Source organism: Eptatretus burgeri, chromosome 2 (assembly GCF_056783735.1).
Source record: "Eptatretus burgeri isolate ZD-2024b chromosome 2, Ebu_testis_v1, whole genome shotgun sequence".
Lineage (NCBI taxonomy): Eukaryota > Metazoa > Chordata > Myxini > Myxiniformes > Myxinidae > Eptatretus > Eptatretus burgeri.
This window is the reverse complement of record NC_140962.1, coordinates 24,508,119-24,652,297: the sequence shown is the minus strand read 5'-3', so window position 1 is coordinate 24,652,297 and position 144,179 is coordinate 24,508,119. Positions and strand designations below refer to the sequence as shown.

The following is a 144,179-nucleotide window of genomic DNA, read 5'->3' as shown; positions in this document are numbered from 1 at the left end:
TATATATATATATATATATATATATATATATATATATATATATGAATGTACTATGTATGTATGTATGTTTGTGTGTGTGTATATATGTATGTATGTACTATGTATGTGTGTGTGTGTGTGTATATACGTATGTATGTATGTACTGTGTATGTATGTATGTTTGGGTGTGTATATACATATGTATGTACTGTGTGTATGTATATATATATGTATATATATATATATATATGTATATATATATATATATATGTATATATATATATATATGTATATATATATATATATATACATATATATATATATACATATATATATATATACATATATATATATGTATATATATATATATATGTGTGTATATACTGTGTATGTGTATATACTGTATATGTATGTATGTATGTATGTGTATATACTGTATGTGTATGTATGTATATATGTATGTACTATGTATGTATGTATATATGTATGTACTGTGTATATATATATATATATATATATATATATATATATATATATATATATATATATATATATATATATATATATATATATATATATATATATATATATATATACTATGTATGCATGTACTGTGTAGGTATGTATGTATTATGCATGTATACTTTTTGTGTATGTACTGTGTATGTATGTACTGTGTATGTATGTATCCATGTATGTATACGTATGTATGTATGTATTGTGTATGTATGTAAAAAAAAAAAATATATATATATATATATATATATATATATATATATATATATATGTTTGTGTGTGTATATAATATGTATGTGTGTATGTGTGTGTATGTACTGTGTATTTATGTGTGTATGTGTGTATGTATATTTTTTGTGTATGTATATATGTATGTTTGTGTATGTATGTACTGTGTATGTGTGAGTGTATGTATGTATGTATATATGTATGTATGTATTTGTATGTATGCATGCACTGTGTATATATATGTAGGTATGTATGTGTGTATGTACTATGTTTGCATGTACTGTGTATGTATGTATCCATGTATGTGTATATATGTATGTATGTACTGTGTATGTATGTCTGTATATATATTTATGTATGTATGTTTGTGTATGTACTATGTATGCATATACTTTGCATGTTTGTATCCATGTATATATGTACGTATGTATCCATCAATGTATCTATGTCCAGCACCAACTAATTTTGCACACCTTTGATATTATTTTAGTTAAAATATTTCACTTTCCTTGAGAATACTTATTTTGGCTGGTCATCTTGTAACCTCCACCAGTGAAGGTGCATGGAGGGAATGCTTTCACCCCTGGCTGTGCATTTCTTTGTTACTTTTGAAACCGATGATTAGCAAGTCCATAAATTGGTTGGTGTGGTCTGTTATTCTGTCTCTTTGTTTGTGGTTTGTTTGTACATATGTCCAATCGCCTACCCGTCACATTCTTACTCCGATCTTCACAAAACTTCACCATCTGTTAGGGAGAGGTAAGTACAAGCTGTAAGCCTATTGTTTTTGAGGTCAAAAGCTCAGAGGTCAAGATCACAGAAATCGTCAATTTTCAACCGATTCACATGATACAGGATCTATGTATGCACTGTATTACATATACAGTGACTAAAGAAAGTCTACACCCCTTTCAAATTTTCACCTTTTGTTGCCTTGTATCCTGGAATTTAATTGCATGAATTCAGACTTTTTCATCCTTTATTTACACATCATATCCCTCAACTTTCAAGTGAAAAACAAATTCTACAAATGTCAGAAAATTAATTAAAATTTCAAAACTAGAATGTCTTGGTTGGACAAGTGTCCACCCACTCATAATATCAATTCTAAATTAGCTCATGTGAAATGAATCACCTTCAAAATCACACACCAAGTTAATTGGTCTCCACCTGTGTAAAGTTGTAGTGATTCTGTTTATTTCAGAATAACATCAACTGTTTCTGAAGGTTTTCTCTGCAGAGTAGAACATTTCACAGCAAAGCCTCAACCTTGAGCACGAAGGAGCTTTCAAAAGACCTCCGGGATAAGGTTGTGGAAAGGTACAGATCAGGAGATGGGTAGAAAAATATTTCAAAGGCCTTGAATATCCCTTGGAGCACAGTCAAGACAGTCATTAAGAAGCGGTAGGCGTATGGTCCCACAAATACCTTGCCAAGATCACGCTGTCCCTCCAAACTGGATGACCAAGCAAGGAGAAGACTGGTCAGAGAGGCCAACAAGAGGCCAATGGTAACTTTGAAAGAGCTACAGGCCTTCATGGCAAAGACTGGTCACTGTGTGCATGTGACAACAATATCCCAAGCACTCCACAAATCTAGCCTGTACAGTAGGGTGTCAAGAAGGAAGCCATTACTCAAAAAAGCCCACCTTGAGTCCCATTTGAGGTATGGCAAAAAACACTCTGGAGATCCTGAAGCCATGTGGCAAAATGTTTTGTGGTCTGACAAAACCAAGATGGAACTTTTTGGCCTAAATGCAAAATGTTATGTTTGGCGCAAACCCAACACAGCACATCACTCGAAGAACACCATCCCCACTGTGAAGCATGGTGGTGGCAGCATCATGTTATGGGGATATTTCTCATCAGCAGGGACTGGGGCATTTCTCAGGATCGAAGTAAAAATGGATGGAGCAAAATGTATAAAAATCGTGGAGGAAAATGTACTGACCTCCAGAAGAAAGCTGAAATTGTGATGGAAGTTCACCTTTCAGCATGACAACAACCCAAGGCACACAGCCAAAGCTACACTGGAGTGGCTAAGAAACAAAAATATAAATGTCCTTGAGTGGCCTTATCAGCACCCCGACCTAAATCCATTCGAAAATCTGTGACCTGACTTGAAGATTGCTGTCCATCAACGCTCCCCATGCAACTTGACTGAGCTTGAACAGTTTTGTCCAGAAGAAATGGCCAAATATTGGCCAATGAAGGTGTGCAAAGTTGATTGAGACCTATCCCAACAGACTCACAGCTGTATTTGCTGTCAAAGGTGCTTCCACCCAATATTTACTCAGGGAGGTGAACACTTATCCAACCAAAATATTCTAGTTTTGTATTTTAAATTTGTTTTCTGAAATTTGTTGAATTTGTTTTTCACTTGGAAGTTGGAGGTGACGATGTGCAAATAATGGTGGAAAAAGTCTGGTTTATTGCAATTTAATTCCAGGCTTTTAGGCAACAAATGGTGAAAATTTTGAAAAGGGTGTAGACTTTCTTGAGGAACTATAAAACTCAAAGCATGGGTGGACGGTGAACGCTCGTTGAGGTGAGGTCTTGGTCGACCCATGTGAGTATGTCTATTAATTTTGTACGATTTGAACGTGAATTGGACCATGAGTGTGTCTATTCATTACTTCATTGGTCCTTCACTCCATCTATTAATTACCCCTATTCAGTGCAGAGTATTGGAATCAAACAACTGACCAACTGCAGCACTGGATATACCATAACATACCTTTTAGACATGTAGACCTTTAGCGCCCTTACACATTTTCGACCACATTAGACCCTTTTAAACCTTTTAAGACCCTTTAGAATCCAAAGGCCTTGTAGACCCCTAAGACAATTTAGACACTTATGACCCTTCAAGACCCTGAAGAGCCTTAAGACCCCTACAACTCTTAAGACCCTTTCAACCACAATGACTTGTAAGACACCTAAGACTCTTTAGACTCTTAAGACCACAAAGACCCTTTAGAGTCCTAAGACCCCTTAGGAACCTAAAACACGTGTAGACCCTATTAGAACCCTTAGTCCCCAAAGGCCCTTTCGACCCCTAATAGCCCTTAGGAACGTAAAATCCTTGTCGACCCTATTAAAATGCTTAGCCTCCAAAGGCCCTTTAGACCCTGTTAGACCTTCTGTCTGAAGGCCTTATCCAATAACACTTGAGGTTCACCAATCATAATCAAAAGCCCCCTCATTGGTAAACCACATCAGTACCAAGCTAAGAAGGCACAAAATAGAATTAATTGGATTTTTCTTTTTGTGATTTTATTATTGCTACACCTCAGGAATTTTTCAACATGTCAGATTGAAACTTGCACAACTTATTTGTATGTTCGTGTGGTGTATGTGTATAAAATCTGGTCAAATTTGTCAAAGGTCAAGGCCAATGCCATCCAAAATGTGTAAAACTCCTATTAAGTGACAATTAGAAAATGTATCAACCATATTTGTTGTGCACAACATTCGATCATGCAAAACACCTGAGAGGTCAAATTTCCCAGGTGACCAAATTTATATTTGGTCCTTTAAACTCCTGAGACATTTACACCACTTAGACCTCTTAGACTCCCTAGCCGAGTAATGCACAACCTTGGTGAGTGAGTGGGCTGCATGATTGGCCCTATTTCATCTCAGTGGGCTGCAAGATCGAAATCTGGCATGTGCACTAACCATGGCCCCAAAAACTATACTTTGCTTCGAAATATTTCATAAATGCCAAATATTTCATTACGAGTTATAGAAAATGCTCATTCATTCATAAACTAATAGAATATTGTCAACTTCAAATAGTAAAAGCAAAAAAGATTTATTTACGCTTACCTTACAATACATCACACTGGTTGGATCTGTCCGTAAGCTTTTTCACATTCGGAGTCAGGGATGTGCAGACGCATCACAATTTATCACTGAGTTTTCCATCCGTTAGTCTGTTGCACTTCTTGCATTTTATGTTTCCCATCATAGAAAATGTCTGCTCACATGTATATGTGTGCAATGGTGAACAAAATGTCTCGTGGGCTACAAGCAGAAGCATGATGGACTGCAAGCTTCCCACCACGGCCCTAGACCCTTTAGACCCATTAGACCTGTTAGACTCCTTCAGACGCACACTACACAACTCTCTATAGAGTCTTTTTGCAATATACAGACTATACTTTTTTTAGCAAGCAATGTGCAAACTCCACCCACCCGAAGAGTTTTTGTATCCAGAATCAAGGCTCGTGGAAGAGCTAGAAAACAGAATGGACCAGGATGCAACATAACAAAAGGAACAGCAGAAAAAGAAGGGGGGTTGCCAACAGTAGGGCCGAGGGAGAAAATTGATGGAGACAGAAAAAAAAGGGATGAGAAGTAGAGGAGAATGCAAGGTGTCGACAAGTTGGATACAGAAGCAGAATTTGGGAGGGAGGGTTGGGGGTGGTTAACCGGTGGAGAAATCATGGTTTTGGATGGGGGGGTGATATGAGATGGTGGTGAACAACTGTCTTTAAGACCTGGAGGGAAGAATGAGATTGAAGAGAATGTGGAAGGTGGTTCCAGAGTTGGGGAAAAAAGATAAACAAATGAGTGGAGGGGTCAGAAGTAATTCTAGATTTTGGGAGTTTGACTAGAAGGGGGTTGCTGGTGGACTGCATGCACCCTAAAGATACCTGGGAAGGGGGGGGGCACAGAGAGACCAGAGGGTGTAAGACCGGAAAAGAGGCAGAAGAAGACACAGAGTCCGCTGGAAATTTCCACTGAGCAGCCACCGTATTGAACCTACCCCAGAGAAGACAATGCAACAATTGGCTTTACCCACTCAAGTACCAAGCCATGTACAATACTGTAGAATTGTCTCATGTCTTTGAGTCATTCATGTCAAACTACACTTAGTCCTGTAGCATCATTGTCTCGCATGTGATCGATGTGCAAGCTCCACGATGAGCCGAAGGTCAATGCGTAAAGAGTAATATAATGCAGCACTCGTGTGACTGGTTATTGTAAATTTGTCTGAAATCACTGATCCACGGAGAAACAAATGATCTACAATTATCATTTCATTTTTGAGAACATTTTTTTTTGTCGATTCAGATGCGTATAATTGTGCACCGCTGTTGGCATGCCTCTCGCAATGCACACTCTAATGATATTCATTTTGGAGAAAGTATTTTTTGAGGCAATACAGTACTGATAATTACATTTTGTACTTCACTCAGCTGATTTGTAAGCAGTTTACGTACACCCTTTCTGCCAACATAGATAAACTCTACTCTGTGCACGAAAGCATTCTATGGGTTCAGGATATCATCATGAACTTAACAATGATGCTGCACTGGTTTATTTTATTTTATTTTATTTTTTACCAGTTATCATTGCTCTAGATTACCTTTTCTTCCATTTACATAATTTATTGACCATCTTCCTCCATCAGTTATTTTTATGCATACTCTGATAATTTATTTGCTTGTACTTATACCTGGTTATGATTTTGCTTCCCTTTTTTTTTTAAGAGATATTTTGATTCTGAAAGTCATTTGTGCAATGTATCCCATTGTGTTTTTCTTCAAAAGTTTGTCTGTCTTTTTTTTCATGTTGTTTGCTGTATTTTTCATTTAAGCTATATATTCTTGTTTTAATAAAAACTGCCTTGATGCAAGTGCTGTTTTGCAACACGCTAAGCAGCGTTGTATGAGTGTGGGTCGACTGCAACGCATGCCACAATTGAAATGACAAATTCAAGGTAACAAGACCCTGCAAAGGTTAGATATTTGCCATGACTCCTGAAAGAAAGGTGAATTGCACGATCATTTCGCAAATTACTCACCTGATTCAACAAACATTATTCCATAGAGTGAATAATAACCATATATTTCATTTTATACCAGACTCGGTGGCACAATGGTTGGAGCATCCGCTGAGTCTTCGAGGTCGGTCATTCAAAACCTGGCCGAGTCGTACCAAAGACTTAAAAATTATATTAGAATGGTACATACTGCTTCTTTGCTTGACACTCAGCATTTAAAATGATGAGCAGAGACGTGTGGAAATTCGCCTAATGTAAAATGTGACTTCAAAGTCCTCAACTCTCCACCTCTCCCCTACCCACCTCACAAACCTCAAGTCCTCAACCTCTGTCTCCCAACCCCAAGCCCTTCCCCCTTCCCCTCACAACCCTAAACGTTAATCCCCTCACCACTCCAAGCCTTCAAACCCCCTCCCCACCAGTCACGGTCACCTGTCCAGCTCACAGTCATGCAAAATATGCAGAAAAGATCTCGTGGCCTGTAAAAGTATTCACCCCCTCCAAATCTTTCACATTTTGATGCCACCTGAGCTTATTTAATGATGCTTTCAAATCAGATTTAATATATAGTGTTCACAAATTACTCCAAAGTAATAATGCTAAAAAAATGCAGATAAAATGTGAATAAATTGGATTAGCAGAGAAAAATCAGATGTTTTGTAATAAGTCTTACAAAATAAGACTTATTGTAATAAGACTTATTGTCAAAATAAGTGTAATAGGTTTAACCTGTATGTAATCAGTGGTTTAACTTAAAAATTAAGCTTCCTCACTTATCGAAAGAGTTTTAAGGTGCAACTCACTTGGTCAACCAACAAGGCTAACATGAAGATCAAGGAGCTTTCCAAAGAAGTCAGACATAATGTGGTGGAGAAGCACCATTCAGGAGAGGGTTTTAAGAAGATTTCAGTCACTCATTATCCCTTTGAGTATGGTGAAATCCATCATTAGGAAATGAAAGATGTACTATACCATTCAGTCACTACCCAGATAAGGTCACCCTTCTGATTACTCCAATGCAGGACTGTACCTATTTGCTCTTCCATTTGATTTGAATTGAATTTATTTTAATCCAATTCTAAATTCAATTGAATAATAATGAAAAACCGTCATGGGTCAGGGTCAGGTGTCCGATCAACGTGGTGTTGCATCAAAGAAGGACGTCTTGGTACTTGGTCATCACTGCCAGCAGTTAAAAAGTGGTAGTTATCGTTATGTCTCTTATTAATTACGTTAACGCACCAGTACACAAATGCCACACAAAAAACACCACAGAAAACAAGTCCTGGCAAGGGTTTGCAATCTCTGATTGCTCTTTTTCTTGTTTGCATTTCTTTTGCTACATTTGTGAATAAAGGCTTTTTTTATTTATCACCTTGTAATAAATTGCTTAAGTTATAAATGTCGCAAGCTTGTTCTGTCTTTTCCTTCATTGGTCCAGTGTCATCTGCACGTTTTTTTAGCCTGGAAGTTTTGCCCCACTAATTTGCTCTTATTAGCCGATGTGTACTTGGCAGCTCCCCTTGGCTGCACCTGATATGGTAAGTTCCACGCAAGTACGCATCGAAGGCATGAGATCTCCCCTTGGTATGGCCATCCACAGGTAGGATATCATACAGAGTAGTGCAACCCTGCCAGGATTGGCAGTACCAATCGGCATTCATGGTTGTTCAGCTACCCATCGGCATGCAGAGTTATCTGTGCCCAGCAGCCTCAGGACCTGATGTTCGGTTGGGACCCAAGTACTTCTCCTCATGGCAAGCCTCAAACCCCGGATCCATAACAATATATACAGCATACATACATATGCAGTGTATCCTTCTTAAAGTATTCCAAAGATTCAATAGCTCAGTGTTCTGTCATTGTGTAAGTAATGAGCTTCTTGGGTTTGAGTCCTGGATTGAGTTAGAGGTTTTCCACACAATGCCCATGCAGAATTTATTCCTGTTTATTACATTTTTATATGCAGTACATATATTTACCTCGAATGTATCACAAATCAAATTGGGTTTATTAAGATGTCAACAGGTGTACAGTTTGAAGGACAATTTACCTCTTCTTCCTGGAGATGGATTCAACAATCCGAAGGCTCCTTTTTTGTATCCAAGGTCAAAGCTTGTGGAAGAGCAAGCACACTGAATGTATCAAGACACAACAGAACAAAAGGAAAATAGAAAGAGAGGGAAAACTCTGACAGAAGGGTTGCCAGATAAAATAGAGGGAGACTTGGACAAACAAGGGAAGTGCAGAGGAAAGAGGGATAGGAAGGATGTACAGTGTAGACAAAAGATGGATGCAGAAACAGACTCTTCGGAAAGAAAAACTGGAAACTTAAAAGCAAGTGGGATTAGGGGTGGGGACGGTGGTAACGGGTGCAAAAAAAAGGATCATGGTTTCATTCGATGGGGAATAATCTGAGATGGTGGTGAACGTCTGTCTTGAAGAGTTGAAGGGAATAATGAGATGGAAGAGAATGTGGATGTTGATTTTACAGGCAGGAAAAAGAGGAATGAATCAGTGGATGTGGGCAGTGATCTTGGATTTTGGGAATTTCACAAGAAGGGGGTTCATGGTGGACTGTATGCAGACTGCGGAAACCTTTGGGGGGGAGGGGGTGAGAGGGAGAAAGCATGGAAAGAGCAGAGGATGCAAGACCAGAAAGGAGGCGGTAGAAAACAGAGAGACCAGTGACCTGTCTGTGATTGGAAAGCAATTGGCACATAGAGTCAGCTTCAATGCCAGAGATTCCAATGATCTTGAAGGCCTTTGCTTCCATGACGTTATGTTCAGCAAGATGGGAGGCATGGAAGACAGCCCAGGTTGGAGAGCAGTACTCCATCTAGCTGCAGATGAAGCCCTTGCGGGTGGATAGGTCAGGTATGCCAAGGAAGGACTTTGTATGACGGAGGATGCCCACTCGGTGACTGGCTTTGGAGGCCAACTTTGAAGTGTGGTTCGCCCAAGAAAGATGATGGCTGGTCTTGAGTGTCAAGAAAGTAGATGATAGGGTTTGCCAGATGGTCCTTTAGGAGAGAGAGTGTGTGAGTATGAGATTTGTCAGGATTGAAAGACATATTTCAAGTGTTTGACCAGCTTGTGATTTGGTCAAGGTCCTTCCTTATAAAGTATGTGTAGCCGAAAAGATAACCCAGAGATATGCAAACTCACCTCTGAGTTGTCTAGCTCGGTTCGAATATCGAACCAGCTACAAATTGGCACCTTGCAAGGCGTTTTGCATGCACGTTGAGGCCTCGATGTGTGTGTCATCCCTTGCATGAACATAGCCATGCTCCCAGCGTTGATGCAACCAGCAGCCAACTGCTGCACAAGAAATGAATGAAGTAACGAATATTTAAAACAACCCATACACATGTATGGGTTGTTCATGGAAAATATAAGAATGATCTATCCTCCTGGAACAGGCACTTACAACAGATACCTGTTCCATATTCCCAATGAACAGAAAGTGTGGCTTGGCTCGTGCAACTTAGGTGTGGCAATTTGAGGGGAAAAAACGAATATGGGACCACTGTTATACTGAATTTTCCTTGGAAATATTGAGATCAATGCAAAGTACAATGTCTCTTTTACACTACAAATGTCATGGACATTCATCTTGCCCGACATGTTTTTCATTAATCCTCCAGCAAGAACAACCTTTGTCAACACTCAAGCAACCTTTGTGCACGAGTCAAGTCACCAATTGTCTTCAAGCTTTGAAAAGTGAGATTTACTTTCTCTGTTGATGTTTGTGTTTAGACAAGGATTTAAATCAATCCATTTTGTTATTTAAGATATGATAACTACCCTGCTGTTGGTCTTTTCCCCCTATCTCTCTCTCTCTAGTGTTGCTTTTGTGATGTTGCATCTTAATCCATTTAGTGTCCTAGTAATAGCTCTTCCACGAGCCTTGACTTTGTATGCAAATACAAACAAACTCACTCTGCATTAAAATCGTTGATATCATCCGCGGTGCGTTCAAATTCCCACGTTTATTGTCGAGCGCTTGCGAAGTGGCTTAAGCACTCAAGCAAGCACTCCGTACGAAACTGTCGAAAAGGAACGGCTTGCTGGGCAAGCAATGGCGAGCTGCTTGATAACTACCAACTGAACCACACCCCTCGAACCACTTTGTTGTATTTCTTCTGACAATCGCCCTCTGGACCTCCCATTCCTCTGATCAGCTGACTCGAAAAACACGTCCTCCAATTGTTCTGATATGAAGTATGTGTTTTAATCGAATTAAAAAATATGTTTTTGAACAACAGTGTTCGCCAAAATATGACATAATATAAACGAGAAAAAAATTAAGCAAGCTTCATCCCTGGGTGGGCTCGAACCACCAGCCTTTCAGTTAACAGCCAAACACACTAACCAATTGTGCCACAGAGACCACTTACTAACCCTTCTTGAAACGCATTTATTCAACACTATAGCAGGGGTATCCGGCATTGCTGGGCAACTGTGGGTTCCTCCTCCCATCCCTTGCCCTCTCTCATCCCACGCAACCCTCCCTCCGGGCTCCCACCCCAACCCTTCTCCACCCCTCCCTCCGGACTCCCACCCCACCCCTTCACCTCCTTCCTCCCACCTCCACCATTCCACTCCCTCCTCTCACCTCCACCCCTCCCTCCCTCCTCCCACCTCCTCCCTTCCCCTCCCTCCTCCCAACTATACCATTCCCCTCCTCGTCTCGTCCACAACTTTTTGTGATATATTTTTGTTTTTGGCCCTATCGATCAATTTTAGAAATCAGGTCGGTGTTGACATTTTGACCTTAAAATTAATAGGTGGTTGAATTCAGTGACCTGGCATGAAAATGCTCTTCAAATTTCAAGTCAATCAGATAAAAATTGAGGATTTTAGAAAATCTGCCCCAAATTGGCCTTTTGACCTATTTTGACCTTTTCGCATATGCTTACCTCAAAATTAATAGGTGGTTGAATTCAGTGACCTGATATGCAAATGCTCTTCAAATTTCAAGTTAATTGGATTATGATTGAGGATTTTAGAAATTTGGCAGATGTTGACAATTTGATCTATGTTGATATTTTGGCCTATGTTTACCTCAAAATTAATAGGTAGTTGAACTCAGTGACCTGATATGTAAATCCTTTTCAAATTTCAACTCAATTTAATGAAAATTGAGGATTTAGAAAATTTGGCACAAGTTGGCCTTTTGGCCTATGTTTACCTCAAAATTAATAGGTGTTTGAATTCAGTGACCTGATATGCAAATGCTCTTCAAATTTCAAGTTAATTTCAAGAAATTTGGCCTCTGTTGACCTTTTGGTCTATGTTGACCTTTTGGCCTATGTTTACCTCAAAATTAGTAAGTGTTGAATTTGGTGACCTGATATGCAAATGCTCTTCAAATTTCAATTCAAGCAGATGAAAATTGAGGATTTTATAAATTCGGCCTATGTTGACCTTTTGGTCTATGCTGACCTCAAAATTTATAGGTGGTTGAGTTCAGCGACCTCATATGAAAATGCTCTTCAAATTTCAAGTCAATCGGATGAAATTTGAGGATTTCAGAAAATTTGGCTCAAATTGGCCGATTAGCCTATGTACACATTTTCGGTCGACGAAATTTTATGAAACTTCAATGTGTGACCATCGCAGGGTCGGTGACATTAATCTAAAAAATTCAGAACAATTGTTTGAGCGGTTTGGGCTGGAAGCAAGCAGACAAACAGACAAACAGACAAATGAAAAATCGTGCTTAGCACGACACTTGGCAAATTAGTTGACCTTTCCGTGTGGTGGTCCAAGCTGTAATGTCATGGAATGTATGGTGTTTATCTGTTCGTACATTAATAAAATGACGCGACGTCACAAATAACAATTATCAGGCGCACGTTGTCATGGTAACGGCAGCAGATTGGAAATTTTCACTTCATTTAAAGACACCATGTGACATTCAACAACTTATCATCGGTGCTTGTTGCCTTCATTCTGATCGTAGAAAATATTTGAAAATACCGAGGAACATTGCTTTTCAACCAGCTTTACGATCCCGTTATCAGGTTTGAAATATGTTGTAAAACAAAATTATTATACCTGGTTGGTATTTATTGTATTTTATACATTGGTTTTATACATTTTATACACTTATATTGGTTGGTATAAATATTGGTATTTTATATGTGTGTTTTTCATGTTTTGGGTGACCCTGACCTTGACCTTGGGTCAATTTCGATCAAACTTTGTACACATGTTAATATTACATGCATAAATAGACAGTATAAGTTTCAATATAATCAAATATCAAATAGTGCAAAACTATTTGAGAAATAGCCATGTGTAATTCACAAAATTCCCCATTGGTTTAAAATGGGTGATAATATAAAGTGATGCAGAATCCAGATCCTGACCTTGAACATCACCAAAGGTCACATATCCTTTTGCACTGTGGATTTCTATCAGCTGTTAAAATTTCATCCAAATCGGTTAAGAATTGTGACCTGTAGAACGAATAGAATTTTTTTTAAATCACGCTAATAGCTAAAAACTTTGACATCATACGCTTGCGAAAACTGTGCATAATTTGTACTAACATGCATTTTAAAACATTTAGATATTCCATTGAAGTTTGTTTTGGCATCAACAGGAAGTCGCTATGACTTCCCGTCACTGAGTTATGTTCAAAAGCTTGTTTTCACCTTTTTTTGACGTAATGTCGTGACGTTAAGTGCGATTATGACGTGATTTGATTCCAGACTATTTCAGCAAGATTGGCTATCACGTGTTAAAATTTGAGAACGATTGCTTCAGTAGTTTCGGCTGCACACGAGCGTAAATATTTTTTAAAAATGACGTCAATAGGCAAAACTTTGACGTCATACGCTTGCAAAAACTATGCGTAATTTGTAATAAGATGCATTTCGTAATCATTTAGATATTTGAATGAAGTTTAATTTGGCGTCAACCGGAAGTCGTTACGACTTCCGGTCACTGAGTTATGTCCAAAAATGTGTTTTCACGTTGTGTGACGTCACGTCGTGACGTTTAGTCCGATTAAGACAGGGTTTGGACGCGGACCGTCTCAGGTGAATTGCCTATCAGGTGTATAAATTTAAGAACGACTGGTCCAGCCGTTTGGGCTGTAGACGACCGGACAAAGAAACAAACCAACAAATGGAACAGACCAACATACTTGACAAAATCGAAGATTTCGCCAAGTAACAAACAAGCCGGTAGGTGACATGGGTGGTCGCTTGACTAAGGGGAATTTGAAATATGTAGATAAGAGAACACATCAGATGGCATTTTTGCCGTTCGTTGTTCCATATAGGAACATGACGAGCAACTGCCCATTCATCATTTGTGTTCGATTCCCTAACCCTATGTTAGGGAATCCCAACGTGAACGTTGGGGTGAAAGCATATAGTAATATAATTGCATACTAGTCATACAGTTTTTGACGGATCGGGCTAAAAATTTTTGACAAAGAGGTTGATTATAGTGCACATAAAAGCCTGGAAGCCGATTTTTGATTTTCGAAAAAAAAAAATTTTCGGATTTTTTTTCAAAATTTTCAAAGTCCCGTTGCTAGGCAACGGTGGTGTCAATAACAACGGTGCTCAAAAGCATACAACTAGATCGTGGTATGAACCTACCAGTCAAGTTTCATTAAAATCGGTTGACTCCTCTGGCCTCCAGAGCTGTCCATTACATACAAACAAACAGACAGACATACAGACCGACGGAAAACCTGAGAATAAGCGTAGTCTCGCGACCACCCAACACACAAACACACAGACACAAATACACAAACAAACAGAGGAGATCAACATACTTGTCAAAAAAATTGGGCCAAGTAACAAACGAGGGTAACAATTAAATTAAAGAAACAAATATGAAAGTAAGCAGGCCAATCCAACACAATCACCCCCAGGCATCAACCTTGTCACGACAGCTGCAGTTCAGCCACACAGGCAAAGGGAGATAATGGACTGGTCTTCTCGAGTAAATAAACACAATGGCTATTTTAATCTTATTACTTGCAAAATCGAAGATTTTTCAAGTATATTGGTTCGTCAATTTTGTTATTCCGTCTGTCTGTTTGTCTGTTTTTCTGTCTGTCTTTTTGTCGCCTACAGGTCACAATTTTAAACCGATCTTCACGAAACTTCACCACATGATAGAGTTTGTCATAAGGAAGAAGCTTATTGTGTTTGAGGTCAAAAGGTCAATATTGGCCAAAGGTCAACAACTAAGTTGGCATTTCTAAAATCCTCAATTTTCATCCAATTGACTTAAAATTTGAAGAGGATATATATATATATATATATATATATATATATATATATATATATATATATATATATATATATATATATATATATATATATGAGGTCACTGAATTGAACGGGCCAATTATTTTTAAGGTCAAAAGGTCAACATTGGCCAAAGGTCAACAACTAATTTGGTATTTCTAAAATTGGTAATTTTCATCGGATTCACTTGAAATTTGAAGAGGAGTTGCATGTTTGCTCATTGAATTCAACCACCAATTATTTTTTCGGTCAACATTGGCCAAAAGGTCACCATAGGCCCAAGGTCAACAACTCAGGTGGTATTTATAAAATCCTCAATTTCATCCAATTCACTTGAAATTTGAAGAGAATTTATATTTCAGTTCACTGAGTTCAATGAGCCAATTATTTTTGAGATCAACATGGACCCAAAGGTCAACATAGGCCCAAGGTGAACAACTAGGGTGGTATTTCTAAAATCCTCAATTTTCATCCGATTGACTTGAAATTTGAAGAGGATATATATTTGAGGTCACTGAATTCAACCACCAATTATTTTTGAGGTTAAATTTGTTTCATGGATTTTGCAATTATCGTGCTCTGCATGACGTCTTCTTCTTGTTTGCATATTAATGCATAACAAACTTAGACAAAATCACCCTTGTGGAAAATAATCCAACATGGATAAAGGGGTGGGGCCTACTCTTACACTGACTGACCTGGAAGCCACAATCCCTCCACTATGTTGAATTCAGTTATTAGCTCGGCTTTCTATTAATTTAACCTACACCACTACGATGTTGTATGACAATGTCCTACAATGGTAAATGAGTATTCCTGCATTATGAGCTCGTACATTTACTGAAGCTAATTAATCGATCATCAAGGAACTAAGACAGTTTATAGACATAAAACAATGATTTGGGGATGTTACAATTACACTGACTTATCAGTAAAAATGGGCAAATATTTCAGGGATCGTACCTATACATGAGTCTAGGTATAAATGTCGTGATTCAGATTAGCATGACGACTAATCGGTGGCCAACCGCATGGTTTACATAAAATGGTGGACCAATTCGAGGTGACGAGAATAAAGGTAAGTTTAACAAAAGTGTTTTTGTTGTTGTAATGTTCATGTTCTCAGTAAACAGGCACGAAGGCTCTGAAGTAGGCACAACACCACAGCATAGCCTCGGAGCACGGGCGGGTCACATGACTCTTAACCACGCCCCCGGTGCACCCATGTATGCAAGCATCTTTACTATAATTCATTGTCTGTCTGTCTGTTCCCAGGTACCGCAAAAATGCTGAACCGATCGCAACCAATTTTTGGGTGTGTAATCCTGGGACCGCTTGGAGTAAAATAGGCATAAATATAATAACACAACCCCCTTGAGGGCTCCTGAAGGGAGTGGGTGCTTCTAGTTATCATAAAGTACTGATACATCTCAGTTGTATGAGCTTTAAACATCTTTTACTTGTTTCAATTAACTCAAAAATATTTAACTTAGATTTTCACTTATCAACCCCGAGTACAGATATAATTAACGGAGGTCACTGAATGACACGGTGATGAACAGCCGATGTTGGGTCACATCGGGATTTACTTTACATCTACACTACATCCCCGACCTCTAAGTAGTAGTTTAGATGCTTGGTGTGGGTCGGGGTTCAAGGGTGAAGTTTTCATCGGAAAGACCACACACACACACACACACACACACACACACACACACACACACACACACACACACACACACACACACACACACACACACACACACACACACACACACATACACACACACACACACACACACACACACACACACACACACGCACGCACGTAAATACTTTAATTTTCTTGTTAAACTAAATAATTATTTCAAAGCACAGTATAACTATGGACTGAATTAGGATGTATACTATGCAGGTCAGTGTTGTGGTGTGTTCCATTATCTTAGGTCAAGTAAAATAAATTATTTGGTTCTCGTCTGGGCTTAAAAAAAAAGGCCTCACTGATATTTTCCAGGTTTTGATACTTTTTTTTTCCAAGATGGCTACCACATGATTCCCATCATGCGTTGCCCTTTTTCAGCTGCTGGTTGCATCACTCGTTAGGGGCACAGCGCACAGCTTTGCCACTGATGCAGTGCCCCTATTACTAGTAGACTGGTGCTCATTTTGCCGACCTCAGAAGGATGACAGCCTGAGTCAACCCCCTGGTGTTAATTCAGTGGCTTACGGGGCTCAAACTCAGGACCCGAGGATCCCAAGCCACCACCCTAACCGGTAAGCCAATACCAGACTTGTAAGCATTAAGTAACAGTTTTATGGTGCGCAGACTTCACCACATGGTGAAGACTACCAGATCAAAGACTATCACGACCACCAACACAGATCCCACATATCATTAAAATGCCGTTGACCATTCACCCAATACGTGAATATTTACTGCAGCAGTGGCGTTGTCTGCTGTACTGTTCACTTCTACATCCTGAACCGGTCCTAGACATTTGCAGACTTGCACGAATTTGATGAAGAGCCAGGGCAAGGCAGCATGAATCCATTCCTCTCCTCTGTGCTTATGTTGCTAAGTTGTACTGTGAGTTTCAAACCAGCTGAGAAGCATGCAGATCTATGAACTATTGTATGCGCTGTCATGCACACTATCAAGAAAAATGATTTCCACACACCTACACCCACTCATGACACTAACCATCACATGCATCACCCTCATGGTCATAGACATAAGAGGAAAGCATTTTTATAAGGATATTCGGATAAGGGGAAATTTATAACCCTAATGCCTATCCGAGACTGAACTCGTGAGATTTCTGAATGTGGCAAGATATTATCAGAAACTTAGTTAACATGCAATAGGACCTTGTGATTAACAAGGTGTATTGTCGGCAAGGGAAAATATATATAATATGATGAACGACAGATGAAGTTTGCATTTAAAGGGAAAAATGAATACCGACACGAAGCTATTTTGTACCTGCCTCATTAAATATTCAGAGAAAACTTCAAGTTGATGGTAGATGTGAGGATGATAGCATACCAGAGGCACAATAAGGGACGATAAACAATTGAATATAATGTTGTGCTTAGGGTTGTAGATAAAAGGTATTGTAAATGTTGGACTGAATGTTCATACAATTTAAGGTGTCAAACGAAAATTGTTTATTAGCCATTAATGACATTAAGTAACGGTTTTTAGAGGTTTTTTTAAAGGTTTTTGAACTGTAAAATTGAGTCATTTTACCAATTGTGTTTAAAATGGAACTTTGATTTTGTCTGTTTGAGAGTGTTGAAAGCAGTGCAATCTCTACGATTTTGCCTGATTAAGATCTGAGATACTTCCACCGAGAGATTGAACAAAGGGGTGAACCCACATTTGTGTGATTGGGCAGTCATCCCGTGATCACAACATGACCCCCTTCCTGAGGAGATGAAATGAGCAAATTAAAGAAAGCCACTGAAGCGAAGGTTGGACAAGCCTAAACCGGGCGAGATAGAGCTGAGTCCACCATGAATGGTGCCTGCCTGTTGGTGTGACATCGACAAAATTCACAAACCTCGCTCTTCGAATGCATCTTGGTCCTGAGGATGGCCCTGAAGGTCCATATGGTGAGTCACCTGCAACCCAGTGTGGGCCTAAAGTTCATACCTATGGGCCTGCCTTCTCTGTGGCTCAGGAAGTCACTTGACTGTTTCCCATTGAGCACTGCTCTATCTACATCATGGCCCACTTGCGCCCACTTGCCTTTGATGGCATGCTTTGCAGCTTGACAGCTGACAGTGACCAGGCCTTGAAGTGGGTGGCTGGGTTGTTGGAAACATGCTCATCAGCTGAACTGGGGGTGCTATTGGGAGTGTTTGCCTCCAGCATCCTTCTCCAATGGACACCCACCGCCCATTAATATGGGTTAACTTTAAAGCTCTTTTCTCCTCTTGGAATGGGGTATGGTGGATCACAGGTAAAATTGATTTAAATTGTCCCATCTAGGACAATAGATAGGAAAAAAAGGGTGTAATGTGGAAGTAAAATAATTAATTCCATCTTGTGAAAGATGAGCATGGATATTTTGGTAAAACAAAGCTCTATGGATCACATGACTATTGCAAAGCACTTGTGTTTCTGTATTAATAACATTGAAACAAATATTTTTCATATTGAGATAAGTGTTCTTTGTCTACAAATTATGCACTCATTTCTCTTGATGCCTTCAAACAATATGGAAGAACAGAAGTCTGTTGTGTTGTAGAATTTTGTAGTTTACATTTTAACCGACTCGATGTAAATCCTGTTACTCAAATGAAAGCCACAATTAATTCACTGTCCACACGGAAAGTACATTACATCAAATAATTTTATTATTTACTTGGTACCAAGGAGTACAAGCCACCGAGATGGTAAACATCTCTTATGATTTGCCCTAAAACAAGATTACATTTTCTGGCATTTATATACTTTGATGGGAGTAGAGGGGGCTGATAAGGCTTTGGCAAAGAACTCCAACTGCAATATGTGTCTTCTAGGTGAAAAGCGAAAGACATAATTACGGCAAAAGTTGCTGTTATCAACCAGGTCACTTTGTTCCATAGCAAGACATTCCTTTTATCAACATTTAGGTCAAAAGACTCTTGGTAAAGGAAAGCATCACTGACATCCAATTTGACTTATAGCATAAAAATTAAATTTATAAAGCACCAGCAACAATTATAATTGAGAGTACATTAATATAATTATTTTCTCCCACAGTTGTAAAGCATTGGCTAAGGTCACTTTATCACCATATAAGGAATGGTTCGCCAGGAAACATCATCTGCAAAGGTGCTGAGATAGAGTTGAGATAGACTTCAATTGTCTGCAAGGTAACTTATCAGCTCTCTGACAATGACAAGGTCAGGGCTCATAACATTTCCAGATGAGTGAATCAATGCTGACAAGCCATGAGTAAATGGAATAGAATCTCTGTTTACTACACTGCAGTATTGTTAATTTTCCTGTAAACTGTGATATATCTTAAAAACCTTAGGATCATTGATTAATTGCATTTCTTGTTGTTGTGAAACATGCTCTCCTGAGTGCACCATTAAAATTCTCAATACCATCACTGTACATTCAAAGCGAATATTTCAAACCAGATGACTTTCAAAACATATCATTATAATAATAACCAATATAATAATAACGAATATATAATCCCTGGACTAGCCCAAGTGTATCTGGACCTGGTGAGGGATCTTGTATGTCTTTTCTTAGTTAAAGGAAATATGTACCCATCTGTTATGTTTCCTACCCTAAAATATACTTGATAATGGATCATTGCATACTGAAGGTCGTTTTATAAATGGACAGATATAATATATTAGTTAACTATGAAAAATATAATCTTCTACCTTTCACTTGTTTGGCAAATTTGGGAGAACAACATTGGCTGGTTCCAGAAAGTCTATCCCCAAAAGCATTACAGTCTCATTAACTCTGGCCTCCCATTCAATTGTAAAGTTGTACAAACATGAACTCTGTCTTCCCATTGTCCTCTTATCAAACAGGAGTCTCATCTAACTAATGAGGTCATGGACCTCTCATTTTTCTGCAAAGCTGAGCAAACCAGATACTCCATCTGCATGCTGAGATAAATGCTTATCATTGCCGATGTAAATGAAGGTTTTCTGTGCATGCACGCTCCTGAAGGAAGACACACATTATTTCACAGCACTATCTGCTTTAATTATGTACAAGATTATTTCTCCCTTTGCTTAAGGACCTCCTGTGCAAGCAAAGCTTTCTTGTAGTCTGGTATCGATTAACCAAGTACCCTGTGATGTTCTGACCCCTCCCGATTTTCCAATTGCATAATAGGCCATGCATTCTAGCTCAGAGGCAGAGATCTGCTTGAACTCTTGAGACAAGCTCTTCTTTCCACATATATGTGTTTTTGTATAATAAATGATCTGTTAAATTATAAAGGGTTTTCTCTTTTGGTTGGAAATCTCCACCACAGTGGGTAGACCTTTTCCTCTTACCTAATGGTTTTGGGGGAGGGTGGGGGGGGCATGCATTGAGGTTAGTTTGGGTATCCCCGGTGTGATGTCTCCCCCCCCTTGCACCCCCCACCCTTTGCTACTTTCAATCCACCATCAGTCTGTTTTTTGATCTGAACAGGTCTGAAGAGGACATACAGTACTAAGTACGTTTTGCATGCAGGGAGGAGCTGAGAGTGCCTTCCGTGTCTTTCACATGAAATGAGTGGGGTGAGGGCTGCCTTGAAGGCTCCCTCAGGTAAAGCGGCTTTTTCCACCAGCTGCATTGTGGACACGCCCCCATCGGATGATACCAACGATAAAGAGGCTCAGTGACTTTGTCGAAGATTACCTGTTAGGTTTAATCTGCTCTTTGGTGCCCTTTGCCTTAAATACGTGCTTTAATGATTGCTTGCTTGCTTGGTGAATAAAGAGCTGTAAATAATGTGCTTTTCACCATTGCTTGTGTGTAAATATATAGAATGTTGGTTATTTTTTCAAGTCTGTCTCGGCTGTCCTTTCTTTCATTTGTCCAACACCCGCACCCAGCCAACTTTCCATCATGCCAGTTGGCTGGATGTGGGTACCTCTCTCACCTGCCATGACACTTCAGCAAAGGACTTATGCCACTCATTGGGACTGACACAATCTGTGAACTTCCTGACCCGGATCAATCCGGACCCGGATCTCAGGTAATCCATCTCTTCTGAATTTGATTTTGATCAATTTCGCAGAATATGTCTGCTGTTCTTCTCATGCTCGAATCGGCTCATCTGACCACATGCTTGTTAAAGTAGACATCCCTCCTGCTGTTAGCCACCTCAGTACTGATGAGTCTGGCATTTCACTCAGGCCAACTAGCAGGGACTTCAAGCAGCCTTAAAACTTCTAGACTGGTCTCCCATTTTTACTCTCACTGACATCAACTCATCTTAGGAAGTTTTTTCAAAGAAATTTGCTTTCTCTCATGCACAGATTTATCCCATCTCATCTTAAGTTGTCATACCCTTCCTCGTGCCCATGGTACACTGAAGCTTGTGGTGAGGCAGTTGTCCTGAAACAATTTGACTTCACCTCATGGAAGGCTAATCCAACTGAAGGCAATATGAGTTCCTTCCACAAAGCTTGAAACAAGTGTGCGTTTACCCTCATGAAAGCCAGGAAAAAACATCTTTCTCATCTAAAGTCTGAACTCTCAAACCTGTCTCCCTCCTCCAAATCCTAGTGGCATCTGGTTAAGTCCGTTTCTGGTGTATGTTCCCTCTCCATCCCCTCCCTTACCTCAAATGGCTGCACAGCTGACACTGCATGTGAAAAGGCTGAATGCCTAAACTCTGTGTTTTGCTTCTAAATCCTGTGTCCCAAACCTATCGCTTTCTGTACCCACCTTACCCAGTCACACCCAGCTGTTCCTGGACTCTGTGTCCTTTTCTCCTGACAAGATGGAGAGGTTGCTGTCAAACCTCAAGTAAGATTCTGCAACCAATCCAGACGACATTAGCCCACGTGTCCTAAAAATCTGCTCTGATGCTCTTGCTCATCCTCTCTCTGTTCTAATCACCCTTTCATTTACTCAAGGTCATATGCCATCTGCTTGAAATCAGCAAGCATTACTGCTCTGCATAAAAAGGTGCAAAATCAGCAAACAGGTCTAATCTGGCCTGACCTGACATTACTTTCATGTCAGGTCAGGCCAGATTAGATCAGTGACTTGTTACAGGTACCACGTAAACCTGTACTAACCTGTTTTATGGTCAGGTTGTCAGCGACTATACTGTCCCTCCCACAAATTGAGGAGGGTGTATGATATGAACACCAGCCGGATTAAAAACAAAACCTGTCAAAGGCCGGAGGAGCTCCTAGTTGGCCAACGGCCATCCATATCTGGTGCCCAACTGTGTTTGCAGACATTCTCCTGCAGTTGGGTTACTTTTTTATAGGAGGTTTGTTTTCATTCTTTCAATATTTGTATCATTGTATGAGTTAAAGTTTCAGGTAACAGAATTTAAAATCAACTTACAATATGCGTATGTGCATAATGCTTTTGGATTAAGATCTGGGCAAAGGCTTGTCAAGTATTAGGCCCTATAAGTTTAAAGTTTTTGTTTGGTTGTTTTAGTACAATGTATTGCTTCATGTCATTACTCAGGATAAGAAAACAAGATATGCATACATGTGAAGTATGGCATCCGTATGTTGCAAAAATATCCAATTCAACTATTTTGCCTAAAGTAGGCCGATTCATATCTTATATATCCCATTTAAAATCGAACACAGGTTGACATAGGACCGACGCTAAATTTGAAATTAGTTCTGCTGCCAAGGCATGGCTGAACACTGGGGGCCTATGATTAAAAGAAAAGAAAAACATCCCATTTCTACGAAGTAATCGGCTCGACGCCTAATTATAATATCACAAGCCGCATACAAACTGAAGTGGTAGGACGACAGAGCTAGTTTTTGTTACAAGGTAAATTGTTTAACTCGGCCTCCAAGGTTAAATTTCAGATGTAGGCCTTGAGCCTAGAAGCATGATTAGCATCTCGAGTCATGATCTAAGCATTCTGCCGCAGCCACAGCCTTGTTTCATATTCATAGTCATAGCCTCCCCAAAGGCCTCTCAGTCTGTCAGTGCAAGGCCTAACTTACAATTAGTCAAAGGCTACTAACTTTGTGGGGCATAATCCTGTCAGTGTCAGGTGAAGGCTTAGACATTGGGCTTGACCTCCATTTTTTTTTTTTATCAAAAGGCTTAGGCCAACCAATTGTTGAATATAATTATAAAATGATAGATTTGATTGCATCAATTGTTGTAAATAGCAGAATAACATGATAAGGCTGCTATAAACTGTAACAGGCATAATTAGTTTGGACTTGGGCCGAGTTTTTATCTCACAAACAAAATGTTTGTGAGATACTTGACAAAATGTCAAGTAGGTGTTATATACTAAGACCATGTTATTTTCAGTTCACGATTTGTAGGGTAGGTCAAGGTCATGAATTACCAGTCATGCTCGTCATGGCAGCTATTAGAAGTAGAGGGTAATCATGTTCCTGACTTTCACACCACCTGTGTTATACAAGAACAAAATATTACTTTTGCAATATAGTAGAGCCCTATAAGAGTAGTCTTCGACTTACTTTAATTCAAGAATAGGGCCTAGTTCCACCAAATACAATGCAAGACGAGGCACTGCCTCATGCTAGCCTCTACATGTTCATTCATAAACAAAAAGCTTCTAGAGCATGAGTGTCAAGCATGGTGACAACAAAATCAAAATAGACAAACAAAAATAAACTTATTCAACTCAAAATCCCGACGACCTGATTCTCTTCCGAGAGTGAAACAAGCTGCCAAACGATATATTTTGTTTGAAATACAATGTTTATACAAAAAAGTATTTTCAACCATTAAATCGATCACCATGGACTGCTTTCAATGTACAAACATGTTCGTGTTCGAGAATTTAAAGTAGCAACAGTGTCTGTAAACTGCCGGCAGAAACGTCCAAATATTAAATATTACTATTTTTCCGTTGGTAAAATCAATAAAATCCTCACTTGTGAAAGGAAATTCCACTTCCTTTCTTCCTCCTATTGTTGCAACGCCAGGCTGCACATGAATCAGGCATAATCTTGAGTTATTTTTTTCCGTGTATCGTGACAGTTTTTCCGTACTTTTGCTCGTTTTCGTAATGGCGGCGAAGTCCCCTTGTTGGCACAGCGTTTGCGGGTAGTAGAGGATAAATGGGGCTTCTGAGGCATCCATGCAAATGAATGGGGAAAAGGGGGAAAACTCTCTGAATCAACCACGTTAAAGCCCAAAACAGGAGACAAATTCCTCCCCCTACCATACAAATGAATGGGGAAATCTTTCTTTTTTTTCTGACTCAAGGCCCATCAGGTCAAGAGAGGAGAATGCTTTTCACCCCCACCCCACCCCCCCTTGACTCTCTGACTCTCTGACTCAAGGCCCATCAGGTCAAAATAGGATACTGATCTCTACCCCATTGAGCACATGTTAAATTGAGACTTACTGATTAAAGCACTTTTTTCCTTTTATATTTTCGTTCCACTCAAAGAGTGATCCAATGAATATTTGTTCATGTTCTACTCTATTTCAAAAATTAATTTTCCGATTACATTCATCACCATCGAGTATATTCACAAAGATTATTTTAGAACTTAGTTCTTGATTTATATGTCATTGTGGAGCAGGAAAAAAATGATAAACTTCTCTCAATGTTCTTGTTTGACCACCTCCTGATCCACATATCATTTTGAGATTGTAGTAAATTGTTTGTTCATTGTTCATTTGATAACCATCAAAGTTTTCAGTCCATTCAAGGATATTTATTTTTTCCTTTACATCCTCCAACTTATATGTAATTAAATTTATCCGCTTATTTGTTTTATTTACTTTTACCCCGGTTATTTCTTCAATAAGACTTATTTGATATTTCTCACATTCTTTATGTTTCCCCTTTTAAATACCAAGATTGATTACATCTCCACTCTTTGGTTTGGTTATTGCTTGGTTATATAATTTATATATCAGTAAAAAGACACCCCTTAACACTTATACTTATAACCATAAAGGATACTCTTGATTCCATTCTCTAAAATATATATTTTATCATCAAAAGTTCCTAATGCTTTCTTATTTATCTCTTCTGTATATAATTGATGTTTATAACTTCTTGTTGTATTTATTTTTCTGTACTCTTCCTTCTTTATGGTTAAACAGTTGTAATAATGTTTAAAGTTTATGGTTTCCTTGATTATATTTTTCTTTATTCCCTTTAGCTTCTTATCACACCTTTCAATATTATTATTATCAATATACATAAAAGCATAAGACTTTGATCTCAAATCCACAAATTCATTCATGAGCTTTCCACCCAACTCATCCTTAAACTTACCAATAACCTTTTTATTCTTTAATGAAAACAACATACTATTGGCTGCTCTTAGAGCACCCTGATTCTGGACATTTTGGCTGCTCTTAGAGCACCCTTATTCTGGACATTTCCATCTGTCTGTCTGTCCACGAAACTTTGGTCAAGCCAAGGGGCTAAACCACTCAACCGATTCCAATGAAATTTGGTAGGTAGGACCAATATTTCTGGGAATCGTGTGCTTTCGAATATGGGACCCTGGGCCCTAGCAACAGCATAGCAACGGCCCTTTAAAGTGGTCAAAAAATCGAAAAATCGAAGCTTAGAGTTCTGTGCGCAATCTCTCTAGCTCCCTTCATGCCAATTTGCAGCTCTAACAAAAATATTTGTAGGAGGAAATAGGTTTTGGGCAAGTACATGTCGAACATTTCAGAAACGGTTAATTGCCAATATCTCTAAGAGAAAGAGCCTGATTTTGATGACCCTTGGGTGAAATGTGTACAATGTGGCTAGCATGTACACAAAAATGAATGGTTGCTATGCACACCTCCTTTGCTTAGCAACAGCTAAAATACTTTATCGTGCATCGTACACTTATTGTGGACTGTACAAAAAAAATCAATACCTCCGAAACTGGACCTCCGAGGGAACTGTTTTTTTTGTGCCCAAGGAGAATGTCTTACAGCATCATATAAAAAAATAAAATCTTTAGCGAATAGATAAATGGAATTACCAGGGCTGCTATTTGTTAGAGTCTCTTTGGAAACATGCCTGAAATTTCACAAGGCGGGTTTCTGGGTGCAAACGAAGAGGGCTGTGATAATCTTATTTATTGTGCTAAATTGATTGATAGCATGTACATGAATATCGGCTAGACGCGTCGGCCAGCTTTCCATCTTGAGCGAGCAGCCATGTCGCCTACCTGCTTGTTATAGTAATAGTCATACATTAATGACTTTGACAAGTCAATAATTGATGTTCCTCTATAAATAGGCTTACCATTTCAATACTCTTTTTTTCAAATGAATAGCACAAAATTTCTCTGAAAACACCTCCGCTCGTTCAAAACTTGGTCGATTAATGAACTTTGAAGCCTGTTTCCAAGATGTAGAAAGTCTTATGTTTTGTCGATTCCTAACATTTTCCATCGTCTTTCCAAATACAGCATTATTCATTAATCTATAAAAGTCCTTCTCAAAATCTGTTTTTGCTTCTGTTCTCCTTTTCGTATTAAAATCAATATATTTCTTTAACCAATGACTGTTTAAATTTTAAAATTCGATGAATTTTTCTCTCTCTCAACCCTGCAGATAAATATTGTCTCAAGTTCCTTTGATGTAAAACATAACTTTCTTTCTCATTTAATGTAGTAAGTAGTTTTTCTGGAGATGTACCTTTTATATTAAATGACTGTTGGTAATCACTTAACCATTCTTTTCTTGGACTTTGTTTATCAGGGGCATAAGGTAGGTCTTTATGCTTGTTATGAAGTTCTTCTGGATATTTAAAATCAACCTCAAATTAATATCCAACTTCAGCTTCATCCAATTCTTTTTGAGAGGAGATAACAATGTCAAGTAAAACTTTTTCATAATGTTTTTCTTTAACCCATTTATGTTTTCGATCAGGTAAAGATTGAGACATAGCCCACCCATACAAATTGTTAGCATCATAATACATCAGCTAAGAGTTCTCCTCATTCTTATTATAATCAGGAAGATATTTGTAATTTGCTTTAGCATATCTCTTGGAACATACTTGATATATTCCTCCTCTTTTAGACTTCTCTTTCATTAAAAGCATATCAATATCACTGATTAATTCCAAATTTTGTTTTGTCATTTTTAACATAGAACTATAAGACAAACCCGGGGCTCTGTAATAGTGAACGGGGTCTAATCCATAATAATTTTTATTATGACAGACTGTTCTAAAAGTTTAAAACACATCAACCAATAACAATACATCAGTTTTAAGACACAAATCATGATATTCTCCAAGATTCTTTATATTAAACTTCTCCCAAACCTTTTTATCTTGTGTCTAATCTATCAGAAATATGGGTTTTATTTAAATTTCCATAGAAACTTGCCCTTGAAGGAAGTTGTGTTTCTTTAAACTTCTCAAATGAATCCATATAGTCATACGGATATATTCCCTTTTGTGATAAGAGATCAATCTCTTCTTGATTTGAAAAATGTGATTAAAGATTCGGGAAGTTTTTAATATTTAATACTAAGTTAGATAATGGACTTGACATAAACTTGTATGTGTCAAGAAATCTGATATGGGTTATTGGGGATGTATGAATTGTTTTTGTGAATGAGATGTATTTTTTATCAGTGTTAGGAATGGCAGAAATATCTCCAGATGTCTTTGAAAGTGCTTTTATAAATAGATGTGTGTCATAGTGAGCGTTGTTGTGAAGAAAGTCAGGAATAAAATTTTGAGGCTTGTTTTAAGATTACAACTGGAATGAGCTGGACCTCTATATTTACCAGTAAGATGACATTGATCCCTAACCTTGACGTCTCCCTCAATTTTCTCCTCACAAATATGACAGATACTGTTCTTTCTAAATTCCTTTTTCTCTCCCTTTGTTAATGACATTGGTTAATACGTTTTCACCATTATTTCTCTTAGACTTATCCAGTCTTTTTCCAATCGTCTTACAAACTCCTCTGAGGCATCTTCTCCTCTATAAAGTTCGAACTTGTATTCATCACCAACAGATGATTTGATATAATAACAGAAACCACAAGTAGTATCTTTTTGATATTTATTTGTGTTGTGATTTATTTGGATTTGGAGAAACAGTATCTATACGATCTTTTCAAGGATACTTTCAAAATCAGCATATATCAAAAACGGATGTTTTTTTTTGTAGATTTGTTAAAATCTTTGAATGATATGTTTGAACCTGCTTTTGGTAAATTGATTGCTGTTGATTTATGATTACTACAATATTTCGAATGTTGATTTAATCGTTCTTTTGCGTGAAAGGAGTTGAGACATCTCTTACAAGGATACGTTTTACACTTTCTCTTATATAGTTGTGATTTGGTTAATCTTGAGAAATTTTTGATGAAAGCATAATGTGGTTTTTCCTTTGAGGTAAAGTGGAGAAGGTCAATGTGTGTTTCATCATTTTTATAGTTGTTTGAAATTTTTCATATCTGAACTTTGTTTGTATCGGTGAATCCATTTACATTAACAGATATATTATTCATTTTCTCAAATTTAGGAATATCTCTCAATGGCATTGGAAACATTAAATCTTTAACACTTAATGTATTCTCATATTTCTTATAATGTTCAAAACTTTCAGGAATTCCATTGTAGAGGATGTAAGTGAGCAAGAACAGACCATAGAAAACATTTATTATCTTTGCTTTGAATATTAACAACCGCTTTCTTAAGTTTTATCTCTTTTCGTAAATCAATATAAGAAGAACCTTGAAGAGGATCTGATTTTAAGATGTGTATATCTAAAAAGATTATTTTTGTAATAGTAAATCCACTCCCTACTAGAGTGTTATCAACACCTTGTTCTTGTCTCTGGAGTTCATCGTAAACATCACATCTTACAAAATCTTGATATGATGAGATAAAGTGAGGGTTTGTCCTCATACAGGGAGTAGTTTCATCGTCTTGTCTTACCATATTCAATTTTACTCCCATATAAAACTTTAAAGTTTTCTTTTCACTTAATGTGTTTTTAGTTATAGTTTCAATACGTTGTTTCACCATATCAACAGCTTCCATGATTGAAGATGTTCAAGGGTCTTGAAAACGAAACAATCTTATTTTATATGCCCTTTAAATGCCCCATCAGTGTTTTCAATGGAGAATTTAGCTTCCCTTTCTTCATTGTTCTTGTGTTTCCGTGATTGAAGGTGTTTATTATAAAAAAAATTTAAGAATATCTTTTGCACATCTATCACAATGTTTTGTTGATTGGTCAAGTGGAGATATTTGTCTGAAAAGATTGAATGTGTGTTTGTTGGTTTAAAGGTGTTTGTTGTAATATTTATATTCGTGATTACAAACATTGCAGTGCGTTGTATTCACCATATTTATATAATAAAACTTTGTTTAAAATAAAATTTTCTTGATGAAAATTTCGTTTAATTCATAGTTGAATCTGTGCTTAAAACCATTTTACCCTCCAACTTTTTTTCACTTAATAAATACAATGTATCAAGACAAAAAGACAAGTTTCAATCAATCTCTTCATTTTAAAAAGATACTGAGAAATATGTCAAGGATGTAAAATTGAACAAAGATAAATATAACAACTATTGGATAAAAACAATTATGGTGAATAATATGAGTTCTTCAATTTCCTTCAGTGGAAGGGCTTTTAGTATATCTGAAAGAACATCAATTAAAGTATCTCTAACAAAAGTTTCTCCTCTCCTTCTGGTAATATATTCAAAACTAGAAAAAGCAATGAAACAAGAAAAAGTATCAAAAAATAAAAACCTTATGGAGGAAGCTTCGGAAAGAAAAGATAAGACCATCTGTAATATGCAAGCAGAAATTTGTATTTTTTTTAACAACCCTAAAGATGTAAATCCTGATGAAACTAGAACGGGCACTCATAGAGCGCATACCTTCGCCGCCACTACTTTTTTGTTCTTGGTATGAGTGTGGGGAACTGGTTTCATATGAATGGTCTTATGACACAAACCACATATCTATAATGTCATGACCCCCCCCCCCGACTTTCCGGGGACTAAACAACAATCAACTCACGTAATTTTGGCGAGTCTTCACTCGCAAGCTCGGTGAATACAACGTTTCAACAAGAGAAGGTAATCTCGTTTGATGCTGGTTTCATGCAAATCGAATAAGAATTGACTGAGTTATGCCGAAAACCGCATATTTTTCAAGGGCGTGACCCCACCCCCCAGACATTTTACCCCAACCGGTGACATGTGTTATGACGTCATTGTGTCACAAGATTGGGCATTAAATTCTGAACATTTTGGTGCTGGGTTCATGTAAAGCGGACAAGAATTGACCGCGTTATGACAAAAACCGCATATTTTTCAAGGTCGTGACCCCCCTGATCTTTGACCCCCTAACCGGTAACAAGAGTATTGGCGTCATTGTGTCATATTGCATATCACAAGATGAGGTGTTGAATTCTGAACATTTTGGCGTTAGTTGCATGCAAATTGAATAAAAATTGACCGTGTTATCGTAAAAAGACAATTTTGAACTTTTCGTGACCTTGACCTTGACCTTTGACCCGAACGATCCCAAAATATAATGGAATGCTTCCTGGCTAATAACCAATCATCCCACCAAATTTCATGCAATTCGGTTTTATACTTTTTGAGTAATACGAATCACAAGATTACAAATAAATAAATAAATAAATACATGCCGACCAAAACATAACCTTTCGCAGAATGCGAAGGTAAAAAACGAAGTTCGTTATATCTCAGAGACTATGAGTCCGATATACATGAAACTGGTATGGGAGATTCAAGGTATGTCCAAGTTGTGTGTGAGAAAGAACCGTTGCTATGGACCCCTCCGTTGCCCAGTAACGGCCGAAAAACCTCGAAATGTGGGAGTATTTTCACGAAAAAACAATCTGCAGAATTAACCCTTGCAGCCAGAAAAAGGAATTTTATTGTGATTAATCCTCAGGTCATTCCCCATCGAATGGGCCCATCGCGTCAGGTTCTATTGGGTAGTCGACGACACATGTCCGCCAACCCGCTTGTCTGTATGTATGTCTGTTCAGTCCAGTGCTCCGTTAATACAATGGCGATTTCGATGAAACTTGGTTGGTCGGTTCATACCATGACCTAGTTGTGTGCAAATGAGAACCCTTGCTATGGACCCATCCATTGCCGTGCAACGGACCTTTGAAATTTTTGGAAAATCGTAAAAAAAAAAATTTTCATAAATAAAACATCGGGCCAAGATCGACTGTGGGCAGTACATTCAGGCATATTGTCAAAAATTTCCAGCCGGATCCTATGAAAACTGCCAGAGAAGATAGACTTTGAATGAACCCTGGTCGAAAACAATAAAAAAACGAAGTGCGTCATATCTCAGAGACTATGAGTCAGATACACATGAAACTGGAATGGAAGGTTCATGGTATGTCACAGTTATGTGTGAGAAAGAACCGTTGCTATGGATGCTTTTGTTGGCTAGTAACGGCTGAAAAACGACTAAATTCGACTCGATCCACGACCCATGTCCACCCACCGGCTTGTCTGTCTGTCTGTATGTCCCAAGCATCGCTCCGTGGGTTTTGATCCGATCCTGATAAAATTTTGGTGGGAGGTTTATACAATGATTTCGTTGTGTTTTCCTGAGAATGGGCATGGTGCGCCCATTATGGGCGGAGCCACGCCCAAAAAACGTGTGTTTTTAGGGGGAAGCCGATCTCAATTTGCATCTTCTCCTCGGGGGTTTGTCGAATCTGACAGGGGTTTTGGAATTTGGTTAGCCCAATGGGACCTGCATAGCCCCACGGAGCTCGATTTTTCATTTTCGTCCCAAGGTCAAGGTCACGAACCTTGAAATTTGCGAATTTTGACATAAAAACGTACAACCGCCCAAACATTTGAGAGCTTGGATGGCAATATTTTTTCTGCATAATCTTGAGTTCATTCCCCACCGAAAGTCTTGAAACCATTTTGCACTATTTCGAACAGCTTGCCCGTGGCTCCCCCTTCAAGTTTGTTTTTACACTGATTTCATCAAAGTATGGATAATCCGAGGAGTGTGAAATGCCATATAGCCTATATGACGTTATATTCTTCCTGGAATGTTCCAGAGGAAGTTTTGCACCAAAGGTCATAATCCTTGACCTTTGACCTTAAAAGTTCACAAAGGGCAAATTTTCAAAGTTGTGCGAATCGAACCGGGTTTTCGACATTCTTCGACGAACTAACTACAATAAACTATAGCACGTATGCTGTTTCCTTATTTTAAAGTCCACAACATTGTTTTGTGACCTTTAGAGGTTATGCAAAGGTCAAATTTTGAAAGTTGTTTAACGAAACCGGGTTTTCGACATTTTTCAGCCAACAATCTGTCACTCGGACCACATCATGTTGATCATTTTTATAACTTGGTCAAAAATTATCACGTCTCATCCTTGACTTCTGAAGCAATATACATCATCAAATACCGCTTGGGAACCATTGTCGTCTTCAGACGTGAAAACAACGCAGTGGGTTAAACTGACAACTCCAGTACCTCTACTATTGTGTTAAATAAACGTGTTTCAACGCTTCTTACCAAGTTGTCTCTGTGGCGCAATTAGCGCATTCGGCTGTAAACCGAAAGCTTGGTTGTTCGAGCCCACCCAGGGACGATCTTTTATTTAATTGGTTGACGAAAAAATATTTTCACGAAAAAAATAAGTGACCACTCTATTCGATATTGTTGTGTGCCTGTCTGTCTGTGGGGTCGTCGATCCAGTCGAAAAAAAGTTATTTTTAATTTTTTTTGAAATTTGTTCGACCGGAATCAGTTTTTCCGTCGATATGTTTGTCTGTCTGTCTGTCTCTTCGGTCCAGTGCTTCGTCAATAAAATGGCGATTTCGATGAAACTTCTTGGGTGGGTTCATCCCATGGCCGAGTTGTGTGCAAATGAGAACCGTTGCTATGGACACCACCGTTGCCGATCAACGGGACTTTGAAAATTTTGAAAAATGTTTTCATGAAAAAAAATGAAAAAAAATAAAAAAAATTTTCAAAAATAAAACATCGGGCCACGAACGACTGTGGGCAGTACATTCAGGCAGATTGTCAAAAATTTCCACCGGATCCTATGAAAACTGTCAGAGAAGATAGACTTTGAATGAACCCTGGTCCAAAACAAGAAAAAAAATGAAGTGCGTTATATCTCAGAGACTATGAGTCAGATGCACATGAAACTGGAATGGTAGGTTCATGGTATGTCCTACTTATGTGTGAGAAAGAACCGTTGCTATGGACGCTTTTGTTGCTCTCGTCACTGCTGAAAAACGAGTAAATTCGAATTGATCGACTTCCCATGTCCACCTCCCGGCTTGTCTATCTGTCTGTCTGTCCCGAGCATAGCTTCGTGGGTTTTGATCCGATCCTGATCAAATTTTGATCGGAGGTTTATAAATATTTTAACAAAAAAATAAGTGACCACGATATTCGTGATTGTTGTGTGTCTCTATGTCTGTCTGTCTGTCTGTTGGGTCTTTGATCTCGACGAATTTTTTTTTTTGAAATTTGTTCTATCCGAATTACCAGAATTTCCATCGATATGTTTGTCTGGCTGTCCCTCTGTTCGGTCCAGCGCTCCGTTAATACAATGGTGATTTCGATGAAACCTCGTTGGAAGGTTCATACCATGACCGAGTTGTGTGCAAATGAGAACCGTTGCTATGGACGCCACCGTTGCCGAGCAACGGGACTTTGAATATTTGAAAAATCATCAAAAAATTATTTTTTTCGAAAATGAAAAATCGGGTCTGGAGCGACTGTGGGCAGTACATTCAGACATATTGTCAAAAATTTCCAGCCGGATCCGATGAAAACTGTCGGAGAAGATAGACTTTGAATGAACCTTGGTCAAACACAAAAAAGTTCGTTATATCTCAGAGACTATGAGTCAGATACACATGAAACTGGTAAGGCAGGTTCATGGTGTGTCCTAGTTATGTGTGAGAAAGAACCGTTGCTATGGACCCCAACGTTGCCTTGCAACGGCCGACTACCCATGTCCGCCTACCAGCTTTCTGTCTGTCTGTCTGGCTGTTCGGTACAGTGCTGTGTTAATACAATGGCGATTTCGATGAAACTTGGTTGGGAAGTTCATTCCATGACAGAGTTGTGTGTAAATGAAAACCGTTGATATGGACAACCACGTTGCCACCACCGGGACTTTGAAATATTTGAAAAATCATGAAAAAGAAATGTTTGCGAAAATAAAGCATCGGGCCACGAACGACTGTGGGCAGTAAATTCAGCCATATTGTCAAAAATTTACAGCCGGATCCGATGAAAACTGTCGAAGAAGATAGACTTTAAATGAAACCTAGTCGAAAACAACAAAAAAAACGAAGTTCCTGATATCTCAGAGACTATGCGTCAGATATACATGAAACTGGTATGGTAGGTTCATGGTTTGTCCTAGTTATGGGTCAGAAGGAATCTTTGCTGTGGACCACTCCGTTGCCTAGCAACGTCCGAAAAACCTCTAAATGTGCAGGTATTTTTATGAAAAAACAATCTGCAGCATTAACCCTTGAAGCTGGAGTCATGAATTTTCTTGTGCTTAATCCTCATGTCATTCCCCATTGAATGGGCCTATCGCGTCAGGTTCTATTGGGTCGTCGACTCACCATGTCCACCTCCCGGCTTGTCTGTCTGTCTGTCTGTCCCGAGCATAGCTCCGTGGGTTTTGATCCAATCCTGATCAAATTTTGATGGGAGGTTTACATCATGATTTCGTTGTTTTTTCCTGAGATTTTGCATGGTGTGCCCAATATGGGCGAAGCCTCACCCAAAAAACATGTGCTTTTAGCGGGTGGCCGATTTCAAGTTGCATCTTCTCCGAGGGGGTTTGTCGAATCTGACAGTGGTTTCGGTATTTGGTTCACCCAATGGCACCTGCATAGCCCCAACAAGCTCGATTTTCATTTTCGTCCCAAGCTCAAGGTCACAAGGTCACGAACTTATAAAATTGCGAATTTTGACATGAAAATGCATCTGCTGCGTGGGGGTTTGTCAAATCTGTCAGGGGTTTCGGTATTTGGTTCGCCCAATGGCACCTGCATAGCCCTACGGAGCTCGATTTTTCATTTTCCTCCCAAGGTCAAGGTCACAAACTGAGAAAATTGCGAATTTTGACATAAAAATCATACAACCGCAAAAACGTTGAGAGCTTGGATGACGATATTTTTCTGCATAATCTTGAGGTCATTCCCCACATCAAGTCTTGAAACCATTTTGCTCTATATCGAACAGCTTGCCCGCGGTGCCCTCTTCAAGTTTGTTTTTACGCTGATTTCATCAAAGTACGGATAATCCGAGGAGTGTGAAATGCCATATAGCCTATATGACATTTTATTTTTCCTGGAATGTTCCAGAGGAATTTTTGCACCAAAGACAATTATCCTTGACCTTTGACCTTTAAAGTTCACAAAGGTCAAATTTTCAAAGTTGGGGGAATCGAACCGGGTTTTCGAGATTCTTCGACGAACTAACTTCAATTGGCTGTAGAACGTATCCTGTTTCCATATTTTAATGTCTACAACATTGTTTTGTGACCTATAAAGGTGATGCAAATGTCAAATTTTGAAAGTTGTTGAACGAAAACGGGTTTTCGACATTTTGCAGGTCATAATCTGTCACTCAGACCACATCATGATGATCATTTTTATGACTTGCTCAAAAATTATCACATTGTCTCATCCTTGACTTCTTAAACAACAGATATCATCAAATACCGCTCGTGAACCATTGTCGTCTTCAGACTTGCACACAACGCAGTGGGTAAAACTGACAACTCCAGTACCTCTACTATTGTGATAAATAAACGTGTTTCAACACTACTTGCTAAGTTGTTTCTGTGGCGCAATTGGTCAGCGCGTTCGGCTGTTAACCGAAAGGTTGGTGGTTCGAGCCCACCCAGGGACGATCTTTTATTTAATTGGTTCACGAAAATATATTTTCACCAAAAAAATAAGTGACCACAATATTCGTGATTGTTGTGTGTCTCTATGTATGTCTGTCTGTCTGTTGGGTCGTTGATCTCGACGAATTTTTTTTTTGAAATTTGTTCTATCCTAATTATCAGTATTTCCGTCGATATGTTTGTCTGTCTGTCCCTCTGTTCGGTCCAGTGCTCCGTTAACACAATGGCAATTTTGATGAAACCTGGTTGGAAGGTTCATACCATGACCGAGTTGTGTGCAAATAAGAACCGTTGCTATGGACACCACCGTTGCCGAGCAACGGGACTTTGAAAATTTGAAAAATCATTAAAAAAAAACAATTTCGAAAATCAAAAATCGGGACACGAGCCACTGTGGGACGTACATTCATCCATATTGTCAAAAATTTCCAGCCGGATCCGATGAAAACTGTCAGAGAAGATCGACTTTGAAAGAACCCTGGTTGAAATCAAGAAATAAAAAGTTCGTTGTATCTCAGAGACTATGAGTCAGATACACATGAAACTGGTATGGTAGGTTCATGGTATATCCGAGTTATGTGTGAGAAAGAACCGTTGCTATGGACCCCAACGTTGCCTTGCAATAACCGACTACCCATGTCCGCCAGCAGGCTTTCTGTCTGTCTGTCTGGCTGTTCGGTCCAGTGCTCCGTTAATACAATGGCGATTTCGATGAAACTTGGTTGGGAGGTTCATTCCATGACCGAGTTGTGTGTAAATGAAAACCCTTGCTATGAACAGCAACGTTGCCAAGCACCGGGACTTTGAAATATTTGAAAAATCAATGAAAAAAAAGGTTTTGGAAAATAAAACATCGGGCCACGAACGACTGTGGGCAGTAAATTCAGCCATATTGTCAAAAATTTACAGCCGGATCCTAGGAAAACTGTCGAAGAAGATAGACTTTGAATGAAACCTGGTCGAAAACAATAAAAAAAACGAAGTTCGTGATATCTCAGAGACTATGAGTCAGATATACATGAAACTAATATGGTAGGTTCATGGTATGTCCGAGTTATGGGTGAGAAGGAATCGTTGCTATGGACCCCTCCGTTGCGTCGCAACGGCCAAAAAACCTCCAAATGTGGGGGTGTTTTTCTGAAAAAACAATCTGCAGCATTAACCCTTGAAGCTGGAATCATGAATTTTCTTGTGCTTAATCCTCATGTCATTCCCCATCAAACGAGCCTATCGCGTTAGGTTCTATTGGGTTGTCGACTACCCATGTCTGCCTACCAGTTTGTCTGTCTGTCTGTCTGTCTGTCTGCCTGTCTGTTCGGTCCAGCGCTCCGTTAATACAATGGCGATTTCGATGAAACTTGGTTGGGAGGTTCATTCCATGACCGAGTTTTGTGTAAATGAAAACCCTTGCTATGAACACCAACGTTGCCAAGCACCGGGACTTTGAAATATTTGAAAAATCATGAAAAAAAAGGTTTTCGAAAATAAAACATCGGGCCACGAACGACTGTGGGCAGTAAATTCAGCCATATTCTCAAAAATTTACAGCCGGATCCAATGAAAACTGTCGAAGAAGATAGACTTTGAATGAAACCTGGTCGAAAACAATAAAAAAATGAAGTTCGTGATATCTCAGATACTATGAGTCAGATATACATGAAACTGCTATGGTAGGTTCATGGTATGTCCTAGTAATGGGTGAGAAGGAATCGTTGCTATGGACCCCTCCGTTGCATCGCAACGGCCGAAAAACCTCTAAATGTGGGGGTGTTTTTTGAAAAAACAATCTGCAGCATTAACCCTTGAAGGTGGAATCATGAATTTTCTTATGCTTAATCCTCATGTCATTCCCCATCGAACGAGCCTATCGCGTTAGGTTCTATTGGGTTGTCGACTACCCATGTCCGCCTACTGGTTTGTCTGTCTGTCTGTCTGTCTGTTCGGTCTAGCGCTCCGTTAATACAATGGCGATTTTGATGAAACTTGGTTGGGAGGTTCATTCCATGACCGAGTTGTGTGTAAATGAAAACCCTTGCTATGAACACCAACGTTGCCAAGCACCGGGACTTTCAAATATTTGAAAAATCATGAAAAAAAGGTTTTCGAAAATAAAACATCGGGCCACGAACGACTGTGGGCAGTAAATTCAGCCATATTGTCAAAAATTTACAGCCGGATCCAATGAAAACTGTCGAAGAAGATAGACTTTGAATGAAACCTGGTCGAAAACAATAAAAAAAACGAAGTTCGTGATATCTCAGAGACGATGAGTCAGATATACATGAAACTGCTATGGTAGGTTCATGGTATGTCCTAGTTATGGGTGAGAAGGAATCGTTTCTATGGACCCCTCCGTTGCGTCGCAACGGCCGAAAAACCTCTAAATGTGGGGGTATTTTTGTGAAAAAACAATCTGCAGCATTAACCCTTGAAGCTGGAATCATGAATTTTCTTGTGCTTAATCCTCATGTCATTCCCCATCGAAAGGGCCTATCGCGTCAGGTTCTATTGGGTTGTCGACTGCCCATGTCCGCCTACCGGCTTGTCTGTCTGTCTGTCTGTCTGTTCGGTCCAGCGCTCCGTTAATACAATGGCGATTTCGATGAAACTTGGTTGGTAGGTTCATTCCAAGACCTCGTTGTGTGCAAATGAGAACCATTGCCATGGACACCAACGTTGCCCAGCAACGGGACTTTGAAATTTTAGAAAAATCATAAAAAATTAATTTTTTCGAAAATAAATCATCGGGCCAGGAACGACTGTGGGCAGCACATTCTGGCATATTGTCAAAAATTTCCAGCCGGTTCCTATGAAAACTGTCGGAGAAGATAGACTTTGAATGAACCCTGGTCCAAAACATTAAAAAAAAGAAGTGCATTATATCTCAGAGACTATGAGTCAGATCTACATGAAACCTGAATGGTAGGTTCATGGGATGTCCTACTTATGTGTGAGAAAGAACCGTTGCTATGGACGCTTTTGTTGCTCTCGTGACGGCTGAAAAACGACTAAATTCGAATTGATCGATTTCCCATGTCCACCTCCCTGCTTGTCTGTCTGTCTGTCTGTCCCGAGCATAGCCCCGTGGGCTTTGATCCGATCCTGAAAAAATTTTGGTGGGAGGTTGATGTCACGATTTCGTTGTGTTTTTCTGAGAATGGGCGTGGTGTGCTCAATATGGGCGTAGCCACGCCCAAAAAACTTGTGCTTTTAGGGGGAAGCCGATTTCAATTTGCATCTTCTCCGAGGGGGTTGTCGAATCTGACAGGGGTTTCGGTATTTGGTTCGCCCAATGGCACCTGCATAGCCCTACGGAGCTCGATATGTCATTTTCGTCCCAAGGTCAAGGTCGCGAACTTCGAAAATTGTGAATTTTGACATCAAAATCATACGACCGCAAAAACTTTGAGAGATTGGATGACAATATTTTTTATGCATAATCTTGAGCTCATTTCCCACCTCAATCTTGAAACCATTTTGCTCAATCTCGAACACCTTGCCCGTGGCACCCCCTTCAAGTTTGTTTTTACGCTGATTTCATCAAAGTCTGGATAATCCGAGGAGTGCGAAATGTCATATAGCCTATATGACGTTATATTGTTCCTGGAATGTTCCAGAGGAATTTTTGCACCAAAGATCATTATCCTTGACCTTTGACCTTTAAAGTTCACAAAGGTCAAATTTTCAAAGTTGGGGGAATCGAACCGGGTTTTCGACATTCTTCGACGAACTCAGTACAATAAGCTCTAGAACGTATCCTGTTTCCATATTTTAATGTCCACAATATTGTTTTGTGGCCTTCAGAGGTTATGCAAAGGTCAAATTTTGAAAGTTGTTGAACAAAATCGGGTTTTCGACATTTTGCAGCTCATAATCTGTCACTCGTACCACATCATGTTGATCATTTTTATCACTTGGTCAACAATTTTCACATTGTCTCATCCTTGACTTCTTAAACAATACACATCATCAAATACCGCTCGTGAACCATTGTCGTTTTCAGACTTGCACACAACGCAGTGGGTAAAACTGACAACTCCAGTACCTCTACCATTGTGATAAATAAACGTGTTTCAACACTACTTACTATGTTGTCTCTGTGGCGCAATTGGTTTGCGCCTTCGGCTGTTAACGGAAAAGTTGGTGGTTCGAGCCCACCCAGGGACGATCTTATATTTAATTGGTTCACGAAAAAATATTTTCACCAAAAAAATAAGTGACCACGATATTCGTGATTTTTGTGTGTCTCTATGTATGTCTGTCTGTCTGTTGGGTCTTTGATCTCGACGAATTTTTTTTTTGAAATTTGTTCTATCCTAATTATCAGTATTTCCGTCGATATGTTTGTCTGTCTGTCCCTCTGTTCGGTCCAGTGCTCCGTTAACACAATGGCGATTTCGATGAAACCTGGTTGGAAGGTTCATACCATGACCGAGTTGTGTGCAAATGAGAACCGTTGCGATGGACACCACCGTTGCCGAGCAACGGGACTTTGAAAATTTGAAAAATCATAAAAAATATTTTTTTCGAAAATCAAAAATCGGGACACGAGCCACTGTGGGACGGACATTCATCCATATTGTCAAAAATTTCCAGCCGGATCCGATGAAAACTGTCGGAGAAGATCGACTTTGAAAGAACCCTGGTTGAAATCAATAAAAAAGTTCGTTGTATCTCAGAGACTATGAGTCAGATACACGTGAAACTGGTATGGTAGGTTCATGGTATATCCGAGTTATGTGTGAGAAAGAAGCGTTGCTATGGACCCCGACGTTGCCTTGCAATAACCGACTACCCATGTCCGCCTGCAGGCTTTCTGTCTGTCTGTCTGGCTGTTCGGTCCAGTGCTCCGTTAATACAATGGCGATTTCGATGAAACTTGGTTGGGAGGTTCATTCCATGACCAAGTTGTGTGTAAATGAAAACCCTTGCTATGAACAGCAACGTTGCCAAGCACCGGGACTTTGAAATATTTGAAAAATCAATGAAAAAAAAGGTTTTGGAAAATGAAACATCGGGCCACGAACGACTGTGGGCAGTAAATTCAGACATATTGTCAAAAATTTACAGCCGAATCCTCGGAAAACTGTCGAAGAAGATAGACTTTGAATGAAACCTGGTCGAAAACAATAAAAAAACGAAGTTCGTGATATCTCAGAGACTATGAGTCAGATATACATGAAACTGCTATGGAAGGTTCATGGGATGGCCTAGTTATGGGTGAGAAGGAATCGTTGCGATGGACCCCTCCGTTGCATCGCAACGGCCGAAAAACCTCTAAATGTGGGGGTGTTTTTATGAAAAAACAATCTGCAGCATTAACCCTTGAAGCTGGAATCATGAATTTTCTTGTGCTTAATCCTCATGTCATTCCCCATCGAACGAGCCTATCGCGTTAGGTTCTATTGGGTTGTCGACTACCCATGTCCGCCTACCGGTTTGTCTGTCTGTCTGTCTGTCTGTCTGTCTGTCTGTCTGTCTGTTCGGTCCAGCGCTCCGTTAATACAATGGCGATTTCGATGAAACTTGGTTGGGAGGTTCATTCCATGACCGAGTTGTGTGTAAATGAAAACCCTTGCTCTGAACACCAACGTTGCCAAGCACCGGGACTTTGAAATATTTGAAAAATCATGAAAAAAAAGGTTTTCGAAAATAAAACATCGGGCCACGAACGACTGTGGGCAGTAAATTCAGCCATATTGTCAAAAATTTACAGCCTGATACAATGAAAACTGTCGAAGAAGATAGACTTTGAATGACACCTGGTCGAAAACAATAAAAAAACGAAGTTCGTGATATATCAGAGACTATGAGTCAGATATACATGAAACTGCTATGGTAGGTTCATGGTATGTCCTAGTTATGGGTGAGAAGGAATCGTTGCAATGGACCCCTCCGTTGCGTCGCAACAGCCGAAAAACCTCTAAATGTGGGAGTATTTTTGTGAAAAAACAATCTGCAGCATTAACCCTTGAAGCTGGAATCATGAATTTTCTTGTGCTTAATCCTCATGTCATTCCCCATCGAACGGGCCGATCGCGTCAGGTTCTATTGGGTTGTCGACGACCCATGTCCGCCTACCGGCTTGTCTGTCTGTCTGTCTGTCTGTTCGGTCCAGCGCTCCGTTAATACAATGGCGATTTCGATGAAACTTGCTTGGTAGGTTCATTCCAAGACCTCGTTGTGTGCAAATGAGAACCATTGCCATGGACACCAACGTTGCCCAGCAACGGAACTTTGAAATTTTCAAAAAATCATAAAAAATTTATTTTTTCGAAAATAAATCATCGGGCCAGGAGCGACTGTGGGCAGCACATTCTGGCATATTGTCAAAAATTTCCAGCCGGTTCCTATGAAAACTGTCGGAGAAGATAGACTTTGAATGAACCCTGGTCCAAAACAATAAAAAAAAGAAGTGCATTATATCTCAGAGACTATGAGTCAGATCTACATAAACCTGAATGGTAGGTTCATGGGATGTCCTACTTATGTGTGAGAAAGAACCGTTGCTATGGACACTTTTGTTGCTCTCATGACGGCTGAAAAACGACTAAATTCGAATTGATCGATTTCCCATGTCCACCTCCCTGCTTGTCTGTCTGTCTGTCTGTTACGAGCATAGCCCCGTGGGCTTTGATCCGATCCTGAAAAAATTTTGGTGGGAGGTTGATGTCACGATTTCGTTGTGTTTTACTGAGAATGGGCGTGGTGCGCTCAATATGGGCGGAGCCACGCCCAAAAAACTTGTGCTTTTAGGGGGAAGCCGATTTCAATTTGCATCTTCTCCGAGGGGGTTTGTCGAATCTGACAGGGGTTTCGGTATTTGGTTCGCCCAATGGCACCTGCATAGCCCTACGGAGCTCGATATGTCATTTTCGTCCCAAGGTCAAGGTCGCGAACTTAGAAAATTGTGAATTTTGACATCAAAATCATACGACCGCAAAAACTTTGAGAGATTGGATGACAATATTTTTTATGCATAATCTTGAGCTCATTTCCCACCTCAATCTTGAAACCATTTTGCTCAATCTCGAACAGCTTGCCCTTGGCGCCCCTTCAAGTTTGTTTTTACGCTGATTTCATCAAAGTCTGGATAATCCGAGGAGTGCGAAATGTCATATAGCCTATATGACGTTATATTGTTCCTGGAATGTTCCAGAGGAATTTTTGCACCAAAGATCATTATCCTTGACCTTTGACCTTTGAAGTTCACAAAGGTCAAATTTTCAAAGTTGGGGGAATCGAACCGGGTTTTCGACATTCTTCGACGAACTCAGTACAATAAGCTCTAGAACGTATCCTGTTTCCATATTTTAATGTCCACAACATTGTTTTGTGACCTTCAGAGGTTATGCAAAGGTCAAATTTTGAAAGTTGTTGAACAAAACCGGGTTTTCGACATTTTGCAGCTCATAATCTGTCACTCGTACCACATCATGTTGATCATTTTTATCACTTGGTCAACAATTTTCACATTGTCTCATCCTTGACTTCTTAAACAATACACATCATCAAATACCGCTCGTGAACCATTGTCGTTTTCAGACTTGCACACAACGCAGTGGGTAAAACTGACAACTCCAGTACCTCTACCATTGTGATAAATAAACGTGTTTCAACACTACTTACTATGTTGTCTCTGTGGCGCAATTGGTTTGCGCCTTCGGCTGTTAACGGAAAAGTTGGTGGTTCGAGCCCACCCAGGGACGATCTTATATTTAATTGGTTCACGAAAAAATATTTTCACCAAAAAAATAAGTGACCACGATATTCGTGATTTTTGTGTGTCTCTATGTATGTCTGTCTGTCTGTTGGGTCTTTGATCTCGACGAATTTTTTTTTTGAAATTTGTTCTATCCTAATTATCAGTATTTCCGTCGATATGTTTGTCTGTCTGTCCCTCTGTTCGGTCCAGTGCTCCGTTAACACAATGGCGATTTCGATGAAACCTGGTTGGAAGGTTCATACCATGACCGAGTTGTGTGCAAATGAGAACCGTTGCTATGGACACCACCGTTGCCGAGCAACGGGACTTTGAAAATTTGAAAAATCATAAAAAAATATTTTTTTCGAAAATCAAAAATCGGGACACGAGCCACTGTGGGACGGACATTCATCCATATTGTCAAAAATTTCCAGCCGGATCCGATGAAAACTGTCGGAGAAGATCGACTTTGAAAGAACCCTGGTTGAAATCAATAAAAAAAAGTTCGTTGTATCTCAGAGACTATGAGTCAGATACACGTGAAACTGGTATGGTAGGTTCATGGTATATCCGAGTTATGTGTGAGAAAGAAGCGTTGCTATGGACCCCGACGTTGCCTTGCAATAACCGACTACCCATGTCCGCCTGCAGGCTTTCTGTCTGTCTGTCTGGCTGTTCGGTCCAGTGCTCCGTTAATACAATGGCGATTTCGATGAAACTTGGTTGGGAGGTTCATTCCATGACCAAGTTGTGTGTAAATGAAAACCCTTGCTATGAACAGCAACGTTGCCAAGCACCGGGACTTTGAAATATTTGAAAAATCAATGAAAAAAAAGGTTTTGGAAAATGAAACATCGGGCCACGAACGACTGTGGGCAGTAAATTCAGACATATTGTCAAAAATTTACAGCCGAATCCTCGGAAAACTGTCGAAGAAGATAGACTTTGAATGAAACCTGGTCGAAAACAATAAAAAAACGAAGTTCGTGATATCTCAGAGACTATGAGTCAGATATACATGAAACTGCTATGGAAGGTTCATGGGATGGCCTAGTTATGGGTGAGAAGGAATCGTTGCGATGGACCCCTCCGTTGCATCGCAACGGCCGAAAAACCTCTAAATGTGGGGGTGTTTTTTTATGAAAAAACAATCTGCAGCATTAACCCTTGAAGCTGGAATCATGAATTTTCTTGTGCTTAATCCTCATGTCATTCCCCATCGAACGAGCCTATCGCGTTAGGTTCTATTGGGTTGTCGACTACCCATGTCCGCCTACCGGTTTGTCTGTCTGTCTGTCTGTCTGTCTGTCTGTCTGTCTGTTCGGTCCAGCGCTCCGTTAATACAATGGCGATTTCGATGAAACTTGGTTGGTAGGTTCATTCCAAGACCTCGTTGTGTGCAAATGAGAACCATTGCCATGGACACCAACGTTGCCCAGCAACGGAACTTTGAAATTTTAGAAAAATCATAAAAAATTTATTTTTTCGAAAATAAATCATTGGGCCAGGAGCGACTGTGGGCAGCACATTCTGGCATGTTGTCAAAAATTTCCAGCCGGTTCCTATGAAAACTGTCGGAGAAGATAGACTTTGAATGAACCCTGGTCCAAAACAATAAAAAAAGTAGTGCATTATATCTCAGAGACTATGAGTCAGATCTACATAAACCTGAATGGTAGGTTCATGGGATGTCCTACTTATGTGTGAGAAAGAACCGTTGCTATGGACGCTTTTGTTGCTCTCTTGACGGCTGAAAAACGACTAAATTCGAATTGATCGATTTCCCATGTCCACCTCCCTGCTTGTCTGTCTGTCTGTCTGTCCCGAGCATAGCCCCGTGGGCTTTGATCCGATCCTGAAAAAATTTTGGTGGGAGGTTGATGTCACGATTTCGTTGTGTTTTACTGAGAATGGGCGTGGTGTGCTCAATATGGGCGGAGCCACGCCCAAAAAACTTGTGCTTTTAGTGGGAAGCCGATTTCAATTTGCATCTTCTCCGAGGGGGTTTGTCGAATCTGACAGGGGTTTCGGTATTTGGTTCACCCAATGGCACCTGCATAGCCCTACGGAGCTCGATATGTCATTTTCGTCCCAAGGTCAAGGTCGCGAACTTAGAAAATTGTGAATTTTGACATCAAAATCATACGACCGCAAAAACTTTGAGAGATTGGATGACAATATTTTTTATGCATAATCTTGAGCTCATTTCCCACCTCAATCTTGAAACCATTTTGCTCAATCTCGAACAGCTTGCCCGTGGCGCCCCCTTCAAGTTTGTTTTTACGCTGATTTCATCAAAGTCTGGATAATCCGAGGAGTGCGAAATGTCATATAGCCGATATGACGTTATATTGTTCCTGGAATGTTCCAGAGGAATTTTTGCAACAAAGATCATTATCCTTGACCTTTGACCTTTAAAGTTCACAAAGGTCAAATTTTCAAAGTTGGGGAATCGAACCAGGTTTTCGACATTCTTCGACGAACTCAGTACAATAAGCTCTAGAACGTATCCTGTTTCCATATTTTAATGTCCACAACATTGTTTTGTGACCTTCAGAGGTTATGCAAAGGTCAAATTTTGAAAGTTGTTGAACAAAACCGGGTTTTCGACATTTTGCAGCTCATAATCTGTCACTCGTACCACATCATGTTGATCATTTTTATGACTTGGTCAAAAATTATCACATTGTCTCATCCTTGGACTTCTGAAACAATAGACATCATCAAATACCGCTCGTGAACCATTGTCGTCTTCAGACTTGCACACAACGCAGTGGGTAAAACTGACAAATCCAGTAACTCTACTATTGTGATAAATAAACGTGTTTCAACACTACTTACTACGTTGTCTCTGTGGCGCAATTGGTTAGCGCGTTCGGCTGTTAACCGAAAGGTTGGTGGTTCGAGCCCACTCAGGGAAGATCTTTTATTTAATTGGTTCACGAAAAAATATTTTCACCAAAAAAATAAGTGACCACGATATTCGTGATTGTCGTGTGTCTCTATGTCTGTCTGTCTGTCTGTCTGTTGGGTCTTTGATCTCGACGAATTTTTTTTTTTGAAATTTGTTCTATCCTAATTATCAGTATTTCCGTCGATATGTTTATCTGTCTGTCCCCCTGTTCGGTCCAGTGCTCCGTTAACACAATGGCGATTTCGATGAAACCTGGTTGGAAGGTTCATACCATGACCGAGTTGTGTGCAAATGAGAACCGTTGCGATGGACACCACCGTTGCCGAGCAACGGGACTTTGAAAATTTGAAAAATCATAAAAAAAATAATTTTTTAGAAAATCAAAAATCGGGACACGAGCCACTGTGGGACGTACATTCGTCCATATTGTCAAAAATTTCCAGCCGGATCCGATGAAAACTGTCGGAGAAGATCGACTTTGAAAGAACCCTGGTTGAAATCAATAAAAAAAAAGTTCGTTGTATCTCAGAGGCTATGAGTCAGATACACATGAAACTGGGATGGTAGGTTCATGGTATATCCGAGTTATGGGTGAGAAGGAATCGTTGCTATGGACCCCAACGTTGCCTTGCAATAACCGACTACCCATGTCCGCCTGCAGGCTTTCTGTCTGTCTGTCTGGCTGTTCGGTCCAGTGCTCCGTTAATACAATGGCGATTTCGATGAAACTTGGTTGGGAGGTTCATTCCATGACCGAGTTGTGTGTAAATGAAAACCCTTGCTATGAACACCAACGTTGCCAAGCACCGGGACTTTGAAATATTTGAAAAATCATGAAAAAAAAGGTTTTCGAAAATAAAACATCGGGCCACGAACGACTGTGGGCAGTAAATTCAGCCATATTGTCAAAAATTTACAGCCGGATCCAATGAAAACTGTCGAAGAAGATAGACTTTGAATGAAACCTGGTCGAAAACAATAAAAAAACGAAGTTCGTGATATCTCAGAGACTATGAGTCAGATATACATGAAACTGCTATGGTAGGTTCATGGTATGTCCTCGTTATGGGTGAGAAGGAATCGTTGCAATGGACCCCTCCGTTGCGTCGCAACGCCCGAAAAACCTCAAAATGTGGGGGTATTTTTGTGAAAAAACAATCTGCAGCATTAACCCTTGAAGCTGGAATCATGAATTTTCTTGTGCTTAATCCTCATGTCATTCCCCATCGAACGGGCCTATCGCGTCAGGTTCTATTGGGTTGTCGACTTCCCATGTCCGCCTACCGGCTTGTCTGTCTGTCTGTCTGTCTGTTCGGTCCAGCGCTCCGTTAATACAATGGCGATTTCGATGAAACTTGGTTGGTAGGTTCATTCCAAGACCTCGTTGTGTGCAAATGAGAACCATTGCCATGGACACCAACGTTGCCCAGCAACGGGAATTTGAAATTTTAGAAAAATCATAAAAAATTTATTTTTTCGAAAATAAATCATCGGGCCAGGAGCGACTGTGGGCAGCACATTCTGGCATATTGTCAAAAATTTCCAGCCGGTTCCTATGAAAACTGTCGGAGAAGATAGACTTTGAATGAACCCTGGTCCAAAACAATAAAAAAAAAGAAGTGCATTATATCTCAGAGACTATGAGTCAGATCTACATGAAACCTGAATGGTAGGTTCATGGGATGTCCTACTTATGTGTGAGAAAGAACCGTTGCTATGGACGCTTTTGTTGCTCTCGTGACGGCTGAAAAACGACTAAATTCGAATTGATCGATTTCACATGTCCACCTCCCTGCTTGTCTGTCTGTCTGTCTGTCCCGAGCATAGCCCCGTGGGCTTTGATCCGATCCTGAAAAAATTTTGGTGGGAGGTTGATGTCACGATTTCGTTGTGTTTTACTGAGAATGGGCGTGGTGTGCTCAATATGGGCGGAGCCACGCCAAAAAACTTGTGCTTTTCGGGGGAAGCCGATTTCAATTTGCATCTTCTCCGAGGGGGTTTGTCGAATCTGACAGGGGTTTCGGTATTTGGTTCGCCCAATGGCACCTGCATAGCTCGATGGAGCTCGATATGTCATTTTCGTCCCAAGGTCAAGGTCGCGAACTTAGAAAATTGTGAATTTTGACATCAAAATCATACGACCGCAAAAACTTTGAGAGATTGGATGACAATATTTTTTATGCATAATCTTGAGGTCATTTCCCACCTCAATCTTGAAACCATTTTGGTCAATCTCGAACAGCTTGCCCGTGGCGCCCCCTTCAAGTTTGTTTTTACGCTGATTTCATCAAAGTCTGGATAATCCGAGGAGTGCGAAATGTCATATAGCCTATATGACGTTATATTGTTCCTGGAATTTCCAGAGGAATTTTTGCACCAAAGATCATTATCCTTGACCTTTGACCTTTAAAGTTCACAAAGGTCAAATTTTCAAAGTTGGGGGAATCGAACCGGGTTTTCGACATTCGTCGACGAACTCAGTACAATAAGCTCTAGAACGTATCCTGTTTCCATATTTTAATGTCCACAACATTGTTTTGTGACCTTCAGAGGTTATGCAAAGGTCAAATTTTGAAAGTTGTTGAACAAAACCGGGTTTTCGACATTTTGCAGCTCATAATCTGTCACTCGTACCACATCATGTTGATCATTTTTATCACTTGGTCAAAAATTTTCACATTGTCTCATCCTTGACTTCTTAAACAATACACATCAAATACCGCTCGTGAACCATTGTCGTCTTCAGACTTGCACACAACGCAGTGGGTAAAACTGACAACTCCAGTACCTCTAGTATTGTGATAAATAAACGTGTTTCAACACTACTTACTAAGTTGTCTCTGTGGCGCAATTGGTTAGCGCGTTCGGCTGTTAACCGAAAGGTTGGTGGTTCGAACCCACCCAGGGACGATCTTTTATTTAATTGGTTCACGAAAAAATATTTTCACCAAAAAAATAAGTGACCACGATATTCGTGATTGTTGTGTGTCTCTATGTCTGTCTGTCTGTCTGTTGGGTCTTTGATCTCGACGAATTTTTTTTTGAAATTCGTTCTCTCCTCATTATCAGTATTTCCGTCGATATGTTTGTCTGTCTGTCCCTCTGTTCGGTCCAGTGCTCCGTTAACACAATGGCGATTTCGATGAAACCTGATTGGAAGGTTCATACCATGACCGAGTTGTGTGCAAATGAGAACCGTTGCTATGGACACCACCGTTGCCGAGCAACGGGACTTTGAAAATTTGAAAAATCATAAAAAAAATAATTTTTTCGAAAATCAAAAATCGGGACACGAGCCACTGTGGGACGTACATTCATCCATATTGTCAAAAATTTCCAGCCGGATCCGATGAAAACTGTCGGAGAAGATCGACTTTGAAAGAACCCTGGTTGAAATCAATTAAAAAAAAAGTTCGTTGTATCTCAGAGACGAGGAGTCAGATACACATGAAACTGGGATGGTAGGTTCATGGTATATCCGAGTTATGTGTGAGAAAGAACCGTTGCTATGGACCCCAACGTTGCCTTGCAATAACCGACTACCCATGTCCGCCTGCAGGCTTTCTGTCTGTCTGTCTGGCTGTTCGGTCCAGTGCTCCGTTAATACAATGGCGATTTCGATGAAACTTGGTTGGGAGGTTCATTCCATGACCGAGTTGTGTGTAAATGAAAACCCTTGCTATGAACACCAACGTTGCCAAGCACCAGGACTTTGAAATATTTGAAAAATCAATGAAAAAAAAGGTTTTGGAAAATAAAACATCGGGCCACGAACGACTGCGGGCAGTAAATTCAGCCATATTGTCAAAAATTTACAGCCGGATCCGAGGAAAACTGTCGAAGAAGATAGACTTTGAATGAAACCTGGTCGAAAACAATAAAAAAACGAAGTTCGTGATATCTCAGAGACTATGAGTCAGATATACATGAAACTGCTATGGTAGGTTCATGGTATGCCCTAGTAATGGGTGAGAAGGAATCGTTGCTATGGACCCCTCCGTTGCATCGCAACGGCCGAAAAACCTCTAAATGTGGGGGTGTTTTCATGAAAAAACAATCTGCGGCATTAACCCTTGAAGGTGGAATCATGAATTTTCTTGTGCTTCATCCTCATGTCATTCCCCATCGAACGAGCCTATCGCGTTAGGTTCTATTGGGTTGTCGACTACCCATGTCCGCCTACCGGTTTGTCTGTCTGTCTGTCTGTCTGTCTGTCTGTCTGTCTGTCTGTCTGTTCGGTCCAGCGCTCCGTTAATACAATGGCGATTTCGATGAAACTTGGTTGGGAGGTTCAATCCATGACCGATTTGTGTGTAAATGAAAACCCTTGCTATGAACACCAACGTTGCCAAGCACCGGGACTTTGAAATATTTGAAAAATCATGAAAAAAAGGTTTTCGAAAATAAAACATCGGGCCACGAACGACTGTGGGCAGTAAATTCAGCCATATTGTCAAAAATTTACAGCCGGATCCAATGAAAACTGTCGAAGAAGATAGACTTTGAATGAAACCTGGTCGAAAACAATAAAAAAACGAAGTTCGTGATATCTCAGAGACTATGAGTCAGATATACATGAAACTGCTATGGTAGGTTCATGGTATGTCCTAGTTATGGGTGAGAAGGAATCGTTGCAATGGACCCCTCCGTTGCGTCGCAACGGCCGAAAAACCTCTAAATGTGGGGTATTTTTGTGAAAAAACAATCTGCAGCATTAACCCTTGAAGCTGGAATCATGAATTTTCTTGTGCTTAATCCTCATGTCATTCCCCATCGAACGGGCCTATCGCGTCAGGTTCTATTGGGTTGTCGACTACCCATGTCCGCCTACCGGCTTGTCTGTCTGTCTGTCTGTCTGTCTGTCTGTCTGTCTGTCTGTGTTCGGTCCAGCGCTCCGTTCATACAATGGTGATTTCGATGAAACTTGGTTGGTAGGTTCATTCCAAGACCTCGTTGTGTGCAAATGAGAACCATTGCCATGGACACCAACGTTGCCCAGCAACGGGACTTTGAAATTTTAGAAAAATCATAAAAAATTTATTTTTTCGAAAATAAATCATCGGGCCAGGAGCGACTGTGGGCAGCACATTCTGGCATATTGTCAAAAATTTCCAGCCGGTTCCTATGAAAACTGTCGGAGAAGATAGACTTTGAATGAACCCTGGTCCAAAACAATAAAAAAAAAGAAGTGCATTATATCTCAGAGACTATGAGTCAGATCTACATGAAACCTGAATGGTAGGTTCATGGGATGTCCTACTTATGTGTGAGAAAGAACCGTTGCTATGGACGCTTTTGTTGCTCTCGTGACGGCTGAAAAACGACTAAATTCGAATTGATCGATTTCACATGTCCACCTCCCTGCTTGTCTGTCTGTCTGTCTGTCCCGAGCATAGCCCCGTGGGCTTTGATCCGATCCTGAAAAAATTTTGGTGGGAGGTTGATGTCACGATTTCGTTGTGTTTTACTGAGAATGGGCGTGGTGTGCTCAATATGGGCGGAGCCACGCCCAAAAAACTTGTGCTTTTCGGGGGAAGCCGATTTCAATTTGCATCTTCTCCGAGGGGGTTTGTCGAATCTGACAGGGGTTTCGGTATTTGGTTCGCCCAATGGCACCTGCATAGCCCTACGGAGCTCGATATGTCATTTTCGTCCCAAGGTCAAGGTCGCGAACTCAGAAAATTGTGAATTTTGACATTAAAATCATACGACCGCAAAAACTTTGAGAGATTGGATGACAATATTTTTTATGCATAATCTTGAGGTCATTTCCCACCTCAATCTTGAAACCATTTTGATCAATCTCGAACAGCTTGCCCGTGGCGCCCCCTTCAAGTTTGTTTTTACGCTGATTTCATCAAAGTCTGGATAATCCGAGGAGTGCGAAATGTCATATAGCCTATATGACGTTATATTGTTCCTGGAATGTTCCAGAGGAATTTTTGCACCAAAGATCATTATCCTTGACCTTTGACCTTTAAAGTTCACAAAGGTCAAATTTTCAAAGTTGGGGGAATCGAACCGGGTTTTCGACATTCTTCGACGAACTCAGTACAATAAGCTCTAGAACGTATCCTGTTTCCATATTTTAATGTCCACAACATTGTTTTGTGACCTTCAGAGGTTATGCAAAGGTCAAATTTTGAAAGTTGTTGAACAAAACCGGGTTTTCGACATTTTGCAGCTCATAATCTGTCACTCGTACCACATCATGTTGATCATTTTTATCACTTGGTCAAAAATTTTCACATTGTCTCATCCTTGACTTCTTAAACAATACACATCATCAAATACCGCTCGTGAACCATTGTCGTCTTCAGACTTGCACACAACGCAGTGGGTAAAACTGACAACTCCAGTACCTCTACTATTGTGATAAATAAACGTGTTTCAACACTACTTACTAAGTTGTCTCTGTGGCGCAATTGGTTAGCGCGTTCGGCTGTTAACCGAAAGGTTGGTGGTTCGAGCCCACCCAGGGACGATCTTTTATTTAATTGGTTCACGAAAAAATATTTTCACTAAAAAAATAAGTGACCACGATACTCGTGATTGTTGTGTGTCTCTATGTCTGTCTGTCTGTCTGTTGGGTCTTTGATCTCGACGAATTTTTTTTTTTTGAAATTTGTTCTATCCTAATTATCAGTATTTCCGTCGATATGTTTGTCTGTCTGTCCCTCTGTTCGGTCCAGTGCTCCGTTAACACAATGGCGATTTCGATGAATCCTGGTTGGAAGGTTCATACCATGACCGAGTTGTGTGCAAATGAGAACCGTTGCTATGGACACCACCGTTGCCGAGCAACGGGACTTTGAAAATTTGAAAAATCATAAAAAAAATAATTTTTTCGAAAATCAAAAATCGGGACACGAGCCACTGTGGGACGTACATTCATCCATATTGTCAAAAATTTCCAGCCGGATCCGATGAAAACTGTCGGAGAAGATCGACTTTGAAAGAACCCTGGTTGAAATCAATAAAAAAAAAAGTTCGTTGTATCTCAGAGACGAGGAGTCAGATACACATGAAACTGGGATGGTAGGTTCATGGTATATCCGAGTTATGTGTGAGAAAGAACCGATGCTATGGACCCCAACGTTGCCTTGCAACAACCGACTACCCATGTCCGCCTGCAGGCTTTCTGTCTGTCTGTCTGGCTGTTCGGTCCACTGCTCCGTTAATACAATGGCGATTTCGATGAAACTTGGTTGGGAGGTTCATTCCATGACCGAGTTGTGTGTAAATGAAAACCCTTGCTATGAACACCAACGTTGCCAAGCACCGGGACTTTGAAATATTTGAAAAATCAATGAAAAAAAAGGTTTTGGAAAATAAAACATCGGGCCACGAACGACTGTGGGCAGTAAATTCAGCCATATTGTCAAAAATTTACAGCCGGATCCAAGGAAAACTGTCGAAGAAGAGAGACTTTGAATGAAACCTGGTCGAAAACAATAAAAAAAACGAAGTTCGTGATATCTCACAGACTATGAGTCAGATATACATGAAACTGCTATGGTAGGTTCATGGTATGTCCTCGTTCTGGGTGAGAAGGAATCGTTGCTATGGACCCCTCCGTTGCGTCGCAACGGCCAAAAAACCTCTAAATGTGGGGGTGTTTTATGAAAAAACAATCTGCAGCATTAACCCTTGAAGCTGGAATCATGAATTTTCTTGTGCTTAATCCTCATGTCATTCCCCATCGAACGAGCCTATCGCGTTAGGTTCTATTGGGTTGTCGACTACCCATGTCCGCCTACCGGTTTGTCTGTCTGTCTGTCTGTCTGTCTGTCTGGCTGTTCGGTCCAGTGCTCCGTTAATACAATGGCGATTTCGATGAAACTTGGTTGGGAGGTTCATTCCATGACCGAGTTGTGTGCAAATGAGAACCGTTGCGATGGACACCACCGTTGCCGAGCAACGGGACTTTGAAAATTTGAAAAATCATAAAAAAAATAATTTTTTCGAAAATCAAAAATCGGGACACGAGCCACTGTGGGACGTACATTCGTCCAGATTGTCAAAAATTTCCAGCCGGATCCGATGAAAACTGTCGGAGAAGATCGACTTTGAAAGAACCCTGGTTGAAATCAATAAAAAAAAAGTTCGTTGCATCTCAGAGACGATGAGTCAGATACACATGAAACTGGGATGGTAGGTTCATGGTATATCCGAGTTATGTGTGTGGAAGAACCGTTGCTATGGACCCCAACGTTGCCTTGCAATAACCGACGACCCATGTCCGCCTGCAGGCTTTCTGTCTGTCTGTCTGGCTGTTCGGTCCAGTGCTCCGTTAATACAATGGCGATTTTGATGAAACTTGGTTGGGAGGTTCATTCCATGACCGAGTTGTGTGTAAATGAAAACCCTTGCTATGAACACCAACGTTGCCAAGCACCGGGACTTTCAAATATTTGAAAAATCATGAAAAAAAGGTTTTCGAAAATAAAACATCGGGCCACGATCGACTGTGGGCAGTAAATTCAGCCATATTGTCAAAAATTTATAGCCGGATCCGATGAAAACTGTCGAAGAAGATAGACTTTGAATGAAACCTGGTCGAAAACAATAAAAAAACGAAGTTCGTGATATCTCAGAGACTATGAGTCAAATATACATGAAACTGCTATGGTAGGTTCATGGTATGTCCTCGTTATGGGTGAGAAGGAATCGTTGCTATGGACCCCTCCGTTGCGTCGCAACGCCCGAAAAACCTCTAAATGTGGGGGTATTTTTGTGAAAAAACAATCTGCAGCATTAACCCTTGAAGCTGGAATCATGAATTTTCTTGTGCTTAATCCTCATGTCATTCCCCATCGAAGGGGCCTATCGCGTCAGGTTCTATTGGGTTGTCGACTTCCCATGTCCGTCTACCGGCTTGTCTGTCTGTCTGTCTGTCTGTTCGGTCCAGCGCTCCGTTAATACAATGGCGATTTCGATGAAACTTGGTTGGTAGGTTCATTCCAAGACCTCGTTGTGTGCAAATGAGAACCATTGCCATGGACACCAACGTTGCCCAGCAACGGGAATTTGAAATTTTAGAAAAATCATAAAAAATTTATTTTTTCGAAAATAAATCATCGGGCCAGGAGCGACTGTGGGCAGCACATTCTGGCATATTGTCAAAAATTTCCAGCCGGTTCCTATGAAAACTGTCGGAGAAGATAGACTTTGAATGAACCCTGGTCCAAAACAATAAAAAAAAAGAAGTGCATTATATCTCAGAGACTATGAGTCAGATCTACATGAAACCTGAATGGTAGGTTCATGGGATGTCCTACTTATGTGTGAGAAAGAACCGTTGCTATGGACGCTTTTGTTGCTCTCGTGACGGCTGAAAAACGACTAAATTCGAATTGATCGATTTCACATGTCCACCTCCCTGCTTGTCTGTCTGTCTGTCTGTCCCGAGCATAGCCCCGTGGGCTTTGATCCGATCCTGAAAAAATTTTGGTGGGAGGTTGATGTCACGATTTCGTTGTGTTTTACTGAGAATGGGCGTGGTGTGCTCAATATGGGCGGAGCCACGCCCAAAAAACTTGTGCTTTTCGGGGGAAGCCGATTTCAATTTGCATCTTCTCCGAAGGGTTTGTCGAATCTGACAGGGGTTTCGGTATTTGGTTCGCCCAATGGCACCTGCATAGCTCTATGGAGCTCGATATGTCATTTTCGTCCCAAGGTCAAGGTCGCGAACTTAGAAAATTGTGAATTTTGACATCAAAATCATACGACCGCAAAAACTTTGAGAGATTGGATGACAATATTTTTTATGCATAATCTTGAGGTCATTTCCCACCTCAATCTTGAAACCATTTTGGTCAATCTCGAACAGCTTGCCCGTGGCGCCCCCTTCAAGTTTGTTTTTACGCTGATTTCATCAAAGTCTGGATAATCCGAGGAGTGCGAAATGTCATATAGCCTATATGACGTTATATTGTTCCTGGAATTTCCAGAGGAATTTTTGCACCAAAGATCATTATCCTTGACCTTTGACCTTTAAAGTTCACAAAGGTCAAATTTTCAAAGTTGGGGGAATCGAACCGGGTTTTCGACATTCGTCGACGAACTCAGTACAATAAGCTCTAGAACGTATCCTGTTTCCATATTTTAATGTCCACAACATTGTTTTGTGACCTTCAGAGGTTATGCAAAGGTCAAATTTTGAAAGTTGTTGAACAAAACCGGGTTTTCGACATTTTGCAGCTCATAATCTGTCACTCGTACCACATCATGTTGATCATTTTTATCACTTGGTCAAAAATTTTCACATTGTCTCATCCTTGACTTCTTAAACAATACACATCATCAAATACCGCTCGTGAAAAATTGTCGTCTTCAGACTTGCACACAACGCAGTGGGTAAAACTGACAACTCCAGTACCTCTACTAATGTGATAAATAAACGTGTTTCAACACTACTTACTAAGTTGTCTCTGTGGCGCAATTGGTTAGCACGTTCGGCTGTTAACCGAAAGGTTGGTGGTTCGAGCCCACCCAGGGACGATCTTTTATTTAATTGGTTCACGAAAAAATATTTTCACCAAAAAAATAAGTGACCACGATATTCGTGATTGTTGTGTGTCTCTATGTCTGTCTGTCTGTCTGTTGGGTCTTTGATCTCGACGAATTTTTTTTTTTGAAATTTGTTCTATCCTAATTATCAGTATTCCCGTCGATATGTTTGTCTGTCTGTCCCTCTGTTCGGTCCAGTGCTCCGTTAATACAATGGCGATTTCGATGAATCCTGGTTGGAAGGTTCATACCATGACCGAGTTGTGTGCAAATGAGAACCGTTGCTATGGACACCACCGTTGCCGAGCAACGGGACTTTGAAAATTTGAAAAATCATAAAAAAAATAATTTTTTCGAAAATCAAAAATCGGGACACGAGCCACTGTGGGACGTACATTCATCCATATTGTCAAAAATTTCCAGCCGGATCCGATGAAAACTGTCGGAGAAGATCGACTTTGAAAGAACCCTGGTTGAAATCAATAAAAAAAAAGTTCGTTGTATCTCAGAGACGAGGAGTCAGATACACATGAAACTGGTATGGTAGGTTCATGGTATATCCCCGTTATGTGTGAGAAAGAACCGATGCTATGGACCCCAACGTTGCATTGCAACAACCGACTACCCATGTCCGCCTGCAGGCTTTCTGTCTGTCTGTCTGGCTGTTCGGTCCACTGCTCCGTTAATACAATGGCGATTTCGATGAAACTTGGTTGGGAGGTTCATTCCATGACCGAGTTGTGTGTACATGAAAACCCTTGCTATGAACACCAACGTTGCCAAGCACCGGGACTTTGAAATATTTGAAAAATCAATGAAAAAAAAGGTTTTGGAAAATAAAACATCGGGCCACGAACGACTGTGGGCAGTAAATTCAGCCATATTGTCAAAAATTTACAGCCGGATCCAAGGAAAACTGTCGAAGAAGAGAGACTTTGAATGAAACCTGGTCGAAAACAATAAAAAAAACGAAGTTCATGATATCTCAGAGACTATGAGTCAGATATACATGAAACTGCTATGGTAGGTTCATGGTATGTCCTCGTTATGGGTGAGAAGGAATCGTTGCTATGGACCCCTCCGTTGCGTCGCAACGGCCGAAAAACCTCTAAATGTGGGGGTGTTTTTATGAAAAAACAATCTGCAGCATTAACCCTTGAAGCTGGAATCATGAATTTTCTTGTGCTTAATCCTCATGTCATTCCCCATCGAACGAGCCTATCGCGTTAGGTTCTATTGGGTTGTCGACTACCCATGTCCGCCTACCGGTTTGTCTGTCTGTCTGTCTGTCTGTCTGTCTGTTCGGTCCAGCGCTCCGTTAATACAATGGCGATTTCGATGAAACTTGGTTGGGAGGTTCATTCCATGACCGAGTTGTGTGTAAATGAAAACCCTTGCTATGAACACCAACGTTGCCAAGCACCCGGACTTTCAAATATTTGAAAAATCATGAAAAAAAGGTTTTCGAAAATAAAACATCGGGCCACGAACGATTGTGGGCAGTAAATTCAGCCATATTGTCAAAAATTTACAGCCGGATCCGATGAAAACTGTCGAAGAAGATAGACTTTGAATGAAACCTGGTCGAAAACAATAAAAAAACGAAGTTCGTGATATCTCAGAGACTATGAGTCAAATATACATGAAACTGCTATGGTAGGTTCATGGTATGTCCTAGTTATGGGTGAGAAGGAATCGTTGCTATGGACCCCTCCGTTGCGTCGCAACGCCCGAAAAACCTCTAAATGTGGGGGTATTTTTGTGAAAAAACAATCTGCAGCATTAACCCTTGAAGCTGGAATCATGAATTTTCTTGTGCTTAATCCTCATGTCATTCCCCATCGAACGAGCCTATCGCGTTAGGTTCTATTGGGTTGTCGACTACCCATGTCCGCCTACCGGTTTGTCTGTCTGTCTATCTGTCTGTCTGTCTGTTCGGTCCAGCGCTCCGTTAATACAATGGCGATTTCGATGAAACTTGGTTGGGAGGTTTATTCCATGACCGAGTTGTGTGCAAATGAGAACCGTTGCTATGGACACCACCGTTGCCGAGCAACGGGACTTTGAAAATTTGAAAAATCATAAAAAAAATAATTTTTTCGAAAATCAAAAATCGGGACACGAGCCACTGTGGGACGTACATTCATCCATATTGTCAAAAATTTCCAGCCGGATCCGATGAAAACTGTCGGAGAAGATCGACTTTGAAAGAACCCTGGTTGAAATCAATAAAAAAAAGTTCGTTGTATCTCAGAGACTATGAGTCAGATACACATGAAACTGGTATGGTAGGTTCATGGTATATCCGAGTTATGTGTGAGAAAGAACCGTTGCTATGGACCCCAACGTTGCCTTGCAATAACCGACTACCCATGTCCGCCTGCAGGCTTTCTGTCTGACTGTCTGGCTGTCTGTCTGTCTGTTCGGTCCAGCGCTCCGTTAATACAATGGCGATTTCGATGAAACTTGGTTGGGAGGTTCATTCCATGACCGAGTTGTGTGTAAATGAAAATCCTTGCTATGAACACCAACGTTGCCAAGCACCGGGACTTTGAAATATTTGAAAAATCATGAAAAAAAGGTTTTGGAAAATAAAACATCGGGCCACGAACGACTGTGGGCAGTAAATTCAGCCATATTGTCAAAAATTTACAGCCGGATCCAATGAAAACTGTCGAAGAAGATAGACTTTGAATGAAACCTGGTCGAAAACAATAAAAAAACGAAGTTCGTGATATCTCAGAGACTATGAGACAGATATACATGAAACTGCTATGGTAGGTTCATGTTATGTCCTAGTTATGGGTGAGAAGGAATCGTTGCAATGGACCCCTCCGTTGCGTCGCAACGGCCGAAAAACCTCTAAATGTGGGGGTATTTTTGTGAAAAAACAATCTGCAGCATTAAACTTGAAGATGGAATCATGAATTTTCTTGTGCTTAATCCTCAGGTCATTCCCCATCGAACGGGCCTATCGCGTCAGGTTCTATTGGGTTGTCGACTACCCATGTCCGCCTTCCGGCTTGTCTGTCTGTCTGTCTGTCTGTCTGTTCGGTCAAGCGCTCCGTTAATACAATGGCGATTTCGATGAAACTTGGTTGGTAGGTTCATTCCAAGACCTCGTTGTGTGCAAATGAGAACCATTGCCATGGACACCAACGTTGCCCAGCAACGGAAATTTGAAATTTTAGAAAAATCATAAAAAATTTATTTTTTCGAAAATAAATCATCGGGCCAGGAGCGTCTGTGGGCAGCACATTCTGGCATATTGTCAAAAATTTCCAGCCGGTTCCTATGAAAACTGTCGGAGAAGATAGACTTTGAATGAACCCTGGTCCAAAACAATAAAAAAAAGAAGTGCATTATATCTCAGAGACTATGAGTCAGATCTACATGAAACCTGAATGGGAGGTTCATGGGATTGTCTCTGTGGCGCAATTGGTTAGCACGTTCGGCTGTTAATCGAAACGTTGGTGGTTCGAGCCCACCCAGGGACGATCTTTTATTTAATTGGTTCACGAAAAAATATTTTCACCAAAAAAATAAGTGACCACGATATTCGTGATTGTTGTGTGTCTCTATGTCTGTCTGTCTGTCTGTTGGGTCTTTGATCTCGACGAATTTTTTTTTTTGAAATTTGTTCTATCCTAATTATCAGTATTCCAGTCGATATGTTTGTGTGTCTGTCCCTCTGTTCGGTCCAGTGCTCCGTTAATACAATGGCGATTTCGATGAATCCTGGTTGGAAGGTTCATACCATGACCGAGTTGTGTGCAAATGAGAACCGTTGCTATGGACACCACCGTTGCCGAGCAACGGGACTTTGAAAATTTGAAAAATCATAAAAAAAATAATTTTTTCGAAAATCAAAAATCGGGACACGAGCCACTGTGGGACGTACATTCATCTATATTGTCAAAAATTTCCAGCCGGATCCGATGAAAACTGTCGGAGAAGATCGACTTTGAAAGAACCCTGGTTGAAATCAATAAAAAAAAAAGTTCGTTGTATCTCAGAGACGAGGAGTCAGATACACATGAAACTGGTATGGTAGGTTCATGGTATATCCCCGTTATGTGTGAGAAAGAACCGATGCTATGGACCCCAACGTTGCATTGCAACAACCGACTACCCATGTCCGCCTGCAGGCTTTCTGTCTGTCTGTCTGGCTGTTCGGTCCACTGCTCCGTTAATACAATGGCGATTTCGATGAAACTTGGTTGGGAGGTTCATTCCATGACCGAGTTGTGTGTACATGAAAACCCTTGCTATGAACACCAACGTTGCCAAGCACCGGGACTTTGAAATATTTGAAAAATCAATGAAAAAAAAGGTTTTGGAAAATAAAACATCGGGCCACGAACGACTGTGGGCAGTAAATTCAGCCATATTGTCAAAAATTTACAGCCGGATCCAAGGAAAACTGTCGAAGAAGAGAGACTTTGAATGAAACCTGGTCGAAAACAATAAAAAAACGAAGTTCGTGATATCTCAGAGACTATGAGTCAGATATACATGAAACTGCTGTGGGAGGTTCATGGTATGTCCTCGTTATGGGTGAGAAGGAATCGTTGCTGTGGACCCCTCCGTTGCGTCGCAACGGCCGAAAAACCTCTAAATGTGGGGGTGTTTTTATGAAAAAACAATCTGCAGCATTAACCCTTGAAGCTGGAATCATGAATTTTCTTGTGCTCATCCTCATGTCATTCCCCATCGAACGAGCCTATCGCGTTAGGTTCTATTGGGTTGTCGACTACCCATGTCCGCCTACCGGTTTGTCTGTCTGTCTGTCTGTCTGTCTGTTCGGTCCAGCGCTCCGTTAATACAATGGCGATTTCGATGAAACTTGGTTGGGAGGTTCATTCCATGACCGAGTTGTGTGTAAATGAAAACCCTTGCTGTGAACACCAACTTTGCCAAGCACCGGGACTTTCAAATATTTGAAAAATCATGAAAAAAAGGTTTTCGAAAATAAAACATCGGGCCACGAACGACTGTGGGAAGTAAATTCAGCCATATTGTCAAAAATTTACAGCCGGATCCGATGAAAACTGTCGAAGAAGATAGACTTTGAATGAAACCTGGTCGAAAACAATAAAAAAACGAAGTTCGTGATATCTCAGAGACTATGAGTCAGATATACATGAAACTGCTGTGGGAGGTTCATGGTATGTCCTCGTTATGGGTGAGAAGGAATCGTTGCTGTGGACCCCTCCGTTGCGTCGCAACGGCCGAAAAACCTCTAAATGTGGGGGTGTTTTTATGAAAAAACAATCTGCAGCATTAACCCTTGAAGCTGGAATCATGAATTTTCTTGTGCTTAATCCTCATGTCATTCCCCATCGAACGAGCCTATCGCGTTAGGTTCTATTGGGTTGTCGACTACCCATGTCCGCCTACCGGTTTGTCTGTCTGTCTGTCTGTCTGTCTGTTCGGTCCAGCGCTCCGTTAATACAATGGCGATTTCGATGAAACTTGGTTGGGAGGTTCATTCCATGACCGAGTTGTGTGTAAATGAAAACCCTTGCTGTGAACACCAACTTTGCCAAGCACCGGGACTTTCAAATATTTGAAAAATCATGAAAAAAAGGTTTTCGAAAATAAAACATCGGGCCACGAACGACTGTGGGAAGTAAATTCAGCCATATTGTCAAAAATTTACAGCCGGATCCGATGAAAACTGTCGAAGAAGATAGACTTTGAATGAAACCTGGTCGAAAACAATAAAAAACGAAGTTCGTGATATCTCAGAGACTATGAGTCAGATATACATGAAACTGCTGTGGGAGGTTCATGGTATGTCCTCGTTATGGGTGAGAAGGAATCGTTGCTGTGGACCACTCCGTTGCGTCGCAACGGCCGAAAAACCTCTAAATGTGGGGGTGTTTTTATGAAAAAACAATCTGCAGCATTAACCCTTGAAGCTGGAATCATGAATTTTCTTGTGCTTAATCCTCATGTCATTCCCCATCGAATCCAGGCCTGTACGCGTTAGGTTCTATTGGGTTGTCGAACACTACCCATGTCCGCCTACCGGTTTGTCTGTCTGTCTGTCTGTCTGTCTGTTCGGTCAAGCGCTCCGCCCAATACAATGGCGATTTCGATGAAACTTGGTTGGGAGGTTCATTCCATGACCGAGTTGTGTGTAAATGAAAACCCTTGCTGTGAACACCAACTTTGCCAAGCACCGGGACTTTCAAATATTTGAAAAATCATGAAAAAAAGGTTTTCGAAAATAAAACATCGGGCCACGAACGACTGTGGGAAGTAAATTCAGCCATATTGTCAAAAATTTACAGCCGGATCCGATGAAAACTGTCGAAGAAGATAGACTTTGAATGAAACCTGGTCGAAAACAATAAAAAACGAAGTTCGTGATATCTCAGAGACTATGAGTCAAATATACATGAAACTGCTATGGTTGGTTCATGGTATGTCCTAGTTATGGGTGAGAAGGAATCGTTGCTATGGACCCCTCCATTGCGTCGCAACGCCCGAAAAACCTCTAAATGTGGGGGTATTTTTGTGAAAAAACAATCTGCAGCATTAACCCTTGAAGCTGGAATCATGAATTTTCTTGTGCTTAATCCTCATGTCATTCCCCATCGAAGGGGCCTATCGCGTCAGGTTCTATTGGGTTGTCGACTTCCCATGTCCGCCTACCGGCTTGTCTGTCTGTCTGTCTGTCTGTTCGGTCCAGCGCTCCGTTAATACAATGGCGATTTCGATGAAACTTGGTTGGTAGGTTCATTCCAAGACCTCGTTGTGTGCAAATGAGAACCATTGCCATGGACACCAACGTTGCCCAGCAACGGGAATTTGAAATTTTAGAAAAATCATAAAAAATTTATTTTTTCGAAAATAAATCATCGGGCCAGGAGCGACTGTGGGCAGCACATTCTGGCATATTGTCAAAAATTTCCAGCCGGTTCCTATGAAAACTGTCGGAGAAGATAGACTTTGAATGAACCCTGGTCCAAAACAATAAAAAAAAAGAAGTGCATTATATCTCAGAGACTATGAGTCAGATCTACATGAAACCTGAATGGTAGGTTCATGGGATGTCCTACTTATGTGTGAGAAAGAACCGTTGCTATGGACGCTTTTGTTGCTCTCGTGACGGCTGAAAAACGACTAAATTCGAATTGATCGATTTCACATGTCCACCTCCCTGCTTGTCTGTCTGTCTGTCTGTCCCGAGCATAGCCCCGTGGGCTTTGATCCGATCCTGAAAAAATTTTGGTGGGAGGTTGATGTCACGATTTCGTTGTGTTTTACTGAGAATGGGCGTGGTGTGCTCAATATGGGCGGAGCCACGCCCAAAAAACTTGTGCTTTTCGGGGGAAGCCGATTTCAATTTGCATCTTCTCCGAGGGGGTTTGTCGAATCTGACAGGGGTTTCGGTATTTGGTTCGCCCAATGGCACCTGCATAGCTCTACGGAGCTCGATATGTCATTTTCGTCCCAAGGTCAAGGTCGCGAACTTAGAAAATTGTGAATTTTGACATCAAAATCATACGACCGCAAAAACTTTGAGAGATTGGATGACAATATTTTTTATGCATAATCTTGAGGTCATTTCCCACCTCAATCTTGAAACCATTTTGGTCAATCTCGAACAGCTTGCCCGTGGCGCCCCCTTCAAGTTTGTTTTTACGCTGATTTCATCAAAGTCTGGATAATCCGAGGAGTGCGAAATGTCATATAGCCTATATGACGTTATATTGTTCCTGGAATTTCCAGAGGAATTTTTGCACCAAAGATCATTATCCTTGACCTTTGACCTTTAAAGTTCACAAAGGTCAAATTTTCAAAGTTGGGGGAATCGAACCGGGTTTTCGACATTCGTCGACGAACTCAGTACAATAAGCTCTAGAACGTATCCTGTTTCCATATTTTAATGTCCACAACATTGTTTTGTGACCTTCAGAGGTTATGCAAAGGTCAAATTTTGAAAGTTGTTGAACAAAACCGGGTTTTCGACATTTTGCAGCTCATAATCTGTCACTCGTACCACATCATGTTGATCATTTTTATCACTTGGTCAAAAATTTTCACATTGTCTCATCCTTGACTTCTTAAACAATACACATCATCAAATACCGCTCGTGAACCATTGTCGTCTTCAGACTTGCACACAACGCAGTGGGTAAAACTGACAACTCCAGTACCTCTACTATTGTGATAAATAAACGTGTTTCAACACTACTTACTAAGTTGTCTCTGTGGCGCAATTGGTTAGCGCGTTCGGCTGTTAACCGAAAGGTTGGTGGTTCGAGCCCACCCAGGGACGATCTTTTATTTAATTGGTTCACGAAAAAATATTTTCACCAAAAAAATAAGTGACCACGATATTCGTGATTGTTGTGTGTCTCTATGTCTGTCTGTCTGTCTGTTGGGTCTTTGATCTCGACGAATTTTTTTTTTGAAATTTGTTCTATCCTAATTATCAGTATTTCCGTCGATATGTTTGTCTGTCTGTCCCTCTGTTCGGTCCAGTGCTCCGTTAACACAATGGCGATTTCGATGAATCCTGGTTGGAAGGTTCATACCATGACCGAGTTGTGTGCAAATGAGAACCGTTGCTATGGACACCACCGTTGCCGAGCAACGGGACTTTGAAAATTTGAAAAATCATAAAAAAAATAATTTTTTCGAAAATCAAAAATCGGGACACGAGCCACTGTGGGACGTACATTCATCCATATTGTCAAAAATTTCCAGCCGGATCCGATGAAAACTGTCGGAGAAGATCGACTTTGAAAGAACCCTGGTTGAAATCAATAAAAAAAAAAGTTCGTTGTATCTCAGAGACGAGGAGTCAGATACACATGAAACTGGTATGGTAGGTTCATGGTATATCCGAGTTATGTGTGAGAAAGAACCGATGCTATGGACCCCAACGTTGCCTTGCAACAACCGACTACCCATGTCCGCCTGCAGGCTTTCTGTCTGTCTGTCTGGCTGTTCGGTCCACTGCTCCGTTAATACAATGGCGATTTCGATGAAACTTGGTTGGGAGGTTCATTCCATGACCGAGTTGTGTGTAAATGAAAACCCTTGCTATGAACACCAACGTTGCCAAGCACCGGGACTTTGAAATATTTGAAAAATCAATGAAAAAAAAGGTTTTGGAAAATAAAACATCGGGCCACGAACGACTGTGGGCAGTAAATTCAGCCATATTGTCAAAAATTTACAGCCGGATCCAAGGAAAACTGTCGAAGAAGAGAGACTTTGAATGAAACCTGGTCGAAAACAATAAAAAAACGAAGTTCGTGATATCTCAGAGACTATGAGTCAGATATACATGAAACTGCTATGGTAGGTTCATGGTATGTCCTCGTTATGGGTGAGAAGGAATCGTTGCTATGGACCCCTCCGTTGCGTCGCAACGGCCGAAAAACCTCTAAATGTGGGGGTGTTTTGATGAAAAAACAATCTGCAGCATTAACCCTTGAAGCTGGAATCATGAATTTTCTTGTGCTTAATCCTCATGTCATTCCCCATCGAACGAGCCTATCGCGTTAGGTTCTATTGGGTTGTCGACTACCCATGTCCGCCTACCGGTTTGTCTGTCTGTCTGTCTGTCTGTCTGTTCGGTCCAGCGCTCCGTTAATACAATGGCGATTTCGATGAAACTTGGTTGGGAGGTTCATTCCATGACCGAGTTGTGTGTAAATGAAAACCCTTGCTATGAACACCAACGTTGCGAAGCACCGGGACTTTCAAATATTTGAAAAATCATGAAAAAAAGGTTTTCGAAAATAAAACATCGGGCCACGAACTACTGTGGGCAGTAAATTCAGCCATATTGTCAAAAATTTACAGCCGGATCCGATGAAAACTGTCGAAGAAGATAGACTTTGAATGAAACCTGGTCGAAAACAATAAAAAAACGAAGTTCGTGATATCTCAGAGACTATGAGTCAAATATACATGAAACTGCTATGGTAGGTTCATGGTATGTCCTCGTTATGGGTGAGAAGGAATCGTTGCTATGGACCCCTCCATTGCGTCGCAACGCCCGAAAAACCTCTAAATGTGGGGGTATTTTTGTGAAAAAACAATCTGCAGCATTAACCCTTGAAGCTGGAATCATGAATTTTCTTGTGCTTAATCCTCATGTCATTCCCCATCGAAGGGGCCTATCGCGTCAGGTTCTATTGGGTTGTCGACTACCCATGTCCGCCTACCGGTTTGTCTGTCTGTCTGTCTGTCTGTCTGTTCGGTCCAGCGCTCCGTTAATACAATGGCGATTTCGATGAAACTTGGTTGGTAGGTTCATTCCAAGACCTCGTTGTGTGCAAATGAGAACCATTGCCATGGACACCAACGTTGCCCAGCAACGGGAATTTGAAATTTTAGAAAAATCATAAAAAATTTATTTTTTCGAAAATAAATCATCGGGCCAGGAGCGACTGTGGGCAGCACATTCTGGCATATTGTCAAAAATTTCCAGCCGGTTCCTATGAAAACTGTCGGAGAAGATAGACTTTGAATGAACCCTGGTCCAAAACAATAAAAAAAAAGAAGTGCATTATATCTCAGAGACTATGAGTCAGATCTACATGAAACCTGAATGGTAGGTTCATGGGATGTCCTACTTATGTGTGAGAAAGAACCGTTGCTATGGACGCTTTTGTTGCTCTCGTGACGGCTGAAAAACGACTAAATTCGAATTGATCGATTTCCCATGTCCACCTCCCTGCTTGTCTGTCTGTCTGTCTGTCCCGAGCATAGCCCCGTGGGCTTTGATCCGATCCTGAAAAAATTTTGGTGGGAGGTTGATGTCACGATTTCGTTGTGTTTTACTGAGAATGGGCGTGGTGTGCTCAATATGGGCGGAGCCACGCCCAAAAAACTTGTGCTTTTCGGGGGAAGCCGATTTCAATTTGCATCTTCTCCGAGGGGGTTTGTCGAATCTGACAGGGGTTTCGGTATTTGGTTCGCCCAATGGCACCTGCATAGCTCTACGGAGCTCGATATGTCATTTTCGTCCCAAGGTCAAGGTCGCGAACTTAGAAAATTGTGAATTTTGACATCAAAATCATACGACCGCAAAAACTTTGAGAGATTGGATGACAATATTTTTTATGCATAATCTTGAGGTCATTTCCCACCTCAATCTTGAAACCATTTTGATCAATCTCGAACAGCTTGCCCGTGGCGCCCCCTTCAAGTTTGTTTTTACGCTGATTTCATCAAAGTCTGGATAATCCGAGGAGTGCGAAATGTCATATAGCCTATATGACGTTATATTGTTCCTGGAATGTTCCAGAGGAATTTTTGCACCAAAGATCATTATCCTTGACCTTTGACCTTTAAAGTTCACAAAGGTCAAATTTTCAAAGTTGGGGGAATCGAACCGGGTTTTCGACATTCTTCGACGAACTCAGTACAATAAGCTCTAGAACGTATCCTGTTTCCATATTTTAATGTCCACAACATTGTTTTGTGGCCTTCAGAGGTTATGCAAAGGTCAAATTTTGAAAGTTGTTGAACAAAATCGGGTTTTCGACATTTTGCAGCTCATAATCTGTCACTCGTACCACATCATTTTGATCATTTTTATCACTTGGTCAAAATTTTTCACATTGTCTCATCCTTGACTTCTTAAACAATACACATCATCAAATACCGCTCGTGAACCATTGTCGTCTTCAGACTTGCACACAACGCAGTGGGTAAAACTGACAACTCCAGTACCTCTACTATTGTGATAAATAAACGTGTTTCAACACTACTTACTAAGTTGTCTCTGTGGCGCAATTGGTTAGCACGTTCGGCTGTTAACCGAAAGGTTGGTGGTTCGAGCCCACCCAGGGACGATCTTTCATTTAATTGGTTCACGAAAAAATATTTTCACCAAAAAAATAAGTGACCACGATATTCGTGATTGTTGTGTGTCTCTATGTCTGTCTGTCTGTCTGTTGGGTCTTTGATCTCGACGAATTTTTTTTTTTGAAATTTGTTCTATCCCAATTATCAGTATTTCCGTCGATATGTTTGTCTGTCTGTCCCTCTGTTCGGTCCAGTGCTCCGTTAACACAATGGCGATTTCGATGAAACCTGGTTGGAAGGTTCATACCATGACCGAGTTGTGTGCAAATGAGAACCGTTGCTCTGGACACCACCGTTGCCGAGCAACGGGACTTTGAAAATTTGAAAAATCATAAAAAAAATAATTTTTTCGAAAATCAAAAATCGGGACACGAGCCACTGTGGGACGTACATTCATCCATATTGTCAAAAATTTCCAGCCGGATCCGATGAAAACTGTCGGAGAAGATCGACTTTGAAAGAACCCTGGTTGAAATCAATTAAAAAAAAAGTTCGTTGTATCTCAGAGACTATGAGTCAGATACAAATGAAACTGGGATGGTAGGTTCATGGTATATCCGAGTTATGTGTGAGAAAGAACCGTTGCTATGGACCCCAACGTTGCCTTGCAAAAACCGACTACCCATGTCCGCCTGCAGGCTTTCTGTCTGTCTGTCTGGCTGTTCGGTCCAGTGCTCCGTTAATACAATGGCGATTTCGATGAAACTTGGTTGGGAGGTTCATTCCATGACCGAGTTGTGTGTAAATGAAAACCCTTGCTATGAACACCAACGTTGCCAAGCACCAGGACTTTGAAATATTTGAAAAATCAATGAAAAAAAAGGTTTTGGAAAATAAAACATCGGGCCACGAACGACTGCGGGCAGTAAATTCAGCCATATTGTCAAAAATTTACAGCTGGATCCTACGAAAACTGTCGAAGAAGATAGACTTTGAATGAAACCTGGTCGAAAACAATAAAAAAACGAAGTTCGTGATATCTCAGAGACTATGAGTCAGATATACATGAAACTGCTATGGTAGGTTCATGGTATGTCCTCGTTATGGGTGAGAAGGAATCGTTGCTATGGACCCCTCCGTTGCGTCGCAACGGCCGAAAAACCTCTAAATGTGGGGGTGTTTTTCTGAAAAAACAATCTGGAGCATTAACCCTTGAAGCTGGAATCATGAATTTTCTTGTGCTTAATCCTCATGTCATTCCCCATCGAACGAGCCTATCGCGTTAGGTTCTATTGGGTTGTCGACTACCCATGTCCGCCTACCGGTTTGTCTGTCTGTCTGTCTGTCTGTCTGTTTGTCTGTTCGGTCCAGCGCTCCGTTAATACAATGGCGATTTCGATGAAACTTGGTTGGGAGGTTCATTCCATGACCGAGTTGTGTGTAAATGAAAACCCTTGCTATGAACACCAACGTTGCCAAGCACCGGGACTTTGAAATATTTGAAAAATCATGAAAAAAAAGGTTTTCGAAAATAAAACATCGGGCCACGAACGACTGTGGGCAGTAAATTCAGCCATATTGTCAAAAATTTACAGCCGGATCCAATGAAAACTGTCGAAGAAGATAGACTTTGAATGAAACCTGGTCGAAAACAATAAAAAAACGAAGTTCGTGATATCTCAGAGACTATGAGTCAGATATACATGAAACTGCTATGGTAGGTTCATGGTATGTCCTCGTTATGGGTGAGAAGGAATCGTTGCAATGGACCACTCCGTTGCGTCGCAACGGCCGAAAAACCTCTAAATGTGGGGGTATTTTTGTGAAAAAACAATCTGCAGCATTAACCCTTGAAGCTGGAATCATGAATTTTCTTGTGCTTAATCCTCATGTCATTCCCCATCGAACGGGCCTATCGCGTCAGGTTCTATTGGGTTGTCGACGACAAATGTCCGCCTACCGGCTTGTCTGTCTGTCTGTCTGTTCGGTCCAGCGCTCCGTTAATACAATGGCGATTTCGATGAAACTTGGTTGGTAGGTTCATTCCAAGACCTCGTTGTGTGCAAATGAGAACCATTGCCATGGACACCAACGTTGCCCAGCAACGGAACTTTGAAATTTTAGAAAAATCATAAAAAATTTATTTTTTCGAAAATAAATCATCGGGCCAGGAGCGACTGTGGGCAGCACATTCTGGCATATTGTCAAAAATTTCCAGCCGGTTCCTATGAAAACTGTCGGAGAAGATAGACTTTGAATGAACCCTGGTCCAAAACAATAAAAAAAAAGAAGTGCATTATATCTCAGAGACTATGAGTCAGATCTACATGAAACCTGAATGGTAGGTTCATGGGATGTCCTACTTATGTGTGAGAAAGAACCGTTGCTATGGACGCTTTTGTTGCTCTCTTGACGGCTGAAAAACGACTAAATTCGAATTGATCGATTTCCCATGTCCACCTCCCTGCTTGTCTGTCTGTCTGTCTGTCCCGAGCATAGCCCCGTGGGCTTTGATCCGATCCTGAAAAAATTTTGGTGGGAGGTTGATGTCACGATTTCGTTGTGTTTTACTGAGAATGGGTGTGGTGTGCTCAATATGGGCGGAGCCACGCCCAAAAACTTGTGCTTTTAGGGGTAAGCCGATTTCAATTTGCATCTTCTCCGAGGGGGTTTGTCGAATCTGACAGGGGTTTCGGTATTTGGTTCGCCCAATGGCACCTGCATAGCCCTACGGAGCTCGATATGTCATTTTCGTCCCAAGGTCAAGGTCGCGAACTTAGAAAATTGTGAATTTTGACATCAAAATCATACGACCGCAAAAACTTTGAGAGATTGGATGACAATATTTTTTATGCATAATCTTGAGCTCATTTCCCACCTCAATCTTGAAACCATTTTGCTCAATCTCGAACAGCTTGCCCGTGGCGCCCCCTTCAAGTTTGTTTTTACGCTGATTTCATCAAAGTCTGGATAATCCGAGGAGTGCGAAATGTCATATAGCCTATATGACGTTATATTGTTCCTGGAATGTTCCAGAGGAATTTTTGCACCAAAGATCATTATCCTTGACCTTTGACCTTTGAAGTTCACAAAGGTCAAATTTTCAAAGTTGGGGGAATCGAACCGGGTTTTCGACATTCTTCGACGAACTCAGTACAATAAGCTCTAGAACGTATCCTGTTTCCATATTTTAATGTCCACAACATTGTTTTGTGACCTTCAGAGGTTATGCAAAGGTCAAATTTTGAAAGTTGTTGAACAAAACCGGGTTTTCGACATTTTGCAGCTCATAATCTGTCACTCGTACCACATCATGTTGATCATTTTTATCACTTGGTCAACAATTTTCACATTGTCTCATCCTTGACTTCTTAAACAATACACATCATCAAATACCGCTCGTGAACCATTGTCGTCTTCAGACTTGCACACAACGCAGTGGGTAAAACTGACAACTCCAGTACCTCTACTATTGTGATAAATAAACGTGTTTCAACACTACTTACTAAGTTGTCTCTGTGGCGCAATTGGTTAGCGCGTTCGGCTGTTAACCGAAAGGTTGGTGGTTCGAGCCCACCCAGGGACGATCTTTTATTTAATTGGTTCACGAAAAAATATTTTCACCAAAAAAATAAGTGACCACGATATTCGTGATTGTCGTGTGTCTCTATGTCTGTCTGTCTCTCTGTTGGGTCTTTGATCTCGACGAATTTTTTTTTTGAAATTTGTTCTATCCTAATTATCAGTATTTCCGTCGATATGTTTGTCTGTCTGTCCCTCTGTTCGGTCCAGTGCTCCGTTAACACAATGGCGATTTCGATGAAACCTGGTTGGAAGGTTCATACCATGACCGAGTTGTGTGCAAATGAGAACCGTTGCGATGGACACCACCGTTGCCGAGCAACGGGACTTTGAAAATTTGAAAAATCATAAAAAAAATAATTTTTTCGAAAATCAAAAATCGGGACACGAGCCACTGTGGGACGTACATTCATCCATATTGTCAAAAATTTCCAGCCGGATCCGATGAAAACTGTCGGAGAAGATCGACTTTGAAAGAACCCTGGTTGAAATCAATAAAAAAAAAGTTCGTTGTGTCTCAGAGACGATGAGTCAGATACACATGAAACTGGTATGGTAGGTTCATGGTATATCCGAGTTATGTGTGAGAAAGAACCGTTGCTATGGACCCCAACGTTGCCTTGCAATAACCGACTACCCATGTCCGCCTGCAGGCTTTCTGTCTGTCTGTCTGGCTGTTCGGTCCAGTGCTCCGTTAATACAATGGCGATTTCGATGAAACTTGGTTGGGAGGTTCATTCCATGACCGAGTTGTGTGTAAATGAAAACCCTTGCTATGAACACCAACGTTGCCAAGCACCGGGACTTTGAAATATTTGAAAAATCAATGAAAAAAAAGGTTTTGGAAAATAAAACATCGGGCCACGAACGACTGTGGGCAGTAAATTCAGCCATATTGTCAAAAATTTACAGCCGGATCCTAGGAAAACTGTCGAAGAAGATAGACTTTGAATGAAACCTGGTCGAAAACAATAAAAAAAACGAAGTTCGTGATATCTCAGAGACTATGAGTCAAATATACATGAAACTGCTATGGTAGGTTCATGGTATGTCCTCGTTATGGGTGAGAAGGAATCGTTGCTATGGACCCCTCCGTTGCGTCGCAACGGCCAAAAAACCTCCAAATGTGGGGGTGTTTTTCTGAAAAAACAATCTGCAGCATTAACCCTTGAAGCTGGAATCATGAATTTTCTTGTGCTTAATCCTCATGTCATTCCCCATCAAACGAGCCTATCGCGTTAGGTTCTATTGGGTTGTCGACTACCCATGTCCGCCTACCGGTTTGTCTGTCTGTCTGTCTGTCTGTCTGTCTGTTTGTCTGTTCGGTCCAGCGCTCCGTTAATACAATGGCGATTTCGATGAAACTTGGTTGGGAGGTTCATTCCATGACCGAGTTGTGTGTAAATGAAAACCCTTGCTATGAACACCAACGTTGCCAAGCACCGGGACTTTGAAATATTTGAAAAATCATGAAAAAAAAGGTTTTCGAAAATAAAACATCGGGCCACGAACGACTGTGGGCAGTAAATTCAGCCATATTGTCAAAAATTTACAGCCGGATCCAATGAAAACTGTCGAAGAAGATCGACTTTGAATGAAACCTGGTCGAAAACAATAAAAAAACGAAGTTCGTGATATCTCAGAGACTATGAGTCAGATATACATGAAACTGCTATGGTAGGTTCATGGTATGTCCTCGTTATGGGTGAGAAGGAATCGTTGCAATGGACCACTCCGTTGCGTCGCAACGGCCGAAAAACCTCTAAATGTGGGGGTATTTTTGTGAAAAAACAATCTGCAGCATTAACCCTTGAAGCTGGAATCATGAATTTTCTTGTGCTTAATCCTCATGTCATTCCCCATCGAACGGGCCTATCGCGTCAGGTTCTATTGGGTTGTCGACGACAAATGTCCGCCTACCGGCTTGTCTGTCTGTCTGTCTGTCTGTCTGTTCGGTCCAGCGCTCCGTTAATACAATGGCGATTTCGATGAAACTTGGTTGGTAGGTTCATTCCAAGACCTCGTTGTGTGCAAATGAGAACCATTGCCATGGACACCAACGTTGCCCAGCAACGGAACTTTGAAATTTTAGAAAAATCATAAAAAATTTATTTTTTCGAAAATAAATCATCGGGCCAGGAGCGACTGTGGGCAGCACATTCTGGCATATTGTCAAAAATTTCCAGCCGGTTCCTATGAAAACTGTCGGAGAAGATAGACTTTGAATGAACCCTGGTCCAAAACAATAAAAAAAGAAGTGCATTATATCTCAGAGACGATGAGTCAGATCTACATAAACCTGAATGGAAGGTTCATGGGATGTCCTACTTATGTGTGAGAAAGAACCGTTGCTATGGACACTTTTGTTGCTCTCATGACGGCTGAAAAACGACCAAATTCGAATTGATCGATTTCCCATGTCCACCTCCCTGCTTGTCTGTCTGTCTGTCTGTCCCGAGCATAGCCCCGTGGGCTTTGATCTCGATCCTGAAAAAATTTTGGTGGGAGGTTGATGTCACGATTTCGTTGTGTTTTACTGAGAATGGGCGTGGTGTGCTCAATATGGGCGGAGCCTCGCCCAAAAAACTTGTGCTTTTAGGGGGAAGCCGATTTCAATTTGCATCTTCTCCGAGGGGGTTTGTCGAATCTGACAGGGGTTTCGGTATTTGGTTCGCCCAATGGCACCTGCATAGCCCTACGGAGCTCGATATGTCATTTTCGTCCCAAGGTCAAGGTCGCGAACTTAGAAAATTGTGAATTTTGACATCAAAATCATACGACCGCAAAAACTTTGAGAGATTGGATGACAATATTTTTTATGCATAATCTTGAGCTCATTTCCCACCTCAATCTTGAAACCATTTTGCTCAATCTCGAACAGCTTGCCCGTGGCGCCCCCTTCAAGTTTGTTTTTACGCTGATTTCATCAAAGTCTGGATAATCCGAGGAGTGCGAAATGTCATATAGCCTATATGACGTTATATTGTTCCTGGAATGTTCCAGAGGAATTTTTGCAACAAAGATCATTATCCTTGACCTTTGACCTTTAAAGTTCACAAAGGTCAAATTTTCAAAGTTGGGGGAATCGAACCGGGTTTTCGACATTCTTCGACGAACTCAGTACAATAAGCTCTAGAACGTATCCTGTTTCCATATTTTAATGTCCACAACATTGTTTTGTGACCTTCAGAGGTTATGCAAAGGTCAAATTTTGAAAGTTGTTGAACAAAACCGGGTTTTCGACATTTTGCAGCTCATAATCTGTCACTCGTACCACATCATGTTGATCATTTTTATCACTTGGTCAACAATTTTCACATTGTCTCATCCTTGACTTCTTAAACAATACACATCATCAAATACCGCTCGTGAACCATTGTCGTCTTCAGACTTGCACACAACGCAGTGGGTAAAACTGACAACTCCAGTACCTCTACTATTGTGATAAATAAACGTGTTTCAACACTTCTTACTAAGTTGTCTCTGTGGCGCAATTGGTTAGCGCGTTCGGCTGTTAACCGAAAGGTTGGTGGTTCGAGCCCACCCAGGGACGATCTTTTATTTAATTGGTTCACGAAAAAATATTTTCACCAAAAAAATAAGTGACCACGATATTCGTGATTGTCGTGTGTCTCTCTGTCTGTCTGTCTGTCTGTTGGGTCTTTGATCTCGACGAATTTTTTTTTTGAAATTTGTTCTATCCTAATTATCAGTATTTCCGTCGATATGTTTGTCTGTCTGTCCCTCTGTTCGGTCCAGTGCTCCGTTAACACAATGGCGATTTCGATGAAACCTGGTTGGAAGGTTCATACCATGACCGAGTTGTGTGCAAATGAGAACCGTTGCGATGGACACCACCGTTGCCGAGCAACGGGACTTTGAAAATTTGAAAAATCATAAAAAAAATAATTTTTTAGAAAATCAAAAATCGGGACACGAGCCACTGTGGGACGTACATTCGTCCATATTGTCAAAAATTTCCAGCCGGATCCGATGAAAACTGTCGGAGAAGATCGACTTTGAAAGAACCCTGGTTGAAATCAATAAAAAAAAAGTTCGTTGTGTCTCAGAGACGATGAGTCAGATACACATGAAACTGGTATGGTAAGTTCATGGTATATCCGAGTTATGTGTGAGGAAGAACCGTTGCTATGGACCCCAACGTTGCCTTGCAATAACCGACGACCCATGTCCGCCTGCAGGCTTTCTGTCTGTCTGTCTGGCTGTTCGGTCCAGTGCTCCGTTAATACAATGGCGATTTCGATGAAACTTGGTTGGGAGGTTCATTCCATGACCGAGTTGTGTGTAAATGAAAACCCTTGCTATGAACAGCAACGTTGCCAAGCACCGGGACTTTGAAATATTTGAAAAATCAATGAAAAAAAAGGTTTTGGAAAATAAAACATCGGGCCACGAACGACTGTGGGCAGTAAATTCAGCCATATTGTCAAAAATTTACAGCCGGATCCTAGGAAAACTGTCGAAGAAGATAGACTTTGAATGAAACCTGGTCGAAAACAATAAAAAAAACGAAGTTCGTGATATCTCAGAGACTATGAGTCAGATATACATGAAACTGCTATGGTAGGTTCATGGTATGTCCGAGTTATGGGTGAGAAGGAATCGTTGCTATGGACCCCTCCGTTGCGTCGCAACGGCCGAAAAACCTCTAAATGTGGGGGTGTTTTATGAAAAAACAATCTGCAGCATTAACCCTTGAAGCTGGAATCATGAATTTTCTTGTGCTTAATCCTCATGTCATTCCCCATCAAACGAGCCTATCGCGTTAGGTTCTATTGGGTTGTCGACTACCCATGTCCGCCTACCGGTTTGTCTGTCTGTCTGTCTGTCTGTCTGTCTGTCTGTTTGTCTGTTCGGTCCAGCGCTCCGTTAATACAATGGCGATTTCGATGAAACTTGGTTGGGAGGTTCATTCCATGACCGAGTTGTGTGTAAATGAAAACCCTTGCTATGAACACCAACGTTGCCAAGCACCGGGACTTTGAAATATTTGAAAAATCATGAAAAAAAAGGTTTTCGAAAATAAAACATCGGGCCACGAACGACTGTGGGCAGTAAATTCAGCCATATTGTCAAAAATTTACAGCCGGATCCAATGAAAACTGTCGAAGAAGATCGACTTTGAATGAAACCTGGTCGAAAACAATAAAAAAACGAAGTTCGTGATATCTCAGAGACTATGAGTCAGATATACATGAAACTGCTATGGTAGGTTCATGGTATGTCCTCGTTATGGGTGAGAAGGAATCGTTGCAATGGACCACTCCGTTGCGTCGCAACGGCCGAAAAACCTCTAAATGTGGGGGTATTTTTGTGAAAAAACAATCTGCAGCATTAACCCTTGAAGCTGGAATCATGAATTTTCTTGTGCTTAATCCTCATGTCATTCCCCATCGAACGGGCCTATCGCGTCAGGTTCTATTGGGTTGTCGACGACAAATGTCCGCCTACCGGCTTGTCTGTCTGTCTGTCTGTTCGGTCCAGCGCTCCGTTAATACAATGGCGATTTCGATGAAACTTGGTTGGTAGGTTCATTCCAAGACCTCGTTGTGTGCAAATGAGAACCATTGCCATGGACACCAACGTTGCCCAGCAACGGAACTTTGAAATTTTAGAAAAATCATAAAAAATTTATTTTTTCGAAAATAAATCATCGGGCCAGGAGCGACTGTGGGCAGCACATTCTGGCATATTGTCAAAAATTTCCAGCCGGTTCCTATGAAAACTGTCGGAGAAGATAGACTTTGAATGAACCCTGGTCCAAAACAATAAAAAAAAGAAGTGCATTATATCTCAGAGACTATGAGTCAGATCTACATAAACCTGAATGGTAGGTTCATGGGATGTCCTACTTATGTGTGAGAAAGAACCGTTGCTATGGACGCTTTTGTTGCTCTCTTGACGGCTGAAAAACGACTAAATTCGAATTGATCGATTTCCCATGTCCACCTCCCTGCTTGTCTGTCTGTCTGTCTGTCCCGAGCATAGCCCCGTGGGCTTTGATCCGATCCTGAAAAAATTTTGGTGGGAGGTTGATGTCACGATTTCGTTGTGTTTTACTGAGAATGGGCGTGGTGTGCTCAATATGGGCGGAGCCACGCCCAAAAAACTTGTGCTTTTAGGGGGAAGCCGATTTCAATTTGCATCTTCTCCGAGGGGGTTTGTCGAATCTGACAGGGGTTTCGGTATTTGGTTCGCCCAATGGCACCTGCATAGCCCTACGGAGCTCGATATGTCATTTTCGTCCCAAGGTCAAGGTCGCGAACTTAGAAAATTGTGAATTTTGACATCAAAATCATACGACCGCAAAAACTTTGAGAGATTGGATGACAATATTTTTTATGCATAATCTTGAGCTCATTTCCCACCTCAATCTTGAAACCATTTTGCTCAATCTCGAACAGCTTGCCCGTGGCGCCCCCTTCAAGTTTGTTTTTACGCTGATTTCATCAAAGTCTGGATAATCCGAGGAGTGCGAAATGTCATATAGCCTATATGACGTTATATTGTTCCTGGAATGTTCCAGAGGAATTTTTGCAACAAAGATCATTATCCTTGACCTTTGACCTTTAAAGTTCACAAAGGTCAAATTTTCAAAGTTGGGGGAATCGAACCGGGTTTTCGACATTCTTCGACGAACTCAGTACAATAAGCTCTAGAACGTATCCTGTTTCCATATTTTAATGTCCACAACATTGTTTTGTGACCTTCAGAGGTTATGCAAAGGTCAAATTTTGAAAGTTGTTGAACAAAACCGGGTTTTCGACATTTTGCAGCTCATAATCTGTCACTCGTACCACATCATGTTGATCATTTTTATCACTTGGTCAACAATTTTCACATTGTCTCATCCTTGACTTCTTAAACAATACACATCATCAAATACCGCTCGTGAACCATTGTCGTCTTCAGACTTGCACACAACGCAGTGGGTAAAACTGACAACTCCAGTACCTCTACTATTGTGATAAATAAACGTGTTTCAACACTACTTACTAAGTTGTCTCTGTGGCGCAATTGGTTAGCGCGTTCGGCTGTTCACCGAAAGGTTGGTGGTTCGAACCCACCCAGGGACGATCTTTTATTTAATTGGTTCACGAAAAAATATTTTCACCAAAAAAATAAGTGACCACGATATTCGTGATTGTTGTGTGTCTCTATGTCTGTCTGTCTGTCTGTTGGGTCTTTGATCTCGACGAATTTTTTTTTTGAAATTTGTTCTATCCTAATTATCAGTATTTCCGTCGATATGTTTGTCTGTCTGTCCCTCTGTTCGGTCCAGTGCTCCGTTAACACAATGGCGATTTCGATGAAACCTGGTTGGAAGGTTCATACCATGACCGAGTTGTGTGCAAATGAGAACCTTGCGATGGACACCACCGTTGCCGAGCAACGGGACTTTGAAAATTTGAAAAATCATAAAAAAAAAAAATTTTTCGAAAATCAAAAATCGGGACACGAGCCACTGTGGGACGTACATTCATCCATATTGTCAAAAATTTCCAGCCGGATCCGATGAAAACTGTCGGAGAAGATCGACTTTGAAAGAACCCTGGTTGAAATCAATAAAAAAAAAGTTCGTTGTATCTCAGAGACTATGAGTCAGATACACGTGAAACTGGTATGGTAGGTTCATGGTATATCCGAGTTATGTGTGAGGAAGAACCGTTGCTATGGACCCCAACGTTGCCTTGCAATAACCGATTACCCATGTCCGCCTGCAGGCTTTCTGTCTGTCTGTCTGGCTGTTCGGTCCAGTGCTCCGTTAATACAATGGCGATTTCGATGAAACTTGGTTGGGAGGTTCATTCCAAGACCTCGTTATGTGCAAATGAGAACCATTGCTATGAACAGCAACGTTGCCCAGCAACGGGACTTTGAAATATTTGAAAAATCAATGAAAAAAAGGTTTTGGAAAATAAAACATCGGGCCACGAACGACTGTGGGCAGTAAATTCAGCCATATTGTCAAAAATTTACAGCCGGATCCGAGGAAAACTGTCGAAGAAGATAGACTTTGAATGAAACCTGGTCGAAAACAATAAAAAAACGAAGTTCGTGATATCTCAGAGACTATGAGTCAGATATACATGAAACTGCTATGGTAGGTTCATGGTATGTCCTAGTTATGGGTGAGAAGGAATCGTTGCTATGGACCCCTCCGTTGCGTCGCAACGGCCAAAAAACCTCCAAATGTGGGGGTGTTTTTCTGAAAAAACAATCTGCAGCATTAACCCTTGAAGCTGGAATCATGAATTTTCTTGTGCTTAATCCTCATGTCATTCCCCATCAAACGAGCCTATCGCGTTAGGTTCTATTGGGTTGTCGACTACCCATGTCCGCCTACCGGTTTGTCTGTCTGTCTGTCTGTCTGTCTGTTTGTCTGTTCGGTCCAGCGCTCCGTTAATACAATGGCGATTTCGATGAAACTTGGTTGGGAGGTTCATTCCATGACCGAGTTGTGTGTAAATGAAAACCCTTGCTATGAACACCAACGTTGCCAAGCACCGGGACTTTGAAATATTTGAAAAATCATGAAAAAAGGTTTTCGAAAATAAAACATCGGGCCACGAACGACTGTGGGCAGTAAATTCAGCCATATTGTCAAAAATTTACAGCCGGATCCAATGAAAACTGTCGAAGAAGATAGACTTTGAATGAAACCTGGTCGAAAACAATAAAAAAACGAAGTTCGTGATATCTCAGAGACTATGAGTCAGATATACATGAAACTGCTATGGTAGGTTCATGGTATGTCCTAGTTATGGGTGAGAAGGAATCGTTGCAATGGACCACTCCGTTGCGTCGCAACGGCCGAAAAACCTCTAAATGTGGGGGTATTTTTGTGAAAAAACAATCTGCAGCATTAACCCTTGAAGCTGGAATCATGAATTTTCTTGTGCTTAATCCTCATGTCATTCCCCATCGAACGGGCCTATCGCGTCAGGTTCTATTGGGTTGTCGACGACAAATGTCCGCCTACCGGCTTGTCTGTCTGTCTGTCTGTGTTCGGGCCAGCGCTCCGTTCATACAATGGCGATTTCGATGAAACTTGCTTGGTCGGTTCATTCCAAGACCTCGTTGTGTGCAAATGAGAACCATTGCCATGGACACCAACGTTGCCCAGCAACGGAACTTTGAAATTTTAGAAAAATCATAAAAAATTTATTTTTTCGAAAATAAATCATCGGGCCAGGAGCGACTGTGGGCAGCACATTCTGGTATATTGTCAAAAATTTCCAGCCGGTTCCTATGAAAACTGTCGGAGAAGATAGACTTTGAATGAACCCTGGTCCAAAACAATAAAAAAAAGAAGTGCATTATATCTCAGAGACTATGAGTCAGATCTACATAAACCTGAATGATAGGTTCATGGGATGTCCTACTTATGTGTGAGAAAGAACCGTTGCTATGGACGCTTTTGTTGCTCTCGTGACGGCTGAAAAACGACTAAATTCGAATTGATCGAGTTCCCATGTCCACCTCCATGCTTGTCTGTCTGTCTGTCTGTCCTGAGCATAGCCCCGTGGGCTTTGATCCGATCCTGAAAAAATTTTGGTGGGAGGTTGATGTCACGATTTCGTTGTGTTTTACTGAGAATGGGCGTGGTGTGCTCAATATGGGCGTAGCCACGCCCAAAAAACTTGTGCTTTTAGGGGAAGCCGATTTCAATTTGCATCTTCTCCGAGGGGGTTTGTCGAATCTGACAGGGGTTTCGGTATTTGGTTCGCCCAATGGCACCTGCATAGCCCTACGGAGCTCGATATGTCATTTTCGTCCCAAGGTCAAGGTCGCGAACTTAGAAAATTGTGAATTTTGACATCAAAATCATACGACCGCAAAAACTTTGAGAGATTGGATGACAATATTTTTATGCATAATCTTGAGCTCATTTCCCACCTCAATCTTGAAACCATTTTGCTCAATCTCGAACAGCTTGCCCGTGGCGCCCCCTTCAAGTTTGTTTTTACGCTGATTTCATCAAAGTCTGGATAATCCGAGGAGTGCGAAATGTCATATAGCCTATATGACGTTATATTGTTCCTGGAATGTTCCAGAGGAATTTTTGCACCAAAGATCATTATCCTTGACCTTTGACCTTTAAAGTTCACAAAGGTCAAATTTTCAAAGTTGGGGAATCGAACCGGGTTTTCGACATTCTTCGACGAACTCAGTACAATAAGCTCTAGAACGTATCCTGTTTCCATATTTTAATGTCCACAACATTGTTTTGTGACCTTCAGAGGTTATGCAAAGGTCAAATTTTGAAAGTTGTTGAACAAAACCGGGTTTTCGACATTTTGCAGCTCATAATCTGTCACTCGTACCACATCATGTTGATCATTTTTATCACTTGGTCAACAATTTTCACATTGTCTCATCCTTGACTTCTTAAACAATACACATCATCAAATACCGCTCGTGAACCATTGTCGTCTTCAGACTTGCACACAACGCAGTGGGTAAAACTGACAACTCCAGTACCTCTACTATTGTGATAAATAAACGTGTTTCAACACTACTTACTAAGTTGTCTCTGTGGCGCAATTGGTTAGCGCGTTCGGCTGTTAACCGAAAGGTTGGTGGTTCGAACCCACCCAGGGACGATCTTTTATTTAATTGGTTCACGAAAAAATATTTTCACCAAAAATAAGTGACCACGATATTCGTGATTGTTGTGTGTCTCTATGTCTGTCTGTCTGTCTGTTGGGTCTTTGATCTCGACGAATTTTTTTTTTTTGAAATTTGTTCTATCCTAATTATCAGTATTTCCGTCGATATGTTTGTCTGTCTGTCCCTCTGTTCGGTCCAGTGCTCCGTTAACACAATGGCGATTTCGATGAAACCTGGTTGGAAGGTTCATACCATGACCGAGTTGTGTGCAAATGAGAACCGTTGCGATGGACACCACCGTTGCCGAGCAACGGGACTTTGAAAATTTGAAAAATCATAAAAAAAAAATTTTTTTCGAAAATCAAAAATCGGGACACGAGCCACTGTGGGACGAACATTCGTCCATATTGTCAAAAATTTCCAGCCGGATCCGATGAAAACTGTCGGAGAAGATCGACTTTGAAAAAACCCTGGTTGAAATCAATAAAAAAAAAGTTCGTTGTATCTCAGAGACTATGAGTCAGATCCAAGTGAAACTGGTATGGTAGGTTCATGGTATATCCGAGTTATGTGTGAGAAAGAACCGTTGCTATGGACCCCAACGTTGCCTTGCAATAACCGACTACCCATGTCCGCCTGCAGGCTTTCTGTCTGTCTGTCTGGCTGTTCGGTCCAGTGCTCCGTTAATACAATGGCGATTTCGATGAAACTTGGTTGGGAGGTTCATTCCATGACCGAGTTGTGTGTAAATGAAAACCCTTGCTCTGAACACCAACGTTGCCAAGCACCAGGACTTTGAAATATTTGAAAAATCAATGAAAAAAAAGGTTTTGGAAAATAAAACATCGGGCCACGAACGACTGCGGGCAGTAAATTCAGCCATATTGTCAAAAATTTACAGCCGGATCCTAGGAAAACTGTCGAAGAAGATAGACTTTGAATGAAACCTGGTCGAAAACAATAAAAAAACGAAGTTCGTGATATCTCAGAGACTATGAGTCAGATATACATGAAACTGCTATGGTAGGTTCATGGTATGTCCGAGTTATGGGTGAGAAGGAATCGTTGCTATGGACCCCTCCGTTGCGTCGCAACGGCCAAAAAACCTCCAAATGTGGGGGTGTTTTTCTGAAAAAACAATCTGCAGCATTAACCCTTGAAGCTGGAATCATGAATTTTCTTGTGCTTAATCCTCATGTCATTCCCCATCAAACGAGCCTATCGCGTTAGGTTCTATTGGGTTGTCGACTACCCATGTCCGCCTACCGGTTTGTCTGTCTGTCTGTCTGTCTGTCTGTCTGTTTGTCTGTTCGGTCCAGCGCTCCGTTAATACAATGGCGATTTCGATGAAACTTGGTTGGGAGGTTCATTCCATGACCGAGTTGTGTGTAAATGAAAACCCTTGCTATGAACACCAACGTTGCCAAGCACCGGGACTTTGAAATATTTGAAAAATCATGAAAAAAAAGGTTTTCGAAAATAAAACATCGGGCCACGAACGACTGTGGGCAGTAAATTCAGCCATATTGTCAAAAATTTACAGCCGGATCCAATGAAAACTGTCGAAGAAGATAGACTTTGAATGAAACCTGGTCGAAAACAATAAAAAAACGAAGTTCGTGATATCTCAGAGACTATGAGTCAGATATACATGAAACTGCTATGGTAGGTTCATGGTATGTCCTAGTTATGGGTGAGAAGGAATCGTTGCAATGGACCACTCCGTTGCGTCGCAACGGCCGAAAAACCTCTAAATGTGGGGGTATTTTTGTGAAAAAACAATCTGCAGCATTAACCCTTGAAGCTGGAATCATGAATTTTCTTGTGCTTAATCCTCATGTCATTCCCCATCGAACGGGCCTATCGCGTCAGGTTCTATTGGGTTGTCGACGACAAATGTCCGCCTACCGGCTTGTCTGTCTGTCTGTCTGTCTGTCTGTTCGGTCCAGCGCTCCGTTAATACAATGGCGATTTCGATGAAACTTGGTTGGTAGGTTCATTCCAAGACCTCGTTGTGTGCAAATGAGAACCATTGCCATGGACACCAACGTTGCCCAGCAACGGAACTTTGAAATTTTAGAAAAATCATAAAAAATTTATTTTTTCGAAAATAAATCATCGGGCCAGGAGCGACTGTGGGCAGCACATTCTGGCATATTGTCAAAAATTTCCAGCCGGTTCCTATGAAAACTGTCGGAGAAGATAGACTTTGAATGAACCCTGGTCCAAAACAATAAAAAAAAGAAGTGCATTATATCTCAGAGACTATGAGTCAGATCTACATAAACCTGAATGGTAGGTTCATGGGATGTCCTACTTATGTGTGAGAAAGAACCGTTGCTATGGACGCTTTTGTTGCTCTCTTGACGGCTGAAAAACGACTAAATTCGAATTGATCGATTTCCCATGTCCACCTCCCTGCTTGTCTGTCTGTCTGTCTGTCCCGAGCATAGCCCCGTGGGCTTTGATCCGATCCTGAAAAAATTTTGGTGGGAGGTTGATGTCACGATTTCGTTGTGTTTTACTGAGAATGGGCGTGGTGTGCTCAATATGGGCGGAGCCTCGCCAAAAAACTTGTGCTTTTAGGGGGAAGCCGATTTCAATTTGCATCTTCTCCGAGGGGGTTTGTCGAATCTGACAGGGGTTTCGGTATTTGGTTCGCCCAATGGCACCTGCATAGCCCTACGGAGCTCGATATGTCATTTTCGTCCCAAGGTCAAGGTCGCGAACTTAGAAAATTGTGAATTTTGACATCAAAATCATACGACCGCAAAAACTTTGAGAGATTGGATGACAATATTTTTTATGCATAATCTTGAGCTCATTTCCCACCTCAATCTTGAAACCATTTTGCTCAATCTCGAACAGCTTGCCCGTGGCGCCCCCTTCAAGTTTGTTTTTACGCTGATTTCATCAAAGTCTGGATAATCCGAGGAGTGCGAAATGTCATATAGCCTATATGACGTTATATTGTTCCTGGAATGTTCCAGAGGAATTTTTGCAACAAAGATCATTATCCTTGACCTTTGACCTTTAAAGTTCACAAAGGTCAAATTTTCAAAGTTGGGGGAATCGAACCGGGTTTTCGACATTCTTCGACGAACTCAGTACAATAAGCTCTAGAACGTATCCTGTTTCCATATTTTAATGTCCACAACATTGTTTTGTGACCTTCAGAGGTTATGCAAAGGTCAAATTTTGAAAGTTGTTGAACAAAACCGGGTTTTCGACATTTTGCAGCTCATAATCTGTCACTCGTACCACATCATGTTGATCATTTTTATCACTTGGTCAACAATTTTCACATTGTCTCATCCTTGACTTCTTAAACAATACACATCATCAAATACCGCTCGTGAACCATTGTCGTCTTCAGACTTGCACACAACGCAGTGGGTAAAACTGACAACTCCAGTACCTCTACTATTGTGATAAATAAACGTGTTTCAACACTACTTACTAAGTTGTCTCTGTGGCGCAATTGGTTAGCGCGTTCGGCTGTTAACCGAAAGGTTGGTGGTTCGAGCCCACCCAGGGACGATCTTTTATTTAATTGGTTCACGAAAAAATATTTTCACCAAAAAAATAAGTGACCACGATATTCGTGATTGTCGTGTGTCTCTATGTCTGTCTGTCTGTCTGTTGGGTCTTTGATCTCGACGAATTTTTTTTTTTGAAATTTGTTCTATCCTAATTATCAGTATTTCCGTCGATATGTTTATCTGTCTGTCCCTCTGTTCGGTCCAGTGCTCCGTTAACACAATGGCGATTTCGATGAAACCTGGTTGGAAGGTTCATACCATGACCGAGTTGTGTGCAAATGAGAACCGTTGCGATGGACACCACCGTTGCCGAGCAACGGGACTTTGAAAATTTGAAAAATCATAAAAAAAATAATTTTTTCGAAAATCAAAAATCGGGACACGAGCCACTGTGGGACGTACATTCGTCCATATTGTCAAAAATTTCCAGCCGGATCCGATGAAAACTGTCGGAGAAGATCGACTTTGAAAGAACCCTGGTTGAAATCAATAAAAAAAAAGTTCGTTGTATCTCAGAGACGATGAGTCAGATACACATGAAACTGGTATGGTAAGTTCATGGTATATCCGAGTTATGTGTGAGGAAGAACCGTTGCTATGGACCCCAACGTTGCCTTGCAATAACCGACTACCCATGTCCGCCTGCAGGCTTTCTGTCTGTCTGTCTGGCTGTTCGGTCCAGTGCTCCGTTAATACAATGGCGATTTCGATGAAACTTGGTTGGGAGGTTCATTCCATGACCGAGTTGTGTGTAAATGAAAACCCTTGCTATGAACAGCAACGTTGCCAAGCACCGGGACTTTGAAATATTTGAAAAATCAATGAAAAAAAAGGTTTTGGAAAATAAAACATCGGGCCACGAACGACTGCGGGCAGTAAATTCAGCCATATTGTCAAAAATTTACAGCCGGATCCTAGGAAAACTGTCGAAGAAGATAGACTTTGAATGAAACCTGGTCGAAAACAATAAAAAAACGAAGTTCGTGATATCTCAGAGACTATGAGTCAGATATACATGAAACTGCTATGGTAGGTTCATGGTATGTCCGAGTTATGGGTGAGAAGGAATCGTTGCTATGGACCCCTCCGTTGCGTCGCAACGGCCAAAAAACCTCCAAATGTGGGGGTGTTTTTCTGAAAAAACAATCTGCAGCATTAACCCTTGAAGCTGGAATCATGAATTTTCTTGTGCTTAATCCTCATGTCATTCCCCATCAAACGAGCCTATCGCGTTAGGTTCTATTGGGTTGTCGACTACCCATGTCCGCCTACCGGTTTGTCTGTCTGTCTGTCTGTCTGTCTGTCTGTTTGTCTGTTCGGTCCAGCGCTCCGTTAATACAATGGCGATTTCGATGAAACTTGGTTGGGAGGTTCATTCCATGACCGAGTTGTGTGTAAATGAAAACCCTTGCTATGAACACCAACGTTGCCAAGCACCGGGACTTTGAAATATTTGAAAAATCATGAAAAAAAAGGTTTTCGAAAATAAAACATCGGGCCACGAACGACTGTGGGCAGTAAATTCAGCCATATTGTCAAAAATTTACAGCCGGATCCAATGAAAACTGTCGAAGAAGATAGACTTTGAATGAAACCTGGTCGAAAACAATAAAAAAACGAAGTTCGTGATATCTCAGAGACTATGAGTCAGATATACATGAAACTGCTATGGTAGGTTCATGGTATGTCCTAGTTATGGGTGAGAAGGAATCGTTGCAATGGACCACTCCGTTGCGTCGCAACGGCCGAAAAACCTCTAAATGTGGGGGTATTTTTGTGAAAAAACAATCTGCAGCATTAACCCTTGAAGCTGGAATCATGAATTTTCTTGTGCTTAATCCTCATGTCATTCCCCATCGAACGGGCCTATCGCGTCAGGTTCTATTGGGTTGTCGACGACAAATGTCCGCCTACCGGCTTGTCTGTCTGTCTGTCTGTTCGGTCCAGCGCTCCGTTAATACAATGGCGATTTCGATGAAACTTGGTTGGTAGGTTCATTCCAAGACCTCGTTGTGTGCAAATGAGAACCATTGCCATGGACACCAACGTTGCCCAGCAACGGAACTTTGAAATTTTAGAAAAATCATAAAAAATTTATTTTTTCGAAAATAAATCATCGGGCCAGGAGCGACTGTGGGCAGCACATTCTGGCATATTGTCAAAAATTTCCAGCCGGTTCCTATGAAAACTGTCGGAGAAGATAGACTTTGAATGAACCCTGGTCCAAAACAATAAAAAAAAGTAGTGCATTATATCTCAGAGACTATGAGTCAGATCTACATAAACCTGAATGGTAGGTTCATGGGATGTCCTACTTATGTGTGAGAAAGAACCGTTGCTATGGACGCTTTTGTTGCTCTCTTGACGGCTGAAAAACGACTAAATTCGAATTGATCGATTTCCCATGTCCACCTCCCTGCTTGTCTGTCTGTCTGTCTGTCCCGAGCATAGCCCCGTGGGCTTTGATCCGATCCTGAAAAAATTTTGGTGGGAGGTTGATGTCACGATTTCGTTGTGTTTTGCTGAGAATGGGCGTGGTGTGCTCAATATGGGCGGAGCCACGCCCAAAAAACTTGTGCTTTTAGGGGGAAGCCGATTTCAATTTGCATCTTCTCCGACGGGGTTTGTCGAATCTGACAGGGGTTTCGGTATTTGGTTCACCCAATGGCACCTGCATAGCCCTATGGAGCTCGATATGTCATTTTCGTCCCAAGGTCAAGGTCGCGAACTTAGAAAATTGTGAATTTTGACATCAAAATCATACGACCGCAAAAACTTTGAGAGATTGGATGACAATATTTTTTATGCATAATCTTGAGCTCATTTCCCACCTCAATCTTGAAACCATTTTGCTCAATCTCGAACAGCTTGCCCGTGGCGCCCCCTTCAAGTTTGTTTTTACGCTGATTTCATCAAAGTCTGGATAATCCGAGGAGTGCGAAATGTCATATAGCCTATATGACGTTATATTGTTCCTGGAATGTTCCAGAGGAATTTTTGCAACAAAGATCATTATCCTTGACCTTTGACCTTTAAAGTTCACAAAGGTCAAATTTTCAAAGTTGGGGGAATCGAACCGGGTTTTCGACATTCTTCGACGAACTCAGTACAATAAGCTCTAGAACGTATCCTGTTTCCATATTTTAATGTCCACAACATTGTTTTGTGACCTTCAGAGGTTATGCAAAGGTCAAATTTTGAAAGTTGTTGAACAAAACCGGGTTTTCGACATTTTGCAGCTCATAATCTGTCACTCGTACCACATCATGTTGATCATTTTTATCACTTGGTCAACAATTTTCACATTGTCTCATCCTTGACTTCTTAAACAATACACATCATCAAATACCGCTCGTGAACCATTGTCGTCTTCAGACTTGCACACAACGCAGTGGGTAAAACTGACAACTCCAGTACCTCTACTATTGTGATAAATAAACGTGTTTCAACACTACTTACTAAGTTGTCTCTGTGGCGCAATTGGTTAGCGCGTTCGGCTGTTAACCGAAAGGTTGATGGTTCGAGCCCACCCAGGGACGATCTTTCATTTAATTGGTTCAAGAAAAAATATTTTCACCAAAAAAATAAGTGACCACGATATTCGTGATTGTTGTGTGTCTCTATGTCTGTCTGTCTGTCTGTTGGGTCTTTGATCTCGACGAATTTTTTTTTTTGAAATTTGTTCTATCCCAATTATCAGTATTTCCGTCGATATGTTTGTCTGTCTGTCCCTCTGTTCGGTCCAGTGCTCCGTTAACACAATGGCGATTTCGATGAAACCTGGTTGGAAGGTTCATACCATGACCGAGTTGTGTGCAAATGAGAACCGTTGCTCTGGACACCACCGTTGCCGAGCAACGGGACTTTGAAAATTTGAAAAATCATAAAAAAAATAATTTTTTCGAAAATCAAAAATCGGGACACGAGCCACTGTGGGACGTACATTCATCCATATTGTCAAAAATTTCCAGCCGGATCCGATGAAAACTGTCGGAGAAGATCGACTTTGAAAGAACCCTGGTTGAAATCAATTAAAAAAAAAGTTCGTTGTATCTCAGAGACTATGAGTCAGATACACATGAAACTGGGATGGTAGGTTAATGGTATATCCGAGTTATGTGTGAGAAAGAACCGTTGCTATGGACCCCAACGTTGCCTTGCAATAACCGACTACCCATGTCCGCCTGCAGGCTTTCTGTCTGTCTGTCTGGCTGTTCGGTCCAGTGCTCCGTTAATACAATGGCGATTTCGATGAAACTTGGTTGGGAGGTTCATTCCATGACCGAGTTGTGTGTAAATGAAAACCCTTGCTATGAACACCAACGTTGCCAAGCACCAGGACTTTGAAATATTTGAAAAATCAATGAAAAAAAAGGTTTTGGAAAATAAAACATCGGGCCACGAACGACTGCGGGCAGTAAATTCAGCCATATTGTCAAAAATTTACAGCTGGATCCTACGAAAACTGTCGAAGAAGATAGACTTTGAATGAAACCTGGTCGAAAACAATAAAAAAACGAAGTTCGTGATATCTCAGAGACTATGAGTCAGATATACATGAAACTGCTATGGTAGGTTCATGGTATGTCCGAGTTATGGGTGAGAAGGAATCGTTGCTATGGACCCCTCCGTTGCGTCGCAACGGCCAAAAAACCTCCAAATGTGGGGGTGTTTTTCTGAAAAAACAATCTGCAGCATTAACCCTTGAAGCTGGAATCATGAATTTTCTTGTGCTTAATCCTCATGTCATTCCCCATCAAACGAGCCTATCGCGTTAGGTTCTATTGGGTTGTCGACTACCCATGTCCGCCTACCGGTTTGTCTGTCTGTCTGTCTGTCTGTCTGTTTGTCTGTTCGGTCCAGCGCTCCGTTAATACAATGGCGATTTCGATGAAACTTGGTTGGGAGGTTCATTCCATGACCGAGTTGTGTGTAAATGAAAACCCTTGCTATGAACACCAACGTTGCCAAGCACCGGGACTTTGAAATATTTGAAAAATCATGAAAAAAAGGTTTTGGAAAATAAAACATCGGGCCACGAACGACTGTGGGCAGTAAATTCAGCCATATTGTCAAAAATTTACAGCCGGATCCAATGAAAACTGTCGAAGAAGATAGACTTTGAATGAAACCTGGTCGAAAACAATAAAAAAACGAAGTTCGTGATATCTCAGAGACTATGAGACAGATATATATGAAACTGCTATGGTAGGTTCATGTTATGTCCTAGTTATGGTTGAGAAGGAATCGTTGCAATGGACCCCTCCGTTGCGTCGCAACGGCCGAAAAACCTCTAAATGTGGGGGTATTTTTGTGAAAAAACAATCTGCAGCATTAACCCTTGAAGCTGGAATCATGAATTTTCTTGTGCTTAATCCTCAGGTCATTCCCCATCGAACGGGCCTATCGCGTCAGGTTCTATTGGGTTGTCGACTACCCATGTCCGCCTACCGGCTTGTCTGTCTGTCTGTCTGTCTGTTCGGTCCAGCACTCCGTTAATACAATGGCGATTTCGATGAAACTTGGTTGGTAGGTTCATTCCAAGACCTCGTTGTGTGCAAATGAGAACCATTGCCATGGACACCAACATTGCCCACCAACGGGACTTTGAAATTTTAGAAAAATCATAAAAAATTTATTTTTTCGAAAATAAATCATCGGGCCAGGAGCGACTGTGGGCAGCACATTCTGGCATATTGTCAAAAATTTCCAGCCGGTTCCTATGAAAACTGTCGGAGAAGATAGACTTTGAATGAACCCTGGTCCAAAACAATAAAAAAAAGAAGTGCATTATATCTCAGAGACTATGAGTCAGATCTACATAAACCTGAATGGTAGGTTCATGGGATGTCCTACTTATGTGTGAGAAAGAACCGTTGCTATGGACACTTTTGTTGCTCTCATGACGGCTGAAAAACGACTAAATTCGAATTGATCGATTTCCCATGTCCACCTCCCTGCTTCTCTGTCTGTCTGTCTGTCCCGAGCATAGCCCCGTGGGCTTTGATCTCGATCCTGAAAAAATTTTGGTGGGAGGTTGATGTCACGATTTCGTTGTGTTTTACTGAGAATGGGCGTGGTGTGCTCAATATGGGCGGAGCCTCGCCCAAAAAACTTGTGCTTTTAGGGGGAAGCCGATTTCAATTTGCATCTTCTCCGAGGGGGTTTGTCGAATCTGACAGGGGTTTCGGTATTTGGTTCGCCCAATGGCACCTGCATAGCCCTACGGAGCTCGATATGTCATTTTCGTCCCAAGGTCAAGGTCGCGAACTTAGAAAATTGTGAATTTTGACATCAAAATCATACGACCGCAAAAACTTTGAGAGATTGGATGACAATATTTTTTATGCATAATCTTGAGCTCATTTCCCACCTCAATCTTGAAACCATTTTGCTCAATCTCGAACAGCTTGCCCGTGGCGCCCCCTTCAAGTTTGTTTTTACGCTGATTTCATCAAAGTCTGGATAATCCGAGGAGTGCGAAATGTCATATAGCCTATATGACGTTATATTGTTCCTGGAATGTTCCAGAGGAATTTTTGCACCAAAGATCATTATCCTTGACCTTTGACCTTTAAAGTTCACAAAGGTCAAATTTTCAAAGTTGGGGGAATCGAACCGGGTTTTCGACATTCTTCGACGAACTCAGTACAATAAGCTCTAGAACGTATCCTGTTTCCATATTTTAATGTCCACAACATTGTTTTGTGACCTTCAGAGGTTATGCAAAGGTCAAATTTTGAAAGTTGTTGAACAAAACCGGGTTTTCGACATTTTGCAGCTCCTAATCTGTCACTCGTACCACATCATGTTGATCATTTTTATCACTTGGTCAACAATTTTCACATTGTCTCATCCTTGACTTCTTAAACAATACACATCATCAAATACCGCTCGTGAACCATTGTCGTCTTCAGACTTGCACACAACGCAGTGGGTAAAACTGACAACTCCAGTAACTCCACTATTGTGATAAATAAACGTGTTTCAACACTACTTACTAAGTTGTCTCTGTGGCGCAATTGGTTAGCGCGTTCGGCTGTTCACCGAAAGGTTGGTGGTTCGAACCCACCCAGGGACGATCTTTTATTTAATTGGTTCACGAAAAAATATTTTCACCAAAAAAATAAGTGACCACGATATTCGTGATTGTCGTGTGTCTCTATGTCTGTCTGTCTGTCTGTTGGGTCTTTGATCTCGACGAATTTTTTTTTTTGAAATTTGTTCTATCCTAATTATCAGTATTTCCGTCGATATGTTTGTCTGTCTGTCCCTCTGTTCGGTCCAGTGCTCCGTTAACACAATGGCGATTTCGATGAAACCTGGTTGGAAGGTTCATACCATGACCGAGTTGTGTGCAAATGAGAACCGTTGCGATGGACACCACCGTTGCCGAGCAACGGGACTTTGAAAATTTGAAAAATCATAAAAAAAATAATTTTTTCGAAAATCAAAAATCGGGACACGAGCCACTGTGGGACGTACATTCGTCCATATTGTCAAAAATTTCCAGCCGGATCCGATGAAAACTGTCGGAGAAGATCGACTTTGAAAGAACCCTGGTTGAAATCAATAAAAAAAAAGTTCGTTGTGTCTCAGAGACGATGAGTCAGATACACATGAAACTGGTATGGTAAGTTCATGGTATATCCGAGTTATGTGTGAGGAAGAACCGTTGCTATGGACCCCAACGTTGCCTTGCAATAACCGACGACCCATGTCCGCCTGCAGGCTTTCTGTCTGTCTGTCTGGCTGTTCGGTCCAGTGCTCCGTTAATACAATGGCGATTTCGATGAAACTTGGTTGGGAGGTTCATTCCATGACCGAGTTGTGTGTAAATGAAAACCCTTGCTATGAACAGCAACGTTGCCAAGCACCGGGACTTTGAAATATTTGAAAAATCAATGAAAAAAAAGGTTTTGGAAAATAAAACATCGGGCCACGAACGACTGTGGGCAGTAAATTCAGCCATATTGTCAAAAATTTACAGCCGGATCCTAGGAAAATTGTCGAAGAAGATAGACTTTGAATGAAACCTGGTCGAAAACAATAAAAAAAACGAAGTTCGTGATATCTCAGAGACTATGAGTCAGATATACATGAAACTGCTATGGTAGGTTCATGGTATGCCCTAGTAATGGGTGAGAAGGAATCGTTGCTATGGACCCCTCCGTTGCATCGCAACGGCCGAAAAACCTCTAAATGTGGGGGTGTTTTCATGAAAAAACAATCTGCGGCATTAACCCTTGAAGGTGGAATCATGAATTTTCTTGTGCTTCATCCTCATGTCATTCCCCATCGAACGAGCCTATCGCGTTAGGTTCTATTGGGTTGTCGACTACCCATGTCCGCCTACCGGTTTGTCTGTCTGTCTGTCTGTCTGTCTGTCTGTCTGTCTGTCTGTCTCTCTGTCTGTTCGGTCCAGCGCTCCGTTAATACAATGGCGATTTCGATGAAACTTGGTTGGGAGGTTCAATCCATGACCGATTTGTGTGTAAATGAAAACCCTTGCTATGAACACCAACGTTGCCAAGCACCGGGACTTTGAAATATTTGAAAAATCATGAAAAAAAGGTTTTCGAAAATAAAACATCGGGCCACGAACGACTGTGGGCAGTAAATTCAGCCATATTGTCAAAAATTTACAGCCGGATCCAATGAAAACTGTGGAAGAAGATAGACTTTGAATGAAACCTGGTCGAAAACAATAAAAAAACGAAGTTCGTGATATCTCAGAGACTATGAGTCAGATATACATGAAACTGCTATGGTAGGTTCATGGTATGTCCTAGTTATGGGTGAGAAGGAATCGTTGCAATGGACCCCTCCGTTGCATCGCAACGGCCGAAAAACCTCTAAATGTGGGGGTATTTTTGTGAAAAAACAATTGCAGCATTAACCCTTGAAGCTGGAATCATGAATTTTCTTGTGCTTAATCCTCATGTCATTCCCCATCGAACGGGCCTATAGCGTCAGGTTCTATTGGGTTGTCGACTACCCATGTCCGCCTACCGGCTTGTCTGTCTGTCTGTCTGTCTGTTCGGTCCAGCGCTCCGTTAATACAATGGCGATTTCGATGAAACTTGGTTGGTAGGTTCATTCCAAGACCTCGTTGTGTGCAAATGAGAACCATTGCCATGGACACCAACATTGCCCACCAACGGGACTTTGAAATTTTAGAAAAATCATAAAAAATTTATTTTTTCGAAAATAAATCATCGGGCCAGGAGCGACTGTGGGCAGCACATTCTGGCATATTGTCAAAAATTTCCAGCCGGTTCCTATGAAAACTGTCGGAGAAGATAGACTTTGAATGAACCCTGGTCCAAAACAATAAAAAAAGAAGTGCATTATATCTCAGAGACTATGAGTCAGATCTACATTAACCTGAATGGAAGGTTCATGGGATGTCCTACTTATGTGTGAGAAAGAACCGTTGCTATGGACGCTTTTGTTGCTCTCATGACGGCTGAAAAACGACTAAATTCGAATTGATCGATTTCCCATGTCCACCTCCCTGCTTGTCTGTCTGTCTGTCTGTCCCGAGCATAGCCCCGTGGGCTTTGATCCGATCCTGAAAAAAATTTGGTGGGAGGTTGATGTCACGATTTCGTTGTGTTTTACTGAGAATGGGCGTGGTGTGCTCAATATGGGCGGAGCCACGCCCAAAAAACTTGTGCTTTTCGGGGGAAGCCGATTTCAATTTGCATCTTCTCCGAGGGGGTTTGTCGAATCTGACAGGGGTTTCGGTATTTGGTTCGCCCAATGGCACCTGCATAGCCCTACGGAGCTCGATATGTCATTTTCGTCCCAAGGTCAAGGTCGCGAACTTAGAAAATTGTGAATTTTGACATCAAAATCATACGACCGCAAAAACTTTGAGAGATTGGATGACAATATTTTTTATGCATAATCTTGAGCTCATTTCCCACCTCAATCTTGAAACCATTTTGCTCAATCTCGAACAGCTTGGCCGTGGCGCCCCTTCAAGTTTGTTTTTACGCTGATTTCATCAAAGTCTGGATAATCCGAGGAGTGCGAAATGTCATATAGCCTATATGACGTTATATTGTTCCTGGAATTTTCCAGAGGAATTTTTGCACCAAAGATCATTATCCTTGACCATTGACCTTTAAAGTTCACAAAGGTCAAATTTTCAAAGTTGGGGGAATCGAACCGGGTTTTCGACATTCTTCGACGAACTCAGTACAATAAGCTCTAGAACGTATCCTGTTTCCATATTTTAATGTCCACAACATTGTTTTGTGACCTTCAGAGGTTATGCAAAGGTCAAATTTTGAAAGTTGTTGAACAAAACCGGGTTTTCGACATTTTGCAGCTCATAATCTGTCACTCGTACCACATCATGTTGATCATTTTTATCACTTGGTCAACAATTTTCACATTGTCTCATCCTTGACTTCTTAAACAATACACATCATCAAATACCGCTCGTGAACCATTGTCGTCTTCAGACTTGCACACAACGCAGTGGGTAAAACTGACAACTCCAGTACCTCTACTATTGTGATAAATAAACGTGTTTCAACACTACTTACTAAGTTGTCTCTGTGGCGCAATTCGTTCGCGCGTTTGGCTGTTAACTGTAAGGTTGGTGGTTCGAGCCCACCCAGGGACGATCTTTTATTTAATTGGTTCACGAAAAATTATTTTCACAAAAAAATAAGTGACCACGATATTCGTTGTTGTTGTGTGTCTGTATGTCTGTCTGTCTGTCTGTTGGGTCATTGATCTCGTCGAATTTTTTTTTTTGAAATTTGTTCTATCCTAATTATCAGTATTTCCGTCGATATGTTTATCTGTCTGTCCCTCTGTTCGGTCCAGTGCTCCGTTAACACAATGGCGATTTCGATGAAACCTGGTTGGAAGGTTCATACCATGACCGAGTTGTGTGCAAATGAGAACCGTTGCGATGGACACCACCGTTGCCGAGCAACGGGACTTTGAAAATTTGAAAAATCATAAAAAAAATAATTTTTTCGAAAATCAAAAATCGGGACACGAGCCACTGTGGGACGTACATTCATCCATATTGTCAAAAATTTCCAGCCGGATCCGATGAAAACTGTCGGAGAAGATCGACTTTGAAAGAACCCTGGTTGAAATCAATAAAAAAAAGTTCGTTGTGTCTCAGAGACGATGAGTCAGATACACATGAAACTGGTATGGTAAGTTCATGGTATATCCGAGTTATGTGTGAGGAAGAACCGTTGCTATGGACCCCAACGTTGCCTTGCAATAACCGACGACCCATGTCCGCCTGCAGGCTTTCTGTCTGTCTGTCTGGCTGTTCGGTCCACTGCTCCGTTAATACAATGGCGATTTCGATGAAACTTGGTTGGGAGGTTCATTCCATGACCGAGTTGTGTGTAAATGAAAACCCTTGCTATGAACACCAACGTTGCCAAGCACCGGGACTTTGAAATATTTGAAAAATCAATGAAAAAAAAGGTTTTGGAAAATAAAACATCGGGCCACGAACGACTGTGGGCAGTAAATTCAGCCATATTGTCAAAAATTTACAGCCGGATCCTAGGAAAACTGTCGAAGAAGATAGACTTTGAATGAAACCTGGTCGAAAACAATAAAAAAACGAAGTTCGTGATATCTCAGAGACTATGAGTCAGATATACATGAAACTGCTATGGTAGGTTCATGGTATGTCCTCGTTCTGGGTGAGAAGGAATCGTTGCTATGGACCCCTCCGTTGCGTCGCAACGGCCGAAAAACCTCTAAATGTGGGGGTGTTTTTATGAAAAAACAATCTGCAGCATGAACCCTTGAAGCTGGATCATGAATTTTCTTGTGCTTAATCCTGATGTCATTCCCCATCGAACGAGCCTATCGCGTTAGGTTCTATTGGGTTGTCGACTACCCATGTCCGCCTACCGGTGTGTCTGTCTGTCTGTCTGTCTGTCTGTCTGTCTGTCTGTCTGTCTGTTCGGTCCAGCGCTCCGTTAATACAATGGCGATTTCGATGAAACTTGGTTGGGAGGTTCATTCCATGACCGAGTTGTGTGTAAATGAAAACCCTTGCTATGAACACCAACGTTGCGAAGCACCGGGACTTTCAAATACTTGAAAAATCATGAAAAAAAGGTTTTCGAAAATAAAACATCGGGCCACGAACGACTGTGGGCAGTAAATTCAGCCATATTGTCAAAAATTTACAGCCGGATCCAATGAAAACTGTGGAAGAAGATAGACTTTGAATGAAACCTGGTCGAAAACAATAAAAAAACGAAGTTCGTGATATCTCAGAGACTATGAGTCAGATATACATGAAACTGCTATGGTAGGTTCATGGTATGTCCTAGTTATGGGTGAGAAGGAATCGTTGCAATGGACCCCTCCGTTGCATCGCAACGGCCGAAAAACCTCTAAATGTGGGGGTATTTTTGTGAAAAAACAATTGCAGCATTAACCCTTGAAGCTGGAATCATGAATTTTCTTGTGCTTAATCCTCATGTCATTCCCCATCGAACGGGCCTATAGCGTCAGGTTCTATTGGGTTGTCGACTACCCATGTCCGCCTACCGGCTTGTCTGTCTGTCTGTCTGTCTGTCTGTGTTCGGTCCAGCGCTCCGTTCATACAATGGCGATTTCGATGAAACTTGGTTGGTAGGTTCATTCCAAGACCTCGTTGTGTGCAAATGAGAACCATTGCCATGGACACCAACGTTGCCCAGCAACGGGACTTTGAAATTTTAGAAAAATCATAAAAAATTTATTTTTTCGAAAATAAATCATCGGGCCAGGAGCGACTGTGGGCAGCACATTCTGGCATATTGTCAAAAATTTCCAGCCGGTTCCTATGAAAACTGTCGGAGAAGATAGACTTTGAATGAACCCTGGTCCAAAACAATAAAAAAAGAAGTGCATTATATCTCAGAGACTATGAGTCAGATCTACATAAACCTGAATGATAGGTTCATGGGATGTCCTACTTATGTGTGAGAAAGAACCGTTGCTATGGACGCTTTTGTTGCTCTCGTGACGGCTGAAAAACGACTAAATTCGAATTGATCGAGTTCCCATGTCCACCTCCATGCTTGTCTGTCTGTCTGTCTGTCCTGAGCATAGCCCCGTGGGCTTTGATCCGATCCTGAAAAAATTTTGGTGGGAGGTTGATGTCACGATTTCGTTGTGTTTTACTGAGAATGGGCGTGGTGTGCTCAATATGGGCGTAGCCACGCCCAAAAAACTTGTGCTTTTCGGGGGAAGCCGATTTCAATTTGCATCTTCTCCGAGGGGGTTTGTCGAATCTGACAGGGGTTTCGGTATTTGGTTCGCCCAATGGCACCTGCATAGCCCTACGGAGCTCGATATGTCATTTTCGTCCCAAGGTCAAGGTCGCGAACTTAGAAAATTGTGAATTTTGACATCAAAATCATACGACCGCAAAAACTTTGAGAGATTGGATGACAATATTTTTTATGCATAATCTTGAGGTCATTTCCCACCTCAATCTTGAAACCATTTTGGTCAATCTCGAACAGCTTGCCCGTGGCGCCCCCTTCAAGTTTGTTTTTACGCTGATTTCATCAAAGTCTGGATAATCCGAGGAGTGCGAAATGTCATATAGCCTATATGACGTTATATTGTTCCTGGAATGTTCCAGAGGAATTTTTGCACCAAAGATCATTATCCTTGACCTTTGACCTTTAAAGTTCACAAAGGTCAAATTTTCAAAGTTGGGGGAATCGAACCGGGTTTTCGACATTCTTCGACGAACTCAGTACAATAAGCTCTAGAACGTATCCTGTTTCCATATTTTAATGTCCACAACATTGTTTTGTGACCTTCAGAGGTTATGCAAAGGTCAAATTTTGAAAGTTGTTGAACAAAACCGGGTTTTCGACATTTTGCAGCTCATAATCTGTCACTCGTACCACATCATGTTGATCATTTTTATCACTTGGTCAACAATTTTCACATTGTCTCATCCTTGACTTCTTAAACAATACACATCATCAAATACCGCTCGTGAACCATTGTCGTCTTCAGACTTGCACACAACGCAGTGGGTAAAACTGACAACTCCAGTACCTCTACTATTGTGATAAATAAACGTGTTTCAACACTACTTACTAAGTTGTCTCTGTGGCGCAATTGGTTAGCGCGTTCGGCTGTTCACCGAAAGGTTGGTGGTTCGAACCCACCCAGGGACGATCTTTTATTTAATTGGTTCACGAAAAAATATTTTCACCAAAAATAAGTGACCACGATATTCGTGATTGTTGTGTGTCTCTATGTCTGTCTGTCTGTCTGTTGGGTCTTTGATCTCGACGAATTTTTTTGAAATTTGTTCTATCCTAATTATCAGTATTTCCGTCGATATGTTTGTCTGTCTGTCCCTCTGTTCGGTCCAGTGCTCCGTTAACACAATGGCGATTTCGATGAAACCTGATTGGAAGGTTCATACCATGACCGAGTTGTGTGCAAATGAGAACCGTTGCTATGGACACCACCGTTGCCGAGCAACGGGACTTTGAAAATTTGAAAAATCATAAAAAAAATAATTTTTTCGAAAATCAAAAATCGGGACACGAGCCACTGTGGGACGTACATTCATCCATATTGTCAAAAATTTCCAGCCGGATCCGATGAAAACTGTCGGAGAAGATCGACTTTGAAAGAACCCTGGTTGAAATCAATAAAAAAAGTTCGTTGTATCTCAGAGACTATGAGTCAGATACACATGAAACTGGTATGGTAGGTTCATGGTATATCCGAGTTATGTGTGAGAAAGAACCGTTGCTATGGACCCCAACGTTGCCTTGCAATAACCGACTACCCATGTCCGCCTGCAGGCTTTCTGTCTGTCTGTCTGGCTGTTCGGTCCAGTGCTCCGTTAATACAATGGCGATTTCGATGAAACTTGGTTGGGAGGTTCATTCCATGACCGAGTTGTGTGTAAATGAAAACCCTTGCTATGAACACCAACGTTGCCAAGCACCAGGACTTTGAAATATTTGAAAAATCAATGAAAAAAAAGGTTTTGGAAAATAAAACATCGGGCCACGAACGACTGCGGGCAGTAAATTCAGCCATATTGTCAAAAATTTACAGCTGGATCCTACGAAAACTGTCGAAGAAGATAGACTTTGAATGAAACCTGGTCGAAAACAATAAAAAAAACGAAGTTCGTGATATCTCAGAGACTATGAGTCAGATATACATGAAACTGCTATGGTAGGTTCATGGTATGTCCGAGTTATGGGTGAGAAGGAATCGTTGCTATGGACCCCTCCGTTGCGTCGCAACGGCCAAAAAACCTCCAAATGTGGGGGTGTTTTTCTGAAAAAACAATCTGCAGCATTAACCCTTGAAGCTGGAATCATGAATTTTCTTGTGCTTAATCCTCATGTCATTCCCCATCAAACGAGCCTATCGCGTTAGGTTCTATTGGGTTGTCGACTACCCATGTCCGCCTACCGGTTTGTCTGTCTGTCTGTCTGTCTGTCTGTTTGTCTGTTCGGTCCAGCGCTCCGTTAATACAATGGCGATTTCGATGAAACTTGGTTGGGAGGTTCATTCCATGACCGAGTTGTGTGTAAATGAAAACCCTTGCTATGAACACCAACGTTGCCAAGCACCGGGACTTTGAAATATTTGAAAAATCATGAAAAAAAAGGTTTTCGAAAATAAAACATCGGGCCACGAACGACTGTGGGCAGTAAATTCAGCCATATTGTCAAAAATTTACAGCCGGATCCAATGAAAACTGTCGAAGAAGATAGACTTTGAATGAAACCTGGTCGAAAACAATAAAAAAACGAAGTTCGTGATATCTCAGAGACTATGAGTCAGATATACATGAAACTGCTATGGTAGGTTCATGGTATGTCCTAGTTATGGGTGAGAAGGAATCGTTGCAATGGACCACTCCGTTGCGTCGCAACGGCCGAAAAACCTCTAAATGTGGGGGTATTTTTGTGAAAAAACAATCTGCAGCATTAACCCTTGAAGCTGGAATCATGAATTTTCTTGTGCTTAATCCTCATGTCATTCCCCATCGAACGGGCCTATCGCGTCAGGTTCTATTGGGTTGTCGACGACAAATGTCCGCCTACCGGCTTGTCTGTCTGTCTGTCTGTTCGGTCCAGCGCTCCGTTAATACAATGGCGATTTCGATGAAACTTGGTTGGTAGGTTCATTCCAAGACCTCGTTGTGTGCAAATGAGAACCATTGCCATGGACACCAACGTTGCCCAGCAACGGAACTTTGAAATTTTAGAAAAATCATAAAAAATTTATTTTTTCGAAAATAAATCATCGGGCCAGGAGCGACTGTGGGCAGCACATTCTGGCATATTGTCAAAAATTTCCAGCCGGTTCCTATGAAAACTGTCGGAGAAGATAGACTTTGAATGAACCCTGGTCCAAAACAATAAAAAAAAGTAGTGCATTATATCTCAGAGACTATGAGTCAGATCGACATGAAACCTGAATCGTAGGTTCATGGGATGTCCTACTTATGTGTGAGAAAGAACCGTTGCTATGGACGCTTTTGTTGCTCTCTTGACGGCTGAAAAACGACTAAATTCGAATTGATCGATTTCCCATGTCCACCTCCCTGCTTGTCTGTCTGTCTGTCTGTCCCGAGCATAGCCCCGTGGGCTTTGATCCGATCCTGAAAAAATTTTGGTGGGAGGTTGATGTCACGATTTCGTTGTGTTTTACTGAGAATGGGCGTGGTGTGCTCAATATGGGCGGAGCCACGCCCAAAAAAACTTGTGCTTTTCGGGGGAAGCCGATTTCAATTTGCATCTTCTCCGAGGGGGTTTGTCGAATCTGACAGGGGTTTCGGTATTTGGTTCACCCAATGGCACCTGCATAGCCCTACGGAGCTCGATATGTCATTTTCGTCCCAAGGTCAAGGTCGCGAACTTAGAAAATTGTGAATTTTGACATCAAAATCATACGACCGCAAAAACTTTGAGAGATTGGATGACAATATTTTTTATGCATAATCTTGAGCTCATTTCCCACCTCAATCTTGAAACCATTTTGCTCAATCTCGAACAGCTTGCCCGTGGCGCCCCCTTCAAGTTTGTTTTTACGCTGATTTCATCAAAGTCTGGATAATCCGAGGAGTGCGAAATGTCATATAGCCTATATGACGTTATATTGTTCCTGGAATGTTCCAGAGGAATTTTTGCACCAAAGATCATTATCCTTGACCTTTGACCTTTGAAGTTCACAAAGGTCAAATTTTCAAAGTTGGGGAATCGAACCGGGTTTTCGACATTCTTCGACGAACTCAGTACAATAAGCTCTAGAACGTATCCTGTTTCCATATTTTAATGTCCACAACATTGTTTTGTGACCTTCAGAGGTTATGCAAAGGTCAAATTTTGAAAGTTGTTGAACAAAACCGGGTTTTCGACATTTTGCAGCTCATAATCTGTCACTCGTACCACATCATGTTGATCATTTTTATCACTTGGTCAACAATTTTCACATTGTCTCATCCTTGACTTCTTAAACAATACACATCATCAAATACCGCTCGTGAACCATTGTCGTCTTCAGACTTGCACACAACGCAGTGGGTAAAACTGACAACTCCAGTACCTCTACTATTGTGATAAATAAACGTGTTTCAACACTACTTACTAAGTTGTCTCTGTGGCGCAATTGGTTAGCGCGTTCGGCTGTTAACCGAAAGGTTGGTGGTTCGAGCCCACCCAGGGACGATCTTTTATTTAATTGGTTCACGAAAAAATATTTTCACCAAAAAAATAAGTGACCACGATATTCGTGATTGTTGTGTGTCTCTATGTCTGTCTGTCTGTCTGTTGGGTCTTTGATCTCGACGAATTTTTTTTTTTTGAAATTTGTTCTATCCTAATTATCAGTATTTCCGTCGATATGTTTGTCTGTCTGTCCCTCTGTTCGGTCCAGTGCTCCGTTAACACAATGGCGATTTCGATGAATCCTGGTTGGAAGGTTCATACCATGACCGAGTTGTGTGCAAATGAGAACCGTTGCTATGGACACCACCGTTGCCGAGCAACGGGACTTTGAAAATTTGAAAAATCATAAAAAAAATAATTTTTTCGAAAATCAAAAATCGGGACACGAGCCACTGTGGGACGTACATTCATCCATATTGTCAAAAATTTCCAGCCGGATCCGATGAAAACTGTCGGAGAAGATCGACTTTGAAAGAACCCTGGTTGAAATCAATTAAAAAAAAAGTTCGTTGTATCTCAGAGACTATGAGTCAGATACACATGAAACTGGTATGGTAAGTTCATGGTATATCCGAGTTATGTGTGAGGAAGAACCGTTGCTATGGACCCCAACGTTGCCTTGCAATAACCGACGACCCATGTCCGCCTGCAGGCTTTCTGTCTGTCTGTCTGGCTGTTCGGTCCAGTGCTCCGTTAATACAATGGCGATTTCGATGAAACTTGGTTGGGAGGTTCATTCCATGACCGAGTTGTGTGTAAATGAAAACCCTTGCTATGAACAGCAACGTTGCCAAGCACCGGGACTTTGAAATATTTGAAAAATCATGAAAAAAAGGTTTTGGAAAATAAAACATCGGGCCACGAACGACTGTGGGCAGTAAATTCAGCCATATTGTCAAAAATTTACAGCCGGATCCTAGGAAAACTGTCGAAGAAGATAGACTTTGAATGAAACCTGGTCGAAAACAATAAAAAAAACGAAGTTCGTGATATCTCAGAGACTATGAGTCAGATATACATGAAACTGCTATGGTAGGTTCATGGTATGTCCTAGTTATGGGTGAGAAGGAATCGTTGCTATGGACCCCTCCGTTGCGTCGCAACGGCCGAAAAACCTCTAAATGTGGGGGTGTTTTTATGAAAAAACAATCTGCAGCATTAACCCTTGAAGCTGGAATCATGAATTTTCTTGTGCTTAATCCTCATGTCATTCCCCATCGAACGAGCCTATCGCGTTAGGTTCTATTGGGTTGTCGACTACCCATGTCCGCCTACCGGTTTGTCTGTCTGTCTGTCTGTCTGTCTGTCTGTTCGGTCCAGCGCTCCGTTAATACAATGGCGATTTCGATGAAACTTGGTTGGTCGGTTCATTCCAAGACCGAGTTGTTTGCAAATGAGAACCATTGCCATGGGCAGCAACGTTGCCCAGCAACGGAACTTTGAAATTTTAGAAAAATCATAAAAAATTTATTTTTTCGAAAATAAATCATCGGGCCAGGAGCGACTGTGGGCAGCACATTCTGGCATATTGTCAAAAATTTCCAGCCGGTTCCTATGAAAACTGTCGGAGAAGATAGACTTTGAATGAACCCTGGTCCAAAACAATAAAAAAAAGAAGTGCATTATATCTCAGAGACTATGAGTCAGATCTACATGAAACCTGAATGGTAGGTTCATGGGATGTCCTACTTATGTGTGAGAAAGAACCGTTGCTATGGACGCTTTTGTTGCTCTCGTGACGGCTGAAAAACGACTAAATTCGAATTGATCGATTTCACATGTCCACCTCCCTGCTTGTCTGTCTGTCTGTCTGTCCCGAGCATAGCCCCGTGGGCTTTGATCCGATCCTGAAAAAATTTTGGTGGGAGGTTGATGTCACGATTTCGTTGTGTTTTACTGAGAATGGGCGTGGTGTGCTCAATATGGGCGGAGCCACGCCCAAAAAACTTGTGCTTTTAGGGGGAAGCCGATTTAAATTTGCATCTTCTCCGAGGGGGTTTGTCGAATCTGACAGGGGTTTCGGTATTTGGTTCGCCCAATGGCACCTGCGTGGCCCTACAGAGCTCGATATGTCATTTTCGTCCCAAGATCAAGGTCACGAACTTAGAAAATTGTGAATTTTGACATCAAAATCATATGACCGCAAAAACTTTGAGAGATTGGATGACAATATTTTTTATACATAATCTTGAGGTCATTCCCCACCTCAAGTCTTCAAACCATGTTGCTCTATCTCGAACAGCTTGCCCGTGGCGCCCCCTTCAAGTTTGTTTTTTCGCTGATTTCATCAAAGTGTGGATAATCCGAGGAGTGCGAAATGCCTTAGAGCTGATATGACGTTATATTGTTCCTGGAATGTTCCTGAGGAATTTTGCCACAAAGATCATTATCCTTGACCTTTGACCTTTAAAGTTCACAAAGGTCAAATTTTCAAAGTTGGGGGAATTGAACCGGGTTTTCGACATTCTTCGACAAACTAATGACAATAAGCTATAGAACGTATCCTGTTTCCATATTTAATGTCCACAACATTGTTATGGGACCTATAAAGGTTATGCAAAGGTCAAATTTTGAAAGTTGTTGAACGAAACCGGGTTTTCGACATTTTGCAGCTCATAATCTGTCACTCGTACCACATCATGTTGATCATTTTTATGACTTGGTCAAACATTGTCACATTGTCTCATCCTTGACTTCTTAAACAATATACATCATCAAATACCGCTCGTGAACCATTGTCGTCTTCAGACTTGCACACAACGCAGTGGGTAAAACTGACAACTCCAGTACCTCTACCATTGTGTCAAATAAACGTGTTTCAACAATACTTACTAAGTTGTCTCTGTGGCGCAATTCGTTCGCGCGTTTGGCTGTTAACTGTAAGGTTGGTGGTTCGAGCCCACCCAGGGACGATCTTTTATTTAATTGGTTCACGAAAAATTATTTTCACAAAAAAATAAGTGACCACGATATTCGTGATTGTTGTGTGTCTCTATGTCTGTCTGTCTGTCTGTTGGGTCTTTGATCTCGACGAATTTTTTTTTTTGAAATTTGTTCTATCCCAATTATCAGTATTTCCGTCGATATGTTTGTCTGTCTGTCCCTCTGTTCGGTCCAGTGCTCCGTTAACACAATGGCGATTTCGATGAAACCTGGTTGGAAGGTTCATACCATGACCGAGTTGTGTGCAAATGAGAACCGTTGCTATGGACACCACCGTTGCCGAGCAACGGGACTTTGAAAATTTGAAAAATCATAAAAAAAATAATTTTTTCGAAAATCAAAAATCGGGACACGAGCCACTGTGGGACGTACATTCATCCATATTGTCAAAAATTTCCAGCCGGATCCGATGAAAACTGTCGGAGAAGATCGACTTTGAAAGAACCCTGGTTGAAATATATTTTAAAAAAGTTCGTTGTATCTCAGAGACTATGAGACAGATACACATGAAACTGGTATGGTAGGTTCATGGTATATCCGAGTTACGTGTGAGAAAGAACCGTTGCTTGACCCCAACCTTGCCTTGCAACAACCGACTACCCATGTCCGTCTGCAGGCTTTCTGTCTGTCTGTCTGGCTGTTCGGTCCAGTGCTCCGTTAATACAATGGCGATTTCGATGAAACTTGGTTGGGAGGTTCATTCCATGACCGAGTTGTGTGTAAATGAAAACCCTTGCTATGAACACCAATGTTGCCAAGCACCGGGACTTTGAAATATTTGAAAAATCAATGAAAAAAAAGGTTTTGGAAAATAAAACATTGGGCCACGAACGACTGTGTGCAGTAAATTCAGCCATATTGTCAAAAATTTACAGCCGGATCCGATGAAAACTGTCGAAGAAGATAGACTTTGAATGAAACCTGGTCGAAAACAATAAAAAAACGAAGTTCGTGATATCTCAGAGACTATGAGTCAGATATACATGAAACTGCTATGGTAGGTTCATGGTATGTCCTAGTTATGGGTGAGAAGGAATCGTTGCTATGGACCCCTCCGTTGCGTCGCAACGGCCGAAAAACCTCTAAATGTGGGGGTGTTTTTATGAAAAAACAATCTGCAGCATTAACCCTTGAAGCTGGAATCATGAATTTTCTTGTGCTTAATCCTCATGTCATTCCCCATCGAACGAGCCTATCGCGTTAGGTTCTATTGGGTTGTCGACTACCCATGTCCGCCTACCGGTTTGTCTGTCTGTCTGTCTGTCTGTCTGTCTGTCTGTCTGTTCGGTCCAGCGCTCCGTTAATACAATGGCGATTTCGATGAAACTTGGTTGGGAGGTTCATTCCATGACCGAGTTGTGTGTAAATGAAAACCCTTGCTATGAACACCAACGTTGCCAAGCACCGGGACTTTGAAATATTTGAAAAATCATGAAAAAAAAGGTTTTCGAAAATAAAACATCGGGCCACGAACGACTGTGGGCAGTAAATTCAGCCATATTGTCAAAAATTTACAGCCGGATCCTATGAAAACTGTCGAAGAAGATAGACTTTGAATGAAACCTGGTCGAAAACAATAAAAAAACGAAGTTCCTGATATCTCAGAGACTATGAGTCAGATATACATGAAACTGGTATGGTAGGTTCAGGGTATGTCCTAGTTATGGGTCAGAAGGAATCGTTGCTGTGGACCCCTCCGTTGCCTAGCAACGGCCGAAAAACCTCTAAATATGGTTGTATTTTTATGAAAAAACAATCTGCAGCATTAACCCTTCAAGCTGGAATCATGAATTTTCTTGTGCTTAATTCTCAGGTCATTCCCCATCGAACGGGCCCATCACGTCAGGTTCTATTGCTCGTCGACTACCCATGTCCGCCTACCGGCTTGTGTTGTCTATGGGTAAATTTTAATGTTGGTTTTAGACTTGCACCTTTTATGTCAAATTAATGTTGGGAAGTCGATCTCGTCGAAAAAAAATATATTGAATTTTTTTTTGAGATTTGTTCTTCCCTGATTATCAGGATTTAAAATGGCGATTTCAATTAATACAATGGCGATTTCGATGAAACTGGGTTGGTTGGTTCAGACCATGACCTAGTTGTGTGCAAAGAGAACCGTTGCTGTGGACACCATCGTTGCTTCGCAACGGGACTTTGAAATTTTTGAAAAATCATAACAAAATTATTTTTTCGAAAATCAAAAATCGGGCCATGAGACACTGTGAGCAGTTCATTCAGCCATATTGTCACAAATTTCCAGCCCGATCCTATGAAAACTGTCAGAGAAGATAGACTTTGAATAAACGCTGGTCGAAAACAATTAAAAAACGAAGTGCGTTCTATCTCAGAGACGATGAGTCAGACATACATGAAACTGGTATGGTGGGTTCATACCATGACTTCGTTGTGTGCAAATGAGAACCGTTGCTATGGACACCACCGTTGCCTCGCAACGGGCCTTTGAATTATTTGAAAAATCATAAAAAAATTATTTTTTCGAAAATCACAAATCGGGCCACGAGCGAGTGTGGGCAGTGCATTCAGCCATATTGTCAAAAATTTCCAGCCGGATCCGAAAAAAAATTTCGATTAAAAATGTTTCTTTCATCTACCCTTTGTTGTTAGTCGTGGTGTCGGTGTGCTGGGTCGTCGATCGAATCGAAAAAAAAAATTTTTTTTGATCTACCCTATTTATCAGGATTTCTGTCAATGTTTGCCTGTCGGTTGGGTGGTCGATCGAGTCGAAAAAAAAAATATTTTTTTAATTTGTTCTACCCTTATTAACAGTATTTCCGTCGATATGTTGGATAGTCGATCTTCTTGAAAAAAAAAATTGGAATTTGTTCTACCCTTATTATCAGTTTTTCCATTGATGTTTGTCTCTTGGGTTGTCGATCCAGTCGAAAAAAAAATATTTTTTTTTATGTTTTTTTTAGATTTCTTCTTCCATGATTATCAGGATTTAAAATGGCGATTTCAGTTAATACAATGGCGATTTCGATGAAACTTGGTTGGTAGGTTCATACCATGACCAAGTTGTGTGCAAATGAGAACCGTTGCTATGGACACCACCGTTGCCTAGCAACGGGACTTTGACATTTTTGAAAAATCATAAAAAATATATTTTTTCGAAAATAAAACATCGGGCCAGCAGCGACTGTGGGCAGTACATTCAGGCATATTGTCAAAAATATACAGCCGGATCCGATGAAAACTGTCGGAGAAGATAGACTTTGAATGAGCCCTGGTCCAAAACAATAAAAAAAAACGAAGTGCGTTATATCTCAGAGACTAGGAGTCAGACATACATGAAACTGGAATGGTAGGTTCATGGTATGTCCCACTTATGTGTGAGAAAGAACCGTTGCTATGGACGCTTTTGTTGCTCTAGTAACGGCTGAAAAACGAGTAAATTCGAATTGATCGACTTCCCATGTCCAACTCCCGGCTTGTCTGTCTGTCTGTCCCGAGCATCGCTCCGTGGGTTTGATCCGATCCTGATCTAATTTTGATGTGAGGTTTATATCATGATTTCGTTGTGTTTTCCTGAGATTGTGCATGGTGTGCCCAATATGGGCGGAGCCACGCCCAAAAACATGTGCTTTTAGGGCGTAGCCGATTTCAAGTTGCATCTTCTCCGAGGGGGTTTGTCGAATCTCACAGTGGTTTCGGTATTTGGATCGCCCAATGGCATCTGCATAGCCCCACCGAGCTCGATTTTCATTTTCGTCCCAAGCTCAAGGTCACAAGGTCACGAACTTAGAAAATTGTGAATTTTGACATGAAAATGCATCTCCTGCGTGGGGGTTTGTCAAATCTGGCAGGGTTTCGGTATTTGGTTCGCCCAATGGCACCTGCATAGCCCCGCGGAGCTCGATTTTTCATTTTCGTCCCAAGGTCAAGGTCACGAACTGAGAAAATTGCGAATTTTGACAAAAAATCATACAACCGCAAAAACTTTGAAAGCTTGGATGACAATATTTTTCATGCATAATCTTGAGGTCATTCCCCACCTCAAGTCTTCAAACCATTTTGCTCTATCTCAAACAGCTTGCCCGTGGCGCCCCCTTCAAGTTTGTTTTTACGCTGATTTCATCAAAGTCTGGATAATCCGAGGAGTGCGAAATGTCATATAGCCTATATGACGTTATATTGTTCCTGGAATGTTCCAGAGGAATTTTTGCACCAAAGATCATTATCCTTGACCTTTGACCTTTAAAGTTCACAAAGGTCAAATTTTCAAAGTTGGGGGAATCGAACCGGGTTTTCGACATTCTTCGACGAACTCAGTACAATAAGCTCTAGAACGTATCCTGTTTCCATATTTTAATGTCCACAACATTGTTTTGTGACCTTCAGAGGTTATGCAAAGGTCAAATTTTGAAAGTTGTTGAACGAAAACGGGTTTTCGACATTTTGTAGCTCATAATCTGTCACTCGTACCACATCATGTTGATCATTTTTATCACTTGGTCAAAAATTATCACATTGTCTCATCCTTGACTTCTTAAACAATATACATCATCAAATACCGCTCGTGAACCATTGTCGTCTTCAGACTTACACACAACGCAGTGGGTAAAACTGACAACTCCAGTCCCTCTACCATTGTGTGAAATAAACGTGTTTCAACGATACTCACCAAGTTGTCTCTGTGTCGCAATTGGTTAGCGCGTTCGGCTGTTAACCGAAAGGTTGGTGGTTCGAGCCCACCCAGGAACGATCTTTTATTTAATTGGTTCACGAAAAAATATTTTCACCAAAAAAATAAGTGACCACGATATTCGTGATTGTTGTGTGTCTCTATGTCTGTCTGTCTGTCTGTTGGGTCTTTGATCTCGTCGAATTTTTTTTTTTTTTAATTTGTTCTATCCTAATTACCAGAATTTCCATCGATATGTTTGTCTGGCAATCCCTCTGTTCGGTCCAGTGCTCCAATAATACAATGGCGATTTCGATGAAACTTGGTTGGTGGGTTCATACCATGACCTAGTTGTGTGCAAATGAGAACCTTTGCTATGGACACCACCGTTGCCTAGCAACGGGACTTTGACATTTTTGAAAAATCAACAAAAAATAATTTTTTCGAAAATCAAAAATCGGGCCACGAGCCACTGTGGGACGTACATTCAGTCATACTGTCAAAAATTTCCTGCCGGATCCTATGAAAACTGTCGGAGAAGATAGACTTTGAATGAACCCTGGTTGAAATCAATAAAAAAAAAGTTCGTTGTGTCTCAGAGACGATGAGTCAGATACACATGAAACTGGTATGGTAAGTTCATGGTATATCCGAGTTATGTGTGAGGAAGAACCGTTGCTATGGACCCCAACGTTGCCTTGCAATAACCGACGACCCATGTCCGCCTGCAGGCTTTCTGTCTGTCTGTCTGGCTGTTCGGTCCACTGCTCCGTTAATACAATGGCGATTTCGATGAAACTTGGTTGGGAGGTTCATTCCATGACCGAGTTGTGTGTAAATGAAAACCCTTGCTATGAACAGCAACGTTGCCAAGCACCGGGACTTTGAAATATTTGAAAAATCAATGAAAAAAAAGGTTTTGGAAAATAAAACATCGGGCCACGAACGACTGTGGGCAGTAAATTCAGCCATATTGTCAAAAATTTACAGCCGGATCCTAGGAAAACTGTCGAAGAAGATAGACTTTGAATGAAACCTGGTCGAAAACAATAAAAAAAACGAAGTTCGTGATATCTCAGAGACTATGAGTCAGATATACATGAAACTGCTATGGTAGGTTCATGGTATGTCCTAGTAATGGGTGAGAAGGAATCGTTGCTATGGACCCCTCCGTTGCATCGCAACGGCCGAAAAACCTCTAAATGTGGGGGTGTTTTTATGAAAAAACAATCTGCAGCATTAACCCTTGAAGGTGGAATCATGAATTTTCTTGTGCTTAATCCTCATGTCATTCCCCATCGAACGAGCCTATCGCGTTAGGTTCTATTGGGTTGTCGACTACCCATGTCCGCCTACCGGTTTGTCTGTCTGTCTGTCTGTCTGTCTGTCTGTCTGTCTGTCTCTCTGTCTGTTCGGTCCAGCGCTCCGTTAATACAATGGCGATTTCGATGAAACTTGGTTGGGAGGTTCAATCCATGACCGATTTGTGTGTAAATGAAAACCCTTGCTATGAACACCAACGTTGCCAAGCACCGGGACTTTGAAATATTTGAAAAATCATGAAAAAAAGGTTTTCGAAAATAAAACATCGGGCCACGAACGACTGTGGGCAGTAAATTCAGCCATATTGTCAAAAATTTCCTGCCGGATCCCATGAAAACTGTCGGAGAAGATAGACTTTGAATGAACCCTGGTCGAAAATAATAAAAAAAGTTCGTTGTATCTCAGAGACTATGAGTGAGATACACATGAAACTTGTATGGCAGGTTCATGGTATGTCCTAGTTATGTGTGAGAAAGAACCGTTGCCCTGGATCCCGACGTTGCTTTGCAACGGCCGAAAAACCTCGAAATGTGGGGGTTATTTTCATGAAAAAACAATTTGCAGCATTAACCCTTCAAGCTGGAATCATGAATTTTCTTGTGCTTAATCCTCAGGTCATTCCCCGTCGAACGGGCCCATCGCGTCAGGTTCTATTGGGTCGTCGACTACCCATGTCCGCCAACCGGCTTTCTGTCTGTCTGTCTGTCTTTTCGGCCCAGTGCTTCGTTAATACAATGGCGATTTCGATGAAACTTGGTTGTTAGGTTCATACCATGACCAAGTTGTGTGCAAATGAGAACCTTTGCTCGGACACCACCGTTGCCTATCAACGGGACTTTGAAATTTTAGAAAAATCATAAAAATTTATTTTTTCGAAAATCGAAAATCGGGCCATGAGGCACTGTGAGCAGCACATTCAGCCATATTGTCACAAATTTCCAGCCGGATCCTATGAAAACTGTCGGAGAAGATAGACTTTGAATGAACTCTGGTCGAAAACACTAAAAAAACGAAGAGAGTTATATCTCAGAGACTATGAGTCAGATATACATGAAACTGGAATGGTAGGTTCATGGTATGTCCCACTTCTGTGTGAGAAAGAACCCTTGCTATGGACGCTTTTGTTGCTCTCGTAACTGCTGAAAAACGAGTAAATTCGAATTGATCGACTTCCCATGTCCACCTCCCGGCTTGTCTGTCTGTCTCTCCCGAGCATAGCTCCGTGGGTTTTGATCCGATCCTGATCAAATTTTGATGGGAGGTTTATATCATGATTTCGTTGTGTTTTCCTGAGATTGTGCACTGTGTGCCCAATATGGGCGGAGCCACGCCCAAAAAACATGTGCTTTTAGGGGGTAGCCGATTTCAAGTTGCATCTTCTCCGAGGGTGTTTGTCGAATCTGACAGGGGTTTCGGTATTTGGTTCGCCCAATGGCACCTGCATAGCTCCACCGAGCTCGATTTTCATTTTCGTCCCAAGCTTAAGGTCACAAGGTCACGAAATTAGAAACTTGCGAATTTTGACATGAAAATGCATCTCCTGCGAGGGGGTTTGTCAAATCTAGCAGGGGTTTCGGTATTTGGTTCGCCTAATGGCACCTGCATAGCCCCGCGGAGCTCGATTTTTCATTTACGTCCCAAGGTCAAGGTCACGAACTGATAAAATTGCGAATTTTGACATAAAAATCATACAACAGCAAAAACTTTGAGAGCTTGGATGACAATATTTTTTCTGCATAATCTTGAGGTCATTCCCCACATCAAGTCTTGAAACCATCTTGCTCTATCTCGAACAGCTTGCCCGCGGTGCCCCCTTCAAGTTTGTTTTTACGCTGATTTCATCAAAGCGATTTCATCGCTGATTTCCTCTCATACATTATTTTTAACAACAAAAACGATCTTATAATGCTTCATCTTCCTCTCTCACACATGTGGTACTCTTTACTGTTTCACAATGCACTACTCTTCTGCTATTTTAACAGACTGCTCTCATTTTGACCTCTCCTTCATTCCTTGCCTAAAAAATCCAACTATTACAGCATTTCTTCTCTCCATGCTCTGAATTCGCCTTCATTGCATCCATCAAGAATTGTGTTAAATCGCATCTCTGACCTAAAACTTTTAAAAACCACAGTTTGCCATGGATGCTCGCTTTCCATAAACCATTCTTTTTTTCCAACTTCAGTGCCAACTCACCCCCTTCACCCCTCACTCTCACTCTCAAAGCAACCATCCCACTCTTCTCCCTCCAAGGCTCCCTCTCACCTCACTCAAAAATTCCCCCTCACCTTTCTCCCACCTTTCATCCCCCTCACTCTTCCTTCTCAAAGTTTCCCCCCTCTCATCCACCAACCTGCCTCCCTCCACTGCCCTCTCACCTCCATCTCTTCACTCCACCTCCTCAAATCCTCAACTGCCTTCTTCCTTGTCTCTTGTCCCCCCTCTCCCCCAGCACCACAGAGCCTTTTCTCCTCCTCATTCGGCCCCCTCCCCTCGCTAATTTTCCAATAACCCCCACTCCTTCAGCAACCCTCCCTACCTCCCCCCCCCGCCCCCTGTCCCTCCCCCCCCCTCCCCCTCCACCTCCTGCACCCAAAGCCTCCTCCCCTTCCTCTTCATTAAAAGTGTGGACCTCAAATATCCGGGGCCTTCGCTCAAACCTTTCAGATCTTTCCATACAGGTTGCCACTGACAAACCAGACATTATCTGCCGAACAGAAACTTTCCTCTCCCAAGACGTGTCTGACTCCCAAGTATCTCTCCCTGGTTACTCCCTCTTACGGTATGACAGACCTGAGCCTCGTCCTGGTGGAGGTGTTGCTCTCTTCATCAAAGACTCTATTCCTCACTCTCCATGCACTGCTCTCACTCCCCCACACCCCCAGGAATACCTCTGGCTTCGGCTTCCCCTCCACTCCCACCTCATGATTATATGTGTACTGTACTGTCCACCGAACAGTGATGACTCCATCTACACCTCACTATCCGAAACCATGGACCATCTTCTATCTTCTCATCCAAACTCTCTCTTCCTCTTATGTGGTGACTTCAATTGTCATCACGCCAGTTGGCTAGGTGTGGGTACCTCTCTCACCTGCCATGGCACCTCAGCAAAAGCTTTCTGCGACTCATTGGGACTGACTCAATCGGTCAACTTCCCGACCCGGATCTCAACCAATGGTACTCCATCTCTTCTGGATCTGATTTTGACAAATTTCCCTGACAATATCTGCTGCTCTTCCTTCGCTCCAATTGGTTCTTCTGACCACGTCCTTGTCAAAGTGGACATCTCTCTGGCTGTTATCAGAGAACCACCTCACCGCCGTCGAGTCTGGCATTTCACTCAAGCCGACTGGCAGGGTCTCCGAGCAGCCATCAAACTTACAGACTGGTCTCCTATTACTACTTTCTCAAACATCAACTCATCCTGGGAATTCTTTCAAAGAAACTTGCTCTCCCTCATGCACAGATTTATCCCCTCTCGTGTTCAGTTGTCTTACCCTTCCTCCCGCCCTTGGTTTGCTGAAGCTTGTGGCGAGGCAGTTGTCCTGAAACAACTTGCCTTTGCCTCATGGAAAGCAAGCCCAACTGAGGGCAATCTCAGTTCTTTCCACAAAGCTCGGAACAAGTGTGTATCTACCCTCAGGAGAGCCAGAAAACAACATCTTTCTCATCTCAAGTCTGAACTCTCAAACCTCTCTCCCTCCTCAAAATCCTGGTGGCGTTTAATCAAATCCGTTTCTGGTGTATGTTCCCCCTCCATCCCTCCCTTACCTCAAATGGCCGCACTGCTGATTCCACACGTGATAAAGCTGAATGTCTAAACTCGGTGTTTGCAGCTAAATCTTATGTCCAAAACCCATCACTATCTCTACCCACTTTACCCAGTCGCACCCAACTGTCCCTGGACTCTGTATCCTTTTCTCCTGACAAGGTGGAGAGCTTGCTGTCAAACCTCGAGTCAGATTCTGCAACCGGTCCAGACGGCATCAGCCCACGTGTCCTCAAAGCCTGCTCTTCTGCTCTTGCTCACCCTCTCTCTGTTCTATTCACCCTCTCATTTGCCCAAGGTCATCTGCCATCTGCTTGGAAATCTGCTAACATCACTGCCCTGCATAAAAAAGGTGCAAAAACAGATCCCTGTAACTACAGACCAATCAGCCTTCTCCCAATCATCAGCAAGGTTATGGAATCCATCATTGCTTCAGACATGAAATCCTTCCTCTTCTCCAATGGCTTGATTTCCAATCATCAATTTGGTTTCAGACCAGGTCACTCTACCCTGGATATGCTGCTTCTGCTCTCCCATCAATGGATGGAGGTCGTCAATGCCAGACAGGAAATCCGAGCCGTATCCCTGGACATATCACGTGCTTTTGACACAGTCTGGAACCCTGTCCTACTCACCAAACTCTCTTCCCATGGTATTCAAGGCCATCTCCACTCATGGCTCGCAGACTTCCTCTCCTGTCGCAGTCGACGTGTGGCCCTAAATGAAGTTCTTTCATCCCCTCTACCTGTGCAGGCTGGAGTTCCTCAAGGTAGCGTTCTGGGCCCTGTTCTTTATCTTGTTTTCATCAATGATCTCTCGGACTCTCTGGAAAATCCTCTATTTCTCTTTGCCGACGACTCCACCCTCTGCCGTACCATCTGTCATCCCTCAGACCGGCAAGCAGCAGTTTCTTCACTCACTGCAGATCTGGATAAAATCACAAACTGGTCCAACACGTGGAACATGTCTTTCAATCCAGACAAATCTCACACTCTCACTATGTCTCTTCGTAAGGACCGTTTACAAAACCCCCCCATCCACTTTCTCAACAATCCTCTGGAAGAAGTCCTTTCTTTCAAGCTTCTCGGTCTCACTATCTGCCATGACCTTTCCTGGGAAAGTCACATTTCCAACCTCGCCTCAAAAGCCAGTCGCCGACTGGGAATCCTCCGTCGTGCTAAGTCCTTCCTCGGCCCTCTTGAGCTCCTGACCACTTACAAAGCTTTTGTCCGTAGCCTGATGGAGTACTGCTCTCCCCTCTGGGCTGGTGCTCCTGCCTCCCTCCTTTCTCGGCTTCACACTGTCGAAACCAGGGCATTTAAGATCATCGGCATCTCCCGCAATGAAGCTGAGTCTTTGGGCCTCTCACTCAATCACCGCAGGTTGGTCGGTGGTCTTTCTGTCTTCTACCGACTCCTCTCCAGCCTTGCCCCCCTGCTCTCTCTGCGATTTGTCTCCACCACATTTCCACAGGGCGCTCAAGGTCCGCCAACAACCCCCTTCTGGTAAAACTACCAAAATCACGAATCACTGCTCATCTTCACTCTTTCATTCCTCTTTTTTCCCGCCTTTGGAATAAACTTCCTCACTCTATTCTTTCCCATTCTTCCCTCCAGGCTTTCAAAACAGCTGTTCACCACCACCTCTTATCTTCCCCCATCCAAATCCTCGATCTTTTCTACCCCCGATAATCCACCCAAGCCCACTTCCTTCATTTCTCCTGCTTTCCTTCCTGAAAGTCCCCGAAATGTCCATCTTCTCTTCGCCATGTTCCCCGTCCCATCCCCATCCCTCTCCCTTCCACAGTTCACCTAATGTGTCTGTTCCCCACTGTTTTGTCCCTTCCACTCCCGCCCCTCTTGTCTCATGCCTCCTTGCTGTGAGTTGTGTGTTAGCTCTCATACGAGCCTCGACCAAGGTATACAAAAAAAAAAAAGTATGGATAATCCGAGGAGTGCGAAATGTCATATAGCCTATATGACGTTATATTGTTCCTGGAATGTTCCAGAGGAATTTTTGCACCAAAGATCATTATCCTTGACCTTTGACCTTTAAAGTTCATAAAGGTCAAATTTTTAAAGTTGGGGGAATCGAAACGGGTTTTCGACATTCTTCGACGAACTAACTTCAATAGGCTGTAGAACATATCCTGTTTCCATATTTTAATGTCTACAACATTGTTTTGTGACCTTCAGAGGTTATGCAAAGGTCAAATTTTGAAAGTTGTTGAACAAAACCGGGTTTTCGACATTTTGCAGCTCATAATCTGTCACTCGTACCACATCATGTTGATCATTTTTATCACTTGGTCAACAATTTTCACATTGTCTCATCCTTGACTTCTTAAACAATACACATCATCAAATACCGCTCGTGAACCATTGTCGTCTTCAGACTTGCACACAACGCAGTGGGTAAAACTGACAACTCCAGTCCCTCTACCATTGTGTTAAATAAACGTGTTTCAACACTACTTACTAAGTTGTCTCTGTGGCGCAATTGGTTAGCGCGTTCGGCTGTTAACCGAAAGGTTGGTGGTTCGAACCCACCCAGGGACGATCTTTATTTAATCCTTTCTTTCCATTTATTTGTCAAATCATTGAATGTATTTTTTGAAAACGAGGTTTGTGGAAATCCTCAAAAATCAACAATGTGAAATTTATTTAAAACATAAATGAATTGAATATTGCTCGTGGTTCCAGTTCTACGAATCCGCCGAAACCCAACTTCCGAAACCCAGCGATCAAAGTGTCGTGACGTCACATGATTGTCCTCCATTGTGGCTTTTCCATGACGTCACTCCGTTGGCGTTTGATGCTGGAACTCCATTTTGGAGGAGACGCGAAATGAACAAAAGAACATTCAAATATGATCATTGGTGTTTTGTTGTTTAATGAAATCTCATTAAACAACGGTGTTTTGTCGTGAGGACTTCTAGAACTGTCAAACTGATTAAAGATATTTTGCGATGAACGAATTCCGTCTTGCCTCCTGCCTTTCTCGACCGTAATGGCGGAACCTCCGACTTGTGAGATGTGGAATGTCTCAACCAGGGAGTCGGGGATCTCGTCTGGAGATCTGTGGTGGCGAATGATCGTGTAGGAAAATGAAATTTAGTCCAGTGTGTTCCTTTTATCCCTTCAGTTAGATTGAGAGTAGTTATTCTGTGTTGAAATGTTAACAAGGCAATTTATTTGAGGGATGTGAAATTAAATGAAACATTTTGCTGTCGTAACAGATTTTGATTTGATCAGAATAAAAATAGGAAACGTTTGTGGAGATAATGTCCCTGTGAGCTTGTGGGAAGAGGGAGCGGTGACGTCACTTCCGGTGGGAGGAGGGTTGAAGAAGAGGATGCGGGAGTGGGAATGAGAGGAGGTGAGTTGGTGAGCCGCCGGACGAGGTCCGCCTGGTGGAGAGTCCGTGGGGTCACTCTGGTGGATCAATCAGTCACTCTCAAGAGTTACCCCTTGGAGGATTGTACCAGTTGGACGTCGGGAGAAGGCTGAGCGGTGGTGACTGCAATGAGTCAGCAACACATACTAGTTGCAGGGTCAGGCCTCCTCCGAGCCGAACAAGGACGGTTCTTCCCACGCTTTCTGGGACATCAAGGTTGAGTAGATTATGCACTTCTCGAGATTATCTGCTGGATGCTGAGGCAGTGGTTGTTCATCCCTCATCACTGATTGATGACGTTGTGCATGCAATAACTTCTTGGAGGTGACTTTACGAAGGAATTAAGAATGGTGTAAATTAATTTTGTTGAAGTTGATTCCTGGTGGTGACGTGCAAGTGACTTGGACCTGTTTGAGTTTGTCCAGTTGTCCCTACTCCAGGCTTGGATTGGAAGTTTGCTGCATCAAGTAATTAAACTGTTTGGGTACTTAATTATACTTGTTATTTATTTAATTTGAAATATGGAAATGAGATTTCTTTTCAACAAAGATAATAATTCAAAGTGATGTTGGAGAGAAGTTAGACAAAGGAAGTTTTATGAGATTTCTAGAGGGATGAGAATACACGTTGAGGTGGGGATGATCACAACCTGAGTGGTGGTGGATTTGTTGTAATGGTGATGTTATTTTGATTGTCATTGATGTGTGAAGATAATTGATGATTGTATTGTTACGAATTCGCGCCCGCCGGCATGCGATCGGCCGCTTTCCACTAATAGCAACCCCGTCGCCCACCAGACGGACAATTCAGTCGTGATCTTCCGGAGCAACGCCGGAACCCTGTCACGGGTGGGTCTTCAACCCCACCACGGCCGAGCCAATTTTCTACCCGCGCAAGATAGGGTCACTCGCCGAATTCGATATACCTAAGTATTCGCGCGGGCAGCCGAACGGGCGGCCGTACCTCGACGCAGGTCGGCTTGGGACACGAACCGCTTAAGCGGTCCATTCCGTTCTGCAGTGATAACGAGCGGGTATTATCGCCCGACCTCGCCAGATCCGATTCTATTTAACGGGTGTTTAAAACCCAGCTATTTATTCCGCGATGCAAGATGGCATTTCAATGTGGTGAAAGGAGGACGCGACGAACGGGGTACATTTAAACCAAGCACATTTATAATAATGAAACACGTATACAATGGAACAATCATGCACGTATCGAGAAAAGCATACACGGGACGGGGACAAAGACACGAGCAAGGCAAACAAAAGCAAGGGAAAGCACCACGACCGAATGTTATTATTATCATTTCACAGGCACTTAACAGGTTTACTTATGGACACGGCGCCACATCATTCACACAAAGGAAGAGAAAAGACCACTCCCACAGACAGGGGGGTCAGACTGGGCCCGTGGGCCTTTATGGCATGGGACTTGGCTGACCGAATGGGTCCCACGAGACCGACGCTGGTTACCTGCACCCTCGTGGTGCGACAGTCGGCGAGCTCTCTCCGGCACTCTCCTCGTGCACGCCTCGACCCTGGACCACCGCACACAACCCTCACGACTTGGCACCCGGATCTCGAACACCACGGAGCAGCAGCAATCCCCAATGCCACGAAGAGACTAAGCTCCCCCGAAGTGACAATACAACTCGACGACCAACAACGCACAAACCTGGCGTCTCATGCGCCTTTTTATTCCCCAGGTTCCAACGCCTGACTCCCCATTTTCTGCTCCGCCCCCCCTTCCAGTTCCTGCGAGAAGCTTCCCGAAAAGGGGCATTCCTCCGTTCCCAGCGCCTCATTCCACGAACCGACCAATGGCGAACGATCTGCCTCGCCCTCCCCCCACACCAAGTGAGGAGAAAACAGGCGGGAATATTAGGCGGGAATATTAGGCGGGAAAAATCCACGCGCCCTCAACTTCCTTCCTTTTGCTCGCGTTTATTGACTGAATGCGGAGAGATGGTTGGAATGAGTCCGTGGAGAAGGGAATTGATAGCTGGCGTAGCGGCGAAGGTGGTTAGGTGGTTGGCGATCGTGGTTGTGGCATTGGTGGCGTGGTTGGCGTTGTGGTTAAGGGGAGCAATGTTGGTTGTTGTGATGGTGGTGGAGATGTGGTTGGTTCAAAATAACCATAGAAAAATAAAAACCTACCTCAAAGGATCACAGCCCGGTTAACACGAAGAAAGCCCATTAAACAACGGTGGGGAAATCTAACTGAACACAGACTTATCGATCTAACTGAACTAAGGAACCTTTATGGTGTTCTGCGAATTTCCACAGGCGTAACAGTATTTACGGTGTGTTTATACTCCGTGTGTTGCCGGGTTCTTTTTCCATTCATTTGGTCTAAAATTGCTGAATAAAATCCCTTCAGCTAATACCAGGATGACTTAATTGTTGTCAAATCGAGCACCACATGAAAATAGGATGAGGAGGGAGCAAGGGGGAAGACAAAGTTTCACCACTAAACATCTCTACATATATTGTCTGTAAGGTATCTCCAACTACACCTGTGTCCAGTTTCTTAAATCTATTCTTTTAAAAACTCACAAAATCAACTGGCAATTTGAGGAAATTCAAATCGTTCTGAATATGTGAGTGATAAATATCAGTTAAACGATAAAGATGCCATAAACCCATTTTCATTAATTTCATGTTGCCATGGAGATTGGAGACAAACACATTTTTACATCTTTAAAGCGAAAGCATTTTATTCGGCGATTCAAGCCTCGGTTTGCTCACATGACGGGATTGAAGATGAAAGATCGTTCGGAAAGTTAAGCCTTGTTCAACTACCTGATGAAGAGCAATTAGCTCTTGAAGAGATTCCGAGCACAATGTGAAAGACAAGTTCCTGTCAACCTTTACATGCGAGAAGATGAACACAAAAAAAATAACAACTTGGTTCAATATGAAGGAGCGTCTTCGAACCCCCCTTCGAGGGGAGGGTTTATTTTTGATTGAGTGAAAAATGGAGTTCTTGTGGTGGCATCACAATGCGATTATTTATTTTCCATCAAATCGACGATCGTGTGTGTGTGTGTGTGTGTGTGTGTGTGTGTGTGTGTGTGTGTGTGTGTGTGTGTGTGTGTGTGTGTGTGTGTGTGTGTGTGTGTGTGTGTGTGTGTGCACGCGCTTAACTCCAAGACCTTGAAACCTCACAGCCTGAAACTTTGCATGCATACTAAGGGAACTCCAAGGGAGTCAATGAGTGAAAATTGGGTGTTTGGGTTAATTAAAACACCTCTTTTGAAGATAATTAACAGCCTTATTTAATTATATCCATCATTCGGAGATCCTCGGCCACCTCATTGGAGTCTTAAGGCATATCCTGGGTAAATTCGCTCGGGTCTTAATTTGCCATGTTTTTTTTGGCCTGCTTAACCATTCCTCGATTTGGAACAGGCCGCAACGATTTCTTAACGATTTTTGTTGTTAACTTTCCTCGTATTATTGAATGCCTGCTCATCATAGCTACAAATCGCTGGGTACATTGCAATGCTTATATAAACGCCTGGAGACAACAGCGTTTGTGGCTTTATTTAATTTCCACACATACCATAGCCTCGAGAATCCCTTAAACCAAGCCGAATTACAAAATTTAAGCTCCAGAATTGAACTTCGCAGCAGTTCTGACTGCTAAAAAAGTGTTTGTCCAATTCGGACATTGCTTGGGCGTTTCCAGGTGCATCGGTTTATATGACCGATCAGCAATCCGTAATTGCTTGCCAAGCCAGTTATTCCATTCGAGTACTTAAGCCACTTTGTGAGCGCTCACCAAGCTGCCTAGCTGTTCGTTTCAAAGCCAGCAGAAGTAAGACATGTCACTTCGCTGATGGAAATACCAATCTTTACGTAATTGCTAAAAAAAAACTAACAATGGAATAAAAATTAAGTTTCACCCTTTAAAAATCGCGTGAATAAATTATTGAAATTTTTCGTATCATTTTCACACCTGTGTAACAAGTTGAACTACCTGCTTTGTGATGCTTTAAAAGGTGGTGTTTAATCATCGTCTTCTGAGTCTAATCGATAGGAGAAACGTTATTGATGGAGACTCACATTATTATAAGTGAGGAAGAAGATCAAAGAGGAAGAGTTTTCCGCCCAGTTTTATTTAGACTACAGCGGTTAAAAAGTAAACATTGCCGTTTGGGCATGTTTTATCGCTCTGGTACACAACTTACCTCCCCTTACGCTTCCTTCCCTTACCCTGCCTTCATTCCCATTACACTGCTCCCCCCCCTCATGCTTCCTTCCCTTGCCCTTTCGCTGCTTTCCATTCCCCTTATGCAGCCTTAACCTCCCCTCATGCTGCTTAACCTCCCCTCTCCTCACACTGCCACCCCTTGACATTATGCTGCCTCCCCCACCCACTCGCACAGCCTCCCCCACCCACTCGCACAGCCTCCCCCACCCACTCATGCAGTCTCCCCTTCCCTCCCCTCTCACTTCATTCCCTTCCCCTCCCCTCTCCTCCTCCCAACCCCCTCCCCTCTCCACCCCCATGGACATCTCCCAGCGGTCTCTGTGTGCTGTTTAACCTACCCCATTTTGTTCAATCCTGTACTACCCCCCCTTCCCCTTTCCCCACAAGTCCCGCAGCCAAACAAACCCCTCCCCTCATGCTTGCCTTCTCCAAACCCCCCTCCCCATCCCCACTTCACCCCTCTCCTCCTCACTCCCACCCACCTCCTGGAGTGTGTAGCGTCACTTGGTGAGGAGTCGCTCACCCCAACCACACTTCCTCGCTCTCCCCCCCTTCCTAGCTACCCCCTTTCTCATCCCTCCTCTCCCACCCCTCCCTTCACTCTCCCACCCCTCCCTTCACTCTCCCACCCCTCCCTTCACTCTCCCACCCCTCCCTTCACTCTCCCACCCCTCCCTTCACTCTCCCACCCCTCCCTTCACTCTCCCACCCCTCCCTTCACTCTCCCACCCCTAACCCTTACTCTCCCACCCCTAACCCTTACTCTCCCACCCCTAACCCTTACTCTACCACCCCTCACTCCACCACCCCTCATTCTCCCACCCCTCATTCTCCCACCCCTCATTCTCCCACCCCTCATTCTCCCACCCCTCATTCTCCCACCCCTCATTCTCCCACCCCTCACTCTCCCACCCCTCACTCTCCCACCCCTCATTCTCCCACCCCTCACTCTCCCACCCCTCACTCTCCCACCCCTCACTCTCCCACCCCTCACTCTCCCACCCCTCACTCTCCCACCCCTCACTCTCCCACCCCTCACTCTCCCACCCCTCACTCTCCCACCCCTCACTCTCCCACCCCTCACTCTCCCACCCCTCCACCTGTGTTAAATGGACCACATTGGACTGATGGTTTGTTTTTTATTAATTTAAAACTGCTTCCCCATAGTGTAACAGGTATGATTCAGTGAGCCAACCGGAAGTGTGCAAAGGTCGCTACATGTATGAGCATGCATGCAGGTAGATAGTGTGGTTTTATATAGAACATGGTGGTCTCACTCTCCCCTACCCCCCCTCTGTCTCCCCCATCTTTTCCTCCCCCTCTTTTAGTATTCACATCAGCGAAGCGATGGGTGGTGTTTGCTTATGTTAAATAAACATGTCCACTGGACATAACTGGTCTCTGGTGAATAACTTGTCTCTGTGGCACAACTGGTCAGTAGTGCATTTGGCTGTTAATTGAAAAGTTGGTGGTTCAACCCCACCTTGTGATGATCTTTTATTTATTTATTTATTTCTTCATTATATCACTGGTGATGAAGGTTGTGGTAAAGTTTAATCGAGATTGTGGGTGTAGTTTTGGAGGAAACAGCAAATACCTATTTTGGAAGGAGGGTCATCACCCCCCCCCCCCCCGTAGACCCACTGAATGAGTGCAGATTTTGATGCGGTCGATACACTTTGGTAAATTACGTGTGATGAAGGTTGTGTTCAAGTTTCATCAAAATTGTGTGTGTAGTTTTGGAGAAGAGAGAAAATACCTATTCTGTGGGGGTCAAAAAAACCCTTGAAGAACCCCTTAATGAGCATAGATTTTGATACCTAATGAATGTTTATTGACCGCATCAGTTATGCAGCTTGTGGCCAAATTTCATCAAAATCGTGTGTTTGGTTCAAGCAATAATGACCTGAGTGTTTATGGACTCACTGACTGATTCACTCACCTACGGACACTGCTAGATCGCAGAAGCTCACCTAACTAAAGTTCAGGTGAGCTATAAAAAGAGAGGGACATTCCGAAAAAAGACAACCCCAAAAAATACACTCTGAAAGAGGACAATCCCAAGTGGATCTCTCAAGAGTTTCCTTCACGTATTGACAATCTCATAAGGTGTTTTTTGGACCTCGATTAATGTCGATTGCAACCAGCCGTTCTTACAGTCTCATACTGAATTATTACTGGAAACATTGTGCTTGTTCAGGTCCACATAAGAGTGTAAATCGATAACACCTTTATATTTGCCACAGAGAGACACCTGCAAGAGCTCTACATGCATACCTTCAGGATCTTGGCTATCTTGCCAGCCCTACTGTCAAACGAAAACAGACCCATTAAAATTGAGATTCCAGGGGGTTTTTTTTGTTCTCTACAGTATTTTCTTTATGTTTTTGCAGTTACACCCTTTCGATCGATCAAAAATCGATCTGGTGATACCTTGATAAGCATCTGGGGCAGTTTCTCATCGTGTTCATTGAATACACATACATCCAAGCACATATGCCTTGTTATTTATTCATTTGCACACAGTAAATAGATTTAATGTTTTCCACAGTTTATTAAGTACGAGTTAAATTTATCAATTACAAAGGGGGTCATTCGATCTTCCTTGGGCTACCTCCTGAACATAATGTTGTGTAAATTGTGTTGCTTTATGCGATAGGAATGAGTTCACACGTATATGAGTTCGTATTTGATTTACCACGGTCCGAAGCATCAGTAAAGTGCATTGATTTCAGAGCTGTGTTGAATCAGAAGCAGATCGACAGGAGACAAATAGGAGTTTATTCAGCAGACATTGATCAGCGTCTCAAGGAGATTGGGATGGACTAGGCATCTGCCTGGGGTATGGTCAGACGGAGGCCCCTGGAGTACCGGCAGAAAGTAGACGCAGCGATGTGCTGCTCCGGCACATGCTCCCATACCTGGCCTGACCTGACATTCATTCAAGCTTTCTGTACTTGCACCACCATTATGCATGCAGGCGCACTCATCTCTCAAGTAGTTCCACCGACATATTCTTGTGGTGCCGGGTATCGGTGGCGAGTACGACCACTAGAGGGAGCAGTAGAGTCGGCTCCGCCGAATACACCGGAATTTAGGTCGTAACCCTCGGATAAGTCTGAAAGGCACGGGTCCCTTACAGGACCATGCATCGCCAATAATTCGACCGCGTGGGGTAGGGTTAATTGCCAAACTTCAATATACCTAATTACCCATGCGGCAAAGCTACCGGGGAATTCACACCCTCGACAGACCTCGAGCGGGACGAGCCATTACCGTGCCCGAACTGTGTGTAACCCGAGCGCATGGTTACCAAGGCCCTTCAATCCAAATGAACAATTTACTGTCTCGCTATTCCTCAACATGTACCGTGCTAAGCCAATAAGAGAAATGACAGGGAACGAGCTCGGACATTCAACAATAGGGAAATTTATTACAATAATAATCAGGGCAGGAAGCACGTAAGGGCAGAGTTATCCGAATATCAGGCAGGCAATATACAGTGAGCAAAAGCACTTAACAATTCTACTTAAGAGACGGGGCCCACAGACACAGAGAGAAGAGAGACACACCATAAGAGACACACCATTAAGAAGAGAGACACACAGACACACAGCCAAAAGAAAAGGTGACCTGGAGACCAGAGCCTGTGCTTGGACCTGTCCGCCTCGTACAGTCTTCGACGATCTGGCTCAGTGGCGGGACTCAAACCCGCAGCTTTCACGTGGCATCAAGGACGAAGGCATCAGGAGTGGAGCGGAAGATGCCAGCACGATCCAGACGGCAAAACAAGCGAGGAGGCAGCGAGGCAGGCGAAGCAAATGATTCTCCTCAGGCTCTGACACGCAACCAGGCTCTGACGCCAACACAAACACGACACTCCAAAGGAAGCCTGGTCTTTTTATCCGCTCCCTGAGTGGGGCGGAGCCTCGGTGTCGGACGCTCTGTCCGCGCTTGGTTGGACAGGGATCAGGTGTGTTGACGCACTGTGAAAACTCCAACTGAACAGCAAGGGGAGCCTGGAAAAGCGCTAGTTCAGTGGAGGAGTTGTGAATGGGAATGGCAGGGTGGTTGGTTTATCAGATCTAAGGATTTATAGACCTGACTATAAAACAACTTCGCAGCGCACGTACACTTAATTACCCATTGAGCAAGGGACGGGACCCTAACTATAAACGCATACCGATATAACTGATATATAAGGGCTCTGGCTGTTGTGTGCGATGGGTTCCAGATTCGTAACAATATTACGTCATCGTACAAATACCAACGCGATAAAACATAGTTGTGACATTCCTCTCTCTTTAGTTGAAAATGACTCAACATTTGCTTTCACATGTCAAAAATTAAATTTTACAAGAAACAAATTAAGATGAAATTATTTCCCAATTGGAAAATGTTAAAACATGAAATAAATTTAGGTGCACGTTTAAAAATCTGGCAATTTACATACAATGCAACTAGCATGTGCATACAGCAATCGTGTAGACAACATGTACAACAATCAGTGATGTACACACAATTTCTAAAGTAACTCATGGAATTCCTTCCCTTTTCACGGAAGAAAGAATAGCATATAATGTAGGATGCCATTATGCTAAGTAGCAATATACCAATCAAGAGGTTAACAAGCTACAGCTGCAACAGGCAAGGTTCCAACACATCTTGTGTCAGATGGGTCGTATCTGTGTACAGGTTTTTGGTTTCCATGAAGAACCCCATAAGGGAATTGTTGTAGGGGCAGTTGGTGACGCATCAGAGACTGCAGTGACGTTGATTGTCGGAAGTCATTCCCAGTGGGGAACTGTCAAGAATGGAAAGGTTGAGGAACATGGCTGCGGCACTTTGGAACTGACCTTGCCGACCCATCATGTCTTTGTCTGAAGTGTCATGGGTAACCGGTGGGGGTCTAACCGAGAGATCAAAGGGTTCCGCCCAGAGGTAACCAATTTTTCAGGTTCTGGGTCCAGCTGGCCTTCTGATAATGGGTAGGCATGTTTTAAGTTCCAGAAGTTTGCAGTTGTAGTATGATTGGACAAAGGAGAAATAATCTTGCACGTCACGGGGCCAAGAGCTGCTACGACGTAGTAACGACCAAGCCATCGATTCCACAAATTTTTTGCTTCCTATGGGATGAAACACTTCTCTTGAGGTGCACTGCTTCACCAACAGCATAAGGCTGACGATGTACTTTTGAATCGTGAAGCTTCTACATCCTGTTGCACACGTTATCACACAAGCGCAACAGGGTTTGGCACGTAATGGTAGCAAACTGATTTTACCATTCAGTGCACAATGTCCTTCAATCACCGAGATCACATGGCTGGGATCGTATTTTGCAAACCGTTGAACCTTTTGACAATTCACTCAAGAGTGACTAAATTACAAAGTAACATTATCAATGAAAAAAGACATAAAATGTCATAGCTCCGGTTGTTTCAGTAATTTTGCTGTACGGAGTTAAATGGCTAGCCCATATTTATTTACAACTAAAATGGCCGCCAGTCTAACAGTTCGCCATCTTTCATCAGATCGCAAAATAAAGTGAGGTGCTTGTCTATGCCATCAATGAAGTGTGCTTGTGCCAAGTTTGAACAAAATCAGTCCATACATGTCTGAGATATCGTTGCGGATGCACTCACGCACGGACACAAAAATCAAGACAAAATACATAAGCCCCCATTTCGGACCAAGTCCAACAGGGGCTAATAAACTGCCTACACAGTACGTCATATGCTACAGTCATGAAATTAATGGACCAAACTATGGCGAATAGATAGGGACATCGTGGAAAATAACATGAGAAAATGAAATTTCACAGTTAATAGAAACGATGACAGAATTCACTCTTGCCCCGCTGGTATAAGCAGCACGACCTCAGTTACGGGATGCAGGGAGATATGGGGTTTGTCGTCCTTCATGGTGTGGATTCGCACTTTTTGAACCCGACTGTCTGCGCTGGGCAATGTCTCAATCACGCGTCTCTAGGGCCATCATCTCAAGGAGATGGGGATAGGCCTGGCATCTGCCTGGGGGATGGCCAGACGGAGGCCCCTGGAGTACCGGCGGAAAGTGGACACAGCGACGCGCTGTTCTGACGCATGCTCCCATACCTGACCCTGACCTAGGGCCAGCCGTTCCTGTACGCATCCGCCTTCAGCATAATGATGTCACTGACACAAAGGTTGTGTTTCTTGACTTTCCACCACGTACAGGGCTGCAGGTTCGGGGGATATTGTTTGCACCATCGCGACCAGAAGGTATTCACTAAACGTTATACACGTCGCTACATTTGAACACAAACTAAGCATTTTTTTTTGGTATCCTACGTCTAGGCTCGTGTCAGAGCTAAAAGGTATCATTTGCACATATTCATCTCAGAAATACACCTCTCCCTCCCAATTCCGTCTCCATGTGCTACACGGCGGCATCGCCAGGCACTGAAGGATATATTATTATCATCTTGCCAAAACGAAGTACTTTTCTCTATAGTTTAGAGTCTATCTGGATTTTGATATCCTGAAAGTACACCTCTCTTGAGACCTTCATGTAGTGCATGGGAATGTTGTTGGTTATTCAACAGACAGGGTTCTGCAAAAACCCAGACAGGTGCTACATGTTATCTTTGATTATATATTTTGGATAACTCGATTTCCTTTTCTGTTTCAAATTAATTCAGTGAAAAAGGATGTAAAGGTGGATCTGGCATATTTTCATGCTATTGCACCATCAATTTTGCCTACCTTTTGGCATTGCCATATCCCTCCATCCTTTTGCATTGAAAAAAAATATATTTTTATACTTGTTTCTGTATTTTTTGTTCGGTGAAAATTGTGGACACTTTACCTTCATTTATTCCTTGTTAGAGTGCTTCTCAAATGATTCGTATTTACAATCATAGTTGTTGACATTAATGACATATGATAATAGTATGTATTGAAGGCAATCATCATATTACAATACATATCGTGGTTTCCCACAATATATGCAATGTTGGAATCTGTCTGTTCATTTTCACTGCCTCTTCAAGGCAAGGGGGAATGGGCAAGCCATCATTGTGACTGTATTCACACCACCCTGAAAGGCAGCTCAATATATCCACTCAACACCAGGGCCCAGCAGGTAATCCAAAGACAAACTCGCTGATGTTATAATGCCATCTGGAAGCATGTAGAATGAAGAACTAGTCTTGCTGGTGAATGTTTGTGTCAATCTGCGTCAGTGGACAGGAAGAACAATGGATGAAATCAGGATGTTAATTGAGGTATGCTAACCGCCATGGGAAGCAAGGAGAACCTAGCCTTGAGAGCATTAACCTTTCGTTAGAGGAATCCAACCATCACCTTGATCTCTATTGCTCTATCGAAGGGTCAACGCCCAAAATGTCAGCTTCTCCTTGCTTCCCACAGCGGTTGGCATACCTTAATCAATGGCCTGTTGATTTCATCGAACATGCTAGACGGTTGGTTGCTCTGTGGTGGAATGAATCTGTGCAGCGGCAGTTACGCAGTTACAGTCGAGTAGATGTAATGAGGTAGTTTGTGAAAAATTGGTGTGTGAACTGAAATCGAAAGGAATTAATAATCTGGTGGCTCAATGCCGGAGAAGGAAAAAAAGAAGTGTAAATAGGATATGTGGCAATGTTTGCCTGTATTCTGTGTGAGAGAGAGAGAGCTGGAGAGAGAGAGCTGGAGAGAGAGAGCTGGAGAGAGAGAGAGCTGGAGAGAGAGAGAGAGAGAGCTGGAGAGAGAGAGAGAGAGAGAGAGAGAGAGAGAGAGAGAGAGAGAGAGAGAGAGAGAGAGAGAGAGAGAGAGAGAGCTGGAGAGAGAGAGAGCTGGAGAAAGAGAGCTGGTCTCGTTGCGTTTTCTCTAAGATGGCAACTACTGCAACAGCACTGAGTCACATCATAACATGCAGTCCAGTTCATGCAATCGGTACATGATCACAGTCAACAATAACACATTTATGGGTGTTGTTTAGGATTTCCTTATAAATCTAGATTACCATGCATACTATTTATTTATTATTATTTTATGTTAACTGTACTTCCAGTGTGATCTCTGGCCCCATGAAAAAAATTACAAATTCCTGCCCCAACCAAAAGAGGGCATTATATCAGCAGCACAGCTGCACCTTCAGCCAATGATGCTACCCCACAGCCTTGTGCTGCATGCAAACAAAGAAGAAGTATGCAAAATGAACTAGTTATTGACACAACCTGTTGTGGCTCTAAAACACGAAGAAAACATTATTGCAGACTTTAATTCATCCCAAACTTCACAATATTTGCTTGAGGCTTAGCAATATTCAGTGAAACCACATGAACCACTTAGCAATATGCAGGCCTCCTAGTGCACAATGTAACTTTGACTGATTAGGATAATCATTTGGGAGAAACAACTTATTCTGGTTATAACAAACAAAACCATTACCACTGATTCAATCCTTATATACCTTCATGCAATTAACTCCAGTAATTATTGGAGAAAATTCCAGGGACATAGAAAAGGCCCCTTTATATGGTATGTGCCATGTGGAAAACTATAGAAAAGAAGGGACATTGCAAAGCTTGTAGAAAATACCAAACAATAGAAAAGAATAGACATTCAAAAAAAATCTCATGCACACGCTGTACTACCTTTGTGTTCTTCGGAGGAACCAAGTTATGCTCGAGAAAAGTTAATGTGAAGGGGAACCATTTTTTAAACAAAGGAATCACACACTTGCACATTATCTCATGTGTTTTCGTTTTCAAGGTACACAAATAACTTTACACACTGACGGGTTTTAACCTATATATGTGGGACGCCTCTTCATATGAACTTTTATTTTCGATAGTTTGGTATTTTCCACAAGCTATGCAATGTCCCTTCTTTTCTATAGTTTGCCACATAGCACATACCATATTAAAGGGCCTTTTCTATGCCCCTGGAATTTTTCCCAATTTTTTTGTAACTTCAAGCTCATTGGATGAAAATTGACAATTTTAAGAATTCGGTATATGTTGACCTTTTGGCCTATGTTGACCTCAAAAATAATTGGTAATTGAATTCAATGACCTGATGTGCAAATCCTCTTCAAATTTCAAGTCAATCAGATGAAAATTGAAGACTTCAGAAATTTGGCCTATATTGACCTTTTGGTTTATGTTGGCCTCAAAAATAATTGGTGGTTGAAGTCAGTGAGCTGATATTAAAATCCTGTTCAAATTTCAAGTCAATCAGATGACAATTGACAATTTTAGAAATTTTGGTCATTGTTGACCTCAAAAATAATTGAAAGTTAAACTCGATGACCAAATGTGCAAATCCTGTTCAAATTTCAAGTCAATCAGATGAAAATTGAGGACTTCAGAAATTTGGCCTATATTGACATTTTAGTTGAAGTTGACCTCAAAAATAATGGGTGGTTGAATTTGGTGTGGTGATATGAAAATCTTGTTCAAATTTCAAGTCAATCCGATGAAAATTGAGTATTTTAGAAAATTCGCCGATGTTGACCTTAAAAGAGTGACCGCTATATCACATGGTCATTGAACATCTGGTAAAGTTTCAATTTCCTCTGCTGAATGGTTTTTGATCTTACCAAAATGTAGACATGTACGACATACGTACGCACGCTACCGATCGCCTAACCCTACTTTTCGCTTTGCGAGTGCAGGGTAATGTGTACGTACAATTGTAGACGACTTATTTGATGCACAAATAAATTGATCTAATCAGAAGCACGAATCAGATCATCCATAAATGATCGATAGTGCTGCCCTCCGGTGGAAACCAAGCAGAATTGCATTATATATCTGAGTTATTTATGGATGATGCATCGACAGTAGAATATGAGCAAAGAAGCAAAACTATGGCACTTTGGTGGAATTTGTTTTGAAAGCCATTAATTAGACGTATTGTTCGATGTATATTGAAAGTTTCAGCTCGTTTCAATGTTTTGCCTTTGAGATATGAGCGCCAACACATTTTGGGCAGATGGACAGACGGACAAAGAGACGCCAACGTGATTTTTGAGGTTTTTCATTAAAAACTCAAGAATGCAGAAATTGGCATTAATGAAATTTGGAACATATTACCTTGACGTACAAAGGATTTAGTTCTGAAAGTTGCAGCCAATTTCGTCCAATGGAAGCTGAGAAACGAATTTTCAGTCCCTGTGTTAAAGTTGCATACAGAGAAATCGTTCCATATAAAGGGAGGGGTGCTCCACATCTCCCTTGTTATTATTGCTTCCATACCTATGTGATAGTAAAAAAAACAACGAAGCACCCTTTTTTTGCTTACTATAAGATGGAAGTTTCAGCTTCATCCGGCCTACAATTTTGCACAAAATATTGTTACCCTTGCCAGAGGAGAGGGTACTGAATTTGGGTCCGTTTGTTTGTCTGTTTGTCATCTGTCTGTTTGTCCGCACATAACTTTCGTGTTTTTCTCTGCAACCGCTTGTCGGATTGAGAATTTTCACCATAGGTGCGACTACTCATGGAGAATGTTTTAATGATAATTACTGCTCATGTAGAATGTTTTAATGATAATTATGACGTCATGGGTCACGTGACGTGGCAGCCATATTGGTAAAACAGAAAAACTTTGGACCTCTGTATCTCTGAAACCACATCAAGGATAAAATTGAACCATGGCACGTAGCAAGTACTCCTCATGTGGAACGAGGGGGATTTTTTTTTTTTTTTTTTTTTTACAATCTCTGCTCTTTTTCTTGTTTTTCATGCAAGTCACCCTCCTTTGCTGCATTGTAGATGAAATGCAGATTTATAATAGTGACAATTTTTTTTAATCCTGACATATACAGTGTGCCAAAAGTCAGGATCCATATGCAAAAATTTATTTAAAGTTTTATTACAGTAAATGCTCAAATTGACGGCCTTGGACTTCGCGACACTTGTTTATACGCTGAATACAAGAACGTTGAACATTTCTCAACCTAAAACGTTGAAACACTTTAACAGTGGAATGTGTTATTGGATGCTTATCAGGATGCTTTCGATTGAATTCGGCAGCAACTCCTCTATGTGAAGAATCTTGTCTTGCGTACATGAGAATGAGTTCAATTCGATCTTATATTGTTAGTTTCGAAGCCATCTTGGATCTGAAAGAAAAATAAAATTTTCAAATTTTATATGAGGAAAAATGCCGATGGATCCGAACTTTTGGGACACCCTGAAAAAACTAGCATGGGTACCTGGCATTGCCTGGTGCTTTTCTAATCCTGTTGGCATTTTGAAGAAATAATTTTTCTTCTTTTTTTCTGTTTTTTTTTTTGGTGGTGGCCTAAAACTTTTCCCTTTACCCACTAAGGAATGGGGTTGGGGATCATTTAATATTACCTTTCACATAGGTACAAAGGCTTCGGCACGATATAGTTATTTTAAAAATTCAAAAGATCAAACCTTTTCTTTTCAATACAGTATTTTTAAAGTTTTTTTTTGCCAAAAACACTCCCCAGTACTCACTGATGAATCTCTGAAAGTTTGAAGATCCGTTCAGCCATCTCTGAGAAAAATGATGACACACAGACAGACACAAATGGCTCTCATAGCATAGATTGAGAGAGATCATAAGAAATGGAATGGGTTTGTCAAAAAATAGTGTGCAAGAGGATTGTAGTGTGGATGATGGGGGTTGTGGTGTCCGTGTGCGTGGACAATTATTGTGCAAACCACTTGCAATTCTTGTGCAAACATGCAATTCTTGCCATGAGACTGCCTTAGCAGCATTGAACCTGCCTTCAGGGGTGGGGGGGGGAGAGAGGAGAGGGTTCTGAAGCACTTTTTTTCCTGTTGTACACTGATGGACAATCTACTGCTTTAGCTCACTGATCGTGTAGTACTCTCTATTGTGTCCATTTTTCTCAATCAAAATATGATTTTCTAAAATATAGGAGCTTTCCTCTTCACTGAACACTGCTTTTATCATGTACATTGTGTAGGCATCACTTAAAATCTGTCCCCAGGCTAGCACAAGCTGTTTTCCCCGCATCTCCATTTGTCACATGGTTAAAGGTTGCAGAAGTAATGTGTACATTTGTTGTAATGGACCACAGCACAACCAAGCTATGTCATTTAGTGAGCATTGATGTATGACAGCTTGTTTTATATTTGACGTAAACAAATATACTTGTATGTTAACTGCTGCATGTAACCGACAACAAAATTCATTTGGATTTTAATTGAGAGTACACGAGATTAAGCTCATTATCTCTATTTTACAAATCAGAGTAATGGTTGGAAGGAAATTAAAAAAAAGTTTCTTTGATTTCTCTTCTGCATTTTTCCCCCTCTTTTTGAGCCATCATCGCCATAGCGATCTCCATGGTAACTTGCTTTTTCCTCAGCATCTCTTTAACAGCACTCTGCACAGGAAAGATGATTTCAACACAGATTTTTTTTCTTCTGTTGCTGAAATGGTCTAATGCATTATTATGAAGGCATCTTCATTCCAGATTGAATGGTTCGCAAATTGGTATTTATCTGAAGATTATTTTCATTTGAGATTTTATCTTGGTTCTTTGTAAAGATCAGTTTGATAATGCAAGACATCCCAAACCGATATAGAAACAGGAATACTGTAAAAGGATGCAAGATATCTTGTCTAATCCTGACATATACAGGGTGTGGTGATTGGAGCGGATTTCAATGTGTATTGGAGGTGGTTTCAAACTGTTCTACGATGGTGTGGATGGGAGGAGAAATGGTGTAGGGGTAATCCTGAAGGAGGATTATGTTAAGAGGGTATTGGAGGTAAGGAGTGTCTGACCGAGTGACGAGTGTGAAGTTGGAAATTGAAGGGGTGATGAATGTCATCAGTGCATACGCCCCGCAAGTGGGGTGTGAGATGAAGGAGAAAGAAGATTTCTGGAGAGAGTTAGATGAAGTGGTGGAGAGTGTATCCAAGGAAGAAAGAGTGGTGATTGGAGCGGATTTCAATGGGGAAGGGAATAGAGATGATGAGGTGATGGGTCGGCATGGTGTCAACGAGAGGAATGTGGAAGGGCAGATGGTGGTGCATTTTGCAAAAAGAATGGAAATGGCGGTGGTGAATACATATTTTAAGGAGGACCACACGGTGACGTATAAGAGTGGAGGAAGAGGCACACAGGTGGACTTCGTCTTAAGCAGGAGATGCAACCTGAAAGAGATTGGAGACTCTAAGGTGGTGGCAGGGGAGAGTGCAGCTAGACAGCATCGGATGGTGGTTTGTAGGATGATTTTGGTGGTGAGGTTAAGGAACAGAGTGAGGGCTGAACCAAGGACCAGATGGTGGAAGCTGAAGGAGGAAGACTGTTGTGTGAAATTTAGGGAGGAGGTGAGACAGGTGTTGGATGGTGGTAAAGAGGTGTGGGATGTCTGGGCAACTACTCAGAAGTGGTGAGGGAGATAGCTAGGAAAGTACTTGGTGTGACATCTGGACAGAGGAAGGAAGACAAGGAAACTTGGTGGTGGAACGAGGAAGTATAGGAAAGTATAAGGAGGAAGAGGTTGGCGAAAAATAATTGGGATAGTCAGAGAGATGAAGAAAGTAGACAGTACAAGGAGTTGCGGCGCAAGGCAAAGAGAGAGATGGCGGAGGCTAAGGAAAAGGCATATGGCGAGCTGTATGAGAAGTTGGATACAAAGGAAGGGGGGAAAGGATTTTTACCGATTGGCCAGACAGGGAGACCGAGCTGGGAAGGATATGCTGCAGGTTAGGGTGATAAAGGATGCAGATGGAAATGTGCTGACAAGCGAGGAGAGTTTGTTGAGAAGGTGGATGGAGTACTTTGAGGAGCTGATGAATGAAGAAAATGAGAGAGAGAAGGTTGGAAGAGGTGAAGATGGTGATTCAGGAAGTGCAATGGATTAGTGAGGATGAAGTGAGGACTGCTATGACGAGGATGAAAAGTGGAAAGGCGGTTGGCCCAGATGATACCAGTAGAGGCATGGAAATGTTTTGGAGAGATGGCAGTGGAGTTTTTAACCAGATTGTTTAACAAAATCTTGGAAAGTGAGAGGATGCCTGAGGAGTGGAGATCAAGTGTACTGGTACCGATTTTTTAGAATAAGGGTGATGTGCAGAGCTGTGGTAACTACAGAGGTATAAAGTTGATAAGTCACACCATGAAGTTATGGGAAAGAGTAGTGGAAGTTAGGTTGAGAGGAAAGGTAATGATTTGTGAGCAGCAATATGGTTTTATGTCAGGACGGAGTACTACAGATGCGATGTTTGCTTTGAGAGTGTTGATGGAAAAGTATAGGGAAGGCCAGAAGGAGTAACATTGTGTGTTTGTGGATTGAGAGAAAGCTTATGACAGGGTGCCCAGAGAGGAGTTGTGGTATTGTATGAGGAAGTTGGGAGTGGTAGAGAAGCATGTGAGGGTGGTGCAGGATATGTATGAGGACAGTGTGATAGCGGTGAGAATGACAGATCGGTTTAAGGTAGAGGTAGGATTGCATCAAGGATCGGCTCTGAACCCTTTCCTGTTTGCAATGGTGATGGACAGGTTGACGGACGAGATCAGACAGGAGTCTCCATGGACTATGATGTTCGAGGATGACATCATGATCTATAGTGAGTCGAGAGCAGGCTGAGGCGAGCCGGGAGAGGTGGAGGTACGCACTGGAGAGAAGGGGAATGAAAGTCAGTTAGGAGTAAGATGGAGTACATGTGCGTAAATGAGAAGGAGGGTGGTGGAATCGTGCGGTTGCAAGGAGTTGAGGTTGTGAAGGTGGATGGGTTTAAATACTTGGGATCAACTATCCAAAGTAACGGAGAGTGTGGTCGAGAAGTGAAGAAGAGAGTGCAGGCAGGATGGAGTGGTGGAGAAGAGTTTCAGGAGTGATTTGTGATCTAAGGGTATCTGCAAGAGTGAAAGGGAAAGTATACAAGATGGTAGTGAGACCAGCTATGTTGTATGGTTTGGAGGTGGTGGTGCTGACAAAAAGACAGGAGGTGGAGCTGGTGGTGGCAGAGTTAAAGATGCTGCAATTCTCTTTGGGAGTGAGGAGGATGGACAGGATAAGAAATGAGTATATTAGACGGACAGCACAGGTCGGGCAGTTTGGAGACAAAGCGAGAGAGGCGAGATTGAGATGGTTTGGACATGTGCACAGGAGGGATGTGGGGTATATCTGGAGAAGGATGCTGAGGATGCAGCCGCCAGGCAGGAGGAGAAGTGGAAGGCCAAAGAGGAGGTTTATGGATGTGGTGACGGCGGACATGCAGGTGGTTGGTGTGACAATGGAAGATATGGAGGACAGAGCAAATGGAGATTGATCATCTGCTGTGGCGACCCCTCACGGGAGCAGCCAAAAGAAGAAGAAGAAGAAGAAGAAGAAGAAGATGCAAGATCGGAAATCGTGAGTAAATAATGAAAGGGGTTGGACTGTTTGTGTTCCCTTCTGAACCCTTTGCTGATAATATGGGGAACTCAGCTTCAAATCCCACACACCATAAGCATTGTCCATTGTCTACCAATGTTTTTGGAATTAAAGTAAAAGCACATCAATGTTTATTCATGTTTTTGTCCAAGTGTGATTTATGTACAAGCTCCACTACAAGCCTAATATATTAACTGAAGTACCCGGCATTGCCCACGGAAATTTGTGTTGTTGAAAATAATCATGACAACCTCAATATACAATCTTCACAAAACATATTACTTGACCACTCTCAGGAAAATCCCAGCTAATATATATATATATATATATATATATATATATATATATATATATATATATATATATATATATATATGCAACATACTCACTCAAGGCCTGAACAAGGAGGTGTTATAATATACCTGTGTGAAGCAATCTTTTTAATAACAGGTGCACTTGTAAACACGATGGTAATTAAATTTGTGTTGTTGCCAGCAAATCACGACAACCTTAACATATGATCTTCACAAAACATATTACTCGATCCCTTCCAGGAAAAAAAAAAGGGATGCAGTGAATAAGCACAAGCCCCGATTAAGGCCTGAAGACTAATTATCTGGTTTTATCTTGTGTCCAATCTTTTTTAACCCAAACACAGCCCTTGACCTTCCTCTGGATGAAAGAGGAGGCTATGCATGCAAAGTTTGGTTGCATTGCTTCCTGCAGGGTCTGAATGCATAAACGAATACACAAACATACTTTCTTCTTTATATATTAGATAAGAGGGTGATTTGTCAGTGAAAGGCTACTTACTATTCCTTATGCGAAGATGATTCACCTGCAGCTTCCTATTCACATGCTTACTCTCCTCATTGTTAAAATCAGTTATATTTGATTACTAATGATGATGACAGACAGATCTAAAACACAGCATATATATATATATATATATATATATATATATATATATATATATATATATATATATATATATATATATATATATATATATATATATATATATATACAGTTCTGAATTCGCGCCCCGCCGGCGTGCGAACGACCGCGTGTAACCAATAGCGGCCGCTTCGCCCACCGAACGTGCAATTCAGTCGTGACCCTCTCGGAACAACGCCGGGAGCTAGTCATGGTTGGGGGTTTAACCTCACCACAACTCAGTCCGCATTCTACCCGCGCAAAATAGGGTCTGATTGCCGAATGGTCGATTTACCTAAGTACCCGCGTGGATAGCATACCGAGGAGTTGTACCACGCCACAGGTCGACTCCGGACACGAACCGCTTAAGCGACTCGTTCCGTGCTGCAGGGATAACCGAGCGGAGTTATCGTCGACCTTGACGGTTCAGATTATTTACCAGGCGTTTTAAACCCACTACCAATCCCTTACGTGATGCAAGATGGAGATTCAATAAAAGGAAAAGATGAAGCAAAATGGGGAACAATCGGACAAGCACATTTATTCACGGAAGCACAGAAGGCACATATATTATAGTAAAACAAAGGAACAAAAGCAATACACGTATACGTTTATGCAAATAAAAACACAAGCAAAGAACCAACACAGATCTACAACCGAATAAGGCAATTCACACGGCAACACTTAAAACAGTTCTACTTCTCAAGACTGGCACCACCCACAGACATTCACACAAAACCTCAAAAGAAAAGGAAGTCGCGACTTCCCTGAGCACGTCGTCCATCCCTTGGTGACCGCAACTCCGAGTCCCTCCGGCGTGGTCCACTGGGCTCGTGCCTCGCGCCTGCACGTGTCGTCCACCCGACAGCTCAGACGGGGTTTTGGGGGAATGGGCCGGGTTTTCGCCGCTATCACGGTGCGGACGGGGGGGGGGGGGGGAAATGATAGGCACTCCGTCCCACTAGCGGGGTCTCGGCCTGCACTGACTCCGAACGACCCTCCGACCAGGAACAATCACCAGGGACCAGGTTCGACGACCCGTGGCAATTCGCCGACCTTCACCCGACCACGACCAGACCCGAACGAATGAACAGAACCTCAACCTCTTTCTCCTCCGAACGAACCATAAGCAGGGACTCTCCAACAACTCTCGACAATTCTCATTCAGGGACAAGGGAACAGGGACTCTCCACGCCCACCCTTTTGTAGGGTCGGGCTCCGCCCTTCGCTCTGCCCCGTGCCCCGCCCCGTTCTTGGCTCCTCCTTCCTTCAAGACGCTTCCAGAAAATGCCTCGAAGGGGGGCGTTCCTCTCCCCCGGCCGCGTCACACCGCGCATCTGCCAATCGGGAGAGGACGCGCCACCCCTCCCCCTTTCTCACTTAGGACGACAAGGGAAGGAAGATTCGGGCGGCAGATATTTGGGCGGGAGATCTTGGCGGGAGATATTTAAGCGGGAGTTTTGGGCGGGAGATGCCCCTTCACACCCTTGTTGCTGCTGCCACTCCGCTCCTTTCATCCGTCCCGTGGAGATCGTGACCGTACGGTGCTCGTTGAATGGCGAGTGGCGAAGATGGTGTTAGCGTAGTTGTGGAAGGTGGCGTCATGGTGTGAATGGCGTGATTGTTGGCGTCGTGTAGTGAATGGCGTGATCGTTGAGGTGTTGGTTGTGGCAATGTTCGTTGTTCTTCTTGCACCAAAATAACGACAGCAAAAGAAAAACGGCTAACTGAAGAATCGCAGCCCGAATGGCTCACATATATTCCCTCTATGCAACGGGTTTGGGCTAACTACACATGGACTTACCGATATATCTCACATGAGGACCCTTTATGGTGTAATGCGAATTTCCACAGCCGTAACAATATATATATATATATATATATATATATATATATATATATATATATATATATATATATATATATATATATATATATATATATATATATATATATATATATATGTGAACCAGTGCATGGTTTTCAATTCATAAAGGAAAATCGTACTAAAATATGCAATTTGGTGTCTGTCTGTTTTTATCCCCCGCCGCGTGGCGGAAGGGGGATATTGTTGTCACCCGGGTCGTCCGTCCGTCCGTCCGGCTGGCTGGGTGTCAACATTTATAGCTGTGAGTGCGATAACTCATAAACTGTTTGCCATATTGATTTGAAATTTGGGTCACACATTTACCACCTGAAAAGGAAGAACCCTATTGATTTTCGGCATGGCCGGATCCAAGATGGCCGACTGGGGCGGCCATCATGAAAAAATGTTTTTTTTTATAATAAATGGAAAAACGCTTATCTGATTTCAATTATTTTTCAATGGCAGGGGATTCCCCATCTCTGATGGGTATATTTTTTGACTGTGATACATTCCGTCATTACTTATCTAATCTCAACCAAATTTGACAGGAGAACTAATGGTCACATGATGGAGGTTGTATCGTTTTAATTTGTCCCCCCACCATTCCTCAAGGGGGTTTTCCACCTTGGGCGAGATGTGTATTAAGGTGTATACATAGCTTATCGTGGCATTTTTCCAAGGCCACTTCCTCTAACAAAAGTAATTACAACACCAATGATAACAGCATAATATTAATGTTATTACAAAACAATATTAATACTAATAATATCCCTTTTCCACAAGTGCTTTTCCTCCTTGGACAAGTCGTGTTAACGCGTATAAATAGCATATCATGGGTTTCGTGGGGTACCCCAACTTTAAGTAAAAAATATTATGTAACACAAACCTTTTTAAACAGTGTTGACTGCTGTTTAACACTAAACTGAAAGGGAGGAAAC

The 144,179-nt window shown here is 41.8% G+C and overlaps 1 long non-coding RNA gene and 22 other non-coding genes across 23 annotated transcripts; 21 read left to right on the top strand and 2 right to left on the bottom strand.

The window, feature by feature from the left end:
- Positions 1-10,835: 10,835 nt before the first annotated feature.
- TRNAN-GUU (transfer RNA asparagine (anticodon GUU)) lies at positions 10,836-10,909 on the bottom strand. Its single transcript has one exon. It is a non-coding gene; the product is annotated as a tRNA-Asn (tRNA).
- Positions 10,910-36,296: 25,387 nt separating this feature from the next.
- TRNAN-GUU (transfer RNA asparagine (anticodon GUU)) lies at positions 36,297-36,370 on the top strand. Its single transcript has one exon. It is a non-coding gene; the product is annotated as a tRNA-Asn (tRNA).
- A 4,091-nt stretch (positions 36,371-40,461) lies between these two features.
- TRNAN-GUU (transfer RNA asparagine (anticodon GUU)) lies at positions 40,462-40,535 on the top strand. The gene has a single exon. It is a non-coding gene; the product is annotated as a tRNA-Asn (tRNA).
- A 3,468-nt stretch (positions 40,536-44,003) lies between these two features.
- TRNAN-GUU (transfer RNA asparagine (anticodon GUU)) lies at positions 44,004-44,077 on the top strand. The gene has a single exon. It is a non-coding gene; the product is annotated as a tRNA-Asn (tRNA).
- A 2,843-nt stretch (positions 44,078-46,920) lies between these two features.
- TRNAN-GUU (transfer RNA asparagine (anticodon GUU)) lies at positions 46,921-46,994 on the top strand. Its single transcript has one exon. It is a non-coding gene; the product is annotated as a tRNA-Asn (tRNA).
- A 2,829-nt stretch (positions 46,995-49,823) lies between these two features.
- TRNAN-GUU (transfer RNA asparagine (anticodon GUU)) lies at positions 49,824-49,897 on the top strand. The gene has a single exon. It is a non-coding gene; the product is annotated as a tRNA-Asn (tRNA).
- Positions 49,898-53,397: 3,500 nt separating this feature from the next.
- On the top strand, positions 53,398-53,471 carry TRNAN-GUU (transfer RNA asparagine (anticodon GUU)). Its single transcript has one exon. It is a non-coding gene; the product is annotated as a tRNA-Asn (tRNA).
- Positions 53,472-57,416: 3,945 nt separating this feature from the next.
- On the top strand, positions 57,417-57,490 carry TRNAN-GUU (transfer RNA asparagine (anticodon GUU)). Its single transcript has one exon. It is a non-coding gene; the product is annotated as a tRNA-Asn (tRNA).
- Positions 57,491-60,922: 3,432 nt separating this feature from the next.
- TRNAN-GUU (transfer RNA asparagine (anticodon GUU)) lies at positions 60,923-60,996 on the top strand. The gene has a single exon. It is a non-coding gene; the product is annotated as a tRNA-Asn (tRNA).
- A 4,722-nt stretch (positions 60,997-65,718) lies between these two features.
- Positions 65,719-65,792, top strand: TRNAN-GUU (transfer RNA asparagine (anticodon GUU)). The gene has a single exon. It is a non-coding gene; the product is annotated as a tRNA-Asn (tRNA).
- Positions 65,793-69,256: 3,464 nt separating this feature from the next.
- TRNAN-GUU (transfer RNA asparagine (anticodon GUU)) lies at positions 69,257-69,330 on the top strand. The gene has a single exon. It is a non-coding gene; the product is annotated as a tRNA-Asn (tRNA).
- Positions 69,331-72,795: 3,465 nt separating this feature from the next.
- TRNAN-GUU (transfer RNA asparagine (anticodon GUU)) lies at positions 72,796-72,869 on the top strand. The gene has a single exon. It is a non-coding gene; the product is annotated as a tRNA-Asn (tRNA).
- A 3,475-nt stretch (positions 72,870-76,344) lies between these two features.
- TRNAN-GUU (transfer RNA asparagine (anticodon GUU)) lies at positions 76,345-76,418 on the top strand. Its single transcript has one exon. It is a non-coding gene; the product is annotated as a tRNA-Asn (tRNA).
- Positions 76,419-79,888: 3,470 nt separating this feature from the next.
- TRNAN-GUU (transfer RNA asparagine (anticodon GUU)) lies at positions 79,889-79,962 on the top strand. Its single transcript has one exon. It is a non-coding gene; the product is annotated as a tRNA-Asn (tRNA).
- A 3,457-nt stretch (positions 79,963-83,419) lies between these two features.
- Positions 83,420-83,493, top strand: TRNAN-GUU (transfer RNA asparagine (anticodon GUU)). Its single transcript has one exon. It is a non-coding gene; the product is annotated as a tRNA-Asn (tRNA).
- A 3,473-nt stretch (positions 83,494-86,966) lies between these two features.
- Positions 86,967-87,040, top strand: TRNAN-GUU (transfer RNA asparagine (anticodon GUU)). Its single transcript has one exon. It is a non-coding gene; the product is annotated as a tRNA-Asn (tRNA).
- Positions 87,041-90,507: 3,467 nt separating this feature from the next.
- On the top strand, positions 90,508-90,581 carry TRNAN-GUU (transfer RNA asparagine (anticodon GUU)). The gene has a single exon. It is a non-coding gene; the product is annotated as a tRNA-Asn (tRNA).
- A 3,468-nt stretch (positions 90,582-94,049) lies between these two features.
- On the top strand, positions 94,050-94,123 carry TRNAN-GUU (transfer RNA asparagine (anticodon GUU)). Its single transcript has one exon. It is a non-coding gene; the product is annotated as a tRNA-Asn (tRNA).
- Positions 94,124-101,160: 7,037 nt separating this feature from the next.
- Positions 101,161-101,234, top strand: TRNAN-GUU (transfer RNA asparagine (anticodon GUU)). The gene has a single exon. It is a non-coding gene; the product is annotated as a tRNA-Asn (tRNA).
- A 3,457-nt stretch (positions 101,235-104,691) lies between these two features.
- On the top strand, positions 104,692-104,765 carry TRNAN-GUU (transfer RNA asparagine (anticodon GUU)). The gene has a single exon. It is a non-coding gene; the product is annotated as a tRNA-Asn (tRNA).
- A 7,591-nt stretch (positions 104,766-112,356) lies between these two features.
- Positions 112,357-112,430, top strand: TRNAN-GUU (transfer RNA asparagine (anticodon GUU)). The gene has a single exon. It is a non-coding gene; the product is annotated as a tRNA-Asn (tRNA).
- Positions 112,431-119,929: 7,499 nt separating this feature from the next.
- TRNAN-GUU (transfer RNA asparagine (anticodon GUU)) lies at positions 119,930-120,003 on the top strand. The gene has a single exon. It is a non-coding gene; the product is annotated as a tRNA-Asn (tRNA).
- Positions 120,004-128,468: 8,465 nt separating this feature from the next.
- Positions 128,469-140,728, bottom strand: LOC147031609 (uncharacterized). The gene is made up of 2 exons (XR_015053752.1): positions 136,536-140,728; positions 128,469-130,275 (listed from the first exon to the last, which is right to left on the bottom strand). It is a non-coding gene; the product is annotated as an uncharacterized LOC147031609 (long non-coding RNA).
- Positions 140,729-144,179: the final 3,451 nt, after the last annotated feature.